The following is a 144,179-nucleotide window of genomic DNA, read 5'->3' as shown; positions in this document are numbered from 1 at the left end:
TCTTCTGTGCTGCTCCCAGTGGCAGTCAGCTAGCAGATCGCGCCCCTCCCAACACTGGGTCAGGTGCTGAGCTCTTATCCGGTAGGCTGGCAGGTCACTCCCCCTCCCGGTGCTGCAGTCAGATGCTGCACTCGGGGGAGGCAGCTGGGCGGATCGCGCCCCCTCCCAGCACCGTGGTCAGGTGCTGCGTTCCTGCCAGGAAAGCGGGTTGCCGCCCGCCCTCTCCTGGCGCCGGTTGCTCCGCTGCTCTGTGCAACTGCCCGCTGTGCCTCGGGTCCACGTTCTGAAGGCGGGCTCAGGGAAGACCGTGGAACGGCCCTGCCTCTGCTCCATGCCAAATCTCAGCTCCTTGTTTGTCTTGGTGGCACGCGTTCTCTGAGGTGCCAGGGCAGAAAGATCGTATCTGCCTCCAGCTGTAAACAAGTCTCAGTCCTGCCTAGGAGGTTGCGGAGCCCCCCGGGTGCGGATTCAGGGCTCAGCCCCACCCCGGCCCGGGCGCTGTGCACAGGAGAATATGGCGGCTGTGGCTGAGCCCCACCTCTCTTCTCGGGGGAAGAGCCAGTAATGGTGATGCAGGTCCGAGGAGACAAGGGCTATGGCGCCCCTCCCCCCAGGGCACACCAGCCGTGTTGCTTTGCTTTTTTTGCAATTTATGGGGGACCGAGGTTGTTCTGCTCCATATCCCCTCCCAGCCACGGTGTGCAGCACCCTGCAGTCTCCCAGGGCTGCCTTAGTGCAGCCGCCCCAGTTCTCCGCCCGGCTCAGGCCGCCTGCCCCAGCCCCAGCTGCCGGCCTGCATCTCAGGCTGGATGTCATGGGGACCCTTTGTGCCCATTTAACTCAGTTCTGTCGGTCACAAGGTGCTCGGGGCAAATCTGAGCCTCAGAGATTCCCCCTCCATCCCACTGGCCTCTTCGTTGGAGAGGGGAGACCCAGTGAACGAGTGCCAGTCCTCCTTTGCTGCTCCCTCCCCGTGGGATCGGTCCCTTACTGTTTTGCTTTTTCTTCTTTCTTTTTTCCTACCAGATTTTTGGCGTCTTCGTCTTTCAAAGAGGGTGATGTTCTGTCGGAGTTCGGCAGGTGCTCTGGTAGGCTGAGTGGGTCCGTAGATGTGAGTTTTGGTGTATTTATGGGAGAGGGTGAGCTACAAGCATCCTTCTATTCCACCATCTTGCTTCTCCCTCTGCCCATTTTTTTGACTGGGTTGTTTGTTTTTCTGATATAGAGTTGTTTGGGCTGTTTATATATGTTGAACATTAATCCCCTATCAGTCATATCATTTGCAAATATTTTCTCCAATTCAGTAGGTTGTCTTTTGATTTTGTTGATGGTTTCCTTTTCTGTCCAAAAGCTTTTAAATTTAATTAGGTCCCATTTGTTTATTTTTGCTTTTGTTTTCTTTGCCTTAGGAGACAGATCTAAAAAAATATTGCTACAATTTATGTCAAAGAGTTTTCTGCCTGTGTTTTCTTCTAGAAGCGTTATGGTTTCTGGTCTTACATTTAGGTCTTTACTCCATTTTGAACTTATTTTAGTATATGGTGTTAAAAATATTGTAATTTCATTCTTTTTCATGTATCTGTCCAGTTTTCTCAGCACCACTTACTGAAAAGACTGGCTGTTTTTTTACTTGTTCCATGTGTTCTTCGTTTCTTATTTCCTCTGCCTTTTCTTGAGTTTATCTTTGTTCTCTGTGTATAATGTCTTTTTTTTTCTCTTTGGGTGCCTCTAAGATTTTCTCTTTCATATTTATTTTCAGCAGTTGGAATATGATATACCTAGGAGTTTTGCTTGTTTGTTTATTTGTTGGTTATTTAGCCTGCTTGGAATTCTCTAAGATTTAATGATCCTTTGTGTTTCTGCGCTCTCTATTTTGTAACATTGATGTGTCTGTTTTTGTGCCAGTACCATACTGTTTTGATTACTGTACAACTTTATTCTTTTTGAAACTTACTTTAGCTCTCCTAGTTTTTTGCCTTCCCATATATATTTTTGGATCTATTTATTACTATATACATGCCTTTATCTGATTGAGAATGTTCCCTTCTATTCCTAGTTTGCTGTTAATTTTTGATATGAATGGCTGTTGAATTTTGTCAAATTATTTTTCTACATCAATTGATATGATCATATTGTTTTTTCTTTTGGCTTATTAATATGATAGATTACCCTGATTGCTTTTTAAATGTTGAACCAACCATACATTCCTGGGATAAATTCTGATGTATTTTCCTTCTTACATACTGATTTCAAGTTGATAATATTCTATTGAGGATTCTTGGAATGTTCATGAGAAATTTTCATCTGTAGTTTTGCTTTTTTCTATTATCTTTATCTGGTTTTGGTATTAGGGTAATAATGGCCTCATAAAATGAGTTGGGAAGTGTTCTGTTCTCTTATTTTCTGGAAGACTGTGTAGAATTTTTTAATTAAATGTTTAAGAAAACTTACCAGTGAGTTTGGCCTGGAGTTTTCTATGTTACATCATTTTAAACAATGAATTTCTTTAACAGAGGAATATTCAGGTTATCTATTTCTTCATGAAAGGTTGTGGTAATTTGTGTCTCAAGGAATTAGTCCATTTTATCTAGAGGTTTATCAATATTAGTTTTTTCCCCCTAAAACTATCTCTTGATACTGATTTTCTCTACTTTTCTGTTTTCAATCACATTGACTTACACGCTTTATCATTTCCTTCTTTCTTTTTGCTATGGCTTTAATTTTCCCTTTTTCCTTTGGTTTATTAAAATGGAAGCTTATATTTTGAATTTAAGACTATTCTTTTCTCCTAAGCATTTAATGCTATAAATCTATAATTTTATTCTAAGTCCTGCTTTAGCTGTATCTCTCAAATTTTGACATATTTTTATCTTAATTTTCATTTAGATAAAATGTTTAAATTTTCTTTGAGACTTACTTTTTGACCCATGAATATTTAAAAGTTTAAGTTCTGTACATTTAGAGATTTATAGATATCTCTCTGTTATTAATTTCTAGTTTAATTTTATTATGGCCCAAGAAATACTTCATATGATTTCTTTTAAATTTGTTAATTTGTTTCATGACCCAGAATATGGTGTATCTTGATGCATTGAGAAGTTTCATGTACAGTTGAAAGAATGTATATTCTGCTATTTTGGGGTAGAGTATTCTAAAAACTTCAGGTCTGATTGGTTGATAGTGTTGTTTATGTCATCTATATCCGACTGGTTTTCCATCTAGTAGTTCTGTCAGGTACTGAGAGAAGTATTGACGTCTTCAGCTATACCAGTTGTGCATTTGTCTATCCTTTCAGTTCTATCAGTTTTTGCTTCATGTATATCTATATACACACATATAAGATTATGTCTTATGTCACATGTCTTCTTGGAGAACTGACCCTTTTATCTTTACACAATGTCCCTCTGAAGTCTACTTTGTCCAATAGTAATAGCTTGCTTTTGGTTAATGTTTATGTGGGCTATCTTTTCCCAAAGAAATATGGGTTTCTTTGTAGACAACATATAGTCGGGTCTTACTTTTTTTTTTTTATTTGAATATCCTATATTGTTTATTAGGTAAGAATTTTACAAACATTACTTATATTAGCAGTAACAGTGGGGCTAGATTATTGTGCCTTCTCTAAACTGCACAGTGAGAACCACCAATAGTGTGGTGGAACTTATGGCCCTTTCCAAGGCCATGGCTCTTTTGGCCTGTGGATGTCAGCCCTTGCATTTCCCTGTTCTTGTGGACTGGTTTGGTGACCCACTGGATGTCAGGATTTCTTCTGATAGCTTTATGGAGTGGATCAATGAGGATAACCTCAGAGAATTTGTATGTATAATCTTCACCAACCCAGTAAGAATTTAGGACCCACAGAGCCCCACAGTGGCATCCAGCTCGCTCCTTGGTGACAGACTGAAGACTCTCAGGAAGCTTTAGCTGGTTAACACCATAGTGGACAGGCTTGCTGTAGGTGGCACCCTTAGGAACTGGGTGTTTGCAGCCACCACGATGCACACGAATCAGATGTTTGACATAACCTTGCTTGGTCTTGTAACCCAGCCTGAGCCGCCTTATCGGGGAGGGTGGGGTGGGCCGCCCTGTGGAGCATGGAGAGCTGGTGGTACTGCCAGCAGGCACTCTGAGAAGAAAGCACATGACATCGCACTGCTTCTTCCTCCATAGCTCCTGGATATACTTGTAAGTACCCATCTTGGCTTACCTTGCCAAGACCTCCAGGGAAAGTGCTGCCAAGGGTGAGTTCTCCAAGAGAATATACTCTACCCAGCCCACCAGCCTCACTCGAATTCGCGCCAGCATCACAGTATGCCCTAGCCCAGGGTCTTACTTTTTTATCCAACTAGATAATCTCTCTTTTTTTTTTTTTTTTTGGTATGTTTAGGCCATTCAGATTTAATGTGATTATTGACTGTTGTATTAAAACGTACCATGTGGATGCTTTTTTAAACTTGTTCCATGTGTTCCTTGTTTCTTATTTACTCTGCCTTTTCTTGAGTTAACTGAGAATTTTTTATAATTCCATTCTATTTCTTCTATTGAATTATTTTGTATGCCTTTGTAAATTTTTTTTTCTGTTTCCCTGGGGTTTACAATATATATCTTTAATTTGTCATATTCTACCTTCAAGTAGTATTATACCTCTTCATGTGTAGTGTAAGGATCTTATTGACAGTCTGTTTCCAATTCTACCCGTTTATCCCCTGGGCTATTGTGTTTGCACATTTACTTTTATGTATGCTATAAATACACAATAATATATCACTATTATTTTTGCTTTAGTCAGTTATCTTTTATATAAGTTAAATAGAGGGAAATAATTTAGTTTTACCATCTTTTATTCAATTTCAAAGGCTCTTATTTCTTTGTGTAAGTCTAAGTTTCTGTCTGGCATTGTCCTTCTGTCTAAAGAATTTCCTTTAAGGTTTCTTATAGATCTACTGACAAGTAAGTTGCTTTTCATAAGAATTCTTTGTTTCTCCTTTATCTTTGAAAGATATTCTCACCAGGTGTAGGATTCTGGGTTGCCAGGGCTTTCTTTTTTTCCTTTCAGCATTTTAAAGATGTCATTCCATTGTTTGCATGATTTCTTAATGGAAGTCTACAGTAATTCTTATCTTTGTTTGCTGTATATAGTGTCTTTTTTCTCTTTGGGTGCCTCTTAAGATTTTCTCTGATATTTTTCAGCAGCTAGGATATTATGTACCTAGGAGTTTTGCTTGTTTGTTTATTTGTTAGGTATTTATCTTGCTTGGAATTCTCTAAGATTACATGATCCCTTGGGTTTGTTGGTTACTTATTAATTTGGAAATTTTTTGGTCATTGTTTCTTCAAACATTTCTTCTGCCCTATATTTTCTCTTCTTTCCTTTTGGGATTCCAATGATGTGTATTTTAAACCCTTTGATATTGTCCACATCTCATGAATACTCTCTCTCTCTCTCTCTCTCTCTCAACTTTTTCTGTTATGTTTTAGTTAGTGGAAACTGGGAGAAATGATTACTTGTATTTTTCAAAGACTTTATCAGTTTCATCTAAATTGTTGAATTTATTAGTATAAAGCTGTTCATAAAATTTCCTTATTATCTTTTCAGGATCTGTTGTAGTAATCCATCTTTCATTCCTGATATGGGAAATTTCTGTTCTCTGTCTTTTTAATCAATTCAGCTTGGAGCTTATCGATTTTGTTGATGTTTTCAAAGAACCAGCTTTTGGATCTGTTCATTTTTTCTATTGGTTTTTTCCCCCTATTTTGTTGATTTCTGCTCTATTTTTTTCCTTTCCTTTTTTTTTTTTTTTTAAATCTCGGTTTATATTCTTCAGTTCTGTTTGGTTCTTCTTTACATTTTCTAACTCTGTGTTAAACTTCTCAAGGTGTTTATGCATTCTTCTTCCAAGTTTGTTGAGAATGTTTATGATCATTGTTTTGAACTCATTATCAGGTAGACTGCTTATCTCCATTTCACTTAGTTCTTCTGGAGTTTTGTCTTGTTCCTTCATTTGGAGCATTTTCCTCTGTCTCCTCATTTTACGTAATTTTCTCCTTATTTCTGTGTATTAGTAGATTGGTTAAATTTCCCAGTCTTGGAGAACTGGCCTTATGCAGGGGATGTCCTGTGGGGCCCAACAGTGCACTCCCCTCTGGTCACTAGAACAATATGCTCTAGGGGTTCCCCCTATGTTGGCTGCATGGGCCTTCTATTGTGGCAGGAATGACAACTGTGAGCACACTGTTAGGCAGGATTGGCCTCTTGCCTGGTTGTCTACCACGCATTGCCTCATGCAGTGGTTCTAGCCCACTGGTGAGTGGGGCCTGGGGATGCCCAGGTCTAGTGCCTGCCCACTGGTGGATGGCCCAGGTCTTGAGGTGGCTGGCTGTATGCTGGGGGGATCCCAGGGCTGGTGTTGGCCTTCTGGTAGGTGGTTAAGCCCATGGTGCTAATAAGGTAGAGGGAGGACTCCAGAATGGCGCTTTCCAGCATCATTGTCCTTGTGGTAGAACAAGATCCCCAAAATGGTTGCCACTAGTGCTGTGTCCCCACAGGGAGCCCTAGCTGCCTCCTGCCTCTCCAAGAGGCTCTCCAAAATTAGGAAGTGGGTCTTACCCAGGCTCCTTTCAAATGAATACATCTGCACTGGGTTCTGGAGTGTGTGGGATTTTATGTGCAACCTTTAAGAGCAAAGTTTCTTATTTCCTACAGCCGTCTGGCTTTCCTTGGAGTCTTCAAAGCCACATGTTCTGGGGTCTTGTCTTCTCAGTGCAGAACCCTTGGGCTGAGGAGCCCAGTGTGGGGCTCAGACCCTTCAATCCTTGAAAAGAACCTCTGCAATTATTATTGTCCTCTCTTTTTTGGATTACTTACTTGGGAGAGTGGGTTTTGACTACACCACATCTTCATCCCTCCTATCTGTATTGTAGTTCTTTCTTTATATCTTTAGTTGTGAAAAATCTTTTCTGTTAATGTTCAGGTTGCTTTCATAGATAGTTGCTCTGTAAGTAACTGTAACTTTCATGTGCCTGTGGAAGGAGGTGAGCTCAGGGTCTTCCTCCTGTGTCATCTTCTCCATTTCTTGGTGATCACTTTTTAGATACAATATCAAAAACACAATCCATGAAAGAAATAATTGATAAGCTGAACTTCATTAAAACTAAAAATTTCTACTGTGCAAATGTTACTGTCAAGAGAATGAGAATATAAACCACAGACTGGGAGAAAATATTTGCAAAAGACATATCTGATAAAGGACTGTTACCCAAAACATACAAAGAACTCTTAAAACTCAACAATAAGAAAACTAACCACCCAATTAAAAAATGGGTTACATATCTGAACAGACACCTCACCAAGAAGATAGGTGGCATATAAACACATGAAAAGATGCTCCAAATCATACATCATCAGAGAAATGCAATTTAAAACAACAATTGTGGTACCACTGCACAGCTATCAACATGGCCAAAATCTAGAACATTGACAACACCAATTGCTGACAAAGATGTGGAGCAACAGGAACTCTCATTCTTTGCTGGTGGTAATGCCAACTGTTACAGCCACTTTCAAAGACAGTTTAGCAGTTTCTTATAAAACTAAGCACACTCTTACCATATTATCCAGCAATATAGTGCTTCTTGGTATTTACTCACAGGAAGTGCAAATTCTGTGCACACAAAAACCTGTACATGGATGTTTATAGCAGCTTTATTTGTAACTGCCAAAACTTGGAAGCAACCAAGATGTTTTTTAGTAGGTGAAGGGATAAGTAAACTGTGGTACAACCAGATAATAGAAGATTATTCATTGTCAAAAAGAAACAACCTATCAAGCTATGAAAAGGCATGGAGAAAACTTACATGCATATTTCTAAGTGAAAGAAGCCAGTCTGGAAAGACTGCATACTGTATGATTCCTACTATATGACATTCTGGAAAAGGCAAAACTATGGAGATAGTAGAAAGATCTGTGGTTGTGCAGGGTCAGGAGAAAGGAAAGGATAAATAGGCAGAGCACAGAGGATTTTTAGGGCAGTGAAAAAACTCTGTATAATAATATAATGATGAATACATGACATTATAAATTTTTTAAAACCTATAGAATGTACAACACAAAGCGTGAACCCTAATGTAAGCTATGGACTTTGGGTGATGATGATATATCAGTGTAGGCTCATTGATTATAACAAACGTACAACTCTGGTGGTTAATGTTGATAATGGGGGGGACCATGCATGTGTTGGGGTAGGGAGTATACAGATAACTTCTACCTTCTGCTCAGTTTTGCTGTGAACCTAAAACTACTCTAAAAATGTCTATTAAAAAATCAATAGAAAATTTGAACAACACCTGCACACATACACACACACACAAAGCTTTAAGCTTTCTACTATGTTTCTGATTGCAGGATTGTAAGTCCTTTTTTGGGTAATGGAAAAATATAAATTAATTTTTTATTTATTGTGGCTAAGTAGGTACTATAATTTTAGGGGCTCAAACAAGAGACTGACTAGAGCTTTAATAACTGCTAGCTGACCAGAGATTGTTAGTAATTTTGAAATGGTATTATTAGTATTTAAAAAATACAGTTTATCTGATATTTGAAGGAATGAACGAACAAGCAGTGTATAAGCCTGACTTGGATGCTGATGCTTTCCCTTTGAATTTCAATTGCTGCCATATAACTTGCCTTAGAGGCTGAATGGCTCATTTAGAAACACTCCCATTGCCTTGCTTTTATATTTTGCTCTTGATTTCTCCAAAGTTGACACAAGTCACATGCGATCAAGTCTGTATCTCTGGTGGACAGGCCTGTCCTAATATTCTCTGACTCACACCCAGGTTGTTTGCAGCTTAGCAGTTCTTCTAAATATATCAGTTTGTATTCTAATGTTAACATCTTGCTAAGAATTTTTCTCTTAAAACATTGTGTCTTTAATAGTGTACTTTTTTGATTTGATATGAATATGATACTCTTTTTTGAACTTTAAACTACTTTACTTTTTAGAAGGTTATTTTTACAAAGTGTATCAGCTCACTTTTTAAGATTTTTTGTGTGTTTTAGGAAGTGTTTTCTCCTGAAATATGTATAGCTTCATGTTGATGAATCATAGAGAGTATAGCAGAGAAATGATAGATGATGTATTGAATAATGGTTGAGAGTGGGCCCTGGAGTTCCTCTCTGGGTTTAAAAACTGAAAGAGTTCATGCCAAAGTGTGACTCTGAGCCAATTATTTATCACTTTTGTTTTAGTTTGCTCAGTTTTAAAATGGAGCTGATTATCCTACCTATCAAAGAGGGTTGTTGGGATTATTAAAGTGTTTGGCTTGGTATTTAGCTCAGGGTAAGTGCTTTAAGAATGGTGGTCTAATTTGTTTAGAGATAGTGGAGACTTTCATGACAAATGTGATAAGGTAATTTGATGGTCAGGTTTTAAAAACATTTGTTAAGAAATGTTAAACATGTCAAATGATAGAAACAAATGCTATTTTAAATTAACTTTTAGAGCCTGCCCAATAATAAAGCAAATATTGAATAGGAAAGCATTTTATATTAGTTCAGTTATACCATGGTCCAAATGGGTCTGAAAAATAACTATTTGCAAAAGTTATGCATGTTTTTCCTAGCCAAGAAAGTAATAATTGTCTTCCAACACATTGTAAAAGAGTAACATTAAAATATTTACTCCCAAATCTCATTTTTAATTTTTGCCCTTCATAACTAATTGATGCCTTCTGATAATACAGAGATAGTTGAATTGTGCATTGAGTTTTTTAATAATTAATAATAGCCTACGTCTATTGAATTAGTTTCTCTCTTTCTTACTCTCTGTACTTGCTGGGTAGAAAATAAAAGGATCTCAAAAGTGAAAATGTGGCTAACTTAATAATAGTTCAAGAAACAATTGTTATGTATATAACATATACATATATATACATTTGTGTATATATATGTATATGTTATACCATAATTTCTTTATCCAGTCATCTGTCAATAGACATTTAGGTTGCTTCCATGTCTTGGCTATTGTAAATAGTGCTGCTATGAACACTGAGGTGCATGTATCTTTTCAAATTAGATGTTCCTTTGGATATATGGCCAGGAGTGAGATTGCTGGATAATAGAGTAAGTCTATTTTCAGTTTTTTAGGGAATCTCTATACTGTTTTCCATAATGGCTGCATCAAACTACATTCCCACCAACAGTGTAGGAGGGTTCCCTTTTCTCCACACCCTCTCCAGCATTTATTGTTTGTGGACTTTTTAATGATGGCCATTCTGACTGGTGTGAGGTGGTACCTCATTGTGGTTTTGATTTGCATTTCTTTAATAATTAGCAACATTGAACATTTTTTCATGTGCCTGTTGGCCATCTGTATGTTCTTTGGGGAAATGTCTATTCGGGTTTTCTGCCCACTTTTTGATTGGGTTATTTTTCTTTTTTGTTATTGAGTTGTATGAGCTGTTTGTATATTTTGAAAATTAAGCCATTTTCAGTTGCATCATTTGCAAATATTTTCTCCCATTCTGTAAGTTGTCTTTTTGTTTTGTTTATGGTTTCCTTTGCTGTGCAAAAGCTTATATGTTTAATTAGGTCCTATTTGTTTATTTTTGCTTTTATTTCTGTTCCTTGGTAGACTACCCTAGGAGAAATATTGCTATGATTTGTATCAGAATATTCTGCCTATGTTCTCTTCTAGGAGATTTATGGTGTCTTATATTTAAGTCTTTAAGCCATTTTGAATTTATTTTTATGTATAGTGTGAGGCAGTGTTCTAATTTCATTGATTTACATGCAGCTGTCCAGCTTTTCCAACACCAATTGTCAAAGAGACTGTCCTTTCTCCATTTTTCCTCCTTTGTTGAAGATTAACTGACCATAGGTGTGTGGCTTTATTTCTAGGCTCTCTATTCTGTCATAAAAAAAAGAATAAAATAATGCCATTTGCAGAAACATGAATGGACCTGCAGATCATCATACTAAGTGAAGTAAGCCAGAAAGGGAAAGAAGAATACCATATGATATCACTTACATATGGAATCTAAAAAAAGGACACAAATGAACTTATTTATAATACAGAGACAGACTCACAGACATAGAAAACAAACTTATGGTTACTATGGGGAGGAATAAATTGGGAGTTCAGGATATGCAGATACTACTTTATTTATTTATTTATTTATTTATTTATTTATTTATTTATCTATCTATTTATTAGAAATTAACTTTATTTTTTATTTTTTTAATTTTTTAAAATTTCTCTTTCTTTCTTTCTTCTTTCTTCCTTCCTTCCTTCCTTCCTTCCTTCCTTCCTTTCTTTCTGTCTTTCTTTCTTTCTTTCTTTCTTTTTTTTTTCTGCAGGGGGAGGTAATTAGGTTTATTTATTTTTAGAGGAGGTACTGGGGATTGAACCCAGGACATCGTGCATGCTAAGCATGCCACTCTACTGCTTGAACTGTACCCTCCCCCCCAACTACTATATTTAAAATAGATAAACAACAAGATCGTACTGTATAGCAAAGGAAACTATATTCAATACCTTGTAATAGCCTATTATGAAAAAAGGATATGAAAAGGAATATATATATATATGTATGTGTGTGTGTGTGTGTGTGTGTGTGTGTAACTGAATCACTATGCTATACACCAGAAATGAACACAACACTTTAAATCGATTATACCTCAAAAAAAGGAAAAAGAAAGGTCCACTAAGTGGGACTGATAGGCAGTACACAAAACTTGCATAAATAAATATTTGTTGGAGAAAGGTGAATGGCATGAGCTAACTATGCCAGTAGGCTAGTAAATTCTACATATCAAAGACTAGCTCTTAATCGTTTTAATGTCACCAGTATCTAGCACTACTTTTTATAGGTTACAATTTTTCCTGAGAACTTTCTCATAATCCTAGATATGAGCTCCTTGAGAGCAGGATGTGGTCTTTAATCTTTAAATTCCTAAGGCCTAGCTCTTAATAGGTGACCTTTAAATGTTTTCTAAGTTACTATGTAGCATATAATATATAGACTTGGTAAGTATATGTGCAGATGATAATTTGAAAAGTATTCTTAGATATTCTTTAAAGTTATTTACAAATCCTTGAAGTTGAAATATTTATGCATAATAGATAATTAGTTTGATCTGAAGTATACTTTTTATGTTTTTTAAGCAAAAAAAAATTATAGCTCTGACATTTATCACCGTTAAATTGTTACGTTTTCTTTGGAGAATGAACTTGAAAAAATTTACCTGAGAAAAATGAATTGCAATCTGAAATAAACTTCAAATAGTAACCTAAATTCTAATAATAATAGTCTTTTCTTCAAATATTTTGATCAAAAGTGATGCTACATCTTATTTGGCATTAAATGACACATTAGAATTCTCAGATGTAAGAAACAGACACCCAACTCACACTAACTTAAACACAGAAGAAATCATAGATTTGGCTTCATATCTGATTAGAATCATAAGCTTTCTTACTAATATTCTCACTGTTTCATGTCACTTCCTCAAAGATGTTTCTCTCCTTGCCGTGGACTGTTAGGATACCTCTCGTAACTTATTGCATTCCTCCTTCATATAACATCAGAATTTTAATTATATGAAGAATTATGTACTTAATTTTTCAATATTTGTATCTGCTACTAGACTAGAGTTTCCAGAAGGTAAGGGATCAAGTCTGTCTTGCTCACTGCAGTCTCCAAAACATCTTGCACAGGACTTTTCACATAATAATACTCTATAAATTTTTGTTGAGTAAATGATTAAAATTCTTTTTGAAGACTACTGAAATTTATAGGCCTATAAAACCTATGGAAATAGGCCCTAGAAATTGTTACTATATTTTGTATTGAATAATGATGCAGCATCTTTTGCCCCAAATAAAAACAATATCTGTAACTATGCATCAAGTCTTTTCTTTATATTAGAAGAAAAATTATTCCTTTTTGGAAGGTACAGGTGGCCTGAAACAGAACAAGGATTCTAGATAGTACACTGATGTGCTTGCTCTCTTGACGTATACCACTTCCATTTCACTTCTTAAGAATTTTCTCCTCTCCATTAACACAGCTGAGTATTCTCTGGTTTAGATAACAAAGGATACAAAAAAGCTGTGTAAGAGGAATAATTCTTTAATTTACCTAATTGGACATATTTCATAATCTGTCTTCCTATTCATAAAACCAAGACCAATCCAACTATTTGGAATTTCATAGGACTTCAAATATATTTTCCTTTAATTCTTAAAGTATATGGCACTTCAGAATTATGATCATCAGAGAATAAACATAGTGACTAGATCAATTTTAAGTACTGACATAATGTAAAACAACGATTTGCATTCCTGGATTTTGTCATTTATTGCTTCTTGTTAGTCATGATGATTACTTTGACAAGAGAATGCTGAAGGCTTAGCAGTTTTTTCCAGGACTTCAAATATAGTTACCTTTTCTCTGGGCTAGCAATATATGAGAGATGACATTTGATGGTCAATGCTTGCCACATCTTTGTAAGTTAAGATATAAAATCAGATGCAAATGCATGTATTTTTATTATAATGTTAATAAGCATGGATTTATAAACCACTAATAAGAATCCTTTGTATTAAATATCTCTAAATTCTATATTACAAACACATAAGAAAAATAACACAAAATGTGCCTACATTTACGTTTATAAGCAAGTAGTTTAAATGTGTTGTTAATTTTTTCTATTATGAATCAACTATGAGAACTTCTTTAGGGTAGGTTATTTTAGAAACTACTGTATCAGCTATTACCAAGGAATTAGAGATAAAGTTTTTATAATATGTTTTTTCAAATTAATATAATATCTATTTAAGAAAGTGATATTAAATTTAGTAAATATTAATCTAGTAGCTTGAGAAGTGCCTGATCATTGTTTTTCTATTAATTTTTTTCATGAAAAAATAGTATTGTATACTTTGCTATATCTCATCTCACTATAAAATTAAGATACATAGTTATTAAATTAAATATATGTAATATTTATTTTAATACACATAATATAATGTAATTACATAATTTTATTTATATATGTTGCATGTAAGATAGATATATTAGTATCTATCATATAATAATATCATTGATATGTGGATATTAAATTAATTGTAGTTTTATGTAGGACATGATTAGCTTACATATGGAAGAAGGGAGTGCTTGAATTTTATACACCATACCTTTCCTTTTTTGTGAATCTCCACTTATTTTGAGAAGAAAATCGAGAAATAGCCATTCTAGTTCTCTTTTACGTATATATATCTTTAATTTCTTTGTTTGTAAGGAATAGAAACTGACTTTTCCTGAGTAAAGCCAAAATGAAAGGTTGGTAGGAGGTGAGGATTTATTGGAAGAATGGGAATAGCCTGTAAAATAGAAGCAAAAATTGAACAATTAGGGCTTAAGAAGGATAGGGACCAGAGAAATTCCAGGAATCTAGGTCTCTTAAGGGTTCTGCCAATTTTTTTTTATCTTATATCACTCTGCTAAAGATTAAAATTTCTAAGAAAGCCTGATGGGCCTAACTTAGCACGTGTGCTTACTCCTTGGTACCTTGATTGATGGTTCCACAAAGACTGCATGGAGTCAGACAAAATAGTTTCTAAAAGAAATATTATGTTTCTATTTCAAAAGAAAGGAAAATAGATGATGAATAAACTAAACATCACACATCCACAACAATATAACACATGTACATTCTTGCTAGTAAAAACTTTTCCCAAACGTACAGCAAGCATTTTGTCCTTGTCAGAATTCACTCATTTATTCAACAAGTATTCAGCATGTACTATATGCAAGGTGCAGGGAATCCCAGAATAAGCAAATAAAATTGGTTTCTACATGACACAATAAGCACAAAAAATATCCATCTGGCAAATTAGGGAAGAAAAGATGTGATGAACACTCACTCCTCTACACTCTGTCAACTCTCCTTCAGCTCCATGTAAACTTGAGTTGCAGGGTAGCTGTTGCTGATGACACATGACATAAGCTTCAGCCATGTCTTACTTGTTGAGAAGTAGGAAACTCGAAGTCTGAAGGTCTTGTTAATCCTTCACAGTATTATAAATTATTACCAACATTAAAAAATCATGACAAAGGATATATGACTAAATGCAATGTCGGATCTGGACTGGATCCTATTTTAGGAAAAAGGATATTAGTAAGACAACTGGTGAAATTTGAAGGTCTGCAAATTAGTTAATAGTGTTGTATCAGTGTGAATTTCTGGTTTTGGTAATTGGACTACAGTTATATAAGATATTAGCATTAATGTAAGACAAATTATTTTAAATGGAATGTTAGTAAAACAATTTCTAGCTTCTCTTGAAAAATGGGAAGATCTGATAAGATTATTTTGATGAAATGAATGAATTTCTAAGAAAATATAAATTATCAAAATTGACTCAAGAAGAGAAATAATTGTAACAAAATGAAAGGTTTATTAAAAATTTGCCACTATAAAGTGTACCAGGCCTTGTAGGTTTTAATGGTTGTTACTGTCAAACTGTCAAGAAACAGATAACTCATGCTTTTAAAAGTATTTCTGAGCACAGAAAAAATATGGGGCATCTTAGTTCATTTGAGTAACTCGTCAAATTCTGAAAAAAAATATACACAAAAGAAAATTATACACAATTCATCATTTGATTTGGAATAACTTCTAAATAAAATATTAAAAAATTTAGCCTAGAAGTATGTTCAATAAATAAACAATTCCCATAGAGAATTTATTTTGTAAAATGCAATGATGTTTTAATATTAAGAAGTCTATTAATATGATATATCATGTTAATAGGTCAAAAGAGATATGTTATATCTCTAGGTGTCAAAAAGGCACTCATTAAAGTTGAGCATCTTTTCCTGATAAAATGCACACAAACATCTCCAAAAAAACTATCTCAAACTTGTAACCAACATTGTACTTAATGGTAAATCCTAGAGATATTAAAGAAACAAAATGCAGATGACTAAGAAAACCAATACTCTTTAATATTATTTTGGAAGCTGAAGTTTCAAGCTAATTAAAGAAGAAAAACAAAAGAAATAACAAGCAACAAACTAGAAGTCAGGATCCAAATTTTTATATTCAAATTATTTGATTGTTTACCCAAGAAAATCAGTGGAAAATCTATTAGAATTAATAAGATATTTCAATCAGTATGGGAGCTGGAAATAAATATAAATATAAGAATCTATACCTTTTATGTACTGTCAGTAATCTGTCAGAAAATGTAATGGGAAAAAAGTACCAATCAGACATTCAGACATTACACAAAGGCATAATATTTCTCATATTACGTACATTTCAACGCAGTCTATCTTTTTTTTATTTTTCTCTCTCTCTTTGCTCTACTTTTCTTCCCTATTCTGCCACAATGATGTCCCCAAACCCTCTTTCTCTCCAGGTAACTCACATCAGCAACCTGATATATATATTTCCATATTTTTCTATGCTCATATTATTGTAAGAAGGCATATAAACTCATATACATACACATATGTACTCACAAGCACAAAGGAGTTTTTGTCATTATTTGATATATTAAAGGAGGATTATATTTCACATATTTTTCTTTATCTTGTTTTTCTTACTCATCCTTGTGAAAATCCCTTCAAGTTAACTGGTATAGCTCCAATTCTTTTTTTTCTTGAAGTATAGTTGATTTACATCCAATTCATTTTAATGGATATATATTATATATCATAATTATTCTAACACTACCAAATTGATGGGTAAACACTTTGTTTCTAGATTTTGCCACTAAGAACAAATTCAGTAAATATTTACGTTTTTATACCCCGATGGCTTTATTTCTTTGGGAGATAGTCTCAGGCCTGCTATGAGTAGGACCATTAATATCTCATGAGTGATATTGGTCTGGGTTTTTTTTAGGTTTCATTGGTACTGTCTTTTGTCTGACTTTGGTATTAGTGTAATCGTAACCTTGTAGAATGAGCTGGGAGGTGGTCCCTCCTCTTCTATTTACTGGAACAGGTTGTGTATAGTTGGTGTTAATTTGTGAAATGTTTAGTAGAATTCTCCAGTGAATCTCTCTGGGCTAATGATTTTGTAGGTGGTGGTGGGGAGCTTTTTAATTATGAATTCCTAATGGTTATGGGACTATTGAGGTTTTTCATTTCATGTTGGTTGAATTTTGGTAGTTTATGATTTTTGAGAAATTGGTTCATTTCTATTATGTTTTTGAATTTATGAGGATAAAGTTGTTCATAGTTGTAATGGTTAATTTTATGTGTCAACTTGGCTGGGCCACTGTGCCCAGATATTTGATCAAGCATTATTCTGAATGTTTCTGTAAGGATGTTTTTGGATGTGATCAACATTTAAATTGGTGCATTTTGAGTAAAGCAGATTGCCCTCCATAATGTGGGTGGGCTTCTTCCAATAAGTTTAAGGCCTGAATCAGTTAAAGAGACTAACCTCCCCTGACCAAGGGTAAATACTGCACAAGATGGCTTTTGGACTTGGACTGCAACACCAACTCCTTCGTCTGCCTGCAACCTGACTGCCTTCAGAATTGAACTGCAGCGTTGGCACTCTTCTGAGTTTTCAGCTTGATAGCTTTTGGACTTGAGCTGTAGCATTGGCTTTTCTTTGGATCTAGAGCCTGGTGACCCACTGTGCAGATTATGGACTAGCCAGGTTCCAAAGCACATAACTCAATTTCTTAAAATTTATCTCTTTTATATATACACATCCTTTTGGTTCTGTTTTTCTGGAGAACCCTAAAAATTATTTACTTCTTAGCTGCTGGATCTGTAGTGATGTTCTTTATTTAATTGCTACTGCTGCTGATTGTATCTTCTCTTTTTATCTTTGTTGGTATTGCTAGGGATTTATTGATTTTATTGATTTTTTCAAAGAACCAGGTTTTTGTCTTATTTTCTCTATTTTCTTATTTTCAGTTGCATTTATTTCTGCTGTTCCTCATTTTATTCCTTCAGCTTGCTTAGGTTTATTTTGTCTTCTTTCCCTAATTTCTTGAGGTAAGAACTTAGATTATTGATTTGAGATCTTTATTTTTTTTCTAATTCCAGTATTTAACAGTCAGCACTCCTTCCGCTGCATCCCATGTATTTTCATACGTTGTATTTTCACATGTTGTATTTTCACTTTCATTCAATTCTGTGTATTTAAATTTTTTTCTTTGATACTTTCTCTTTGACTCATGGATTATTTAGAAGTGTGTTTTTTAAATTTCCAAGTGTTTGAAGACTTTCCTGTTGTTTCTCTGTTACTGATTTCTACTTCAGTTCCCTTATGGTTAGGGAATATACTCTATATGATTTCAGTTCTTTTAAGTGTATTGATGATTTGTTCTATGGCCCAGAATATAGTCTATCTTGGTGAATGTTTCATGAGCACTAGAAAAAAAATCTGTATTTTGCTTATTGTGTTGTTCAGCTTTTATATATCTTATATTTTGTCCATTCCACCCACACCCTCACCTCTGGCAACCACCAATTTTTTCTCTATATCTGTGAGTCTGTTTCTGTTTTGTTATGTTTGTTTTATTTTTTTAGATAACACGTATAAGTGAAATATGGTACTTGTTTTTCTCTGTCTGACTTATTTCACTAAGCATAATACCCTCCAGCTCCATCCATGTTGCCACAAATGGCAAGATTCCTTCTTTTTTATGGCTGAATAATATTTCACTGTATATATACCACATCTTCTTTATCCATTCATCTATAGCTATCCTCTTAGGTTGTGTCCATATTTGGCTATTGTAAATATTGCTGTGATGAACATAGAGTCCATATATCTTTTCAAATTAGTTTTTTCATTTTGTTTGGAAAAATACCCAGATTTTTTGAAATTGCTGGATTATATGGTAGTTCTAGTTTTAGTTTTCTTGAGGATCTTTCTTTTTTAAAGTAGGCATTTACAGTTCCTCTTTTAACTTTTAAACTTTCCTATTAGCACTGCTACTGCTAAATTCGTGAGTTTTGTATGTTGTGTTTGGTTTCATTTGCCTCAAGATTTTTTCTAATTTCCCTTGTGACTTCTTATTTGACCCATTGGTTGTTTACTATTATGTTGTTTAATTTCTAGATATTTGTGAATTTTTTAGTTTTTCCTGTACTATAAATTTCTGGTTTTATTCCATTGTGATCAGAAGGTACTTTGTATGATTTCAATCTTTTTGAATTGTTAAGGCTTGTTTTGTGGCTTAAAATGTGGTCTATCCTAGAGAATATTTCATGTGTACTTAAGAAAAATATATATTCTTCTGTAGTTGGGTAGTGTTCTGTATGTGTTTGTTAGGTCCAGTTGGTCTATAGCATTGGTCAAGGCCTCTATTTCCTTATTTATCTTCTATCTGGTTGTTATATTCTTTATTGAAAATGAGTTATTCTCCTGCTATTTTATTGTTGCTATCTATTTCTTCTTTCTGTTTGGTCAAAGTTTGATGTTTGAACCGGTAGTTAAGAATCATATTATTAACAAATATAAAACCACAAATAATCTTTTAAAGTATTAAAACAGCATAAGCATCTTAGAAACATTTCTGTACACTATTTTGTAGCTTTTTGGAAGAGATTTCCTTAAGTTAAAGTCACAGTGATTTTTTTCAGGGGGTTAAATGCAGCAGTGGAAACTGGTCTTAAAGATAATTTTTAAATTTTGCCTTCTTTATGTCACTTTTCTGGATCAACCTGGTCAGTAACAATGGCTTCAGTCTAGAGGCAGATCCATGGAGAAGGTACAGAAGCCTAAGCATTCTTTTACCCATTCTGATGTATTCACATAGTTATGCTTTTGTAAAATTTGTAAGACTAAGGCATGTAACCTATAATTAGTTAAGGTCACTTTTGTTAAGTGGTTTGGAGTGGCCAGTGGCACTTTAGGGATCCAAATGAGGGACAAGACAAGTGAGTTGGGGGGCACATTCTCTTTGAGTTTAATGGCATATATCCAGGTAGTTTGCCGTTACTTGTGTGTCTCTCTAAGTCATTGTTTGATGTCAGAATGGTATTAGAATGGTTTCAGTATGCTTCCATGGTCCACTATGTCTGCTCAGCCAGCAGTGTGACAGAAAAGTTTAAGTCCAGAGTCCACAGCACCAAATGAAATGTCCTGCAGCACTGTGACAGGCAGCTCACAAGGGTGCTGCCTTCTAGTACTCGCGCCCTGTGTAAGCACTTTCCCTTGAGTGTAGACAAAGCCTAGCAAATCCTTCCAACTGAACAGTGATGGGATGTCACTTTTGTGATTAGGTTACAAAAGAGACTGTGGCTTCCTCTTGGGAGCATGTTCTCTCTTGCTGCTGCAGTCTCTCTTGTTCTCTTGCTTGTATGCATTTCCTCTTGCATGAAGCCAGCTGCTGTGTTGTGAAATGCTCAATGTAGAGGTGTATGTGGAAAGGAATATTTTGAATAGTAACCATGTGAAATAAAATTTATCAGATTCCTGTGTTTGTAACTGCAAACCTATAAGAAACTTACAAATAGCAAATACATCATTTATAGTTGATATTGGAGAAACTTGATGGGAGTTTTCTAAAATTTTCATACAAATGTATAGGAGAAATGTATTATAGAGGCATTTCAGGCATTTAGTCAAAACTTATGTTATCTAGATTTTGTAATGTTTATAATATATGTCTGTACCTTACTGTTATTTATCTTCTCACTCCAAGTAAATATTTTCTCACTTTAAAAGAGTTAAAAACTTGACACTCTGCCAAGGAATTTCATTATTCAATGTATTATGTTCAAAAATGGAATTATCACTTTAAGTGTTTTAAATGTTTTGGAAAAATATTATAGAGACAATAAATTTACTTTTTAAAGATGCTCAGAAAAAAATATGACTGAAGAGGCACCTTTTCTATACATAGAGAGATCTCAGATCTCAGCATTTAATATGCCTGGCACATAAAAGATTCTCAATAAATATTTCTGAGAGGGAGGGAAGGAATAAATGAAGTACGGAGTCTACACAGGACCACAATCTGTTTTACATTACAATAGATGCCTCATTATAATTATACTTTGTCTTAAACACTTAACATGGCATGCTGAGGAATAAATTTGAAAGAAAATTAAATTTGAAAGATATGACTTTATTTATTTGAAGCTAATAATCAACATGCAAGGTTTTATAAAACCTAGAAGTCATTTTTTAAAAATGAATAAAGTTTCTTAGCTATAAAACAGCACCACACAAATGCAAAGAAAGCAAGTAGAATTATATCTTTTAGAAATAACTTTCCCAGAGAGACAAATTTAGAAAGGGTAATTGAACTTTTGGTTTCATTAGATGCCAGCGTTATGTACCAAAGGCTGTAAAACAAGTAAGCATATCATTCTATTTGTGATAAAGCTGCATGAGGCCCCTTAATGCTGCAGGTATTCTTTTTAGTTGGTATACCACTTGCTTAATCCAATTTGTTCAGTGAGAAACATAATTTCCAAGTCATTTGAGAATTATATTGATTTTCACCAAGATCCTAGAGACTGATGTTCATACTATAAGATGAGATGAATCAAATTTTAAGATGTATTCCTTTGTAAAATGAAGACCATTCATTATAAAATATCTTCCCTGTTGATTGCAGTTTTTGTATCTAAATAATCTTTACCTATTAGACATGGACTCATACTGAATATAATAAAGTAAACACAAAACAGACACAAATATGGGGAAAATAGCAAAATAGGAAGCCTTATCCAAACAAATATCTGCCAATTTCTGAAAAAAAAAAACTGCAAAGGATTATTGCAGAAAAATGATTAATATCTAATGTTGTTAGGTTAACAGATGCAAAGGGAATATTAATATAATCCTATTAGTGTGTAGCTTTCATTATGCGTTCTTATGTCAATTAACAGAACTTACTAACTAAAAGGTAAGTTTTTAGCACTAAATGAAAAACAGACTATGTTTGCTGCAAAATCAAGGATAATCAGGCACCAAATATCAAAGTTTATTAATGAAATTTATTTGATGATAATTTTCTCTAATTATATAAGCACAACAAACTAATTTAATAATGGCTCCCAGTATATAAATGAAACTATTTGTTACATTTCTTTAAATGTTCATTAAGCTGAAAGGGAAAAAAATATATACTTTCCATAATTATAAGCTTAAATTTAGAATTTGAACTTTTTATCAGTTTTTAATTGTCACAACCAATTAAATATTTGAGTAAGACTAAAAATATTTATTTTAAACATTTTGAACTTTTAGCCACTTCTCTTAAGGAAACGGCAATGGACAGAAAGGCTTTAAAATTACCTTTTTAATTTATGGGACGCAGCAAAGGCAGTGCTAAGAGGGAGTTGTAGCGACACAGGCCTTCCTCAAAAAAGAACAATCTCAAATAAACAATCTAACCCACCAGCTAAAAGAATTAGAAAAAGAAGAGGAAAAAAACCCAAAAGTCATTAGAAGGAAGGAAATAATAAAGATCAGGGAGAAAATAAATAAAATAGAGATTTAAAAAAATCAATCAAACCAAAAGCTGGATTTTTGAAAAAGTAAATAAAATCGACAAACCTCTGGCCAGACTCACAAAGAAGAAAAACGAGGGCACAAATGAGCAAAATAAGAAAGGAAAATGGAGAAATTACAACAAATAACATAAAGAATATCATATGAGAATATTATAAAAAACTATATGGAACCAAAATGGATAACCTAGAGGAGATGGACGAGTTTCTGGAAACATACAGTCCACCAAGACAGAATCAAGAAGAAACTGACCACTTGAACAAACTGATCACTAGAAATGAAATAGAATTAGCAATAAAAAAACCCTCCCTACAAATAAAAGTCCAGGACCAGACGGCTTTATCAGGGAATTCTACCAAACATACTAAGAAGAACTCATACCAGTCCTTCTCAAACTATTCCAGAAGATAGAAAAGGAGAGAATATTCACAGACTCATTCTATTAAGTCACCTGATACCAAAACCAGGCAAACACTACCAAAAAAGAGAATTACAGGCCAATATAACTGGTGAACATAGATGCAAAAATCCTTACCACAATATTAGCAAATAGAATCCAACAGCACATAAAAAAGATTATACATCATGATCAAGTGGGATTCATCCCAGGGACACAAGGGTGGTTCAACATATGCAAATCAACCAATGTAATACATCACATCAACAAGAGAAAGGACAATAACCACATGATCATCTCAATCGATGCAGAAAAAGCATTTGATAAAATTCAACACCCATTTATGATAAAAACTCTCACCAAAGTGGGTATAGAGGGAACATATCTCAACATAATAAAAGCTATATATGACAAACCTACAGCCAGCATAGTACTCAACAGTGAAAAACTCAAAAGCTTCCCACTAAAATCTGGGACAAGACAAGGCTGCCCACTATCACCACTCCTATTCAACATAGTCTTGGAAGTCCTAGCCACAGCAATCAAGCAAGAGAGAGAAATAAAAGGGATCCAAATTGGAAACGAAGAGGTAAAAGTGTCACTATATGCAGATGACATGATACTATATATAGAAAACCCTAAAAGGTCCACACAAAAACTACTAGAGCTGATCGAAGAATTCAGCAAGGTAGCAGGTTACAAGATTAACGTTCAAAAATCAGTTGCATTTCTTTACACTAATAATGAACCAACAGAAAAAGAAAGTAAAGCAAGAATCCCCTTTACAATAGCACCCAAAGTAATAAAATACCTAGGAATAAATCTAACCAAGGAGGTGAAAGACTTATACACGGAAAACTATAAACCATTGATAAAGGAAATTAAAGAAGACTTTAAAAAATAGAAAGATAGCCCATGCTCCTGGATTGGGAGAATCAATATTGTTAAAATGGTCATACTGTCCAAGGCAATCTACAGGTTTAATGCAATCCTTATCAAATTACCCAGGACATATTCCACAGAAATAGAACAAATCATAATAAAATGTATATGGAACCACAAAAGACCTAGAATTGCCAAAGCATTACTGAAAAAAAAGAAAGAGCCTGGAGGAATAACTCTCCCAGACTTCAGACAATAATACAGAACTATAGTAATGAAGACAGCATGGTATTGGTACAAAAACAGACATATAGACCAATGAAACAGAATAGAGCCCAGAAATGAACCCACAAACTTTTGGTGAACTAATCTTCGACAAAAGAGGCAAGAATATACAATGGAATAAAGACCGTCTCTTCAGCAAATGGTGTTGGGAAAACTGGACAGCAGCATGTAAATCAGTGAAGCTAGAACACTCCCTTACACCATACACAAAAATCAACTCAAAATGGATCAAAGACTTAAACATAAGACAAGATACAGTAAACCTCCTTGAAGAAAATATAGGCAAAACATTATCTGACATACATCTCAAAAAGGTTCTCCTAGCTTGGGCAGTCTACCCAAGCAATAGAAATAAAAGCTAGAATAAATAAATGGGATCTAATTAAACTTACAAGCTTCTGCACAGCAAGGGAAACCATAAGTAAAACAAAACAACAACCTACTGAATGGGAGAAAATTTTTGCAAATGATGAAACCGACAAAGGCTTGATCTCCAGAATATATAAGCAGTTCATACAACATAATAAGAAAAAAACAAACAACCCAATCCAAAAATGGGCAGAAGACCTAAACAAGCTATTCTCTGAAGAAGAAATACAAATGATCATTAGGCACATGAAAAAATGCTCAATATCACTGATTATCAGAGAAATGCAAATCAAAACTACGATGAAGTATCATCTCACACCAGTCAGAATGGCCATCATTCAAAAGTCCACAAATGACAAATGCTGGAGAGGCTGTGGAGAAAAGGGAACCCTCCTACACTGCTGGTGGGAATGCAGTCTGGTGTAGCCACTGTGGAAAACAGTATGGAGATTCCTCAAAAGACTAGGAACAGACTTACCATATGACCCAGGAATCCTGCTCCTGGGCATATATCCAGAAGGAACCCTACTTCAAAAAGACACCTGCACCCCAGTGTTCATAGCAGCACTATTTACAATAGCCAAGACATGGAAACAGCCTAAATGTCCATCAACAGATGACTGGATAAAGAAGAGGTGGTATATTTATACAATGGAATATTATTCAGCCATAAAAATGACAACATAATGCTATTTGCAGCAACATGGATGTCCCTAGAGAATGTCATTCTAAGTGAAGTAAGCCAGAAAGAGAGAGAAAAATACCATATGAGATTGCTTATATGTGGAATCGAAAAAAAAAAAAAGAACATAAATACAAAACAGAAACAGACTCATAGACATAGAATACAAACTTGTGGTTGCCAAGGCAGTGGGGGGTGGGAAGGGACGGACTGGGAGTTCAAAATTTGTAGATACTGACAGGCATATGCAGAATAGATAAAGAAAATTATACTGTATAGCACAAGGAAATATATACAAGATCTTGTGGTAGCTCACAGTGAAAAAAATGTGACAATGAATATATGTATGTTCATGTATAACTGAAAAATTGTGGTCAACACTGGAATTTGACACAACACTGTAAAATGACTGTAACTCAATAAAAATGTTAAAAAATAATGAAATAAAATTACCTTTTTAAAACTTTGTTCCATTCTATTATGAATATAGGGAAATTAAACTTACAGGTTATCATTGCTAGACTCTACTCAGTGATTATAAACCAATGACTAATCAAATCTTTAAGCAGTCCACAAAAACCAAGAATTTACTAAAAGGAGAACAGGAATGAAATAAAATTAAAACACAAGTTTAAAGTAATCCTTCAAATTCACTTTAAAGAGTTAGATTTTTAATCACTTTAAGAAAGCTACTGGAAAAGAATGGATTCTAGAGAACTAATGGTAGACAGCAGCTTCTTTTAAGTATATTAATTCACCAACTTATTGTTCAACAGATAAAATATGAAGGCCTATTATGTAGATCACTATACTAAATGCTAGGAATATAGTGGTGAACCTAGAAGACATGATCCCTGCCCTCATGGAGTTTCAGCCTCCAGGGACGGTTTATGTGGCAAACTAAGAAACATGCAATGGAACCTCACAAATTGAATGCAGTTTTAAAGAGTGTTTTATTACTTATTTTTGGAGGAAAAATCTTAAAACAGTGTCAAAATGTGAAATAAGTTCAATTAAGGCCATCACTTAGCTTTTCTGAAAAACAAGAAGAGAAACAACTTACTGTTCTATCTACACCATACTTGAACCAACAAGAACTAGCACAAAAGCAGCATGGAGCATGTCCTGCAGGAAAATGTTATCTGTGCTTCATTGTATGCCTGCTGTAGACTCACTGAATCATCTTGGGCAGCTAAGTCAACAACAGGGCTTACACTTTCTCCCTCATAAAATGGGATAAGCTATGAAGCCTTTCAATATATGTGAGATCATATAGGAGTGCTCAGACAAGCCACCTACTCTGAACTATTGTACATTAGTTTATCATTGATGATCAATAGAAAAGATAAGAAAACGATATCCTGATATAAAGTCAAGTTCAGTGTGTTATTTAGCTTCAGGTGCTCTTCATAAGAGACTGGGACTTTTATCTCTCAGAATACCAGAAATAAAAGTTTTCTATCTGCCTATTGTATTTGGTGGTGATAGGGAGCACAGGTGTGGGCCCACTTTCCCCAACAATGAAATCGCATCTCTATCATCACACACGCACAGACATGCAGGCAGCCATATTTCATAGACATGTATTAGAGAGAGTCAAAGGCAAAGAATTAACACCTGCATAAAGGATGCAAACCAGGCCATCACATTAGAGAGTATAAATTGATAAAATGAAAATGTAGTAAATGACATCCTAATGGTCCTCATTCTGGCTTCCTAATTCTCTGTGCACAAGATGCTTTTATGCACCACTGAAGTAGAGCCATCACAACTTTCAACTAGCCCCAGTTAGTCTAATTAGAGCCTAATGCTCTCCAAATATGTCTGGCATAAAAGCCTGCATAACCTGCCTTTCCTTCATTTTGATGGGTTAGATTGAGCACTTTTAAAAATCTGAACTATAGTGTAACCTTGTAGTACACACAAAATATACATTCTTAAGGAAAATGTGCATTTAAACTGCCTGGTATGTTGGTATGGTAACCTATCTCTGTACACAGAGAATTTGTGAAACTAGAGGATTTTGAGAATTCATGAGAAAATATGATAAACTGCTGCAAAAACACTAAGTAAAAGGTATTATTACTTTCCATGTCTGTAAAAGGTATTATTACTTTCCATGTCTTAATATTTTTCATTCTTGTGGACATGTAGTTTTGTCTTACTAAGATATGGAAAAAGTCAGTCAGATAGTGGTTTCATCATATTATGCTTATTATCAGTATAAGAATAATAACAGTTAATAAGCACTAATTGCCTTACATGTGTTAACTCAATCCTATAACAACTCTAATCAGAAGATACTATTATTATCACTATTTTAGAGATGAGGAAACCAAAGCATAGAGAGGGAGTAAGTTATCTCAGGCCACACAACATGTAAATGGTAGACCTGGGATTTAAACCCAGGCAATCAGTCTGTCTCCAGGTCAGATTTTTTTTTAACTACTATACCAGACTACCTATATGGATGTAGAAAATGCAAGTCAAGGCTTATTGTATCAGTAAGGATTCTTAGACTGTATCTTAAGTCACAGAATGTCCGTGAGGGTCAGAGAGCCAAGTGTGGGGCCATCCAGTCAGTAAAGGCATTGAATAGCATGCCACAGACCTGGCTCCTTAAAGCCACCTTGTTCTCCCTCTGGGCAGAACATCACACTTGAACGACCGACATCAGTCAAGCTGAATTCTGGATGCTGGATGCTGCTGCTAGAATCTACTATCCCCCAGACACTGGATATAGCCACCACCTCACCAGAATTGATTCTGCCAAGCCCCTACTTTGCGTCCCTAGCCTGCATCCAAATCCAGCCTCTGTGGCTGATAATGACCACAGAGAGTATGTCCTGCAACATTAGAGGCAACACGTTTGTTCCAGGTGAAACAATCATGTAAACCTTTGAGAAAAAAAGCAATTTTTGATGGTTGATTATGTGTCACCACTGAGAGGAATTTAAAGTCACCAAGAACATCTCTATTAGGCACAATCAAGCTGTAGAGATAATGGAAAAATATGAGTGTTTCTTCAAGGTTGTATTTTCCATTCAGATTAGCAAAAAGTATCTCTGAAACTCCTCAGAGGAAGTGAGTAATCATAGACAATATCTACTGAGTCTACATCTTTCTTTGCACTGTGTTTCCCCTCATATGACGCTAATGAAGAAAAAAATAGTTTGTTGTCTGAGTGTAAAGACTAAATAATGATAAATTGGTTGCCTGAAGTGCATTAAAAAAGAAACAAATGGATGTGTGGCATTAACAGAGTTAATTATAGATGCAGATTAAAAGGCAAGATTAAGTAGTGGAAGAAAAGCAGAGAGTCACCTTCGGCCCAGACCCGCCAAGCAGCGGCGGTCAGTCACCTAGCAACAAGTTTCCTATCCCCGCTGTGCTCTTTAATTCAGCAAATCTGCTCAGGATGGCAGGCTGTTCTCCTGACAAAACGCATTATGTAGGAGACGGAGGGATACAAAAATCCACTGTACACAGCACTCTGCTCCCTATTGACCACTGATCCTTTCTCTCAATCCACAAAAGAGGCTCACATAATGCCCTGAAAGGAGAAGAGTCTCCACAGAGAAAACATTTGCTTGTAATTGAGATTGACTACATAATGAAAATGATGTTCTTTTTAAAATTCTGCTTGTTGAGGCCACACTTTTTGTCTCCTGGCACTCAAAACACATCCCTGCTGGGAAAAGGGGCAAACATTGTAAAAACTCAAAACTGTGATTTTTTTTTTTCTTTGCATTGAAAACACCCATTCTATAACAAAATGGCCAGGTCTCTCTCCTTAGAACTTAAACAAGTGATAAGAAGGTAAACAGGAAAACTTCTATTCAGAGTTTCTGTCACAAATGCTCCCTTTGCTGAAGGCACAGAGGTGACGCAGGCTTATTCATTTGCACAACTAGACAAAAATGGTAGAGAGAATTTTGATTTCTTGATTGTGCCCTCTGTGAAGAGACCATAAATTGCTGGTCAAAACTCAGTCATCATTTCAAATATGTGGGTTGAAACACCCGTTAAAATCTTAACCTGGCTCAGAGGAAGGGGCAGAGACAAGAAGAGAGCAGAATAGCTCATTTCCTTAATCTAGAGGACACCATTAAAGTGACCTGTGTATGGCTTAAGTTGATTTCCTATAAAAAGATTATGTTAGGATCTTTGTGAAAACTGATCCAGCATAGACACAACTGTTTTAAAACTATATCATTAAACCCATGAATTTTGAAATAATACTGAAATTATTTTAAATAGATAAGCAAGCATTAATAATACGTTTCTGGGTTCAAAGATTTTATTCTACAAAACAAATGACTTTCACAAAAAAATAAATTATTTCTGGCACAACAAACTATTCTTAATGGAACAAACATTTACAAGGCACTTACTTGTACAAGGCTCTGTTCTAAATGCTGGGGAATCCAAAGATGAAACATACAGAATCCTGGCACTCAACAGAAACTGAGGAATACCACACAATTACAGCATGGTGTGAAGGGCACTGGGATAGAGTTTGGCACATGGTATAAGGGAACGCCTAAAATGACATATGGCCCAGAATGTAGGGGAAGTGAAATGTAGGGGAATGTGTGGTTAGAGATTGTTCAAGAGAAAGAGAAGTTCTTGGCAGAGGGAACATCATACGAAGATTCTAAAAAGAAAAAGAGCATGGCACTTTGAGTGACAAGAGAGACCTTCAATACGGAGGTGGTGAGGCTGTCGAGGACAAGATCACATAGCCTTGTGAACCAGGCTAAGGACTTTTCTTGAAGGGAGTGAGGAAATACTGATGGATCTAACTCAGGGATGATTAGATCTGCAGTGGCATTCCCAGGTAATTTTTTTTTGAGGTATAGTTGATTTACAATATTGTGTTAGTTTCAGGTGTACAGCAAAGTGATTCAGAGGTGTGTGTGTGTGTGTGTGTGTGTATGTATTCTTTTTAAAATTCTTTTCCATTATAGGTTATTATGCAGGTGATTTTTATTTCCTCTTTTTGAGGAAAGCTCTCAGGTAATAAAGGAATGCAAATTTCCCATTATAACTTACCTTTTAAGTTAAATGATGGAGTTCAGATTTTGCTGACAACTCTGACGGGAAAAAGATTGTTGGTTTTATTGAGTGGTTGAAGGAGGAAAAATAATATTTCATTTTTCAGGGAATAGTGAGGTAGTGAGTCCTTGATGTTACTAAGGCTGCACCAGATTGGCATAGACTGAAACAAAGCAAAAAATACTTGACATTTGTGCATCATTATTATGCTGATTAATACAAGTGCATCAGTGACTAAATTAGAGTAACAAAATAGATTATTTTCTGACTTTCTTGCCTTGAAAGTGAAAGCTGTCATGCCTTATGATAAGGGAAAAAAAACTGGTACTTTTTTACTGTCTTAGTAAATGGACTGAATAGATGGGTTGTGTGCACTCTGCATCTGGGCTGAAAAATGTAAGGTTATATAAAACACAAACATCCCAAAAGACCAGCTTATGATTTACACTGAGATGTGATTAATGGTCTAGTAGTTGTCACAGGAAGGCTGTACTGTATCGTCTGTAGTTACGAGAGTCTGCCTGCCCTCTCTGCCCCCACCGCTATTCTCTCTTCCCACACTCTCAGGATACAGTTTTGTCCAGATGAGTCACGAGAAGGAAAGTCTGGTATCCACAGCGGAACCAGTTCAAGATGAACCAGTTTTAAATGATGATTTCATATCTCTGCTAGGTGGCACTTCCCATATTTCTGACGGCACCCAGTACAAGGCCCGGCGTGAAGCAGTCCAGGCACAGCATTTCTAGCTTGGATGGTTAACTGATTTTTTAAAGGCACATCAGAGCTCGAGAGGTAAGAAGATTATGAAGGGTGACAAAACTGCAGTACTCAGTGCTGTAAGGACAGGAGTCACATTAACAACAGACCCCCAGCCCTTTCATAAGCAAAGTTGTAACCTTTCGTTGAGAGGATTTTTGGTTTATTCTGTGGTGTAACTGGACCAGACTTTTTAATAGACTCTTCCACCATTATACTTCAGCAGAGAAGCTTCTGTGATTAAACAGTTTCCTCATTGGTATTATATTCCATTGTTTCAATAGGTGTAAGTGGTTTTGAGTATCTATTCACTCATTAAAACCAGGACTAGTTTCTTGAACAGGGAGAGTTAGTTTTTACCCTTTGTTGCAGTGGCTAAACTAATGTTTATGGGCTTAGCAAACTTCAGCATTCCCTTCTTTTACCTAAAGCATATCCTTGCAAAAATTTCATAGTGGGTATTTCCAGGTCCACTCCGTAGTAGCTTTCTTGTACTAGGCAAAATCCATTGGGAAAACCATGCCTATCAGTGCTATAAAAGGTGAATAAAACTCTCAAATGAAAATGGGTTATATCAAGTCCACACAATGAGCCAAGGAGGATTTATGAAACAGAACTATGTCAGGGAACATGGGAATGTAAGACTTAGGAAGTCTTACTCTAATAGTGTCTTTCAGAGAGTATGCTTAATAACTTTGCAAATATTGCCTTCTCACATTTATGTCTAATCAGTTAAACCACATTATCCACCCTCTTAGCTTTCTCATAGAAGATTATCTGACATTTAGCATTCACCAGTTTTTCTGAAAAGGTTAATAGTTCACCAGCCAAAGTTAGAACTAAACAGAATTGATCATTCCTAAAACTCTTGGTTGAAATGTGAGGGCTTTGTGTTGACAGCCTAGGGGTTGTAATGAGTCTCTAGTACATTCTTAAGGCTTGTTTCTTTTGCCCTGTGAATGGAGAGAGTAAAATTATAGTCTCTAGGTGTTTTCCACGGTTCTTTCACATGTAGGCTTCCCGACACCAATTAAAGAGATTATGTCATCAAGTGAAAGGAAAGCTATAACTTGTATGTTAAAGCTGTGATTACTTGAGACAAGGTCACAGGACCCAATAGCATAGCAGCTGACCTTCAAAAAATTAACTTTGAGCTCAATTCCTAATTAACCTTTTTCAATACAAGAAAGTATAATTTCAGGCCATTGGCCTCCCAAAATATTCACTTTTTCTTGTACTATAAATGTGTTACCAAAATTAATTAGTAGTTGTCAAAAGATTTTTTTTCCCTTAATGATTTTATCTTTGAGGATGAATTTTTTATTTCTACTCTAAATATTCTGTTTTCTCAGTGAACAAAACTGCATGAAACATACTCAAACCTACAAGAAATGATGTGTTAAAATAAGTTCATCTTGATGCATAAAAATGTCAAATAAGCATTACACTTTGCCACTGAATAATTAACAATGTGAGATTATCATGTGTCATTATCATGACATCAATCATGTGGACATACAGAAATATATGTAAATTTTAAAAGATTATGTTGGAATCCAAAATTTTTATCACTTTGAATGTTCTTTGTAATTCTTAATACTTTGCTCTGCTATATAATGTGTATTTTATTGCAGAAATTGCTCTCTGATAAAAGTGTTCCAATTATATTAGCTCTTATTTAGTCAGACCTGAAATTAATAGCTGCTGGACTCCACATTTCTTATTATCTCTAATACCCACTGGCTGAACAAAAGAGAAAGTAACTTTTAAAGTAGCGCTGTATAATGGTTGAAGGGCTTGGTCCTGAGATTCATGGTTTGCCTCTGGAGATTATAAGGGTTCTCTGAATAAATGATTTTCACATTATTTAGTAATTACTCTCTTATGCCCTCCATATTAAAGCAACACGTCAAATTTAAAATCAGAATTAGCATTTTTATGCCATAGATTTAGAAAATACTTTAAATGTGAATTGAATGTAAGTTCTACTAGCTCACTCCTTTGACTGCTTTAAATCCAAACTGTAGATAAGACAGGCCAAAATGTTGTTTCATTAATAAACTATTCAGAAACTAACCTACCAATATCTGTATTTTGCTGTTTTGCATTTCCTCCGGTTTTCAATAGCAGCAGTTTTTATTCTGTTAGTATTGGACAATGCTGCACAAAGTCTTGCAATACTTTAATGGGAAGAATTTATAATGATTACCCTTCTGGGTTAAAACACCCCAATATTTGGGTCTGAAGTGTATCATTGTAGAAATAGAGCAACAGACTTTTTAAAGGAACCCCACAAAATGCCCTGAAATTCACTGGCAAATCTGAATTTTTCATATACTCTTTGCCTCATGAACAGTGTACAGAGGAGTATACTGCTGTTTTGTTTATCAGTTGTATTTCTCTTGGAGCATTTCATACATAGCAGGATTGAAAAGAGGAGCAAGGAACGGTAATGAGACACAATTAATGTCTTGCATAGGTTTCACTCAAATCAGAAAAATTACACCAAGGACATGGGGGTGAGCACAATAGAAAACAGTTGGAGCACAGCTGGAAAAGTTGCCATGATATGTAAGTATGCAATTGACATTGATCCTTATGCTTTTAGAATGAAACAGGGAAAAGGAATCTTCCAGTTCTCAACTTAATCTATAAAATAAAGAAATACATAATGTTGGAAAAGCACACAAAAAGTGCATACTTTTAAAGCAAATTTTATGTAGGTTTAACATTGTTCCAAAAATAAAAACAAAAAAACCTTGGATAGGACAATTCAGGGTCCTTGTAAAACCTGTGTGTAGGGCAGAGGGGGTTTATGCATATACTTGTTAGTGGGGGAATTAGGCATAGAAGGAGTTTAATATGGCTATGGAATGGAATTTTCAACTTCAGGGAAAGGCAGAAGGACTTCCGAAATCACCATCAACATACTTATTCCACTCCTGGTGGATTCTTTTGTACTGCTTGATTCCTTTGAATTCATTTAAAAAGAAACAGTGTTATGACAGGATCTGAGATATGCTAAATTAGCCCCCTTCTTCACTTGGTGACTAGTGTGACTTACAGCAGGTAGACAGCTCATGCTCACTATTAACATTTACTTTTTTTGGTCAGCTGAGATACATATCAGTTCACAAAAGGTATTATGTAATTCTAGAAGGGTCAGTTATTAATACATATTATTAAATCTTGCAGCTAAATGTGTTAAAATATTTGTAATATAAATTAGATAGTTATTGGATTTTTGTCCTCAACTAGAATTGTCTCCTTAATACACAAAGGAGATGAAATGCAAGGATTCCTGAGTTCTTTTCCCAGCTCTCATTTAACGTTCTTCCACTCTCCAAAATGCCCTGGAATTGGGAGGAAGATATTACTCTTAAGTTCCCAAAGAGAACTCTTTGTTTAGAATATCCAGAGACAGCCACCACCATCAGTAACTATGCATGCCAGCTGTCGAATGCCACTCCCCATAAACATACACATTTCCACCTTTTCCCATAACCATTCTACTTTCTTGATTCCTATAACAGCTGCTCACCTATTCACTAACACAACTTAGAAGTTTCACTGAATTATTCTCCATCTCATTTAATTCACAAACATTTGATGAACACCTCCTATTCCAGTCCCTATTCAATCTCTAGCTAGCTTTATGCCTTTGAGCAAAGCCCTTAACCATTCTGACCTCAATCTTTTCATCCTTAAAATAAAATGATTTAAAGTCCCTAGTGATTCTATGTGAACTTTGTTTTTGAAATCTTTTTCTGAAAAATGACAAAGCACATGTAAATTGATATTAACATGTATATTCTCAATGTGCATTTTCTTTAATCAGTTCACTTATTGTATTCCTATGGCAGATCTCGTAGCACAAAATTAAACTTCAGATACAATATCTTCAAGATCCTAAGTTATAAGTGATGGGAAGTAGGTGGTATCCCTTAGTTCCTATCATTTATATTACTTAGTTAAAACATACTCTAGGTATCAGAATTCCAAGACAATAAAGGGAGTTAGATAATCCAATGAAATTCAGATAATGAGACTTGGATACTTATACAAAGGTATGCAAAAAATCTACATACATATGCAAATACAAATGCATTAAACGTGCAAATGAGAATTGTATGGGTATAACATATATGATTGCGTTTTTAAGTAAAAATTGTTGGAAATGTTTGGATAGAAATCTCTTTTAATTATTACTGATGCTTGCCAAGAATACGTGAAAGCAGCTGAAGAAAGTATGTGACAAAGGAGTTTGGGGACTGCAAGGTTTACAGACCCTTTAAATCATAGTACTGTGAAGTAAGACCCTACGAAAGAGAAGAAGGCTCTGGTGAGGAGTGGGGCTTCTTCAGTTTACCTCCCTGTGGAACAGCTCAGGATGCAGCCAGGAGTGTAAGGTAATTCCCGCAGTTCCTGTAGGCTAGCCTCCCGGAGCGCCAGGCTAGGAGGACTTGGGAAACCAGGGCTCAACAGAGAACACTTAATGAAGACATTCCTGGACCTAGACAGAGCTGTACTGCCTTACAGAGATTTCCTTACAGACAAAACAAACGCAAAGAAGTCGGAAGCCGGAATTTTCTCTCCCACTAAGTAGCACAGTGAGGAAAAGAGAGAACTGGAATTTTTTAAAAAACGTCTTTGCAATTGTGTTGTAAGGCTAAGAAGAAAAAAGTAAAAAACAAGCCAGTAATGCGTTGTAGTCAGCATTTAGATGACAGTGGACTCGTCTTTATATTGAATATTATTGTTGCTGGTATTTTAATGAAACCTTGAATACTAAATGTATTTGAACTGATTTTTTTTTCAGCCTCTAGTTTTCAAACATCACAGGAATAGATTTGGGAACAGGGTTTACTCCGCCACCTGCTGGTCATTTAAAAATACTGCTGCTCTAGGGAGCTCGCCACAGGAACAGGGAGCCTCAGCCCTGGTTTGTGAAAATGCTATGTTGTACAGGAGAAGAATTCACCTGGCCTGGGTGGTGATGGGAATACCATTGGATCTGGTATCAGAAAGCCTGGGGCAGGAGTTGCAGTTTTATCATTTCTTCCATGACTTGCTGCCTAAGGCTCTCTCCTTAACCGGAGCATCTCTCCTCTCTTTCCAGACGGCTCTACCCAAGCCCTCAATTTCCTCCTCCCTAGGATAGCTGTTGAGACCTGCCTTGCATACCTCAAATGGGAATATGCTTTTAAAACCGTAAGGCATTCTATAAACAAATATATTGGTCAGAATTAGGGGTTGAATTAACATCATGTCGCCTGCAATCTGTACTTCCTGTGGGCATTGCACAGATCTTTCAAAGTCCGAAATCTAACTGGAGTCCCCTTAAAGAGTCATCTTAAGAAAAATGGAAAAATATAAATGCATATGCATATTTGCATGTATACTGAACCAGTTTCAAACTTCAGCAGCTCCCTGACCTGTATTTTCCTTCCATATTCCAAAAATACCTATTCCAATTAAAATGCTGAAAGGTTCCAAAATGTGTGCTTTGAACAGAGAAAGTACCAGTAATCATAAAAAAACAAAATTATCTTCACAATCTTTTCTACTTATGCTGAATTGTATTCAAAGTTAGCTTTAATGGAGCTTGGAGTGGGGGGGACAGAAACACACAAAACATAAAGGCCAAAATTGAATTGATTAAAATTGCCACATTGAACTCTTTTTTTTCTAACAATTTCTTGATTTCCTAGCTATGGACTATTACTCCATTTTTAAAAACCCCAATAAAATTTCCACATTTATCCTTGTGAGGGATTCTTGTTGAGATTTAATATAAATTTGCAGGTATTCACAAAAGGCAGGTCAGGCAAAATCACATCCTCCCCAATTGCTTTATTTCTTCACATAAATATCCCTTAAAATAGGCTTTTTCATGCTCCTGAGCAGCCCTGCAATCACTCTCACAAAACAAACATAGAATTCTGAACCTAAGCAAGCCACTAAGTCTGCTTGGGGGAGACAATGTCTTCCTTGTCACTTGATTTTGCCTTTTTTTTTTAGAAGAGGAAACTTTTTTCCCCCCTCCTATTTGCAGACCACCCATGAACCTTTTTATTTTTCTCTTTTAATCTGAGAAAGGGGAGAAAAGGAGACTTGTTGCCTTTAGCAGCTCTTGGGCTTTTCTCCCAATAGGGTAAGTTAATTATTTTAACCTACTGATGAGGGGTGGCCAGGGCAGTCGGTGTGGGCGGGAGGGGGAACAGGTGTTTCAAACACCTGCATTTCTAGGCTTAATTGCTCTGAAATCTTGTAGGCTCTCAACTGCATTCTCCTTTCTTTACAGAGGCTCAGGGGAAGGTTTCATTTGTGGAGATCTTAACTAATTGTAGCATAAAAATGCAACCACTTTTGGCTGAACAAATTATTTTCTTTAAAATGAACTCCAGGTAAATTTAATTAGAAAAAAGGTGATTGACAGGTATTACTCTGAATGCAAGGATTAAAAGTCCTACTGTTGTTAAAAGAAAAGAGCAGAGTCAGTTGTCAGCCATGTTCTAGTTGTTTCCTTCTCACACTGATGAGTTCAGGTAAAGAAAACCCAGATCAATGACTCTGAAATTTCAGGTTGTGGGACAAATCTACCACAAAACCAAAATGTAATTTTTTTTCAGTAGAGTGCATGGAAAAATACACTTTTAAAAGATGTTGAGATAACCTTTATACCAAAATGAGCGAATGTGGTGTTGTATTTTCAGCTTAAATGTTTCCATAAACATAGCTATAATAATTGAGTGCTTACTTGTGCCACTCGCCTTTTATATATTGTCTCATTTAATCCTCACACTAGCCCTGTGAGATATTTCCTATTGAGAGCCTCATTTTACAAGATGCAGAAGCTGAGGCATAAGGAGACTAGTTAACTTATCCAAGGCTAGTAGGGATTCCTACTCAGGCAGTCCCGAGTAGTGAGAACAGCCCTAGGTCGCACATAGTATTACTTAATAAGTGGTGTGGGAAGATTCTAGACGAAGTCTGTGACTCCAGGATATATCAGCCCTGAAGCCAGGGAATCTTGATTGCAATTCTGACTTGGAAAACCAATTATTTTGGGAATAATCCCTCTGCTCAATGAATAAGTAACCTGTGGTCCAGAGAAATTAAGGGAGATTTGGTCACACTTCCACAGTGGAGTCAGAGTCAGGTGCGAGATTATAATCCAGAAATCCTGCTTCATAGCCAGTGCCTTTTTACTCCCAGTAACCAGTTTTTCTTCCTTAGGTGAGGATAATTAGACCAGTCAATTAGACCAACAATTTAATGACCTTGCCATGTGACTGACTTCTTGCCTATTGGTGAAAAGGGCCCTGGAATGGAAATACAATGTGTTACTGACTTAATGGTTCTCATCAGGCAGCAGTGAACACATGCTCACTTGAAAATCAGAACACCAGTGTCAACACTGGCTGACTCTGTCAAGTAAACATTCTGGCCTCTGACAAGGGAGCTTCAGTTCTTGCTTCCCCTTTCCTTCCTGCCTGCCCATTTTCACCTGCATTTTCAGGGTGTGGGTATCAAAATGGGAAAGGGGGAATTCCCCACTGGAAAGTGCCTGAAACTTCCAGTTGCTTCTTGACGGATCCCAGCCACAGCCTTCCATTAAGGCTGGCTGTACCACCATCTCCCTCCTTGCAGCCTGTTCCCAGTCTCTTTTATGATGATAAACTCACCTTGGAATGGAGATCAATAGGAAATTTTAGAATTACGAAAAGGGAGGGGTGCACAGCTGCAGCATGAGTAATGTGGCCAAGATTCCTTTGGGACACATTCGGTCTTAAGGCAAAAGGTTATAGTACAGATTAAATGGGAAATTTCAGAGAAAGCCCCGTGTTGCAAGAAGAGGAAACTCATGTGATTGGTTGTGGTGAAAGGTGGGTATGTGGAAGGTTGGTGACTCACAAAATTTGAGCATAGAAAGAGCTCATCCTAACAGCTCCTGGGTTAGTCTTGGAAGGTCCATCCAGGTGTTTTGAGTTTCTTAGATCTATACGCCTTATCACAATATAGAATTACCATCTTTTTACCTTTTCCCACACTTGTTTTATATATAGTACTGAGAACTGGATAGTAGTGCTTCTCAAACTTCAGATGTACATACAAGCCATATGGCGATGTTGTTGAAGATTCTGAGGTAGGGCGGTTCAGGTGGGCCTGAGAATCTGCATTTCTAATCAAGTCTTAGGTGATGTTGATGCTGCTGGTCTGTTGATCCCACTTTGAGTAGCAAGGTGATAGAGTAAATTCAGCTGGTTTAAGAAGGCAGTTCGGTTCCATTTTTAATAAATAAATTTACAGTCTTAGGGAAGGACCTAAAAAAATAGTAGTTACACTTTTGTATGCCAATGAGTTCTGCTAACATTGTGGGGCTTGGCTTGTATTTTTCAGATATTTGAACTAGTTGAGAGATCGTGAACTGTAAAATTGGTAAGTCTAACTCAAAAGCTTAGGGAGTTCTTGCTGATTTTGATGTGTAAGTGGTGCATTTGAAGTGTTTGAGAGAATCAGATATGCTGAATTTATAACCATAGTTTGAAACATCTAAGGGAATTTGAATAGCTTTTAAGTGGCATAAAACTTTAGGGGAATTTGGTCTTTTAAATTTAATTAAAGATTAATCAAAGAATAAGACAGAGAAAGAAACACTCTTAAATAATTCATAGATAAAACAAAAAATTATAATGAAAATGGGAAAATATTGAGAATTGAATGACAACCAAATGCTTTATATCAAAACTTGTGGGATAAAGCTAAATTGATAGTTACAGAAAAATTCATAGTTTTTAATACGTATGTTAGAAAGGAGAAAGGGCTGAACATTTGAAATTAGAAAAAGAATAACAGGATAAATTGAGAAAGAAGAGGAAGAAAATAATAAATATGAAAGTATAAATAAGTGAAAAAACAGATATAAAACAAAGAGAATTAACAAAGTTCCAAGTAGACTATTTGAAAAGACATAAATTACAAATTTCAATAAAGACTGATCAAGTAAAAGAGGATACACATAAACAGAATCAGGACTGAAAAGGAACCACAACCACAGGTGCTCAAGAGTTGTTGTTTTTTAATAGTGAGGATATTATAAGCTGTTGCAAATACATTTGAAAACTTGGAAGAAATGGGCAAATGCCTTAAAAAGGATATAAATCATAAAACTGACTCAAGAAAAAATAGAAAACATGAATGGTTCTATAAGCATTAAAGAAGTTGAATTTAGCTGTTAAAAAATTCCACAGAGCTTAAACACCAGACTCCTTCACATTTAACAGTTTGCCAAACATGAAAGGAGTTATAGAAAAAAACAAGAGAGAACACCTCCAAACACACGTCTAAATGGAAATTCCGGGTAGATTAGAGACTTCAGTGTGAAAGGCAAAACTTACTATAAAGCCTTTAGAAGATGAACATCTTTATGGTATGAGGAACTATTTTTTAAATAAGGCACTAACTGCACAAACTGTGGAGGAAAAGACAGGTGGGAAAAAAATGTCAAAATACTGTAAGGAGAAAATTTGAGATAACATTTCACACTTTTCAAGTTGGCAAAAATTTTGAAGTATGACCCAAATCAAGTGTTTGCAAGAATGTAAAGGAGCAGAAACTCTTACACACTGCTGGCAGGAGTGCAGATTGTTACAACCACTTAGGAAAACAATTTGGCCTTATCTAAAAAAAATTGAAGACGTGCATGCTATATGACCCAGCCACTAACTATATGCACAAAGGAAAATGGTACATATGCACCAGGAAACAGGTACAAGAATATTCATAGCAGCAAATATGGTAACCATAATGGTAAAAAAAAAAAAAAAAAAAAAAAACTGGAAATAACCCAAATGTTCATCCACATTAGAATAGATAAATGAATTGTGATACTAGTCATTACAACAGAATATTATACAATACTGAAAATGAATGAACTAAAACGACACATGACATAGATGAATATCAGGAATGCAGTGTCACAGAGGAATATAAAAGCAACAGGAAACTTTAAACTCATTCCTGTGCCTGGCACTCATCATAGCGTTCCATCATCCATCTTCCATTAGGCCCATTTAATCTGTCCAGTCTCATGTCCTTCCGCAAAGCACATTCAGTCATTCAATCTGCTAGGCACTGCCTTCTTCATAGTCCCTCAAGTTATACCATGATCCATCCTCCTGCCTTGATTTCACTTCACCACTCCAGGTAAATTTAATTTAACCTGGTAAAGCTCCCAGTATATGGGCAAGCCTGTGGGAGGTGTTGCAAGGGCCCAGAGAGGAACATAAAGCAGTCTCCAGTCCTAAAGAGTAAGCTATAAAAACTGGGTAGGAAATTAGGCAAACTTTCGGCTGAGGCTGTTCTTGAGAAAGGCCTAAAGCAGCGGGTGGTGAGGTGGTTTGGGCGTGAAATTCGCAGACCTGACGTCTAGTCCTGGTGCCATCCCACACACCGGTTGTGACCTGGGCTAAGTCATTTTACCTCTCTATGCTTTAGATTCCTGAACTGTGAAGGTACAGCGGTATTACCTGCTTCCTGGGTGGTGGTGGGGGCTACAGCAGATGATGCAGGATCCAGTGCTAAGGGCGATGTCTGGCACGTAGTAGGAGGAGGGAGAAACTTATGCTTACTATGTGCGTATTAGTACTGCAGATGACGGAGATGGTGTAGGCGGGGAAAGTTGCCTCCCTTGAATAGTACCCTTTGCTGGAGCACAGAGTTGAGGCCAAGTAAGGGGAGTGGCTGGATCTGCTGTAGAGAATGAGGCTGCCTCTGAAAACTGTGTACATAATCCTGTGGGAAAGGGTATTGGGCAAGGTGACCAACAGGACTGTGCTTGCCTCTAAGAAGGCCCTGTGAAGAGAGAGTAGAAGCAGGGAAACTGATTAAAACCATTGAAAATGTTGCTTTTTGGCTATAATACAAAAATAATGATGCCATTAATTGTTGAAAATTGTAATAAGAAGTTTATATTCTGCTTCTGTGGAAACAAAAAAGTAAATAAAAATTGACATAGACATAACTCTATAGCTTAAACTGCAATTCCATTTGAAATCAAAATTTCCAAAAATGTTGTCAACAATCATTTTTATTGCCAAAATTGTAGAAACAAATATTAGAAAATGTTATCACCAAGGGAGCTGTGAGAGTGACTCAGTGCTATCAAGTGACAGTCCTGGTCAGCATTTCCCCAACTCTCTTCTCTGTTCTGGGAGGTAGGCATGGGGCTGGGGGATGTTTAAAACAAGGACTTGCCATGTTGCTTTGAATTGAAAATACTTTCTTGGTTTTATTTTTTAATTATCATGGCAAATAGTTGTCATATAACAAAAGCATGGGTAAACTGACTTGCTTCATATTTTTTGCAACATCTTCGAAAACTGTAATGTTCACCCAATCCACTTCAGTGCCCAAGGCAGACGGGAAACCCCTGGCAGAGCCTCTTGGCTTTATCAGTCAAAAAAGTAGAAAAAGGATCTTCTACCATCACATGTAACTGTACTCTGGAACTTTGAATCTCTTTATGAGCCTACCAAAAATAAGAATATAATAATTAGGAGTAAATATTATAAAATTTGCTCTCTTTGTAATTTTTCTGGTAACTAATATTGAGCTCTCTAGAGTTTAGACGCAATGGGTGGCAGATTCTGTGACTAACAGTCTTTATGCCTGAATGAAGTTGGAAGATTTCTCTCTTTCATAACTAAGAAATAAAGAGCCTTTCCTGCCCTTCTCTAAATACCTGACTTTCCCTCCCAACAATTCTCAAGATTATGAAGTCTCACTCACTGAATACACAAGTCAATAAACTTAGAAAATGGACTGAATTATTCATTATGATATAACCCACTTATAAATTAATCATAAGAGAGTAAATCTTCCCATAAGAAAGCCAGTGTTTTTCCTTCTGTGGACTACTAAAAATAGATCATTTTATTTTACTCAACTATAAATTTGTTTTGAAAATCTGAAAGACTGAATTTTGCCAAGTACAGACCTTGCCTATTTCCATTTCCTGGGTGTAACCCAGAGAATGGACAAGGAAATATTTGTAACCTACCAGCAAATGCTAGAAAATATGCCAGGAAGTCTGCCATCATTTAAGGTATCTATCTATACTGACAAAGAAAAACATCCCTTCTTAAGAATAAGTTTTGAAAAGAGTTCTTAATTTTACAATGCACTGTGATGCTAAATAAAAAATAATCAATCATCATGATTTCTTTCTTTAAAAGAAATAATGTAGAGGTATTTCAGTTTTCACCATCAAATGCCACACCTTATGAGATAATTCAAAAATCCAGTGTAATTACCTGACTTGCACAAGTGCTCCCTTAAAATGGAAATAATGGGAGTTGATCACTTTTTCTACAAGGCAGGATTCTCAACACCACTGCTGTCATGTGTATTTGAAAAGTGGAGGCTCAACAGAGCCATAGACAGTATGGCGACGGAAAGATGCCGCGCTGTGAGGAGGGCTCTGTTACTGATGACAGAAGCCCTTTTTGTTGCTCTAACTTAAAAGCACATACACGTTATAAGAATATAGAAGTGTTATAAATCGTGTGCAGTCTGTGAACAACAACGGGAAACATTTATTAAGAGTATGTTATGTGCCTGGCACTGTTCTGAGTATTTCATGTGTTAACAACTTCTCTCATTTAATCGTAACAACCTGATGAAGTTGGTACTATTATCATCATCTCCATTTTACAGATCCTCGAGAAACTGAGGCTTATGCAAGAGAAGGTCCAAGGTCCCAATTTTCTGAGACCCAAACTGCTAACTACTCTGCAGCCAGATGTCCCAGAAAGCTTGCATACAGTGACCAGTGTGATTGCCAAGTGCTGGCCTGGAGTGGACCTTTGCCCAGAGTGCCCGGACATCAGTGCTGGCAGAGTGGAAGAGCTCATTCTATCCTGCTCCTCTTTCTAGAGATGTCAGACACAGAAAGGTGAAGTGAAGGCACTGGGACTCCATCTCCTGCTTTCCTCTCTGCCACTCTTTGTTCCACACCACACTTCTCTCCACTTTTTACAAATGTGTGGGTTTTATTGGCAGCTACTCCAAAAGCTTTGCTACTGGCAAAAGTAATGGAGGGGAGCCTTACTCAAGTCAAAGTTGCAAACTAAGGGCTTCCTTAGTTCAAGTCCCCTATGTCAAGCATTAGTTATCACAGCGGGATCATCATGCCATGAATAAGTGGCTGACAGACCTTCTGTTGTGGAGAGTAGGATTGCATCATCACCCAGTTTCTCTGTCCTTGATATTACTGCATTCAAGATGAGTCAAGTCACTTGCTAAGATGATCTAAAGCATATGATTGGCTGTACCACAATTTGGTCATTTTGTTCATCTGAGCATGACTTAGACCACAAGAAAATATCGTTGCCCACATAGCTAGTTCTCTCCTCTTTACCTTATGACACAGAAAGTTTCTCGAAAGTGAAGCTAAGCCACACCCACCCTCCATTCCTGCATCCAAGTCAACAAGTGCCAGTGACCTCTCTGTTGAACATCAAGCAAATGCTGGACTTTTCATAGTTGTAATCTCCACCCTCACAGGGCTAAATCTTCCAGGGGAGAGAGAGAGTCAAACCAGCAAGGACTAAAAAGTGTACTCATGAGAAAGGAAAGCTGAGGGGTTTGTGTGAGAACAGACTTGGGGGCCAGGGGTCCATGCAGTCTTCTCCGAGGAAGGACCTGAGGCCCGAAGGAAGGCTAAGGGTTACCCAGAGTGAATGGCCTGTGGAAGGAGGGCCTGTAATGGGCAAAGCTTTGAGGTGGGAGAGTGTGGCCCATCCTCGGGACTGGAAGGGGCCGCCAGAGCTATTTGTATTCACTGATTCACATGAAAGAGATTTTATTCTTGTCCAGCTAGGGTTTGGAAGTGGCCGTAATCGAAACCAAGTTACAGGAAATGCTTGCAGGAGATGTGGTAGGATCCCCTGCTGTCTGCATCACGTGCTGTGAGATGTGGGCTCTGTGTGCACAGGAAGGGCTGTGAAACTTCCGGGCCCAAGCAGCCTTGCTGGGGATTGCCTTCCCCTCCACCTTCAGGTTGAGGACAACTTCTCAGGCGCACTCTTCCCCCTTCCCCTGAGTAATAACTTGGATCTCTGGCCTTCGGGTGCAGCCCCTACATTCAAGTTCTGTCAGACTCAGGGCGGCCACAGCCTGTTCTGCCTGCCAAGGAGGGTTTCCCGCTCTGCCCACATCCGGGCTGTGGTGATAGGAGTGACAGAGTGAGAATAAGGTTACCCTCAGGCAGTACCTCCATGGAAATCTAGAGGCTGGAGGCAACAGAATCCTGGCTCAGGTGGCAAAAGAAAGAGGGTATCACTCAGCACATGGTATTTGGGAGCTCAAGCTGTGGGACCCCACATGGGCAAAAGTGAAAACAGATTCTCCTCTCTACAAGAACCATGGTATAGGGGCGTAGCACATCTTCAGCCCTACTGGCCCTCTGCTGGTAGCAATGGCACTATGGGCAGATGCCAGCCTGAAGGGAAACTTCTGTGGATTTGTTGGATCCCAAGACTGAGTTGTGATTAGGCCACCAACAGTGGCAAGGGGCTATTGGGACTACTTAGTGGATACCTGTAAGGACCTTGGGGGTTCCCAGAGGGGACTATGTAAAAGATGGTGTTTTCTATGGCACAGCAGGGAGAAAGGGACCTGGAGACACTGAAAGTTGGACACAAATGGGTTTATATCCCTCCTCACAGGATGGGGAGCAACAAGGTGTGAGTTACATCCAGAAGCCACCAGCAGCATGGCTAAACATGATAAACTCCTGGAGATTAGAGGTGGTGTGTGGCTGAGTCTTCTGTAGTGATTATTGTATGTCTTGCACAAAATTAAGTTTTATAAATATTTGACAGTTTACTGACTGCACGTCTTTCTGTTTGATATTTCTGGAAGGAAAACCTCCAACCAGGAAGACATGAGAATTATGGCGACCCAGTATGAGGTATGTGCACCCCTAGGCATGTGCCTGGAGAGAAACGTGGTAGAACTCCCTGGAGTGTTAATTTTTCTTAAAGACTTTTTTGGACAAAAACTAAACATTTGAACTGATCTGTGGTAAATAATTTAAAACATTTTGTATTAAAACAGACATGGCTACATTAAGGAATAACATATTAAAAAGCATGTTAACTCTGTTCATACTATATAAGTGATATGTGAAACAATATAAAACAAAGATAAACAAATGATTTCAAAGAAGTATCAGACTTGCACTAGGACACTTAGAACCTTGCCTCCTCTTTCTCTTCCTGGTCTGCATCTTCACTTCCTTTGGCTAACAGAGATACTTGAGCCCAAAAGTCTGAAAAAGCACTGATGGAGGTGGGTGAGAAGGGTCAGGAGATTTAAGTTCTAACTTTCAACTTTAATCATCATCTATCTTCTTATTAATAATGGCAATAGCAGCAACAAGAACAACTGCTAGTTTCATCAAATGCTTACTAAGTGCTAAATACTTTTAATGCCTTATCTCATTTAAGCTCCAGCCCGCCACACACAGATACATCTTTTGAGGTATAAACTATCAGTGTGTCAATTTACTGATGGGAAACTGGTGCACAAACACCTGAAGTTACATACTGGCTGTCAGATGGCGCTGACTTTCAAACCCCTGCAGTCTGGCTTGAAACTCTACTTTGAGCAATAGGACCTTAAGATGCCAACAAGCTATGCTGCCCCCTACTGGGGAAATAGGTTGTTGGTCCTAAGCCAAAGCAAACAGCTTTGGGCTGCACCAGTGGGGTAGCTGGGCAAGAAATCTTGGCCCCCAAGGCATGCTTTACATTAGCGATGTCCAATGATCCCATTAGTGTTTTCCTGAGGAAAGTGTGAATGTAAGACGATTAGAAAGAGGTTGTTAGAGGCAGAGGCAAAAAGGAAACGGTTTGAGAGGAAGCAGAGCCGGAGAAAGGAGGCAGGGGGTAATGCAGTCAAAAGAGTCCCCAGTGCCCCAGAGCCCCGGAAAGAGATGACATGGTGATCAGGTCCTGAGAGCTCACATCTGCTCAATCTGCAACTGTGGGCAACATCACTCTGCTTCTCCATTAGGCCTGGCTGGGCCTCCCCTGATATGATTCCTAGGTTTCCTCACCTCCCGGGTAAACTTTCAGTCATCCCCCCACAGCCGAGGTGGTCTGATGCTCTCTTTCTTTTTTGGTCTGGAAACCTGACACAGTACCAGAGTTTGGTAAGGGTCCTGGGGCAAATCCCTTCTCCTTTCTGGGTCTCAGGTTTCCTCTCAGTAGCTGAGGCAGTTGTGTTCTCAAGCCAGGGCGATCCTGTCCCACTGAGGGCAGCGGTAATGTGTGTACATGTGTGTGTGCGGGGCAGGGGGCAGTTTGATTATTCCAGAGACTTGGAGGGGGTTCTGCTGGCATTTAGCACCAGGAGCCAGCCATGCTAAACCTCCTGCCAAGGCTATTAGTATCCCTGCTGAGAATCACTGCACAGTCTATATGATAGTTTCTTGTTACAAAAATATAGGTAAATCCACTTGAAGTTTTGAAGTTCTCTTAAATGGGCTTCTTAGCATTGACTGCTAAAATATTCAAGGGAAGTGAAAAATAGCTCATGATTCATATGGAGCTTTCCAAACAGGCATTTAAATACTGGATGATTTTCTAAAGGAAACAGCTTTCTGTGACTGGACGATTTCTGGCATGTTTCTAACGCCTTCAAGCTCTAAAGATCTAAAACCATGATCACATTAAACACAGATGTCCTGCGAGCTGGAAATTGTTCTGTTGATAAAATTGTATGGCAGAATTTTCTTGAGTTGTGGGGGAAACAGTGTGTTTGTTTCTTTGTTTTCTCAAGCCATGGGTACCTGATTTTATTTGTCTACTAGGGAGGACAGATGGAATGTTCGGCAAAGTCAGACTGTGTCCGACTTTGTTAAGGGCCCTTTCAGTAGGGCCAGCTGCAGTTGCCTTTTTTGGTCCTCCTGGATCATCTGTGAACCTATGACTTCACTTTTAGGCATTCCTTACTGCCTGTGTTATTTTTGTCATATCTGAGTACCATGTGAATTATAATGAATAGTTTTTATCTCACCTTTAAAAACTTGTTTGCATCCTAAGTAATCTCTGTGAAATGAAGGTTTGATAAGCAATTTCTGTTTTTCAAATATACTTTAAATATATGCCTAGCGATTTAAAAATTTTAAGTTTATCCACATAGTACCTTAAATTACCTCAAATAAATGTAACCATAACCATATATAACAATAATATAAAGGATATTTTAAAATCCAGATTCTATATAGGAAAACAGAGGGATTAAAAGAGAATAAATAAACCCATGTTTGTAAAATGGATACATACAAATTTATGATAGTTGACTTAAGCATGGGTGTGAATGTGTGAGTTTGTGTGTGTGTGTCTGTGGATGTGTGTCAATTACATCTAATATTCATTGTGACCTGATGTGGCATTCTGGTATTAACTTCAAAATACTTCTTAATAAGTAACTGGTAAAACATTCAGCCACTATCACCACAGTGATACTATTGCTATAGCCAAAAGCAAATAAATTTGACATGTTGGTTAGTCTGTTCTGGCTTATCTAGGGTGGATATACAATTTCTTTTATGTTTTGGAGACCACTGAAACAGATCCTGTGGCTTTAGAAACCACTTAAACAGATTCCTGCAGGAATAATTATAATACTTGGCCATAGAATTGAAGGTGGAGGAAGAGGGAAGTGAGGACATGAGGGGGATGAGGGAGAGTTTAAAATGGTTAATAGACTGTGGTCCCAGGGAAGGTGAGTACCAGAGGCCCCGCATTTCCAATCTGACCTAAGGGTTCTCAGGAATGGAGACAGGAAGTCAAAGTTCCTGTAAGCCTCATAGTCAAACTCATGTTCTACTCACAGAACCATTACCAGGGAGAGGTTTGCATGTGGCCGAAGACCCCTCCATCAGCTAAGTTCATAAGAAGAAATTAGAACCTTCTTCTGTTCTTTCAAACATATGGGTTCCTCCATCAGCCATGCCTTTTTCTTCAAAATTACTGAATATGATAATAGCTTCACATGTATGCAGGACCCTCGATGTGTCAGAATTCTCCTTAAGTCAAAAAGAAGGATCCTATTTAGAGGAAATTAGTGCCAGCTCATTGTCAGGTTGATACTGTCCATCAGTTTTATTGTTTCATCTTGCTTTTTGCAAGCTCCAAGTGGACAGGGATTCTCACCTGTTTTGCTCAGAGTCTGAGCAGCAGAGCTTAGCAGAAAGAAGGCTGTTTATAAGCATTTGCTGAATGAATATACCTTAGCCTTTCTCAGTGTCAATGAAAAGCACTGCAAGGCAACTGAGAAGGAAATAAGAAAGCCTAGGCCCCTGTCATTTGTTGATGGACTGCAAGTTTGAGTGTGGCCAGGAGGCTTTTCCGTGGACTCCACCACACAGGCCAGAGTGAACTGCATGATATGCGGCATGATCCTAAGTGGTTATTCTTGAAGCCCATTTCAGAGTCTTAGAACCTTGGCTGAGTGCTGACACAGTTCCTCTGCTCCCAGTCCGGGGACAGTTCCCACTGGTTTAGAGATACATTGTCTGATGTATACAGTTTGGCCTTCAATCTTCAATGGTCTTTGTAGCTTGAAAATTATAGTAATGCCTGGTTGTTTAGTCCTCAGACTCCCAGATTCCCTCCCTTTTGCCCCACGCCCAGCCACAGCTCGTCAGCCTAACTGCCTGGCTCTTTCAGGAAGCTCACCTCATTGCTAGTGCCGTCCAATTTCATTTTATTATTTCAATTAAAGTATTTTTTGAATGTATCTCTAAAAGCGACTTTTCTAGCTTTGTAAGATTTTCCCCATCTGAAAATATTTCCAAATCCTAGGGGAAAAAGTCATTTGACAGATATCAAAAGGTAGTGTATGGATGATTGACTGAGGGTTTGGAAAATAGGTTTGCCACATGGAATTCATGGCTAGGACCCATTTCATGCAAAACTAACCCTCAGACATGGTTTGGTATCGTCCTTAGTGTGTGCGTGCCAGCCACTTCACTAACCACGCAGGGGCTTTTTAAGGTTGACGACCGAGAGCACGTCTCAGCTCATGGGCGCACACCTCCTGGGCGCGGAGCCCACAGGTCCAGATAAATACCTGCGTAGTCACTCACAAGCGCTGAGGGGCGGCGTGGCGCGGAGCCCCTCGACCGCCGCCCAGGCTGGGCCTCGGCAGGTGCGGGGGCAGGCGAAGCCCCCGAGACCCCCGCCTGCCCAGCCTGGGAGTTAGACCCACCGCGTCCCGCCAGGCGTCCGGAGCTCTGCAGAGCGCGGGGCCGGGGGATGCGTGCAGGCGGCGAATTCCACACTCCCGGGGCCTCGCGGGAGGACAGCCTCCTCCCGGTCCTCGAGCCGGGCGGGCAGCTGCATTCACGCCCGCCGCCTCCCTCGCGCACCCCCGAGCGCCCAAGGGCCGTCCGGGGGATTTGTCAGTGCGCCCTATATAGCCGCAGACAGCTGCCATCTGTTATGTTTAGAAACAACCCCGCGCCCTCCCCCCGCCCCGTAAATAAGCCTGCCGCGGTCATTAAGCCAGGAAGTTATTTTTTAACGACTCCCACTCCCTCTCGCAAGCAGGCTTTGCCCAGTAGGCAGCGGCTGAGTCTTCAGTCCCGAATCCTCCTTTCTCCTTACCTCCAGGCTCGGTGAAGGAGGCCGACTCTCTACTGGCCTGGGCCTACAGGCAGATGCTTCAGTGAAAAGAGAGCGCCTCCCTCCATGGGTTCAGTGAAGAGAAAAATCTGTGATGTGTGCAACATTTTAATGCATCACATTTCAGTTCTGCAAATGTGAAGTGTAAATTGGGCTAGAATATGATTGTGAATCAGACCAGACGTCATGATTAATTTATCACCGTGCTCCAGATACATCAGCTAAAATAATATGAATTTAAAGTAACGGTTCCCCCTGCCTTTTTGTTTGCTGGTGAATTCTAAAGAATACATCACTAGAGAAATAAAGGAACTAAGATTCCAATCTCTTCTTGTATTGGCAAAGCATGAATGTAATTAAACATTCTCAACCAGGTTTCTTCCACCAACTGAAATTGAGTGTGTGCACTGACAGTTTACTTCAGCCTGTATCCCACTCTGGTCAACACACCCTGAGCTGCTAATAAACATTGAAGTGGTGATGAGCTTTTTCATATTTCAGGCAATATTTGAGATGCCTAAAGTTCTGGTTCCCCAATTGGCTGATTATTATAGTTTTCTAGGGCGTTGCTTCTCCAAGTGTGGTCCAGGAAGCAACGGCACAGCATTACTTTCAAGATCATTAGAAATGCAGAATCTCAGGTTCCACAGCAGAACTGTAGAATAGGAATCTGAATTTTTAACGAGACCTCCACATTAAAGGTTGTGGAGAACCAATCTTATTTGTAAAAAAATCACAGATATCCTTGCCCAAACATCGATATGTGTTTTGTAAACAGTCCAGGTGATTCTTAGAAGTCAGGTAGTTAGGCTTGGAGGTTGCTAGGCTGTAAGGCCTCAGGTTCATGTGACTTTGGTGCTCACGACATCAGCCACACTTTTGAATCAGTAAAACTGACTTAAAGTTTGGTACAGGTTAGTTTATCTGTTTGGTCGTCTGTGAATTACAGATACAAGAAAGTTTATAAATTATTTGGTTAAATAACAACACATTCATTGACCCACTAGGGAAGCTCAAAACTGAGAAGGCGGATTTTCTTGTAGAATAACTGGCTCATTCACTCCCAGATTGAGTGTAGGCATGAGAAAATCTTTTGCTTGGCCAATAAAGTGGCTTCCCCCCACCATTCAAATGGTCTGACTTTATTTATAACAGTACCTTTCATTCAGAAGGACACAAAAGTCCTTTATGCTGATGCTCAGCCCTGTTTAGGGCCGTGCTAGAGGACTAGGTCTGCTTCTGGACTTCACAATAAAAGAGGGATGTGGAGACCTTGGCACAGGTTCAGAAGAAATTCCTAAAGGTTATTTTTCAAATTCAGAGTGAATCCTGTGTGGCGTTATCTAGAAAATGGTCATCCGTCCATTGACATAAAACAACATGAAATGAACCTTCACTGCAGCTTGAGAGATTTCCACTTTTAGAGAAATAAATATTGTAGGAATAAGTAGAGGAAGAGGAGTGTCTCTGGAGCTCAAGTTCTCCACCTTGGTTACACATTCTAACCACCTAGGGGGGTTTTAAAAATCCTACTGCCAGTTAAGTTGGGATCGCTGTGGGCAGGACCCAGGCATCAGTATTTTTTAAAGCTCCCCACATGATTCTGATGTGTGAGAATGAGAACAGTGCTTCTCCAACTGTGGTGTGCATTGGTACCACCTAGGGATTTTGTTAAACTGCAGATTCTGATTCAGCAGATCTGGGATGGGCCCAGAACTTCTGCAGTTCTAACAAGTGCTTAAGTGATGCCCAAGCTTGGTCCATGTGCCAGGTTTTGAGTGGCAGGGGACTCAAGGCCTTTGAAACTAGACTAAACTCCCTCCCAGGAAGAGTCTGTGATCTTATTTTCAGGCCAAGTCTCTATGGCCTTATGTATTTGTCAACCTGCAAAAGATAACTTCAAGCATCATATAAAGTGAGGAAAAGGAAACCAAAGTCAAGAACACTGCTTTGGATGAAAATATTTAACAGTGATCAGTATCTCCTTGAAAGGAAAAGCATTTACAGAATTTAAAGGACAGAAGTGTTCCCGGCTTCCCAGGACAGTCCTACCATCCCCCTTCTCATGTCCCTGTTTCCTCGAGATGACTTTGGTAGTAGCAGAGTTGTTGTAATGGTATCTGGGCACATACAGGGGCAGCTGGGGTGCTGGCATTGCTGTGTCTGTGCTAGTAACATCTGGTCCAAAGTGGAGCCATCTCAGAACCTAGAGGTTTCTCTGAGTTCTCGGCCTAGGAGAACCAGCCACTTTGTCAAGAGATCCCATTCAACTGTCAACATGATGGAGCAAGTAAGTAAAGCAAAATTTTAAATTTTTAAATGTAAACATGTGCAAGTGATATTAACAGCTAACCTAAATGACAAGGCTTTATGTGTACTATCTCATTTAGTCCTCTCAACCTTATGAGCTGATTACTATTATTATGCCTGTTTACAGTTAAGACAGCAGAGCTTGGAGAAAGGGAGCCACTTGCTGGGGTGGAGGGAGGGGGGCCATGCCTCCAAAGCAGCCGAGCCAAGGTTGGAAGCCATTTCTGCTTGACTCCAGAATCCCCACACTAAACTCATCCGTGTGATAATGGATCTAGCTTGCTGTTTGGAATTTTCTATGGATATTTCTGCCACTATAAGCAGTGTGTTCATGTTTTCCCTAGGCTGTGGTCTAAATATTTTTTAAAAGCAGCTTTTTAATTTTTTAATTAGCCTGGTTTCCCCAAAGATAAAGCTCTTTAAAGGTCAGATGTTAACTTAATCCTCTTTGGGTTATCGTTGAAAAAGATCAGCCGAATTGACCTTGACAAAAACTGCCTCAGAGGCCTGAGGACAGACAGGCCTTGGATATCAGTGAACACAGACAACCACTGTAATGGGAAGGGGCATTTCCTATGCCTTTGATAGCAGGCAGATTTGTTTATCTTGACAAGACCCTGAGTAAAAAGACTTAATATCTATCTTCAATGTGAATCGAATCGCGTCCTACTGACATTAGATCCTCAGCCCTGGGGAACACCAGGCTGGCCACTGAGGGGCTGCATTAGGCTGACTCAGTGACCACAGGAAGAAACAGAGCATGACGGGAGCCCAATAACATCGCCAGAAAGGACTGGCCTGCCTCCACCTCAGAGCCTAACCAAGGACAAGTCAGTAAAGGCACAGAGTTCAGATGACACTTTCTAAGGACAGCCAGGGTTTCCAAGATATCAACCTAAAATGCAGAGTTTACCGGATAACAAAAATCTGTCAGCTTTGAGTCAGCATGGTGACAACTTGATGCATGACAAACACAACAGAGTATTACTGTCCTGGGCCTGCACTGGAATAAAGACTGGGGCCTGCTGACCTGCCCCTGGGCCTGCCACCTCCTGCTCACATGGCTAGAGTGGGAATGGCTCTGACCACCATCATCTGCTTGGATGCACAGCCCCAGCTGGGCCAGAGTCCTTCCATGGAATTTTAAAAACTGGAGTGAAGAAAGGAATCTCTGCCCTCCCAGTGACCATGGAGGAGGGACTGAGGCTTAGGAGCTGTCAGCAGCCATTCTGCCCCACCGAGGGAGGAATCTGGTCTACCCAGCACAAAGGATAAGAGAGGCCAGGGAGAGGTAGGGAAAGTGCTTGGTTGTTCCTGCAGCCCAGCTGATTCCTGGCCAGTCACAATTTAATTGTTCAACCAGAGTTGCCTAACCTAGTTTGGTGAAGTTCCTATTACTTGACACCGAGAAAGTCCTGACTCATGCAGACGATGTGAGTGAAGTGTGATGTTAACCGTCCTCTTCATTTTCAGTGTCCTCTCCTCAAAAGTGGACACGCAGTACCTTCCCTCAGGAAATACTATTTTTTCCCAAACCAGCTGGCTGATGGCCCCTTACGAAAGGATCTGGTCCTCTGCTTTCTGCCATTTGGCTTTAAGAAGAAAGAATTTCAAAATTTCCCTTTTAGGGAAAATCCACATTTTTTTTAAGAATGGAAAAAGGAGTGCATTTCAACTCAATAAGCTGGTGGTTGCGCGTACTTTAGGAGAGAGCAAGTCTTCCAGCTCTTGCTCATGTGACATCATACTGTTGACCATAGAGGTTCAGGGATGGAAAGGGATGGGCATTTATGGAACGTGCCTGACAGTGTGTGAGGCACAATTTACAAAATACCCTTTTTCATTGATCCTCATAATCACGGATGAGAACTGCTAGTCCATTTTGTAATGTAGCTGAGAAATAATGATTTTAACTATTTTCTAATCCTTTACACATATTCTTTCTCTTACCATTCAGACATCCATGGGGACTTTCTATCTGCCCTCCCTCTAAGGTAGGACCAATATCTTAGAAGAAAGAAGGAAATTCTTGGTGTTTGAATTCAAAGGTAGGTTTCTTTTTTTTCTTTTTTTTTTTTTTAATTGTAGTAGATTCATCTGACTTTCTAATGTAAGAGCTCCAGGCACCAGAATAATTTTTCTTTTTTTACTTCTAAAAGCTGTTTCTCAATACTAAGGGCCAACAACAAGAGGACTTAGAATCCAGACTTTATTCTATAAACTGGGGGTCCTCAAGGTATAGCCTGCAAGGGTGAAGTTTTTTTAAATAAAGTTTTACTGAAACAGTCACCCCCATTAGTCTATGCATTGTCTATAGCTCCTTTTGCATTCGAGCCGCAGAAGTGAATGGTTGCAACAGAGACTGTATGGACTGCAGAGCCTAAAAGGTTTACTATCTGGCCCTTTGGGGAAAGTTTTCTGACCTCTGCATAAACCATAGAAAGGAGGAAGACACAAGAAGTGGTGTCTTCTTCCCCAAAAGGAAATAAGGGTTGGACCTGCAGGAGGAAGGAAGAAATTTAAGGATGAGTGAATAGAGCTTAGAGTTTTCTGGGCTCTGGAGAATGGGCCCACCATCCAGAGCTAAGTCCAAAAGGAGGAGTGGGAAATAAAAACCACAGATGGACTGGAGGGAATCTGAGAGCTGAGGAACCTTTGCCTGTGGGTGACCACATGAGGAGTCTGGGGGGCAGCCTCAACACAGAGCAGTCTACAGAAGCATCTAGAAGTCTCCTATATACCCTAAAAAGGGGTGGAGGTGACTTAGAGGGCTGGTAGCCTGGATGAAGTCTCTCAGTTATGACATGAGAATGCTGTCGACAAATGAAAGGTACATGTTGGAGACCCCAGCAGGACAAAAGCATCAGCAGAGACAGAGCCAATACCCAAATACCATTAGGGACGGAGACTGTCACATGTCCTGGATGTCCCTCTCTGAATGCCAGGGTAATTCTTGGAGCCCCTAATTCACCGTCAGAACTCAGATCACTCCTGCAGAAAAAGGAGATAGAGGATGGAGTTATTGTCTAAGTGGTTTCTGAAAAGTGCTGAGAGGGCTGTCTGGAGGGTTAATATTTACCTCATTGTTAACAGTATCTTTTATCTCATCCTTCAGAAGTTCTGCCCCAGTGAAGTGTCATCAGTAGGGCAATAATACTAACTCATCTTCCTCCTGATACTCCTTAGCTGCTGTTGCCTGAATTGCATTCATGGTATTTGGTGGCAGTGCGCTTCTACATACCTGCCCCCAGGGATATTGCAGAGGAGGGGTGAACCAAGATCATGAGGGTCGTGTGTGGTATGTGGGGATGGAGTGTCCGGTCAGGCCACTCAAGATGGCCATCCTTTTGCTCTCCGAACATCCCCCACACGACCAATCCCTGCCTCATGTGTACCCTACTTACATGACTGATCTTCCCTCTTAATCATAGAGCTAAATCAGTAACTGCCTATGTGTTTATGCCCCTTCCCCAGCCGGTGATTGTTCTAATCCTTAGACCAGAACAGCTCCACCAGGCTAGGTTATCAAGGGGAAACATCTGCCCCCGTGAGGATCCTTAACCCTGAGGGGCTGTGAGGGACGTGCTCCTCTGCTGGTTTCCCTGGTAACTGATGAGCCAACCTGATGTCAATTTCCCCTATAAATGGTAGCCTCTTTCTCTGCTCCACCCACCCACCCCACCTCCGGCAGCAAAGGCTGCTACCATGTCCTGCCTGCTGTCTGCCATACACAGTGGGACGTCGCTCCAGGACTTTGCTTCAAACTGTAAGATTCTGTATCCAATAAACTGTTGATATCTCTGTCGTCGTTTCTGGGCTCTTTCTTTGGTCTCTTGGTTGGGCAGTTACAAGGCTTTCGGGCCTGTGGGGTGCAGCTCAACGCTGCTGTAATGGAAATGTTGTACATTTGCACTGTCCAGCATGGTAGCTACTCACCACATGTGGCTGTGGAGCTCTTGGACTATGGCTGTTCAATGAAGAACTGAATTTTTAATTTTATTTAATCTTTATTAAAGTTGTAATTTAAATAGTCATAGTACAGGTCTAGGAGATGAGATTATTTCTAGGTATAAAATGTACTAATACCACTTTGAAAAGGAGTAATGGAAGAAGTCCAGTTCGAGGGATAGTGGACATCCTGACCTCTGTTTTTTCATCCCTGTGGTCTTGTCTCTGGAGTAAATTCCTGGAGTATTCCTGGTGGGTTCTCATATGTAATACAGATCAGAGAACCCAATTGAAGAAGCAAAACACAGATTGTTTGACATGAGGATGTCTCAGGAGCTTTTATTTTGATCCTTACAGGCCACCTGGTGCTGGTGTGGGAAGATAGACAAAGATCTGAGATGAGGAAAAACACAGATCAAAAAAGAAACCCAAGGTAAGGAGCAAAAGGTGGGGGGTGCAGGGTTGGGGCGGGAGATGATGTAACCTCCCCAGCTGCTGGCTGCCCTTCCCCAGCACTCACAGACGTGTCCTGAGCCAGCCTCCCACACCCGGCTGAATTCGCCTGCCCTCTGCCTTCTTTCCTCCCTGTCCCAGCCTGTAATTACTGACACCAGGTGCACGGCTTGCACTCATCTCCTCTGACTTCATCATTCACGGAGCTGTGAGGGGTAATTTCCCAACCTGCATGGAAGCTTCTTTTTACAGGCAGGATACGCTGGGTGTAATGTTACAACCCTAAGAATCCTCACACGATAGAAAAGGAAATGGAATTTATCCAGGGAACAAAAGAGTCTGCAGTTCACTTTTCTTTAGACCTAGATAACCGTGTGGAATTGACTGCAGGGCTCTGAGGGGACAGAGGCTGTGCACACAATGGGGAAGGGGCTTGTTGCAGAAGTTTCTGGAGTCAGTGTCTGCAAGTGGGGCATTTGCTCGAATGCCAAATTGAGATTAGGGCTAGGAAGGAAACGGCTGTGGTTCATGCGCTCAGCAGATTGCCAGTGGGGACCACAGTGTGGTTAGGTGCTTGGACATGAAAGCAGACTTCTGGTTCAAACCCTGGCTTACCCAGTTGGTAGTGGTGCACCTGCACAGGCCAGGCTCCCTCTCTAAGCCTCAGTTTTTCATCTGTCCGATAGGATGATTATCACGCCTGCATCATGGTGTTATTTTGGGGATGTAAATGAGTTGCCGCATTGAAAGCACTTAGCGTGTTACCTGGCACAGGCACGCACACAGTGAGTGTCAACCCTGAGGTGATGCTTGCTGGATTGGCTTTCCTTGGCCCTGTGCGAAATGGTTGTGGGAGAGAGTAGCCAGGCTCTTTGGGGCGTGTCCTTTTAAGTTTATCATGTTCCGTATTTCAAAGGAGGGAATGATGCGTCTGATACAAGTTTTAGGCGTCTCTTGCTCCGATGGGCCTCCATTTAAGTCTGTTTCCTTAGGAAGATGGACTGGAAAAGACTGCTCCCTCCTTTCACGTCTTCACCTGGTCACAGGGCTGGGATAAGGAGGTAAAAACCCCTGGCAGTTTCTCTAGTCTCTTCGGGACCAATGGGTTTTCCAAAGAGCTAATTCTGGAGGATTTAACAATCCTACTTTGTTTTTTTTTTTTTAATTGAAGTATAGTTGATAGTATTAGCTTCAGGTGTTCAGCATGGTGATTCAGTACTTTTATAGTTTACATACCATTAAAAGTTATTACAAGATAATGGCTATAATTCCCTGTGCTATACAATACTTCCTTGTTGCTTATCTATTTTATACATAGTAGTTTGTATCTGTTCATCCCAGGCCCCTAATTTGCCCCTCTTCCTTCCCTCTCCCCTTTTGTAACAAGTTTTTTCTGTATCTGAGTCTTAATACTCCGATTTCGTAAACAAGGTTTCCTCGAGACCTCTCCCCACCTGCCCTTCTGTGGCCTACGTTGCCTTGGAGGTGGGAATGCCAGTTCCCTGGCCATGTTCTTTTCTCTGAGAGATTTAGGAAGAATCTAGCTGGTCAAGGGTTTAGGAATAAAGTGGTGATGTGGGGCCTCTGGGAAGGAGAGGATGTGAGGGAGATGAGACATCTTCCCCCGCATGAAACTCAATGATCAGCCATAACCCGTCTTCCCTAACGAGCCTGTGAGACTTCACCTTAACCCCTGGCAACAGATGAAAGCACTGCCTACCCTCTGCTTAAAGATAATCATGGTTCACAAATTACAAATTAGGCTAAATTTAGTCATGGGGTTACAACCCATTCACAGCCCTTGAAAAGCCACCCTGGCCAGTGGGGACAGTCGCTAAGGATGGCCTTTGGCCCCTCTACTTTGCTCCTAGTTGCATCAGAGTGAGACCACAGTGCTGGCTTTTGTGCTCCCAAAGGCTGAGAGCCTGCTGGAATACATTTCAAAGTAATATTTCTAAAGTCATACCATTTGAATTTAAGGCCCAAATGGACTTTACAAAGCAATGTCTGCTTGAAAATGCTGCATAAACTATTCCTTGCTATCCATTTAACTCGATTCACCCTGACCTCTGAAGCATGTCTGAGGCCAAGGCTCACCCCACTGCAAAGCAGTGGGTGGGAGCCCCGATGTGCACCTTCCTCCTGCCATGGGGACCATCAGGCTGGCTCTGGTAGGGCTGGGAACACCCAGGGAAACAGCCACCTGCTGTTCAGGAGAAACCTCTGGCCAACCACTGTCATTTATGGCTTTGAAGAAGTTGAAGGTGCCACAAAGAACACAGCTCTAGAAGTTGATCTGAATCCACAAGTTCCAAGACAGACATCTGAGCTGAGCCCATTAAAGGGTGGTGTCAGCTAACCTGCTGACAAGCAGGGTGGGTGACTAGGGGACTGGAAAGCTGATTGCACTCAAAGAAAGCTTCCTCCAGTTCCAGGTGAGCACCTCCCCCAGCCCAGCCCCATTGTTCACCTGGGCTCAGGGCAGCCCCCGGGGGGAATAGTTAGCAGCTGTTGAATGACAATGGCAGCCCCTGTGGACAGTGCCTCTGCTGTGTTCTCCCTTTGCAAAAGCAGCTGCCCCTGCCCCTTAGACTGGCTGTGCCTGCTCCCCAACCTTTCTTGGTCCAGCAGAACTGGGTGGGACACAAGAAACATGCCTGGAAGCTCCAGGATGGGGCTCTGTCTCCTGTCTCCATGGTAACAACTATCACTTACTGAGTTCTCAGTGAGGGAGCAGGCCCTGAGTTAAGCAATTGGCTAGCATGCTTGACTCTGGGCAAACTTACATTCAGCATCAGCTGGACGCTGCCATTCTTCCATTCCCCCATTTATTCACTGGCTTGTCTCATAACCATGGTACAGCATCTGTCACTGTTCCTGAATGTCAGGAATTAAATCTTTTCCTCAGCTTTATCCCCTACACAGATGAGTTCAGGGCCTTGCATGTACTGTTGAAAAAGTGAAGTAAAATCCTCCACTTATATTCTGGGTGTAATCAACTGAGTCCCCATCACACTTACAGGTGAGCTTGCCTTACCCCACATGACCTTCCCACGCTAGGTCAGAGATTGACATCAGAGTCTAAGGCACTGTTTCACAGGATGGCTGTGGCCCACAAGAAGGCCCAGAGAGGGCCCAGAGAGGGCATCCAGCCCAATAAGACTCTTGAGAAAGGATGTTGACTGGCCATCAGCTGGAAGCAGCAAAAGTTGAAAGAACAAGTTGACTCAAACGTGGTGGAATCTTGAAAATGAAGAGCAATGGCTGCCTGTGAGTAAGAGGCTGGAGCTATTCGATCCTGAATGATGTCAAGAAGCAAAGGACTTCGGATTTCCGTCAAGATGGAGTATCAGGGACCAGATTCTTCCTTCCATGTGAAGCAGTTAAGGAAATAGGCAGGATACATGAAACAAAGGTTTTCAGGACATTGGACAATCAGGCAGCAAAGCACAGGGACCCTGAGAGAAGGGAAAACACAACCTGAGCCCCACAGATGCTCCAGCTTCCTGCCTGGGAAGAGGCCGTGGTGCAGAGCCGGACGGAGCGGTGAACCCCTGCATTGAGCAGACAGAGCTGGGAGCCCAGGGAAACCTAGGCCACTAGAATTCTCAATGGAGAGTCTCCAAGAGAGCTGAAGAGGGAAAAAGCTCTAGAGATCTGCTGAGGTTCCTGCGAGTCTTCAGCTGAGTTCCAATCTGCAGCACGTGACTATGAGGAAACTGTAAGGCCAGGAAGAGAACCACCCAGCACTAAATAATGGTATAAATATTCAGTAGCAAACTGTATGTGACTTCAGTTTGGGGAATTTGAAAAGTATCATCCTCTATTTGGTGCATAAAGGTGACCAGCTAAAGATAAAAGCTCCTTTTTGCACTGGCTACTTACTAGGAAGCCCCAAACCAAGCAAAGTCCATATGACACGCATTCTGTATACTAATTAGCCTTACTCCTGGCTTAATCTTACTTTTGCTCTTCTTGCTTCCTCTCTTAGTCAGTTTGGGCTGCTGTAACAAAGTACCATAGACCAAGTGGCTTTTAAACAACGGAAATGTATTGCTCACAGTTCTGGAGGCTGGAAGTCTAAAATCCAGGTGCCAGCATAGTTAGGTTCTGGTGAGAGTCCTCTTCTGGGTTGCAGACTGCCAACTTCTTATATTTTCACATCATGAAAAGAAAGCTAGCCAGCCGTCTGGCCTCATCTCGTAAGGGCATTAATCCCATTCATGTGGGCTCCACCCTCATCACCTAATTACCTCTCAAAGGTCCCACCTCCACATAACATCAGATTGGACATTAGGGTTTCAGCACATGAATTTTTATATATAAACATTTAGCCCATTGTATTTCCTTTAATCCCTGTTCTGTCTCTTAAAATCATTAGTTTGTATATTTTTGAAAAAACCTTTAAAAATAAAGTATAAACAGAGTCAAATCAGGACTCATGTTTTGAGAAGAAAAATTCTAGTTTCAGCTTTTGGAAAAGTCAAGGAGACAAAGATTAGTAATGAAAGTATGTCTAAAACTTTCAGGATTGATGGAAAATAATAGATATCTACAAGATGGAAGAGAGGGAATAAAAGACTTAAAAGGAGGGGAAGATTGGTATAATGTTCTTTTAGAGAGAAATGTTTCTGATAGCACATTATCACTGTCCACTCTACTACTCTTCAGGGCACTTTGTTCAGACTCAAGGTCAAAAACAGGGTGAGATGAAGGAGACAGGAAAGTTTGGGGATGGATGAAGCTCAGAGATGGAGTACGAGTCAGGATGGGATGGCAGTCAGTCAAAGGCAAGTCTGAGGATAGGAGTGGGGACTAACAGTGAGTTGAAGCTCAGGAGAGGGGAAGTTAGGGATGGGGTGAGAATATGTTGGGCACATGTGTTAATTTTCAAAAAGCTGAAAGTTGGAAAGAAAAGGGAAAGCCTATCCTTATAGTAGAATATAGAAAGTGAGGAGTTAGAAACCCAATTGATGCTAAAACTAGGGGGTGAGATGTTGAGAAGGAATAGACTACTTACACAGTTGCAGATAGTCTCCCCACAAATTATGCATTAATTACAAAGGGAAGAACAATGACCTCACATTCAAGAAAACCAGCAGGCATCTCCTTAACTGACTGATCAAAGATACCCTCACCAGTAATGAAGCAAATGGATAGCGTGTGCCCCCTGATGTGATGGCCTAAAGAAGACATGACCTCAGTTCTGTGGTGGTCCTGCCAAGACTACATAATCTGAAACTAGTAATAAAAGAACATTGGAAAACCCAAACTGAAGGGTATTCTCAGAATAACTAGCCTCTACTCCTTAGAAGTGGCAAAGTCATTAAAGACAAAGGTAGGCTGAGGAACTGTTCCAGAATGAGGAAACTTTTTTTTTTGGAACATAATTGGATTTATGTTATTAATTTTAGAGTATTCTTTTTTATTGAGGTATAATTGATGAACAATGTTATATAAGTTTCTGGTGTACAACCCAGTGATTCACAATTTTTAAAGGCTATATTCCATTTATAGTTATTATAAAATGTCAGCTGTATTCCCTGTGTTATACTTTACATCCTTGTACCTTATTTTATACATAGTAGTTTGTACCTCTTAACCCCTACCCCTGTATTGCCACTCCCCCTTCCCTCTCCCCACTGGTAACCACTAGTTTGTTCTCTGTATCTGTGAGTTTCTTTTTTTTTTTTTTTAGCTGTAATCACTACTTTGTCATATTTTTTAGATTCCACACATAAGTGATATTGTACAGAGTATTTGTCTTTCTCTGACTAATTTCATTCATTATAATACCCTCCAAGTCCATCCATACTGTTGCAAATGGCAAAAATTTCATTCTTTTTGATGGCTGAATAGTGTTCTATTATCTATATACCACATCTTTATCCATCCTTTCTGTTGATGGACACTTAGGTTGCATCCGTATCTTAGCTATTGTAAATAATGCTGCTATGAACACTGGGGTATATGTATCTTTTCAAATTAACCTTTTTTGGGTTTTATAAATACCCAGGAGTGGAATTGCTGGGTCATATAGTAGCTCTATTTTTAGTTTTTTGAGGGATATTCATACTGTTTTTCTTAGGAACTGTACCACATTACATTCCCAACAGTGCATGAGGGTTCCCTTTTCTCCACACCCGTTTCAGCATTTATTGTTTGTAGACTTTGGATGATAGCTATTCTGACTGGTGTGAGATAATACCTCAGTGTGGTTTTGATTTGCAATTCCCTAATAGTTAGTGATGTTGAGTATCTTTTCATGTGCCTGTTGGCCATTTCTATGTCTTCTTTGGAAAAATATCTATTTATTTAGGTCTTCTTCCCATTTTCTGATTGGGTTGTTTGTTTTTTTTAATAGCGACTTGTATGAACTGTTTGCATATTTTGGATATTAACCCCTTGTCAGTTGAATTGTTTTCAAATACTTTCTCCCATTCCGTAAGTTTTCCTTTCATTTTGTTGATGATTTCCTTTGCTGTGCAAAGACTTTTAAGTTTGAGTAGGTCCCATTTGTTTATTTCTACTTTCATTTCCTTTGCCTTGGGAGATTTAAGAAAATATTTCTATGATTTATGTCAAAAATGTTCTGCCTATGTTCTCTTCCAGGAGTTTTATGGTGACAAGATCTATATTTAGATCTCTAAACCATATTTTTATTTTGTATATGGTGTTAGAGAATGTTCTAATTTCATTTATTTGCCTGTCTGTAGCTGTCCAGCTTTCCCAAAAACTCTTGAAGAGATTATCTTTTCTCCATTATATGTTCTTGCCTCATTAGTCATATTTAATTGACTGTACTTTTGTGGGTTTATTTCTGTGCTCTCTGTTCTGTTCCATTAATGTATAGGTTTGTTTTTGTGCCAGTACCATGCTGCTTTGATTACCATAGTTTCTAGTATAGTCTGAAATCTGGATGAGTTTTACTTCCAGCTTTGTTCTTTTCCCTTAGGATTGATTTGACAATTCTGGGCCTTTTGTGGTTCCATATAAATTTTAGGATTATTCTAGTTCTTTGAAAAATGTCATGGGTATTTTGATAAGAATTGAATTAAATCTATAGTAGCCTTGGGTAGTATGGCCATTTTAACAATATTAATTCTTCCAACCCAAGAACATGATATATCTTTCCATCTGTTTGTGTCATCTTCAGTGCCTTTCACCAGTGTCTTACAGTTTTCTGAGTACATGTCTTTTACCTCCTTAGGTAGGTTTATTCCTAGGTATTTTATTCTTTTTGATGTGATGGTAAATGTGATTGTTTCCAAAATTCCTCTTTCTGATAGTTCATTGTAAGTGTATAGAAATGTAACAGGTTTCTGTATAATAATTTTGTAGCCTGCAACATTGCCAAATTCATTGATGAGCTCCAGTAGTCTTCTGGTGGCATCTTTAGGTTTTTCTACGTAGAGTATCATGTCATCTGCAAACAGTGACAGTTTAACTTCTTCCTTTCCAATTTGGATTCCTTTTATTTCTTTTTCTTGTCTGATTGCTCAGACTTACAGTACTATGTTGAATAAGAGTGACGAGAGTTTGATGCTAGCTATGGGTTTGTCATATATGGCCTTTATTATATTGAGGTATGTTCATTCTATACCTATTTTCTGGAGAGTTTTTTTTTTTAATCATAAATGGATTTTGAATTTGGTCAAAAGTTCTTCCTGCATCTATTGAGATGATTATATGGTTTCTATTCTATTTGTTAATGCAGTGTATCACATTGATTGATTCGATATTGAAAAACTCTTGCACCACTGAGATAAATCCCACTTGATCATGGTGTATGATCCCTTAAATATATTGTTGGATTTGGTTTGCTAATATTGAGGATTTCTGCATTTATGTTCATCAGTGATATTGGCCTGTAAATTTATTTTATTTTTTTCCTAGTCTTTGTCTGCTTTGGGTATCAGGGGGACACTGGCCTCAAAGAATGAGTTTGGAAGGGTTTCTTCCTCTGCAAATTTTTAAAATAGTTTTTAGAAGGGTAAGTGTTAACTTTTCTCTAAATGTTTGATAGAATTCACCTGTGAACCTGTCTGGTCCTGAACTTTTGTCTATTGGAACTTTAAAAATTACTGATTTAATTTCAGTATTGGTAGTTAGTCTGTTCATATTTCCTATTTCTTCCTGGTCAGGCTGGGGAGATTGTACATTTCTAAGAATTTGTCCATTTCTTCTACTGTTGTCCATTTTATTGACATACAGTTGTTCATAATGGTCTCTTATGATCCTTTGTATTTCTGTGGTGTCAGTTGTAACTTCCCCTTTTTCATTTCTGATTTTATTGATTTGGACCCTCTCCCTTTTTTTCTTGAATGAGTCTGGCTAAAGTTTTCTCAATTTGGCTTATCTTTTCAGAGAACCAACTTTTAGTTTCATTGATCTTTTCAATTTTTTTTTTTAGCTTCTATTTCACTTATTGCTACTCTGATATTTATAATTTCTTTCCTCCTGCTAACTTTGGGTTTTATTTGTTCTTTCTCTAGTTCCTTTAGGAGTAAGGTTGGATTCTTTATTTGAGATTTTATCTTGTTTCCTGAGGTAAACTTCTATCACTATAAATTTTCTCATAGAACTGCTTTTGCTACATTCCATAGGTTTTTTATTCATTGTGTTTTCATTTTCATTTGTCTATAGGTATTTTTTAAATTTCTTCTTTGATTTCTTCAGTGTTCAATTGGTTGTTTAGTAGCATATTGTTTAGCCTCCATGTGTTTCTGGTTTTTGCACTTTTTTTCTTGTAGTTCATTTCTAGTCTCATAGCATTGTGGTTGGGAAAGATGCTTGATATGATTTTAATTTTCTTAAATTTCCTGAGGCTTGCTGCTTTCAAATGAAGTCCTCTATAAATATCAATTAAGTGCATCTAGTCTAATGTGTCATTTAAGGCCAGTGTTTCCTTACTGATTTTCTGCCTGGATTATCGTTCCATTCATGTAAGTGGGATGTTAAAGTCTCCAGTTATTGTGCTACTATTGATTTCTCCTTTTATGTCCATTAATGTTTCCTTTGTGTATTTAGGTGCTCCTATGTTGGGTGCATGTATATTTACCCTTGTTACATCTTTTTCTTGGATTGAGCGTTGTGTAGTATCCTTCTTTGTCTCTTGTAACAGTATTTATTTTAAAGTCTACCTTGTCTGAAAAGAAAGCATTGCTACCCCAGCTTTCTTTTGGTTTCCATTTGTATGGCCTAACTGTTTCTATCCTTTCACTTTTAGTCTGTGTGTATCTTTAAATCTGAAGTAAGTCCCTTGTAGGCAGCATATACATGGATTTTATTTTCCATCCATTCAGCCATTCTATGTCTTTTGATTGGAGCATTTAGTCCATTTACATTTAAGATAATTATTGATATATATGTTCTTATTGCCATTTTGTTAATTGTTTGGGGGTTGTTTTTTAAGGCCTTTATCCCCCTTTTTTGTTTTGTCCTCTTGTGATTTGATGACTATCTTTAATGTTATGTTTGGATGCCTTTTTCCTTTTTTAGTGCAAATCTATTATAGATTTTTGGTTTTTGACTACCATGAAGTTTTTATATAGCAATCTATATATGTATAGGATAGCTTTAAGTTGTTGATCTCATCATTTAAAATGCATTTTTAAAACCATGCATTTGTACTCTCCTCCCCTCATGATTACTGTTTTTGATATCATACTTTACATGTAATTGTTTTGTGTATCCCTTAACTACTTATTGTGTATATAGATGATTTTACTATTTTTGTCTTTTAATCTTCCGGCTAGCTTTTTGCATGGATGATTTCCTAGATTTACTGTTATGTTTGCCTTTACTAGGGAACTTTTTCATTTCATACATTTCTTTTCTCTAGTTGTGGCCTTTTCTTTTTCACCAGAGAAGTTCCTTTAACATTTGTTATAAAACTTGTTTGGTGGTGCTAACTCTTTTACCTTTTGCTTATATATAAAACTTGATTTCTCCATCAAAAATGAAAGAGAGCCTTGCTGCGTAGTGTATTCTTTGTTGTAGGTATTTCCCTTTCATTACTTTCAATACATTTGCCACTCTGTTCTGGCCTGCAGAGTTTCTGCTGAAAAATTAGCTGATATCCTTATATCACATTGTTCCCTTGTATGTTATTTGTTGCTTTTCCCTTGCTTCTTTTAATATTCTCTCTTTATCTTTAATTTTTGTCATTTTTACTACAGTGTGTCTTGGTGTGTTCCTCTTTGGGTTAATCCTATATAGGAGTCTCTGTGCTTCCTGGACTTGGGTTTCCTTTCCCAGGCTAGGAAGTTTTCAGCTTTTATGTCTTCAACAATGTTCTCAGCTCCTTTCTCTCTCTTCTTCTTCTGGGACCCCTATAATGCAAATATTGGTGCACCTGAAGTTGTCCCAGAGTTCTCTTAAACTGTCTTCATTTCTTTCATTCTTTATTGTCTTTTGTTCAGTGTCAGTGATTTCACTACTCTGTCTTCCAGCTCACTGATCTGTTCCTCTGTATCACTTAGTCTGCTGTTGATTTGTTCAAGTGTATTTTTCATTTCAGTTATTGTATTCCTCATGTGTATAGCTCTTTATATTTTCTAACTCTTCATTAAAAACTTCTAACTTCTTGCTCTGTGCATCTATTCTTCTCCCAAGTTCTTTGATTATTATTACATTTGCTACTCTGAACTCTTTCTTGGGTAGATTGTCTATCTCCACTTCAGTAGTTCTTCTTCTGGGGTTTTATCTGGAGTTTTATCCTTTGTCTGGAACATGTTCCTCTGCCATCTCACTTTGTCTACGTTGCTATTTGTATCTTTATATATCTGGCAGGTTGGTTATGTTTCCGAACCCTGGAAAAGCGGCCTTTTCTGGAGGGGAAGTGGGAGATGTCCTATGCCTCCCAGCACCACACTTCCGTCTCATCATCCAAGCTGTATGCTCTAGGGGTTCCCCCTGTGAAGATTGCATGGATCCTTCTGTTATGGCAGGCTGACTATGTGGGCAGTCTAGTAGGCTTGGTTGCCCCCTATCCCAGTTAGTTGCCAGGCCTTGCCTTTGGCAGAAGTTGTCAGACGTTGTCAGCTGCTGGTTTGTGGGTCTTGATCATGAGGTAGCTGACTGTGGAACCCCAGGAGGCTCTGGGGCTAGTGCTGGCTCACGGGTGGGTGGATCAGCCAGGTCCTGGGTTAGTGCCTGACTATTGGCAGGCAGAACCAGGTCCTAGGGCCTGGCTGCAGGGCCCAGAGATCTCAGTGCTGGTATCAGATTGCTGGTGGGGAAACAATTCCCTGACACAGTTGGGGACAGAGTCTAGGGTGTCCCAGACCTTGTGTTGGCCTGGTCAGCTAGTCCTAGGGCAGGACTTGGCCTGCTGGAAGCTGGATCCTCAGGCTGTGGGACTGTGATTTTCTTATGCCTTGTATCTGTCTCCTGGTAGGTGAGGCTGGCCTAGAGTCTAAAGCAGGCTTCCTGGAGGGGAGGGCCAGTGCCTGTCCACTGAGCAGAGCTTGGTCTTAACCCTCTGGTGTGCAGGGCAATGTCTAGAGGCATGTCTAGAGGCATATCTAGAGGCAGCTAAGGGCTCAAGAAGTCTTTAGGCAGCCTGTCTGCTGATGGGTGGGGCTATGTCCCCACCCGGGTAGTTGTTTGGCCTGAGGCTTCCCAGCACTGGTGCCTGCAGGCTGTTTGTTGGGGCTAGGTCTTGGGCCTTATTAACTAGAGGGAGGATCCCACAATGGCACCTATCCACACCAGTGTCCACAGGCTAATAGAGGCTTCCAAGCATGGCTGCTGCCAGTGTCTGTGTCCCCAGGGTGAGCCACAGCCATGTCCCACACCTCCAGGAGACGCTTTAAGCCCAGCAGGTAGGTGTGGCCCGGACATCTATCAAATTACTGCTTTTGCCCCTGGTCCCTGTGTGTGTGAGATTTTGTGAGCACCCTTTAAAAGTGAAGTCTCTATTTCCCCCAGTCCCTTGGGACTCCTGAAACTAAGCCTTGCTGGCCTTCAAATCCAAATGCTCTGGGGTCTGGTGTTCCTGGTGTAGGACACCTCAGGCTGAGGAGCATGATGTGGGGCTCAGAGCTTTCACTCCTTTGGGAGAACCTCTGCAATGTAGTTGTTCTCTAGTTTGTGGGTTTCCCACCCAGGGGTATGGGACTTGATTATATTATAAGTCCACCCCCTCCTACCCATCTTGCTGTGGTTCCTTCTTTATGTCTTTAGTTGTAGGAGATCTTTTCTGGTAGGTTCCAGTCTCATTCACTGGTGGTTATTCTGCAGATAGTTGTGATTTTGATGTGCTTGTGAGAGGAGGTAAGCTCAGGGTCTTTCTAGTCCATCATGTTGGCCCCTCAGATGCTTTTTCTGCATCTGTTGAGATGATCTTGTGGGTTTTTTCTTTCATTTTGTTAATATGCTGTGTCACATTGGTTGATTTGCATATATTGAACTGTTCTTGTGACCTCCAGAATGAATCCAACTTTCTACTGTTTTTGAATCTCAGTTTTATTTATTTCTTCTCTGATCTTTATTATTTCCTTCCATCTACTGACTTTGGGTTTAGTTTGTTCTTTTTTTTTCTAGTTCTTGGTGGTAGGTTAGGTTGTTCAAGATTTTTCTTGTTTCTTGAGAAAGGCCTGTATCGCTATGAACTTCCCTCTTACAACTGCTTTTGCTGCATCTCATAGATTTTGTAAGGTCATGTTTTCATTGTCATTTGTCTTGAGGTATTTTCTGTTTGCTTCTTTGATTTCATTGTTGACCCATTTGTTTCTTAGTAGCATGTTATTTAATCTCCATGTGTTCATTTCCTGTTTTTCTGTGATTGATTGATTTCTAGTTTCATACCATTGTGGTCAGAAAATACGCTTGAAATAATTTCTATCCCCTTATATTTGTTAAGGCTTGTTTTGTGACCTATGTGGTCTGTCCTAGAGAATGTTCCATGCATACTTGAAAAGAATGTATTCTCTTTTTTGGTTTTTCGGGTTTTTTGTTTTTTTGGTTTTTTTTGGTGGGGTGTAGTTTCCTGTAGATATCATTTAAGTTCAACTGGTTTATTGTGTCATTTAGGACCTCTGTTGCCTTGCTACCTGGATGATCTGTCCATTGATGTCAGTTGGACATTTAAGTCTCCTACTGTTATTTTATTGTCAATTTCTCCCTTTATGTCTGTTAGTATTTGTTTTATATATTTAGGTGCTCTTATATTGGGTGCATATATATTAAAGAGTATAATATCTTCCTCTTGTATTGATCCTTTTATCATTATATAATACCCTTCTTTGTCTTTATGCCTTTAATTTTAAAGTCTCTTTTGTCTGATGATGAGTTTTGCTACCCTCACTTTCTTCTCATTTCTGTTTATGCAAAATATCTTCTACTAGCCTCTCACTTTCAGATGGTGTGTGTCTTTTACCCTGAAGTGAGTCTATTGTAGACAGCATATTGTAGGGTCTTGTTTTTTTATCTTGTATTTTTATCTGCCATTCTATGTCTTTGGTGGGTGTGTTTAGTCCACTGACTCTTAAAGTAATTATATATATAAATATATATATTATATATATATACTTACTGCAATTTTAATCCTTGTTTTCCAATTGTTTTTATAGATTTTCTTTGTCCATTTCTTCTTTTTATTTCTCCTTTTGTGATTTGATAATTTTCTTTTGTAGTATGCTTGAGTTCCTTTATTTTTGTTTTTTGTGACTCTCTTGTATATTTTTGATTTGTGGTAACCATGGAGTTCAAGTATGTTGACCCATAATTACATCTGCCTGCTTTAAACTGATAGTCATTCAAGTTCAAACACATTCTAAAAGATCTACATTTTTACCTCTCTTCTCCACATTTTATGATTCTTGATGTATTACTTTACATCTTCATGCTTATCCTTTTACTGTTAATTGTAGTTATAATCACTTATAATTTTTGATTATTTTTAATCTATGTTCTGGCTTAAGTGATTTTTACTCCTTTTATGTATTTGCCTTTCCTATTGTAATTTTGCCTTGTTGCTTCTTTTCTACTTAGAGAAGACCCTTCAACATTTCTTTTAGGGTAAGTTTAATATTGCTAAATTCTTTCAGTTTTTGCTTGTCTGAAAAATTCCTTCTCTCTCCTTCTATTCTAAAGGATAATCTTGCTGGGTAGAGTATCCTAGATTTCATGTTTTTCCCTTTCAAGATTTTGATCATGCCATTCCCTTCTGGTCTGCAGAGAAATCTGCTGATAGCCTTATGGGGCTTCCCTTGTAACTGACTATTTTTTTCTTGCTGCCTTTAGAATCCTCTTTATCTTTCATTTTTGCTATTTTAATTATGATACATCTTAGTGCAGGTCTGTCTGTGTTTGTCTTGTTTGGGACCTTCTGTGCTTCCTGTATTTGGATACCTGTTTCCCTTTTTAGGTTTCGGAAATTTGGGGCCATAATTTCTTCAAATACATTTTCAATTCCCTTCTCTTTATCTCCTTCTTCTGGGACCCCTGTTATGTGTAGGTTGGTCTGCTTTATATTATCCCATAGTTCTCATATATTGCTTTCTTTCTTTCTTTCTTTTTTTTTTTTTTTTCATTTGTCTTGCTGCTGCTGTTCTCATTGGGTGATTTCCATTATTCTGTCTTTCAGATCATGTATTCATTCTTCTGTGTCATTTAGTCTGAAATTCATTGCTTCTAGGTTGATTTTTTTTTTTTTAGTTTTTTTTTTGTGTGTGGGGGGGAGGGAGGTAATTAAGCTTATTTATTGAATTAGTTTTTTTTTTTTTTTAATGGAGGTACTGGGCATTGAACCCAAAACCTCATACATGCGAAACATGCATTCTACTACTTGAGCTGTATCCTCCCACCCCCTCAGCAATTTTGTATCAGCAATTGGATTGTCTGTTTTTGAATGGTTCATCTTTATAGTTTCTAGTTCCTTGTTACAGTGATCTGTCTTTCTATTGATAATCTTTCTTAATTCAATTAGTATATTCATTACCTTCTTTTAGAACTCAGGGTTAAGTAGATTAGTGAGGTCTATTTCATTGTTTTTTCTTTCAGGGGATTCCTTTTGTTCTTTTAACTGGGGGTAGTTCCTCTCCCTTTTCATTTTACTTTCTCTGTCTCTATGAGTTTAGGAGAAACAGTTATCTACTATGGTCTTGAAGGAGTCAAGCATTTTTATGTGAGAGTATCCCTGTGTCAACTGTGTATGTCCAATATTTTTGGTACAAGGGCTGGTTTCAGATGCCATCTACATCTTTCCTCAGAGTGTGCTGGCTGTTATCCCCTTGATAGGGGGTGTAGTTGGTGTTGTAGTATGTAAGCCAGGGTTTCCTCTTTGCTCCATGGCTGTCTTTGTCATCAGGGGTGGAGTCTACTGCCTAGTTGTTGGTGTATAAGCCCTGAGGGTTCAGTTAGATCAGGCTTTGTTGCCCTTGAGTGCATGTCCTGCCCCCCAAAGGAGGTGATTGATGAAGCAAGTGAGGCACATACGGTCACAGAGGACCTGTAAACCACCTGTGCAGGCATCTTTGTTCTGCTCAAAAGCGGTCCAAGTTTCCATCCCTTTCTCTGTTGTGTTCATCCCAGATCTAGTGCTAGGCTGTGGTGTGGAGTAGGCTGGGACTAGGGATTGGGGTATTGTGGCTGCAGGAATTGAGATGGCTATATTGCCACCTGAGATCTGGACTGCTTCTGTGGCAGACTCCTCCCAGGACCTGTCTGCCCCAGATCTAGCACTAAGCTGTGGTCTGGAGTGGGCTGAACTGCAGTGCTTTCACTGGGAAATGAACTACTGCGCATTCTTGCCCAGGGCCAGTCTTCCTGAGGTTTAGCACTTAGCTTCTGTGCATTCTTGTGGTGCTTCATGGTATGCATTCTGACAATGTCTGCTACAGCCTCACTCACTGCCTTGTGTGTACTGACAATGGGCTCCATGGCTCCACCCGGATCACACTTGAGGCTCTCCAAGCTGTCTTTGCATAGCTAGACTGAGTCCTTTCTCAGGCCCTATCTGCCTGAGATTCAACATTTAGCCTCTGTGCATTCTTGTGGTGCCACCCTGTGTGACTGATGATGGTCTCTGAGGCTCCAGTTGGTTCACACCCCAGGTGCTTAGGTCTGTCTCTGTGTAGCTAGACTGAATCTCTGCCCAGATCAAGCACCAGTCTGTGGTGTGGAGTGAGCAGGGCCAGGGTGTTCACCCCTTTGGATTGGGAAGTCTAGCAAAGTGGCAGCCACCAGCGCAAGGCTCTCTTCACCCTGATTGTTAGCAAGCCAGCATGTGCACACTCCTTGTGAATAAAGTGTAGGCTTCTCCAGACCTTTTATCTGTCTCAGTGAATTTTCCAGTGGGTAAGGGTGCTTGTCTCCTCCATGCAGGATCCCAGGTCTGGGAGCCCAGATTGTAGTTTGACCTGCTCACTCCTCAGGATGAGAGTCCACCCATGTGGACCTTCTCTTCCTTGTAGATCCTTCCCAGGGGTGCAGATCCCGACCTGATGCCTTTTTTTCTCTTACCTGGTTACGTGCAGATCTTTCTTGCAGCTTTGGTTGTATAGGAGTTCAGTTTCCAGTTAGTTTTTCATGTGAATTTTTCCACAAGTAGATTTGTTTTCAATGTGTTTGTCAGGGGAGGTAAGCTCCATGTCCTCCTCCTCTGCCATTTTGATCCTCCTCCTTCCCTTGGTATTTTGATACCAAGAATTGCATTGAATCTGTAGCTTGCCTTAGGTAGTATGGTCATTTTAACAATAGTAATTCTTCCAATCCAAGAACATGGTATTTATTTCCATCTGTTTGTGTTGTCTTCAATTTCTTCATCAGCATTTTAGTTTTCCACTATAGGAAAACTTTTTACCTCCTTAGGTAGATTTATTCCTAGGTATTTTATTATTTTTGATGTGATTGTAAATGTGATTGTTTCTTTAATTTCTCCACTAGTTTGTTGTTAGTGTATAGAAATGCAACAGATTCCTGTATATTAATTTTGTATCTTGGAACTTTACCAAATTCATTCATGAGCTCCAGTAGTTTCCTGGTGGTATCTTTAGGTTTTTCTATATAGAGTATTGTGTCATCTGAAAACAGTGACAGTTTTACTTCTTCCTTTCCATTTTGGATTACTTTTATTTCTCTTGTCTGATTACCATGGCTGGGACTTCCAATACCATGTTGAATGAGAGTGGCAAGAGTGGGCGTCCTTGTCTTTTTCCTGATCTTAGAGGAAATGCTTTCAGGTTTTCACTGTTGAGTATGATGTTAGCTATGGCCTTGTCGTATATGGCCTTTATTATGTTGAGGTATATTCCCTCTATATGCACTTCCTGGAGAGTTTTTAATCATAAATGGATGTTGAACTTTGTCAAAAGTTTTTTTCTGAATCTATTGAGGTGATCATATGGTTTTTATTCTATTTGTTAATGTGGTGTTATCACATTGATTGATTTTAGGATATTGAAAAATCCTTGCATCCCTAGGATAAATCCCACTTGATCCTTCTGATGTATTGAGAGTGAGGAAACTTTTAATGAGACATGCCAAATGAATGCAATATATGATCATGGGTTGAGCCTTGGAGTGGGAAAAAAACATCTATGATAGACGTTTTGGGGAAAGTGAGGTAATTTGAATATAGACTGTAGATGAGGTAATGATTTTATCAGTGTTATGTTTCCTAATTGTGATAATTGTACTGTGATTATATAAGAAAACATCTTCATTCTCAGGAAATAAACATTGAAGTATTCAGAGGTAAATAAGCACGTTTCCAGCTTATTTTCAGTTGGTTCAGAAAAATATATCTACAGATAGAGGAGGGTGGGAAAACAAATGGGGCAAAATGTAAACAATTGGTAAACCAATGAGACTATTTATAGCAGGTGGTTACTGTAAATTTCAAATGCTGCCCAGCATTCACTCCCTTTCTAACTGTGCTCTGATTTCCTTTGGGAAATCTCTTCTATAGCATTATATATAGTCTTGGTGCATTACTAAATTTTGGTGTCTGCCCCATTATGAAGCTATAAGCATAGCTCCTTCCTCTAATTACCTTCATTCCTACCCATTTCCAAGCCTGGTTTTCTAGCCTTCCTATAAGCCTGTCAGCTTCTTATGTCCTTTCTATAAATCTCACTTTTTGCTTGAGTTATCTAGAGTCAGGATCTGTTGCTTAGAAAGGAAGAGCCCTAACTGATCCACCCACTGTGTGGTAGGCACTGTGATAGTATGTCTTGTATACATTGTCTCAGTAATCCTCACAGCCATCCACCAGCCTCATGGGGAAGACATGGTAGCAAGAACTGGAGATCCCATTTGTCTTGGCTAATGGGGAATTTTAAATAGGGGGTTTAAGTGTTATTACTGTAGAATCAGGGTTGATCCTCACCAACCAGCTAAAAAGAGAAGGAAGAAAGCCTGCAAGCTTTCTGTGCTCATTATCAGGTGAGGCAGAAAGAGAAAAAGAATAACTCAATCTATTGTCATAAATAAATCTGGTGATCTTTTCAATAAATGGTGCTAGGAAAGCTTGTAACCACATGCAGAAGAATGGACTATTAACTTACACCATATATAAAAATTAACTTTAAAAAAATGGAGCAAAGACCTACATTTAAGAGCTGTATAACCTTTAGAATAAAACATAGGTAAAAATCTTCATGACCTTGAATTAGGTAGTGATTCCTTAGGTATCATACCAAAAGCACAGGCACTAAAAAAATAAGTTGTACTTCATCAAAATTAAAAACTTCTGTGCCTCATAAGACTATCAACAGAGTAAAAAGATAACACACAGAATGGAAGAAAGTATTTGCAATTCACTTGTCTGATAAGAAATTAATATTCAAAATATATAAAGAGCTACAACTCAACATACCCAGAAAACCAAACAACCTAAATAAAAAGTGGGCAAAGAACTTAAATGTAGGTTTCTCCAATGAAGATACGTAAATAACGAGTAAGCACAAGAAGATACTCAACATTAGCCATCAGGAAAATGCAGATCAAAACCACAATGAGCCACATCCATTAGGACAGCTCTTATTCAAACAAAGTAATTGTTGGTGAGCATGTGAAGAAATTGGAACCCTCATGCACTGCTGTTGGGAATGCAAAATGGTGCAGCTGCTGTGGAAAAGAGTTTAGTAGTTCCTCAGTAAGTTGAACAAATAATCACAATATGACTCAGCAATTCCACTCCTAGATACATACCCAAAAGAAATGAACTGAAAACAGGGACATGGGAAAAACCCAAGTGTCCATCAATGGGTTAACAAACTGTTGCATATACATCATTGCAATAATAGCCATAAACATGAATGAAATTCCTATTTGCGCAATATGAATGAAACTCGAAAACACTATGCTATGTGAAATAAGTCAGAAACAAAAGGACAAATAGTGTATGATTTAACTTATATGAAGTATCTAGAATAGGGAAATTCCTAAAGATAGAAAGTAGAATAGAGGTTGCCAAGGGCCAAGGAGAGGAGATAATGGAGAGTTATTGCTTAATGGGCACAGCTTCTGTTTGGGACGATAATAATGCTCTGGAAATAAACTGGTGACAGCTAACCAACATTGTGAATGTACTTACTGCCACTGAATATGGTTAATAAGCTAACATTTGTTACACGTATTTTACAGGAAAAAAAATTGCCACAAGATAATATAGGTGGTGTGATCTTCTCGGAAAGGTCAATTCAGGTGTATAATGTTGACCAAAGATGTTTGAAAAAATACTAGGTCTTTTTTTTCTCCCAGTTTGAGGAATTTTTTAACAGGTTATTTTAAATCATGGTGGGAGATAAATCTAATATATTTTAATTATTAATATTCTTTAACTTATATAATAATCCATATACATTAGAGTTGCTATTTGATTTGTCTTTTCCCTGCACCACAAGAAAATGACTGGAAAGACTGTCACTGAATTTAGAAAGCATAAGGTACTCTAACTCAAAAATATAGATTCTGTGGCAAACATAAAATTCACTCTGGCGCTCCCCGAAGCACCTTGAAGAGATAGGGAATCCTTATCTAGAGAAGCTGAGACTGAGGCCCAAGCACCTGCAGGTGCGCAGGAACTTGCAGCAGACAGCAAGTGGTCTCCACGTGAACTGCCTAGAGTCACAGGTGCGGGTGGCAGTGGAGAGGCCTTTGATGGGGGCAGCTTTAGGGTATTTCAGGGTTAGTGTCGGCAGGGGTTTATTTATTTGATATTGGTGAAAAATTCTCCCCAGCAATACTGGGCAGGACAGTTGCAGCAGCCAGGAGATGACGTATCCAGTAAATGAGCAGAAGCCACACTGTTGAGTTTTGCTTTTTGCTTACTATTTATATTCAGAGAATTTCTGCTCCAAAGAATCACCTTTACTAAGAAAACTGTATCAGTTTTACCTCATGCCCTAACCACAGTTGGCAGAGGTGACTGTTTTAGAATGGAAGCAAGTAGAACACTGTGGGTGGAGGGAAGCTTTCTGAGAAAAAGTGTCTCGCAATGTTTGCATACAAATGATTGTATTCACCAGGAGTCAACTTGGGTATAGCTTTAGAAGCAGCTCAAAAATATGCACATAATAATTTTTTTTAAGATAGTCACATCAGAAATAAGCTGCTGATAAATTGGAGACTGTTTTATAAAGTTTTTCAAATTACAAAATGTCCATTGTGAAAACTTGGAAAATGATAAACTATCAGATGCCTGGCTGCTTTCAGCTCTGACGCCACATTCTGAATGTTAATGTTATGCAGTTTTGGCTCAGAGGGTGGTGGCGGTAGCGCAAAGGGCAGCAGCATCAGCAGAGCGAGAGCAAACAGGAAACCTCAAACAGCATTTCATGTGGTCCCCGCCTCCCTGCTCCCACGCACTCGCCTCAAAGTGCACAGTTCAAGTCAGACCACGGCTCCTGGCTCACAGGCCAGGTAGCGGCCAGGCCAGCTAAGGTTGTGGAGAATGCTTTCTACGTGGACCTACGGGTCTGCCAGAACTCCTGCCAAGGCTCTCTGCAGCCCATGTCCCTCCCAGAGACTCCAGAACACTCCAATTATGTGGAGGACATAACAGACAAATTTTTCTGACTGGACAATAGGCCAAAATTCTTTAAAGATTGAGGTTTGGGGCAGCGCTGCACTGGGTGGTGTATGAAGGAAGTACAACTCCATGTGTTACTCAAGTAAGTAAAACTGATTCAAGATAAGCAATGTCATATTCATAATACAAACTTAGTGAAAGCTCTTCTTAAGAATAAGCAAAGGACATAAAAAGTAGGCTTTCTTAGGGATCTACCTTTATCTAAACTTCTCTCACCGCCCCCTTAGAGGTCTGAGTGTGGGAAGTTCCTGCTCAGACCAACATTCTCACTGGCCTCAGTAGCCTTCCCTACCTGACACTTCTTTTCCTTTGCTCACTTGTTTCCTCTGCTTGGAAAACTTCCTACTTAGCTCTGTTTATGGAAATCTAACCTCATCCTCAACACTATGTGTCCCAGCTTCATCCCCAAAGATGATAGCAGTGACCTCTTCTTTAATTATGAGCACTTATGACACTGCCATCTGGTTCCACCCTCTCTGCTACCAGCACTTGTCTCAAAGTGCACAGTTCAAGTAAGACATCTAGAGTGTACATAACACCAGTCTCATTGTCTGCAGGTGCACACACATGCACAGGCTTATTCATCCAACAGATGCATATTGTGCCCCATGGTGGTAACTAGGATTGTTCACAAATACTCCGGTTTGTTCCTTTCAGGTCCCCTTGAAGTTAGATGTGACTTGCTTTAGTCAATGAAACAATCCAGACAGAGGAAACACGTAAAAGCAAGTGCCTGTAAGACCCTAGATTTGAATGAGACAGGCATGTTCTGCACCAGGCATTCCAGTGTAGCTTAGCAGAGGGAGGGAGGTGTACCTGACTGAGAAATTACAGGGACCAGGTCAGATAGGGGGCTTTGCAGGGGGATCATATAAATAAGGACTTTTGAGTGAAATGGGAGCCATTGTAGGGGTTTGAACAGAGGATCTGAGGAGAGGCCAGGGAGGCACTCACTGGGCATGGTGGGAAGTAACTGTTAGTGTGAACCTTTCAACCTAACCTTCACTGCTGAAGGATTTTTTTTTTAAGCTTCCCAAGTCATTCTATCTTGCTGGCAGGTTGAGAACCACTGCTTTAGAAAAGCCAGGGAACCAATAAAAGAAGGGAAATCTGCAACCCTTATCTTAAGCCTAATTTTAATTGCTTTCCTAATGGAACCTACAAGTGGCAGTGGACAGCTGAATTTGGATCATCCCCTTCTTCCCCTAACATAGGGCCTGTGGAGGGACATGACGGAGGGAGAACAAAGAGACTTGACAGATCCATCAACCAGTGATGCATTATTGGCTGTTTTAAAACATGAGGATGATTTATGGAGACTAAATTGATTAACTCCATTTTGAATTTTGGAAAAATCTCCTTATTTTCCCCTCCTCCACATTCCCTTTTCTTCTTCTTCCCATGCCAGGGAAAAAAAAAAAAAAAGCCAACTTCATTAAATAACTTCAAGTTAATGTCTAAGAAAAACCACAGATTCTAAGATTTTAAAGTACAATTCTTTTCACATGAAGTATTCAAGTTTTTATACCTGAACAAGTGAGTTTTGAACAAAAGTGTTTGACTTTCAGTCCAAGAAAACTAAAATACCAAGACAGTGCCAACAGATTTACAGCACCAACTATGTGATCTCCAGAAATCACTACTGCATTCTTCCTTTATCTCAAATTATGGAGACTTGCCCTCAAGGAAGTTGCCTTCTGGGAGCCCTGCTCCTCCTGAGATGAAGCCTTTACTGACACTGTGGTCCTGTCAGATGTCAAATCCATCTGGTCATGAAGCGGGCAAACCTCTCTGAAGGTCAGGTTGAATCAGTAGCAGTAGTGACAGGCACTGTGGAGTTGACCTGAGCAAGGACATTTATACATGCATATATATAGACACTTACAACCCTACTGTCATTAAACAGTCCAGCCTGTATATGTTGTGAAAATCAGGACAGAGCACATGACAAACCCTTATGATGTCTAAGGATACAAAATTCAACGCCTTCAGAGTTTTTCTAAAAAAAATATATTTATAGAAGCCCTAAAGCATACTGCAGTCTAGGCACTTACATATTTAAAAAGGAAAAAACAAGGCAATCATTCTGGTTTCAGAAAGAAAAGGAAAACTAAGGAAGGACACCAAGCAGCTTCCTTTCTATGATAAAGGCACAGTTTCATTGCCCTTTTTAATATTAAAACCTCTATTTTATTAAGGATCACTGCAGCTAAGAGTCTGTCAAAGTACATCAAGAAAAGCAGACAGTTACAATGCCTAATGACAAGCTTAAAAAGTCATTTCCCATGTGCTTCTAATCACAAGAAAATTTTAGTTGTTTTTGTTAGGAATGTTCTGGAGATTTTCAGTCAAAAAAACCCTTTTAGTTTTGTTAATAGGCAGTTAAAAGATCAATGGCTAAAATAATTGAGAATAACTCTTCTAATATGTAAGTTAAACTTTGTTTTCTTCATTAAATAGGACCAGCTGTACACTTAAAACATTATGCTGAGAATTTAAAAGACAACCCCAGAGTGGTTTCAGGATGCTAATATATGGTACACATATAATCTCTCTGGCCTAGAACAGTCAAAAAACTCTTCTAGCAAACCCTTTTTTTAAATACTAGGCAATTTTAGTCACTTGTTACCAAAAGAAATCCAAATAGCAAAATATAATACAAAAGATCTTCAAAAGAGTGCAGCACGGCTACAACCTAGGTTCGATCATCACCTAGAACAAATTAGAGCCTTCATCCACCTTTCACATGGGCTGCACATAAAAGAGTACTATTTTGAGACTTCGGTGGTGTCTCACAGTCACAGACTGAAACGGATCCATACATGTTAACTCTCAATAAAATGTTTTCATTTCAGTTTCAACGTTCAAAAGAATAACTACAAAAAACAAAAAAGACTATAGGACACACTTTAACAAGTGAACAGATACTAGTTACACGTAAGCCAAATAAATCTTTATTTGCCTCAACCTTACTTAGTTCTAAAACTTGATACCTTTGGTTATGATGCCTCATTACTGTTTTCATTGCACATTTTACAATGAATATATATGCTCTTGCAGTTCATAGAACTTCACTTACATCACCAATTCACTGTACTCTAAAATCTTAACTTATGCAAGCCCGTAAAATAAGTCACACTTTCAGACATGAATGGACACAGGACAGAGGTACAACCAATTTTCAGAATGAGCAAAGGGAGTAAGCATCCTGAACACACACATCTATTACGAAGCAGGCAGTACACCAGGGATACTAGCTAGATGGAGAAGCCCTTTTTCAGGCCACTCCCCATGCACAATGTCAACTCTTCAAAGGAGTAAGAAATATCATCTGCAAGAAGACCAATGGGAATGTTCTTGCCAAAGAAGAACAACTTCTGGCTTCTTTATTCCTGGAATGTTTTCATGAAAATAACCATCAATCCAAACTTATTGGCTTTCAGTCATCTTCCTAAAAATCAGGAACAGACAAGTCTAGTTAAAATGCTATCAGATCTTTTTAAGCAAATTATCCAAATTCAACTGAACAAAAATATTCTTAAGGTCTCCTAATAATTTCAAACTTTCCAGGTTTCTAGGTAGAACAAAAACACTGCTTGCAATATCAAACAATCATAGATACACACACATTATGCAATTGCCTGTTTATTTAGTGGCACCAGTTTTGCAAGCTAGAATTAGTTCTACTTGTCATCTCATACAATCTACAACCATTCTACAGGCTGAATGCAGTTTCTTCAATGGACGTGAAAACAAAAAGTACATTCTTTAAAGTTAGAACTGAATTCACATATTTTCTTTGGACCAGGAAATGGTACATTATACAACATATACATTTCTGGAATTTCTTTAAAAGTCTGGATCACATAAATTGCCAACAGTGGGTGAGTTACTGTGTTTTGTTATACTGTGTTTAGGAGGAATATTTCTGCAATTGTATTAGTTTTACATGTATGGATTTAAAAAAATGAATCCAAATATACTGCAACATGCTTTTAACATGTACATGGTTTCTACACTCATAACATTTATACAAATTAAATGAAATAAATCAATTCAAGAGTGAAACCAACCAGTGTTGGGGCATATTACTATAAATAAGATATTTTTTCTGCAGATCAGTTAAGGGCTAACCAGGTAAGACAGTCTGTTTCAAAATTCCCACAAATTGGAATTAAATAACCTGGAACCAAACATCTCAATTTTGACAACAAATGCAGTAAAATAATCAATTTTTTCATGGTAGGTATGCTTAAGAGAAACCTTATTAATCCTGTATATTGGTGGCTGTATGTTAGATCCTATTTTAACATTTTGTGTCAGTAATATCTAATTTCTCAGAAGTTGAAGTGAACTAAACATTTAATGAACTCTAACACCAGGAACCTCAAAATCTTTAAAACCTGAGTGAGAGCTGACAGTTAAATGTGTTGTTTGTATATATTAAATCTACACTATGCTGGTCAGAAATGTTCCATAAACATTTCCATTTTACCTCTTTTCTGCTGAGATTCAAAGTGGCAAACTTAGAAATATCATTATCCAAAACTAGTCCAAATACTAATCACTCTCTTTCTCCAACAAGTTACCAATTTTAAAAAGGATATTTTAATACCAGATTCTCACTGAGGCCCCCACCTACCTCCCTTTCTTTTAAAGAGCGAAACAGTTCCTTAAAACAGATTCATTATTTTGATGTCCTCAATGTATTTTTTATGGGCTTTGCAGGGAGAAAAGGCTGATGCCCTATTATACTGTAGCATGTGATCTTAACCACGGGCCCAGGAACCACTACAATACTGTGAACTTTAGGGAGTTATCTACATTATATGCATCTTCCTGGGTAACAAAGTTTCTAAGATCATTTGGTCTCAAAGGGCCTATAACCCTAAAAGGTTAAGAAGCACTGCTGTAATGAATTTGTGCCATTCATTCCACCTAAGATGACTAGTAATTTTGTTCTGCAGCTACTCAGTCTCTTACACAAATCTAACTGCAGATAGTACCATACAAATGCAAATGTTACTAAATGTCCCTCACTGGATCGATCAGGAGCACTATGTAAAACACTATGTAAAAGGAAATTCTTAACAATTTTTCTAAGCATTTAATTCAATGAGAAAACTATTATAGAAAACTGGGTTTTGGAACAATGAGAATTGAAGGGTTGGGTTTTGTGGTGAAGAAACATTGCATTTATTTTTCTCAGTTGTTCCTATTTGGAGAAGCAGTCATTTCTATCATTATCTGCCTAGCTGGGAAAAAAATCATCAAAATTATCTGCAGAAGCGAAGATTGGTTCTTGCTGGTTTATGTGCTGCAAGAGTTCTTAATCATATACGCCTAGGCCCATGGAAGACTTCCTATGCTTTTAAATAATTAAAAGTAATCTTCCTCTGTCCTCCTCACTGGCATCTTCCCACCCCTCCATCTCCCAAGTTTTCTTATTTTTGGCCCAGCTTTACATAGTACTAATTGGCTTTGGTGAGGTAATGCACTAAGCTTTCTTGAAAACTCAAAAAAATGGAATTGACCTGTTTTGGTTTGAAAAAAGAAAAGAGAAGCCAAGAGGGTAGTTAGTAGAGAAAATGAAGCAACATTTTCTGCAAGATGAGGGGGAAAAATGCCACTTTGTTGTTATATCAATTTAAACAACCCTTTCCCCCATCTAATAAAAGTTTGTTGTCAACTACATTTTCAATTTTAATATATCCGAGTGTTTCTAACTGGTGCACTCCTACCTGCTGGTAATATAATTAGGAAAACATGAGAGTAGAGGCCACTAACTTAATATATAAAAGAGGTAAAAAAGAAAAAAATCTGTGTTAAAGTGAACAAAAGTGGAATCAAATGCCTCTCATCATCCTTGTGTAGCGTTCTATCAGTAATAAGAGACTATTCTGACCAACAGAAGAGAATTATATATTCATAACATTTAGAAAATGTATCCTTAAATATTTCAAGCATATTCTGAAGTATTGTACGTAAAATTTAAAACAGATACAACCCCAAACTCATGGCACATTACAGAAGGAAATTCAGCAAAATTAGGCTTCTAAAATTTTAAACTATGAAGAAGTATACCTAATGCCTAAAAGAAAAACTCATTAGAAGACTAGATCACTTAATTAAAAAATGGTCATCTCACCGGCAGTATTCGCAAGCAAAAGTATGTGAAGCTCTTAAAGGTCCCTTCAAAGAAAAACCTCAAATGAAAAACATTTATATACTAAAATATTTACATATTTTCTAATACCAAATCCTAACACAGTACTGTACAAATAATCAAAACATTAAGGGCTTAAACCTTTCATTTAAACTTCATGAATTAAAAGCACACACCATGAAATTCAAAATTAAAATAGAACGAAGAAAATCTGTAATGTGTTTCATCAGTTCTTTCACAAAATGAATTTCCAAAGAATTTGTCCAGTAAAGATGGGCAGTAAAATTATTTTTAAAACGTTAAAACACAGTAATCACATGACTAAAATTGGACACTAACACTGGCAATGTGTTTTCAAGAAAATACAGTTTTACTTAAGATAAATATATGTATGTGTGTGTGTGTGTATATATATATTTTAATATGCCTTATATATATATATATATATATACACACATATATTTTAAATGCCTTAACTCAAACTCCAACAGCATTTCCGAGATTGGAGAATTCTAAGAAATCCATTACCTGTTTCTCTGACGTGCTGCTGTCAGCAGGAAGAGTAAAGGCCAGCCGTGCAAGGCAGTCAAGCATACTGAATAGACGTGTGAGCCTATTTAGTCTAATTTGATTACTATGCTAAGCAAAATTTTCTTTTGAATGAGATTTTTAACTTTGAGAAGAAAATAAACAGAAAAAAAGAGTTTTCAAGTGAACAAAGGAACTGCAAATGAGCTTTTTATGGCAGAGACCTGCCTTGTTCCGGAAAGTATCTGGCAGACAGTAGGTGGGCAACAGCTATTTTTTTGGATGAGTGATCCAGTTATAACATTAACATACGTTAGATTATAAATTCTATTCATATGTAAACTCCTTGAGACAAGGACCTATTCATTTCTTTATAGTTCCAAGGTGCTTACCCTAGAACAGTGTTTTGTAGATAATGCAATATATATTGTAGAAAAGGTGAGTTACTAGCTGGACTGGTCAAATAAATCACCAAAAGTACTGCTATTAATTCAGATTATTTGAAGTACATAGTTGATTTATTCTTTAATCCAGATTTCTTAATATTATGTAGTAAAAAAAATTAAGTGGCTGGAGTAGTACACTAATTGCATAGAACTCTAGAAGCAAGTTAATGCATCATAATTAAAAATAAGTTTGAAACAGTTCTAAAGCTGAATAAGAAAAATACTGTTTGGATTTTTAAAAGTTAATGCTAATATTAAGAACTGCTTCTGTTATCTGTAAAAGTATATTCCCTAAGAAAGTGGAAATTAAGAGAGCTTACCTTGCTAAAAGAATAAGAGATCAGTGAAAATTTTAATGTTAGGACAACAAGAATCTGCTATACAAAATGAATTTCCTATTAAAAGCAGCAAAGTGGGTTCATCCTGTTAAAATATTTAAATGGAAGTACATTTTAGTAGTATATTATCATCACAAAAGAACTTTATCCCTCCAAAGAAAATACAACACATCAAAAAATTTTGAGGCATTGCCCTGAGATGCTAATCAGCACACAAAAGAGGGTGGGAGGTCAAGAATTTAAGTGGTACAAAAATGAAGTGCACAACAGTGGTGCTAAAAGTGCCTTTTAAATGTGTGGCTGGTTCCCCACCACCACCATTAGCCCCAGGAATCAAGAATACACACAGACTGCCGTTATAATGTGTACTTCCTCCCTGTGTTTTTGTAATGAAAAATTCTACCTAGTATGGCAATATTGACTCATGTGGAAAAGATTTAGTCTTCTTAGATCACACTTAATATAGTTTTCTCTCACTTTCAAGACTAACTTCTGTACTGATTAATTTTAACAGGAATATTTTAACCTCTTTATAAAGACTTTCAAATTTTAAAAAGTCTCTAAATATGCTATTATGGTTTGAAATATAGCTTTCCAACACATATTTTACTTACTATTAAGATTTTGCATCTTAAAATCCAATTCAAGCTTTTGAAATTTCCAGAACTAAAAACCTCAGTCTACTTAAACAATTAAGGAACTGTAATAGGAATTTAGTTTTCAGTACTAGTATGTCTAGTAATCAGTCTATACTAGAAGCACTGTTATTCATTAAATGTATGTATTCAATAAATTTAGATGCTTGCAAAGTCATAACTTAGAACATTACCATACTTCGCACTCTACCACAGATTTAGACATTAAGCATTTATTGTAAGTTAAGTACGGAATTGGTTCTATAATTCCAACTGTTATGAATTTCTAAATATAAATAGTACTTTTTTTCTTCATGCTGGATTAAGATATAAATTAAATACAATTAAGTTACATTTAATCACCTCACAAATAAGAGGGATAATGAAAAGATTTTGCTGGTTTATGTAACTACCTAAATCTGAAACATGTTTCACATTACTCTTCCCACTACTCCCCTAACTTTACATTAGTTTTAAGGCTATATATACAAATACGTGTATTTCCAAGTTAGGGAAAAAACGAATATAACAAAATTATACTACCTTTTATACACAAAGTTTTGATTTTGTATTCAGTGTTGTATTTAAATCTTACATTTTAATAGTTTTCTAGTGGAGAATCTGCCTACTGAATGATTAAATAACATGGTGATAAATACAACATTCAACCTAAAAAGACAAAAATACAGAAGGGCACAGAACAGTAGTCTTTTCAATGTGACAGGATTTAAAACTTACTTTCACATGCTTAATCAGAGGAATTGAAACCTAAATTAAATTAGGTTTTTTTATATCTACAATTCTTTAAGCTTCTGAAAGTTATTTTTAAAGGCCAACAGCTAAATATATTCAACATGCTATATTTCAAATCACAAATACATCTTAACTACTTGGATTCTAAAGACATGGGCCAATTATAAATCACAGGCAAACACACACACACACACACACACACACACACACACACACACACACACACACACGACACACACCCCTACCATCGAGTGTTAGACTGTCAAGATTTGACAATTACTTTAATTAAACAGTAGGCAAACTCAAGCTGATACACATCTTAATGAAAAAATAAGCAGCCAGAAAGAAACCCATTTAAAAACAAATTAGGGAACCACAGAGACATAACTCAGTCTTTCTAATGGAAGGGAAACAGTTCTATCTATGCCTTAAGTAACAGTATTTTCCAATTAAGAGACTAACATCTTTCCCCATGAGAAACTTCTCATTTACAGTGGCATGGTGTTTTAAAAGGGCAGGGTAAAGGAGGAATTACACATACATGATTAAATTTCTTGTTTGTTAAATCAAGCTTTATTGATAAAATGGAATTCAGAATATCTTACTAGGAACAGCAGCAGGCCCAGCCAATCATGATAGCAAAAATGTGGCAGTCTCCTACTATCTGTAGGAAGCTGCTGCTTATCAATTGGTAATTAAATGTAAGGACTTGTAAAAGAGGTGCAAAGAATCAAGGCATTTTAGCCCCAAGATTGATATTCTTATGAATATATTGTATTACCTGCAATACTCATGGCAACAAAGAGAGAACAACCTAAAAGACAGTTAAATGAAGGGACCAGCTTTATCAACAATGCCAATCCCACTGCCAATAAAACTAAGATAGTTTTCAATTAACTCCCTGGATGTTCAGCTTTGTAAGAGTTTGGAATAGTTCTCCATAATCACATGCACAGTTGAGCATGTAGCTGACATGGCTGCTGCTCTCCCTGTCCCAACCCCAAGTCCAAACACAACATGACTTGAAAGGGCTATATATCTGTTGCATCACACAACAAGCCAAACATTTCTTGTAACTTTGATAGTGATTTAAAGCAGTTCATAATTAAACATGAGCATTTTGTACAAGGACAATTATACTTTACAAAAAACAAAATCATACAACAAAAATTGCTGGAGTCTGATTTACAACATGAATTATGGTTTGAAATCACGTTTACGTAAGTCTCAAATTTACAAAAAAAAAAAAAAAAATCAGTTCTGGGCTAGCTGTTGTACTGCTGAAGTTCTCTGGTGTAATCACTCTCACCCATGTCATATATGCCTTTCTTTAACGTGGAGGATGGATGTTTAAAAGGTTCAATGAAGTTGAGCTGTACTCTCCTTTGGAGGCGAAGGTAAACTCCATGGCTAGATGAGCAGTTTTACCACATATCATCAGTTGATGTAGAGTCCTTTATAAAAGGAAACAAAGCAAAACAAGCAACTAAATTAAAGCCTAGAGGTACGCTACCTTCCGAGTAAAGCAGAAAGGTAAGGTTTTGTAAAGAGGACCTTTGGAATATAAATGTTTTCTAAAGTATGTAAGTATGTGTACATGTGTATATGAAATATCAATATTTAATCTGTTCAAAGAATTGTTAAACCCTTTGTTTTACTTTGGAATAAAATATCTGAAATATGATTTTATCATGAGGTTGACCAAATGTATTTCTAAGCCAATAAAACCACTAAAAAGAATTTTTTTCTCTTCAATAAACCCAATTTATTTTTAGAGCACTACCTTTATAAACTTTTATTGCATAGAAGACATTAAGACCTCAAGTAATAAGAGATTTGAGGAGGCTTCATAAGGCAATATATAAAATACTTCAGAGCTGGGCCCAAATGATTTTAAGTTATCACTTTTCTGTAATCACCATACTACAACAGAATTTTAAAAGAAAACTTAACTGGAGAATATGGCATTCTAAATGTCTTTATATAAACAGAATTCTCTACTTTAAGTATACAGGGTTCTTGACAAAGGTATTTCCAACCATAAAAACTATTTAGTGGAGATGGGCATTCTAAAGTTCTGTTGCAGCTGCTTAAAAAACTCAGAATAATTCAAAATTCTGAGCAGAGATATTACCAACTTCAAAAAAGAAATTTAGTGGAGGAAAACTTCTGAAGTTGACTGCTTGTAGAGGCTTGAAAAAAAAAAAAAAACCAGAACAATTCAAAGGGACTTTCTTCTTTTTTGAGAGAGATGGCCACTCACCATGATTATGTCCTCAATCACTAGAACTGTGGTGCAGGCAGAGTTCAGAGCAATCAATCAGGGGTGTGTGTAAGAGAATGGGTGCACTGAACAGCTCTGCAAAAACAGGTAGGAAGGATATGCATTTAGAGTGGAGGGGAAGGAAAAGCACAAGGAGCTAAAATGCTACTTACTGTGTCATCGTTTTTGTAAGGATTCAGTCTATTGTAAACGGCTTCAATTACATTCCGCCTAAATTTAGAAAAAAATGCAGAAAGTTAATTCTTCAGAGCACAAAACTGCTTAATAACTCATAGCTAGGTGTTCATTAAAATGTCAAAGATAATCATACACTTAGTTTAGTTTTATTTCTTACTGTCAATAAGTGAGCCTTACTTTAAGATATTTGGGCCCCAATGTTAAAGCAGAGGTAAATATACTCAAAAATGTAACATTCTATTAATGCAATTAATAGAAGACTAAAAGTCATGGCTTAAAAGAAAATCAGTCTGTATGGTCTACTTCTATTCAAACTGGCACTAAGTGGTTGAGTCAGAAACGACGATGCAGTTCTTAGGATATGCTAATATATTCTAGTTAAGAGCTTAATGTTAGTTTTGAAGTAGAAATAACTTCAACATTTGTTGTAGTAAAATAATTTAGATATATTTTACATTTAAATTTCTGCTTTTTGTAATGCCCCTTTAAAAAAGCTCTATTAAAACTGAAATTTCAAATATGACATTTCCCTGGCATGTCTAGGAATTAGTTTTTGAAACACATTTTATTAAAAATAAAGAATCTGTAGTGGTATTTTTAAGTTATAGCCTTCCTACTTCTAAAATTGATTTAAAACAATTTTATAGACAATCATTTCACAGAAGGTCATACTAAAGAAATAATTTCCAAAAAATAAAAGCTTCAAACAAGAATTTTTACAATTACTATTTAGTGAAATGATTATAAAGAATATGACTACACTTACAGAACACAGTGGAAAATCAAGGAAATTAGTCAATATATCTTTGTCAGTCAATTACATGGATATCTAAGGTAAAAATGCTTTATGTCTTAAATTATAAAGTTGTTTAAAGTCTCCACTTGGTTTATAAAGAGATAAGCTTAATATTTAACACAGATGACTCCAGTTCTATGAACTAAAGTGCAAAGAGAAAAAAAGTAAGAAATGCATCCTTCTGCCTTCCCTCACACCAAAGCCCAATCAACCAGCAATCAACAACCAAAAACACTGGGAAAATCAGAGATGTAAGAAATGGCCTAGATGTTGGAAGAGAAAAATGCTTATCCCTGGGATGTTAGGTATCCAGGGACTGACAAAACCAGATGATAATAGTCGGAATAATAATGACACTTAGAATTTTGTAGTATTATATAGTTTAGTTTAAAAAATTCTTTCACTGTATTGTCTCATTTATGCTACATGAGGAAATCAGTGTAACCCAATCATCCTCTAAAGATAGCCTTCAGTGTAATTAGTTACAATGACATTCTTATACCTGGTCTAAGAAGCACCATATACCATTAATACTGAAAAGCACTGAATCACAGGTTAATTTTAAAGACACAGATAAACACACCACTTTAGAATTAGATAAATACACATCTGATCAATGGACACCTAACATTTTCATGTACTGAGATAAATGGTTAAGAGTATGCAGAATGTAACTTACTTGCTTGCCAGTTCACCCCCTGGTGGGAGGCTGGGGATGTTCTCACTCGCTAATGTGCGCATCACATGGACTAAGTCAGGGACGCCTTCCCCCTGCTTCTTTATGATTTCTGGGAATCAGAAGTACTTTTTTTGTAAGTGTTATCCAGTTTAATAATAACACAAAAAAACTGAAATAAAGATAACTTAGGTTTTTAAAGATGGCATTTACCAATCTGAGATTTTCTAAACTAGTAAAAGAAAAAAAAAATCAAGATGACCTTTGAAAATTTATAACAAAGGGATGTATAAAATGACACAAAAGATGACATACTTTCCAGATTAACTTCAAAGAATAAAAATAAGATAAAAATGTGAAAAAAATTTCACGTTAAAAATTAATGTATTACATAATAAGGGGTATGTGTGAACAAATGAGAATATTCTTCTTAAGATGCCAACTAATTACTTCTGAGGAGATTCTCTCCTCTTTTTAGACTGGAAACATGTTTCCTGAACTTTGAGCTGAAAACACAGTGCACCTATTTTTTTTTAAAAAAATAAGCAATTTCAAGATGTGAAACAATAAAAAAAAACATTCAAGTATGGGGGATTTACTGATTATATCCTAACCCAAATCATATTTACATATGTTTATATTTGCAAAATAATACTTAAGTAGCATGTGCAGAACAGGTCATGTACCTGAACATCATTCTCAGCTCTCTCAGTTTAATTTTTGTCTAAAGTATCTTTAAGCAATAAATAGGTATATACCATTTCCTTAGTTGATTATTTAAACAAAGCCTACAGAATGGAAAATGTCTAAATTTCATGACAAATTTTTTAAAAAGAAAAATATCTGATAAACCATACAACTACAACCATACAACTGCATTTAGAATTGTTAATTTCAAAACATCCAGTTATTAAATGGGTAGAGTGCTATGATTTACGGTGTTGCTATGCAGATGTATATTGTTATTCATACCACAGAATACCAACAATTATGCACAAACAACTTAAAGAGCTCTCAAACTATTCACTTTAAGTATAAGAAGTCTTTATCTGAGTTTTAGCATATTTATTCTAAATGCAAGATCATGCCAAAGGTATTTGTAAGTTACATGTTCAAGTTTTGTTCAATTTTTGTTTAAACTGGGGATCATTCTAGTTCTCAATTTGTAAATACCTTTGAAAATAACAATGCATATAAAGATATTTCATCCTCTGATCAAGTTTCAAAATATTAATTCATCATTAAAGCCATATATTAAAAGACAGACAGTGCTACCCATATCTCTTTAAATGGCTTAAGTTGTCCTTTTAGGATTAAAGCCAAATTTTACCATCTCTTATTTTTTGCCTTTTTTTTTTTTTAAACCAGTCTTAAATCTGAACAAAAAGCAAGGATCTCAGATTTGGTTTGCCAAGTTCCTTTATTGTATAATCTTTAACATCTAGTATATTTATTCTACATATGATTCTAATGCTGGAAATCTGCTGTACAAAAATAAAGGGATTTGATATTTACCTAAACTGCACAATTTCACAATCTAAAGCTGTAATACACTTAACATACAGTCTCTGCTAAGCCAATACAATTATTGGATAGATAACTAGATACAACAGAAATGAACACTGATGATAAATTCAATCAATGAGGTTTCAGGTCTAAAAACATTACCTTGAATTATCTATATTTGATGTATCTTACATCTCCTTTGTTAAAATATAAAAATTAGGATATTTTAATTGTGAAGAAAATTACAAGAAGACAAATTCTTTAAAAAAATAATATAAGGCTTTTAAAACAGTTAATATCTTATTCCACATGGGACAATACATTTAAACTATCTAACCACTAATACTAGACTAGCCTTGCTTCTTTCTGCTTTTTGAAAAAGAAAAAAATTTTAAGAAACAGTCCTTTAATTGCTCTTGGACTAATTACATTTTAATTAGAATTGCAAAAAGACTGAATGCTTTTATTAAAGAATATATATTTATAGATCTATGTTTCACATACTCATATATAAACATATTCTGCTATGCCCCATCCCCTCCACCAAGTCTGAGGAATTCTATCAGTTATCTCCAAATTAGCAACTTTAAAGCTTGGGCAGTCAGTAGCAAATAAAAATACATATACATAGGTATGCTCTTAAAGTGACTTAGAAGGACCAAAACCTTAAGTGGTATGGTTTAAATTATGAGTTGAATCTTTTCACAACCCTAGAGAGGCAAGTATTTAGAAGATCACAGGAGGAAAGCTGAAAACTCTTTGTCCTTTTCTGTGGTGTGGACAGAGAAGTCAAAAGTATTCAAAGCAAATAAGATGAGGTTTAGTAGGTCACAGCAATTTAGTGAAGGCTTATATTTAAAGAAGGAAAAAAAAAAAAGAAAAAGGTATTTGGTGCCTGTTTTGGAAGCTGAATGCAGTATTTATCACTTTTTAAGACGTATTAACAACTTCTACAATGCAAGTAGTTACATTCTTTCTATGTTTTTAAATTTAGTAGTGGTTTTAATTGATGTAATATTTATTCTCTAGTTGCAGTCTCATCAAATCTACCTCCGTATACTGTATTTATGACATAATTCTAATTAAACGGTACAAGTATAACAACACTTCAACATATCAAAAATACTAAGTACTAATGAAAACTCTGTGCAGGTGGCAATTCTTGCTTGATAATAAGCAATATAAAACTTAATATTGTAACATAAAATTATGTATGCTAATAAGCAATTATTTAAAATTGCATAAAAAACTTAAGAGTGCCCACTAAAAGTAGCAATTCATTTATAAATTCTGACCCAATTTCATAGTAAATAAAACTATTTATTTCTTTAAATCAGTAAGAAAACATGTACACCCAAGTTAATTAAAAATGCCAATAAATTAAGTATCAACATATCCCAATACACAGTCTTCTTAAGGTTTCATATTTTTTCCACTAACCAGCAGCTTGAACCGATGTGATATGACTTGGCAGCATTCTAAATATTTTATCTTACTGTATTATATATAAATAACTTATACTGAAATGAATCACTTTAAATAAAAATTTTCCAAGATCCTTGGTAATAGGAAACAAACTCATTGAATAGTATGTCCAGTGAATGAAATTCTAAATAGTACATACACATACTAGATATATCATTATCAAGCAGGGGAGAGAAAAACAAAATAGCCACTCTAGACAGTACTGAAAATCAAAACCAATCATGATTCTAATATCAGACTAATTATAACTGATATCAAACAGTAAAAAGGGTGAAAACAAAATTAAAGTGCACATTAATTTTAATAAAATGCCGGCACAGCAGGATATAATAGTGTGTAGGTCAATGCTTACATGCTGTTAGAGGTCTTTAACGTGCAAAGTAATGACATTAGGAGCCCAAAATGTATTTTAACACTATCATAGGCATGTCAAGTTTTTCTGCTTAAAGAAACTGCATAATCTACATGCTTACTGCATATATGCAGTAAACTGGAATTCTCTGAGACAATATTTATATCCAGTAGTACCTGCATCAAAAATCATCTAAACTTTTTCAAATAAAGGCATTACACTTGAGAGTACAAACACCTTTCTAACTGTCTCAAAGTAATCTGCAGAATTATAACAAACACACTTCTGGAATTTCCAACTTATTTCTTGACTTTATTCAGCATTTACATTTCTGCCAGGTAGAGACCTAGTATGTCTTCTATTCAGGTTTATGTTGTCTAGGTGAGGCAGTTTATGGCTTAGGCAAGAATTTCTGAAACAGTTTAAAATAAATTTTTAAAAGCTGTGGCACATGAAAGTTGTTATTAACCAGACTATGATCTTTAAGCTGTTTTTAAAAAGTCCCCAAATATCTTAAGTTCATACACACAGCTTTATATAAAAAGATGGTACAAATTACCACCATCATAAATAATCTGTTTATAATTAATTAAAACCACAAATAAGACTCTCCTGGCATAAAATTATTCATACCAGTGAATTCATCAAGAATTTGAAAGCACACAAACACTTTAGCCTTTTTAAACAAAAGTATCCTGAACAGAATGTATTGGGCCATACTAGTTGTTACTTCTAATATAACTGTGATAAGACAACAAAATACCTAAACAGCTACTACAGAAATGCCCTTTTCCACTTTTGCACACTAAACACTAAATGTCAAAGGCATGTATGTAAAGACCTAAAAGCTAAAATGTTAAAATTTGATTGTGTTGAGGTTTTTCTTTAATAAAGCTACTTATTTTTTGTTAAATGATCCACCTTCTACTCTGCTTTCCAGGTACTTGTCCAACTCTGCCTCCTTCTTCACTGCTTCTGGAGATACTTTGGGTGCATTTGGAAAACAGATCAATATCACACTCATGTTGTCTCGACTTCCCTGGGAAGAAAAAAGTTTGAGAAAGTATTTTGTTTTCGTTTGGCTCTTCAAAGTCTTGAGTACCTTTATACCCAAGCAAATTATACTTGTTCTAGTAAAAATATACATTGTTTTTAAGGAGAAGAAAAATGCATATATAGAGGGGCATCCTCCCATACATATATAGTATATATACTGTACAGTATAACCAACACTCCAAAAGACGGGAGAGAAACACTATAGGTTAAAATTATACTACAACAATTATTTTTCTTAAATTCTATAAGACAGAAATATTTCTGAACATTTCCTGGTGGCCTACTTAACCTGAAGTGATAACTAACACAAATATACATACATACATACATACATACATACATACATACATACATACATACATTCATTCAGTTCAATAAGATAGAAAATTTTAGTAGTATTCCTCACATGATTTGACCTGTATTTACATGTATACTTGACAAATTTACACTTAAATTGTGGGGCTAATTAATTTGCTTCATAGTAAGTAGAAATATGGAATTAAAAATAAAACTTCATATGTAAAGTTTATAAACCAGCTTTTAACTTTCACAACTTAAAAAAATGGCTTAACTTTTAGGAAGTACATTTATTTTTAAAGACACCTAGGTATTCAAAATGCTGTAATTAAAGTACTTGACTCAATTTTGGCCTCCCCATAAATCAGACTTCCTATTAGTAATTGGAATTAACTTTTACATTTTAAGTATTTAATTCCCCTAAATGGGAAAACTAACATTATACAATTTGTTTAGGCAAACAAAGAATTTAATATTAAAAAGAATATTGGGTGAAAACTGTATAAAAATGTGCCAAATGATAAGGTAGTGAATAATTTTTTAAATAAAGCATAATGCAGAAGAGATAAGGTAGATTCTGAGTCATAATTTACTAATATCTGAATCTGACAATTCTCTCAAGAAAACAGATTTTAATTTAGTTAACAAATGTTTAATTCTCAAGTGCTACAGAATAAACCTAACAAATGAATGCTACTTTGTCCCTTTTTAATACTAAAAGGTACAAAGAACACATACATCTTTGGTCCCCTACAAATTCAGAAATTAACAGTGTGCACTATCAAACTGTTGCTCTATCGATTTTTTTTAACATGTACGTTGGATATTACATAAACTTGATTTGTGTTGGATGTTACATAAACCTGATTTCTAAGTACAGATTTTAAGATTTTCAGTACAGCTGGCAGTTTGCATATAAAACTACAAAGAATATTATGCTGACTTTCTATTTGTGTCAAAATAAACTAAAATATATAGCCTTAGAAGAGTTTTATAAACAAAAAAACTCCAAAGAATTAGTTAATGAACATGACTGACAAAATAGAACAGTGTGGTAGAAAGAAGACTGAACCTAAGTCAAGGGCCTGGTTTCTAGTCTTAGTGCCGCAACTGAAGAAGTACATTGTGTAACATTTTTAAATTCTCTAGAGAAGGAAGCAGCAGGTATCCAGTACACAGTTTGCTAAACTAGGCACTTTATATGTATACATTAGCTTATTAATTTAATCCCTCAACAGTCCTATGAGTTAGATACTACTTCTTCCATTCAACAGCTGAGAGAGGCTGAACAATTTGTTCAAGACTGTACAGTCCAAAAATAATCGAGGTAGGATTTGATTCCAGGTCTGACTCTTAAGTCCATAGAGCCTTCTCCTGTTCATCTATATGTATGATCCCATTTGATCATCCCCAACAACCCCATGAGACAGGGTAATAATCTCTCTCCTTTTTTTTTTTTCCAATTAAAGAAACCGATTTTCCAGACAGTTTAAATCTTACCTGAAGTCATACAGAGTCTCATACCAAGTTCTTCTGACTCCATGTCCAAGGCTATTTCTAGTAAATCACACCACATGATCACTAAATTCTCTCTGTTGGTGCTACAAATTCATTAGACCATAGTCTCAAAGTACTTCCGTAAATGTACTGAGATAGCACATGGTAAAAAAATTAAAATTCTAAAGTACATTTCACATACAGACACAGAGGCCTAAGCCTCCCTATTCCCTTTAAAACATGCACTTTGATAAAATTTGTTACCTTTGATAATATTCCACAATATTAAAAAACTCAAGTAGTCATGGTTACTAAATGATTAAACATTCAGATTATAGCTCTTACATATTTGGCAACTGGGTAATTTATTTCTAAGAAGTCTTCCTATATTATTTTCATAATTGGTGAACAGTATTCTGCAATTGTACCAAAAACTTCTAAGAACTATAGATTCTAAGATGATTAGTATATACTAGAGTAGTAATTAAGATGATTTAAATTATTTTATCTTAAAAAAAAAAGTCTAGCTACCTTATACAAACAGGTGTCGACTACTTCATTGCAAACTTTCTCAAGGTCATCAGTGACTTCAAGTCTGGATCTTACAAAATCACAGAGCTCTTCATTTCCCATAACATCCCAAATACCATCACATGCAAGGATAATGAACTGGTCATCTTCTTCAGATCTTTCAATATCATGGACTTCAGGCTCTGGTGAGACAAGCTGCTCTGTAGGACCTTTTCCATGGACACATTTGTAATCAAAGTCCCCAAGGGCCCTTGATACAGCCAGAGAGCCATTCACACGCTGAATCATTACAGAACCACCTGCATTCTGAATTCGTTCTTTTTCCAGAGGATTACTTGGTTTGTGATCTTGTGTGAAGAAGTGAACCTTCCTGTTCCTACAAAGTAAACCTCTCGAGTCTCCACAGTTAATGAAATAAGTATGTTGAGGAGAAATTAAGACACCCACAGCTGTTGACCCACTTCTGTCAGCACCGTGTTTCTTCTCTGACATCACTCTCATGTGTTCATCAATCTCCAGAAAACCTGTTCTGATTCCATTCTTTACATTTTCCACAGAAGGTGCTCCTGCAGACCCTTTAAAATCCTGGTTATTGGTGATGTGATCTAACAAATGCTCACAGCAGTATTTGGCAACCTGAGAACCAGCGTGCCCATCATACACGGCGAAGAACGACCATGTTTCAAGTCCACTTGGCAAGCCAATCACAGCTGTATGTGCGTCCTCCATCTCAACTCGCCAGCCTTGCATGCTGCTTAGCCCGTATCGCAGCCCATTGCCCTGCCCTTGGGCGTTATGTTTTTCCATCTTTGGTTTGTCTAAAAATGCTCCCATTATGTCTTGATCCTCTAGGTCTGCAAAGGAAGAGAAACAGAAGAGTTAATAACTATCTTATAAACAAAATACATATCCAACAACCTTTTTAAGAGTGAAGGAAATACAAAGAAAGCTTTAAATTGGAATTTATATTGCTGACTTAGAACCTGATGATTAACAAGGAAGAATTAGGGGAAAGGCTGATCAGGCACAGCTCAGAACTGACAACAAGCAGAGAGAACTAAAGCATCATGATAAAAGTAGCTGACCTGATATTTCCCCAAGAAACAACCACCTGAGGTAGAAAAATGACTTGGCAGTGGCCATCAGCTTACATGAACCAAGTCAAATGGTTAATGATGCACTGAACATGTGAATCTCTTGAGAAATCTCAGAACTAAGTTGTATACGTATTAGTCAAGAAAAGCCAAATGAATTCACAGGACATACATACCAAAAGCCTACTAATTCAAACATCTCAGTTGAACGTTCAGGATTTTCCAAAGTTTGATTCCAAATATCTAGTTTTATTCCTACTACATGAACCCTCTGAAAAAGTAAAACTCTATTCACAATGATCCAAATTTGTATGTTCCTTCCTTTAAGACTTTGCTCATGTCAGTCTCCTTAACTGGAATCCCTTGCCATTCCTCCCTACTTATAGAAATAAGTATACCCATACTTTAAAGTCTAGCTCAAATTCTACCTTTTACATAGATTTTTCAGTCTTTGATAAAGCCAATAAATTATTAAATTACTGTAAATGGTCCAGCCCCAATTTGTTGCAAGTTGCAAAGCAAGTTTACACACATTTACATGTAACACAATTCAGTGTAACCTAATCTAGTGGTACTAACATGTATCATTATTATGGTACTCTATGACCATTAGGTATAAACAGTAAAGGAGAGCAAAAGGTCTAGGATAGCACTGTGGACAAGCCTGAAAGCTTAGCCAATCTAATCCTTTCCCAATAATCAAAAGCTTAAACCCCTGGTCTGGAATGGGGTTTAAGGCAGGAAGACAGTTGGTCAGGATTTAGGTTGGCCTTTACTTGAGTAATAGCCTAGGAATGTAGAGACTTGGACTCCAAGTCATCAAGTGAGTCACAAATGAACTCAAAGAAATCTGAAAGAATAATAGAATGAGATTTAACGGAGGTGAAGGAGAGATGGGGAGGCGTGAGGGAAAAGTTCCTAGGTGAATCAGGATGCACTTAGGAGACTAGGAGATTGATGATGTCAGTGATATTAAGCTCTGAGAAGAAGCTGGGAGAGAAAGAGGAAGAAGGAAAAACAATTTAGGAAGAAAACAGTTTCCAAGCAACCTCTCCCCACCACCTTCTTTACCCTACTAGAGCCAGACTAATACACAGCAGAGAACTCTGGCCGACTGGTGTAATAAAATGATATCCTGCCTACTTGTCTGCTTCCTATTACAATTCCACTAATGGAGGGTAAATAATGAAAACTAGCCATTATTCATTCCTTATGGTGGTACTCATCAGATTACCTTTCTGACACCAAGTTGATACACAATATGGCAAAGGTAAGTGTTTTAATTGGACAAAAGATACAATACTAATGATACCTTAATGCAGACAATATTTAAGATGAATTCTAAATCATTCTGATATGTTTTACAAGCATTACGTCAATTCATTCCCAACAACACTCTAAAGTGGGTAATTGTATTACCTCCAATTTATAAATGAACTTTAGTGAGACTAAAGAACTTGGCCAATGCCAATTAATAGATAAATTTAGGGGAATCAGGGCTCTGATTCAAGCCTGCCTGACTCTAAAGCACCATTTACTACTAAGGCAATGGTCTTAACCATGGCTGTACAAAAGAATTATCTGTGGGCCTTTCGAGAAAATAAGACTAAAAAATCAGAATTTCCAGAATGCCTGGGTTGGAACATAGACATTAGTGCATCTGTGGTAAAGATTAGATGGAATGCCTAGATAGGTAGGTAGGTAGAAGATGATTGAGCCATGGTGAGGTCAAGTCATCTGCTGAAGGTCAACAGCAAGCTGCCTCATCTCTGTATCTCAATTTCTTTAGCTAGGCTAAAGGGCAAGTGGGAGGAATCACAGTCAGTCCTTCGTATCTTCGGGTTTTGCATCCATGGATATGGAGGGCTGACTATAGTCCCTGTACTATGCTATGTTATAGAAGGGACTTAAACAGCCACTTTAGCATTTTAGTATCCATGGGGGCTCTGGGAACCAATCCCTGCCGATCCCAAGGGACAAATGTATACTTAAGGTACTTAATACTACTAATCCAGCATTCTTTATCTGTACAATGGCCACATTAATACTTACCTCTGAACGTTGCTGCAAGGTTTAAATGAGGTAATGACTGCAAAGTAGTCACACAGTATATGGCAAATGAGGCACTCAGCAAATGGAAACTATTTAATTATTACTACATTCCCACATACACAGCCACGTCTAGATTCTGATACTATGTAACAGGAATCTTTCTCTTTTATAGGAAAGTCCAGTAGTATTTTCCAGATATACATATGAAACTACCAAATAAGTAATTATTTGAAGATACATAGGTTATGCTTTCTAAAAACAAAACCTAAACTTTTGAAAAAATATATTATAAATATAAAAATGTAACAAGCCAAGTCAATCATCTGATAAATTTTAGGTTCAGCTCCACAGCAAATGCAAACGTATGACAAGGGCAAGTTAATAATTTTGTAGTTGGACTTTCACATACTGAAAATAGGCAATTCAGAAATCTTACTTCCTGGGATTCTGAGTAATTTGTAGAATCCTGGTGAAGCACCCAACTATAGCTACATAAATACAGCAGATAGTTATGTAGCTATAATACTTACCAGAAATTCTTTACTTATAAATACCATGTTTGCATAGTCATTTTCCACAAGTGGACTACTACACAGTATTTTATGTAGTCAAATTATTAAATTGGCATATGTCTATAAATAATAAATCCCAAGGGGATTCAATTTGTCCATGAAAGTTTAAGTTAGTTTCTGAGAGAAATTCTGGTTCTCACCTAGACTTAAATTTATTCTGAGCACATGCCAGGTTCTCATCACAACACTAGCATTATCAGCTGATCTGAACTTTTCAATAAAGTTGACTATGACAGTAATAAGACTGAATTCATCTGTGATATAATCAGAAAATTTGGTGACCATTTTTGCCTTTTAAAACAAAACAAACTCCCAAGTTAAAAAATTCTAAAGCTGGTCAGGAAGTATTCATTAAAGTTCAGCCACTGCCTTTTATTAAGCAAAACTGATCTCAAATCATAGCAAAGAGTCTTGGACTTGGTCATTTGCTTTAATCTGCTCAGAATTATCCAAATTTAAAAAGCTCTATATATTCCACTGTTAAGATCCCTAAGCAATATAGTAACCCTGAAACAAGAGTTAATAAACTGACAATTTTGGCAGAGTCCTTTAGTAAAAAACTGAAGACTAAAAACCTATTTTTTTTTCCTATTTACCTATGGACACAGTCTAACATAGAACCCTTCGATGCTCCATTAACAGAGAACAAAATAGACATACGTAAACAATATGGAAAAAATTATATTCTCCAAGTAATTGACATCAGAATTCTTCTTAGGGAAAACCCTACTTTTTCTGAGAAGCACCATTTTGATCAGATATGTGAGGTGGGTAAGGATCAAAAGATATAACCACATAACAAAATATCACTGCTAAACAGGCATCTGAAGGAGGGCAGATGCTGGAACTTAAGGACCTTAGATGAGCACTGAGATAAGTCTGATTATAAAAATTGCGAAGGAAAATCTAGACTAGGTCTGCAAAAGAAATAAGAAATCTAAGGTTGGGGGAGGTCCAGAGGGAAAAAATTATATACCAAGAGAGCCCAGAAGCTTCCTGAGGGAAGACACAAGAAATGGAACACCAGCTAGCAGCACTGGTAGCAGTGTATAACATGGCAACATTGAAGTCATTTGCAGTGAGGAGTGGGATGTAAACTCTCTACTGCTACCAGATCTTGGGTATACTCTACGTTGCCCACTATGCTTATATATGAACGGACTTCGATAAATGGTCAGCTGACCTCTGGAACGCACATCTACTAAACAACAGATTACTAAGCAAAATATTGCACAGCTGGAGTTCAGTGAAGAAACACAAAGTCTTTGTGGCCTTATTTGTCTGCAAAGGATAATTTAGGCCACACAAACTACTTTTAACTTCCCTATGAATATGATAATTCAAAAACTACATTTTGTAATCCAAGGCAGCCACCTCAAAGTTATCTCTGCTAATGACAGGTAAGTCCATGAATAAAACTTTACAGCAATTTGAGAGGAAATAAAAAAGGCCAATCTTGGATAATTTTTCTCCCATTTGGAGCCTGAAATTTCTTACCAATCATTACTTTAAAAAACGATTACACATTTATTTTTACAAATTTGATTTTGTATAACTTATAGGTTGTATAATTAATCAGAGCTAAAATGTAGAAATGATCTGTCTAAACCTATTTTATGAATGAGAAGGTACAGAGAAATAGAGTGATCTGTCTAAGGTCACAAAGTTAGTTCAGAAGTAAGGCTGAGAATAGGACTTAGGTTTCTGGACTCACTCTATAATTCTCCTACACAAGTCATCCCGTATACCTGCAAACAAAGTAAATGGAACTCTGAAAATGCAGACTTTTTAACAGACAACACAACAAAGCAGATAGGCAGGAAAGATGGTCACAGAAGGAAGCTGAAACTTCTTTTAGGGTCATTTCTTCCTCTGCCTACTCTATATAATTTGTTTTCTAACTACACTGCAAAGATAAATGATCAAAAAAAAAGTAGGGAAGGAAAAGCAAAGAAGAAAAAAGAATGGAAGAACAGAAAGAAACCTAAACTTTTATTTTTTTCTCTGGGACTAACAGAAAACAGTGAACTAACTGCAATTTCTGGCAATGCCAATCTCAAATACTCAGACTAAATAAAATATAATAATGAGCAAAGAAAAATAAAAGAATGTATTCTTAAAGAATCAGAAGTTACAGTGTGGGGCAGATGGACTCACTATTCATTAGCTCCAAACTAGAAACTATTCATCAACATATGATATGACACTTAATGAATAAAACAATTACAGGCTGTCAACCCTCACCACAAAAACAAAAACAAAAACCCTCTGAAAGTAGGTTCATGAAAATGAAACTAACTACTGAACTAAAATTTTCAAATAGAGACAATGAACAAACAGCTACCACAGTTAAACAAACAAAAAATAAATAAATGAGATCACTTCAAGGCATTATTTTGTAACTCAGAAGGTCTTTCCTCATCTTGTTGATCCCAAACATACAAACCCACCCACATGTGTACCCATCCCATCCTCATACCTTTGTGTTATAATAGAGTACTTTCTGTCCTTTGACTTAAGATAAATCCCTCTATTAGAGCCCATGCTTCAAAGGAATCTTGTATGACTTAACATGTCTTCCCACGAACCCAACACTGTTATCATCTTTTACTCCTTATTCTATTGGAGTACAACTTCTAAAGACACTCAAATGTCACCCATTAAAAAAATAAGTCTTTAGGTGACTCATTCCCCTCTAGCTACCTATTTGCCTCTCTCTTCCCTTTACAGTTCATGGTCTTAAAAAAATTGCTGATGCTCCAAACTGTTGTCTGGCCATTCTACCAAAACAAGCTCCTGCAAGCTGCTTAATCCAATGGACATTTCAGCCTTCATCTGGATTGACTGCTCACAGCAGCACTCAACACAACACCCCCTGAAACACTCTTCCAATGGTTTTCAAGATGCTACACACTCCTAGCTTTCCTCCAACCCCTAGCTTTTCCACCCTTTTCTCCTTTGCAGGTCCATCCTCATCTTCCAAGTCATTAAATACTAACATTCAAGACTTGGACCTAGGCCCTCTTCTCACTCTGTGCTGGCTCCTGAGGTACTCTTTCGCTTTTGCCAGTGAATGACACCATCATCCATTGAAATGAAAAGAAATCAAGCACATATCTTTGAAACTTCTTTATGCTTCATCTCCCATCAGTCCATTATCAAGTTCCATGAATTGTATTTCCTAAATATTCTCAAATTGTCTACTTTTTTTCTCTAATACCATAGTCTTCAAGCTACATCATCTCTCAATGAATTATTCTATACCAGCCTCCTATTTTGTCTCTTCACATGCATGCTGGCCTCCCTCCAATTCATTCTATAAACTGCAGCCTAAGTAAATGTTTCAAAATACAAATACCAGTGGTGATCATTTTGTAATACACAGAAATATCAAATCACTATGCTGTGTAGCAGTAAATAACATAGTGTTGTAGGTCAGTTATACTTCAAAAAAACCCCACGAAAAACAAAACCCAAAACCAAACTCATAGGAAAAGAGATCAGATTTGTGGTTACCAGGAGTGGGGGAAAAGGGATTAGGATGAAGGTAGTCAAAAGGTATAAACTTACAGTTATAAGATAAATAAGTACTAGAGATTTTGGGTAATCTTCAAATGAAAGAGTATCAAATTAGTATTAGCCACTGCAACAGTAAAACTGAATCCTAAAAGCAACTAGAGATGTAATGTACAACATGATTAATATCATCAACACTGCTGTATGTTATATAAGAAAGCTGTTAAGAGAATAAATTCTAAGAGTTCTCGTAACAAAAATAAAATATTTTCCTCTTTTTTTGTATCTATATGAGATGATGAATGTTCAACTAAACTTACTGTGGTAATCATTTCACAATGTATGCAGGTCAAAGCATTATGCTGCACAGTGCTGTATGTCAATTACATCTCAATAAAACTAGAAAAAAAGACTATATATTTAAGAAATACAAGTCTCACCACATCACTTCTGTACTAAAAGTTATTCAATGGCTTCCCACTGTTCGGTGGGGTGGGGTGGATAATGAACTGATTAATATGGATCACATGAAAGCCCTGCGTGGTCAGGCCCCATCAACCTTCTCTAGACTTATCTTACTTCCTAATCCTCCCCAACAACATTCCCCACTGCAACCTTAAGGGTTTTCCTGAAGTACCTAGTACTTGTCATGTTTCCTTCCTCAAAATAATACAAATGCTACTCCTCTACTTAAGCTATTCCTTCATCTCTTACTTTAGTTAATTCATACTCATTCTTCAGATCTTAAGTATCAGCTCTCCAGGAGAGTCTCCTTAATAACCCTAAGTCAATTCCCCTACCACAGAGCATATAGTAGACCTTCAATAAACAGTTTCTTTCTCAAAAGAAAGAGCAGATCCAAGTAATAAAAATTTGGTAACAGAAAAAGTGCAGCCAGTATAAACGTAAAAAAATAAAGACTTTCTGATGGAGAAAACAGAGAAGCTATTAGAAAATAAATAAATTATTCCCTCAGTTGAAATCTTCAAACATATAAAGTTCACTGAATATCTAACATGATTTATTGCTAAAACCCACCCCTATTTACCCACAATTGAAGAAATTCAAGGAAAAGAGAAAAATACTGTAATACAAGCTTCTAGGAAAATCTTGAGTAATCTTCAAATGAAAGAGTATCAAATTAGTATTAGCCACTGCAACTATAAAACTGAATCCTAAAAGCAACAGAGAATAAACAGAGTTCTAAGAGTAAGGAATTATATAATCATCCAAACTATTATTCATGTCTACAGGGGGAAAGAGAAGCATAAGACATTTTAAGATACACAAGGACTAGAAGCATACACTCATACTTTATGGAAAATTCAAGAAAAAATCCAAACAAGCAAACTTCTACTGTTTTAAAACTCAGTCCATCTCTATGAACTGTCATTAGTTTAACTCTTTAATAACATTATAGAAAAATAACCCATTTTAATTCTTAAAAATAATGATCTAGAAAAACAAAATCCCAAACATATAAAGTAAAAGAACTTGAAGTTGCCCAATTATCCAATTTAATACTAGGGAGACACTCCTTTCCTTTCATATTTTTAGAATCCTCACATCAACAACAAAGCACATATGAAATATCAAAAAAATAAATAAGCTTTCATATGATTAAACTTAAAAGTTTTACATCCATCTATCCAATATGTGACTTCGGACAAGTCCTTTAGCTTCGTGTCTAACATACCTCATTGATAAATAAGCAACCCTGATTAACTGTTCTCAAAACAATTACCATGTTCTGAGAAATGTATAAGAAATCACGTGAGAAGATTACAGTTCTAGGAATTCCTAGGTAAATGTCATTAGTAAATTAATACTTTAGTCTAAAATCATGCTAATAAATTCCCACTTCAAAACTTATTCTCACTACCAAGATGAAGATTATAAGAGATAAATAAGATTATTTTACTGCAGAAAAATCAACTTTTAAGGAAAACAAAACAAAACAAAAAAAACAGCTACCAACTAAGACTGCAAATTGGTAACCTGAATTTGACCCTCATATACTGTTAGCTCTTCTCCCCAAACAACATGCATTCTCCAGGGTCCCCACTACTACTTATTGACTGTATCTAGACCATTTTATCCACTTTTCACCATGGCATCTGAGTTTGCATCATTTGGTAAAGAGGACAATACCTGTGACTGCAACAGCATACAACGCATGAGGAGTTACTCTAATTTCATTTTTCACTAACTTCATCCCAAAGTAGAAAAACAAAATGAGACCCATAAGGCTAAATAATGGCTCCCAAAGATATCAGGTCCTAATTCTGTAAATGTTACCTTACTTGGGAAAAGAAGAGCCTGTGCAGATGCAATTAAGAAATTTCTGATGGGAGGGGCATTATTTTGGGTTAAACTGAGGTCTCCAAGTGCAATCTTAAGTGTCCTTATAAGAGAGAAGCAGAGGAGAATTTGACACACACACAGAAGATGATGTGAAGACAGAGCAGGGAGAGATCTGAAGATGCTGGCCTTGAAAATTATAGTGATGTGGCTATAATCAAAGAATGCTGACTGCCATTAGAAACTGGAAAAGGCAAGGAATACATTCTTCCCTAAAGCCTCCAAATTGAGTACATTCCTACAGACACCTTCATTTCAGCCCAGTAAAACTGATTTTGGACTTATGATCTCTAAAACTGTAAGAAAATAAATATGTATGAAAAATCAAACTAAAATATAGAAAGTATTAACAGAGCTAAAGGATAAAATTTAAGAGATAAAATATTACTGTATTATTTTAAATAACATGAAAAGCAATACGAGGAGCAAAGAACCTACAGAAAACAATCTACAAGGAGTAAAAACCAAAATAAGAGAAAAATCATCCAGTATGTAGGTAATAAGGATAAAGAGATAAAAGTGAGTAGACTGGTGAAAAGATACAAACCCTGTGGATTCAACAGTTTAATAATACACTGTAAAAGAAAAATCAAATAATGGAAGAGAAATTAAACTTCAAAGTAAGAAGAAATTAATCCCAAACTGAGGGAAAATCTGAATTGATGATTGAAAGCTTTCATCTCGGACCAGACAATTTTAGTAGAAACTGGCCAATACCAAAGCATAATTTGGTGAAGATAATGAATTTCAAGAATAGGAGAATTTAGACAAACAAAACATGCCAAAAAATAAAAACAAATCAGGCTGGCCTCAAACTTTTCTGCAATGTCAGATGATAGGCAATAATGAAATAATGCCTATAAATGTTGAGGATAAAGCGGGATATTTCAAGCATTCCAGACCCAGCAAAATTGGCATTTATTATGAAGGTAAGAGATAGATATTACCAGATACACCAGCACTAGAAAATTATATAAAAATTGTACCATTCCTGAAAAATCTGTTTAAAGACAGACTAATGCTCCCAAGAAATTAATCAAAACAAAAAACGGAATAATGGAGATCTCATAGTATATAGGGCTTTGAGGTAGGCAAAATATACTAGGCAAATGTAACCAAAAAGAAATCAAGGGCTGTAATTTTAATATCAGACACAGGAAAGCATAAGGAATAAAGCAATAAAGAGTATCTTTTTTTAATTGACAGAGTGTATTCTAAAATCATAATTTAACTTATAAATTTTATGTGCCAAATATTTTTATACCAGATAATTAAATACTATATGTTGAAATCAAAAGTATATATTCTGTTCAAAAACACTTAAAACAATGAAAACTTAAGCATTTTTGGATTATATATTGGAAAACAAAAGCTTTAATAGTTTCCTAAGACACTCACCCACCTCAACTTGGGAACCAAATAAAAGAAAGAAAAAAAGAAATGATACCGTATTATCTGAATTTAATACAATGAACAGTAGGTACAGGTAACAATAAAGAAAGAAGAAAACTTCAAACATCTGGAAATTGCTTTAAAAGGCATGCTTCTAGTCAGTTTAGCATTGAGTTTGTTTTTACAATTGAGAATAATTAGAAACAATAATAATGAGAAAAATCACATCAAATTCTTTGAGATATGATCAAATCTTATTCAGGAAAATTTGTACTTTCCTAGCAAAAAAGTGAAGGTCAATATACTAAATATTCAAGAAGTAAAAAAAACCATCACGTACATACACACAAAACCTAAGGAAAGCTGAAGGAATATGTTACAAAAGATTAAGGTAAATATGATAAGTCACATGAGAGAAAAATGAGTAAAATAGGTAAACCATGAGTTAACCTAATTGAGAAAAATTATTATTCAAACTTAGAAACCAGTCTATGTGTATCTCACAGATAGAGATGTGTTTTTTTGTCTTGTTTTTTTAAAAATACACTGTATAATTCTTCGTCAATAAACTTGAAAAATATGGAAGAAATTGACAATGTTCTAGGAAAATTAAAATTACCAATTTTTTTTCAAGAAGTGCTGGAATAAAGACCAGGAGCTCTGGTACAAAATGAGAAAGCTATCAAAGAACTATCCCTCAAAAAACCTCCAGCACTCACAAAAACAAAAAGCAAAATGGCTAAGAACTATCCCCGGTTAAAGAAGACCAGAAATATGACAACAAAGTGTAATGTGTGGCTGTGCACTGGCTTATTTATATTTGTGTGTGTAAAGAGAACATGCATGTATTCAACCACAAGGAAAAAAAGAAAGTTTACAAAATAAAAGTGGCAACATGTTAACGGCTGGTCATTTGGTAAATATGGAAGTTCAAATTTTTTTCAAATTTTCTAAGTCTGAATTGCTTTTACAATAAAGTTATTAAAAATAAAATGCATCAAGACAATTTCACATCCAAGATCTTTCAAGCCTTAAAAGAACATATAACTCCCAAATTATCTAAACTACCTAAAGAGAAGAGGGGAAAAAACTTCCCGCTCTTAACATACATAATCTTGATATAAAATTTGACAAAGATGGCACTAAAAAATAAAACTGTAGTCCAAACACAGTCATCAACACAGAAGCAAAAAACTAAGTAAAATATAAGCATATATTACGGAATTGTTACTTACAAATCACCAAGTAGTGTTCATTTTAGGAATTTAAATATAAGCCAACTTTCAGCAACCTATTAATATGTCACCTCTTTAAAGATTCAAAGGAGAAAAAGCATATGATCATTTCTACATAGGCTAAAAGGGAACTGATAAAATTCATTCCATGATATGATAATACATATTTCAAACCAAAAAGGAAGCCTAGTGATTAGAACAATTTCCAAGAAAAAACAAGAACAAGGGATATTACTCATATCACTATTATTTAGCAATGTCTAGAAATATTGATCAATGCAGTTAAGATTTTTTTAAAAAGGCATAAATTATGAGATCAAATAACTACTTGCAGATAATGACTATGACGGCAAACTCAAAATCTGAAACATTATTAGAAGAAAACAAAGTTTAAGAAGGTTATATGACTACAGAAAATCATACAAGAAAACTATTAATAATTAATTTAGAAAATGAAGAAAAATGTAAATGAAGGTATATTTAAATAATTACTAAGAAATATTCAGGACCTTTAAGAAGACAGCCTCAGAATAAAAGGCATTCCTTTTTCTGATATAGGAAGATTCAATACTATAAAGACATTTTTCATCCCTTTATTAATAATAAATTCAATATAATCACAAATGGGTCTTTTTGTTCTCAGACCCTGATGAAATGATTCCAAAATTCATGTGAAAGATTAAATGTTTGAGAATAGCCAAAACACTCTAAAAAACAAGAGAATTTGCCATACCTAATACTGTAACAATTTTAAATTATGGCACTTAAGAGGGAATACGAGTGCAGGAATAAACGATCAGTGGAATAGAACTGAGACTTCAGAAAGAGAGCTGCAGGAATAAAAATTCAATAATTGGTGTTAGCTGGAATATTATTCCACTCCTTCCCTGCCACTGAGAGAAGATGAATCTCTATCACACATTTTTATTTTAAAATAAATACCAGGTGATTAAAGATTTAAAAATAAGTTTGAAATACTAATAATAAAACCATACAAGTACACCTAGGCAACTACTTCTGTAATCTTCTTATGGGAGGACTTTCTAAGTATGGACTTTCTAAGTATGACACAATGGCAAAAAGGAAAAGACCAACTCCAAAGGAATAAAAAAGTGACTCCAGAGGAATAAAACCTCTGCACTATAAAACAAAGCTCATTAAGTCTGAAAAGCAAATATCTTAAAGTATCTGTGATAGAGATGGTAAAAATATTCCTTAAATAACAAAAGTCTCTTACAAGACAACAAAATGAACAATTTAAAAGAAATGGACAAAGAACATGACAAACTCATAAAAGAGACAGAGAAAACTAACAGACAAATTCATAAAAGAACGTTAAGTGGCCAATAAATATATGGAGCAATGAGCAATCTCACTAGCCATTTAAATATTTATTTTTCACATATTACTTTATCAAAGATCAAAAATTTACAATGTCCACTATTAGCAGAGAAGCAAAAAATTATAGGTAGGAGAGCAAACTGGTACCTTTCTGAAAGCTATGTACGATCCATATTAATTTTAAATGATGACTTCCATTTAAATGGTTTTGTATATTCACACTTTGAAGTTCTCCTCTGTTCCAAATGTATTTTATTTAATTGGGGGGGGGGGGGTCGGGAGGTAATTAGGTTTATTTTATGTATTTTTAATGGCAGTACTGGGGATTGAACCCAAGGACCTTGTACATGCTAGTCACCCACTCTACCATTGAGCTATTCTCTCCCCACCAAGTATATTTTAAAAATAGATTACTATAAGACAGAAAATAAAGACGACCAAGCAACATGCTAAAGATAAACTCTTGAAATACAAAGTACTTTATGAAGCTTAAACTGTGAGTTTCCTGGCCTCAAGTGACAGTGATGGACAGAAGTCCATGTCCTGTATGGACAGTAACAGGAATTTAAAACTGAAACTAATGTCTGTGGTGGAAAGGCTCTCTTGCCTATAAAAGCAGCAGGGAAAAGCTACTTACTAACCATTGCTGCAGGCTTTAGTTTAAATGAAGTTATGTGCTCCTTCAGAAGCATAGACTTTCTTTTAGTTTGTGTTTCTTGGAGAGAGAAGCAGGGAACCAAGCCTCTAAATATAAGACATGGTTTCAGACTGGGCACTCTAGGGTAAGGATGTAGGTGCATGCAAAAACAATAGATAAGAAAGGTGGAAAGAAAGAGAAGAAAGGGAAGAAGGAAGGGAGGAAGGATGGAAGGAAAGGAAGAAAAGAAAGAAACAAAGAAAGAAGGAAAGAAAGAAAGAGAAAGAAAGACAGACAGACAAAGGGAGGGAGGGAGAGAGGGAGAGAAATAGAGAAAGGAAGGAAGGAAGGAAAACATTCCATTTAAGACTGCTAAACCAAACTCCAAAACACACAAGGAAAGCTAAACTATGATAGCCAACAAAAATCAACAACTGTAGGAATTAAATCTAGAAGAAAGAGTAATAATCAGAAAATAAAATGTGTATGTTCAAGATCCCTCCAAAGCTCAAAAGAACACAGACATCGAGGGGGGAAAAGGATAAAAAAACAGCCAGAAATCAAACCAGAATAGGTGGCAATGAGTGAGCAATTGTGAATGAGTGAGAGAGAGAGAACCTGAACATGAGAAAAAATATGAGAAATAAAAACCAAGACCACAAAAACTAGCTGAACAAAGTCAAGGTGTGAATTAGTAAATTGGAAAATGTACCTAAGAGCTGCCTAGAACCTTACACAGAGATTAAGAAAGATTACTGGAAAAGCAATATTCAAAGATATAAAGGCTAAGGAATTTTCTAGAACTGAAGAAAGAGTAGTCTTCAGATCAACAATGTATATCAAAGAATGCCTACAGATAACACAACATAGACACACCTAGGCAAATCATGGGTATGTATTCAGAACATCAAGTACCATAAAACAAACTAACAAACACTAACATTTATATCACACTTGAAACATGCAGGGCTCTAAGTGCTTTACATATATCAAGCTAATCACTACAACCTTGTGACATAGATACTTTATCATTACCTCTGTTTAGAACTTGCCTAAAGTCACACAGTAAATAGTGCTGACAGGATACTGAAAAGGAATCTTTTTAAAAACCACCAGAGAAAAAAATTACATACAAAGGCATAACAATTCGGAAGAGACCAGACTTCTCAGAGTTCTAAGTTGCCAAGTTTCATAACACAATGAAATAATATCTTGAGGGTGCTAATGGGGGTAGGGGGGAGAAAAAATCTATTAACTAAGAATTTTTTACTTGCAAAAAAAGAGTAATGTGTAAAATATATTTTCAGGGGAAAAAAGGATATTTACAAGCCATACTGTGTTGCAAAAAAGATTACTAAAGGATATACTTTAGGAAGAGGAAAGGTAAACCCAGGAGATGCAAGGACCTGTAAGCACAGAAACTGGTAAAATATACTGGTTGATTAAATTAGGTATTAACTATAAAAAAGGAAATGAATTTTTTTATGCTACAAAAAGAAATAAAATGTAGGCAATTACACACATGATGGAGGAATGTTTGGTGTTTAATCAAATACAAACTCATAAAAAAATTCACCAAATATACAAGGAAACAAGCTGCCATGAGTAGGAGTTAACATATAACAAACATAACTCCTTTATGACTTCTGATATTGGAATTAGCAAATATAAGATATAAAGTACATATAATGAAATGTTAAAGAAGATTTTTCAAAAAAAACACACAAAAATGAAAAATAAGAAACTATTTAAAAATTACCAGGCAAACTGGGAAAGAATTAAATGATACTTGTGGAAATAAAAAAAATAATTGTTGATATAAGAACTCAAAGGACGACTTAGAACAGATTAGAAATAAATGCAGTAAATTAGCTCACTGAACTGAAGAAATTTTAAAAAAAAAGTTCACTTCAAAAAACCTACAACCAAAGGATGAGAGAAAGAGGAAGGTGAAAAAGAAAATTAAATACTCCAACAATAGTAAGTAGTATAAACAGTCCACAGATGTAGGCTCTAAGAAATTTAAGACCTGGACACTGCAGTACTCCTGCAAGCACAGGAGTTGTAGAGTTCTCTGAACTCTATTATGAACATTTATTCCACTGAGAGAATCAGAAGACACCAGCAAAACAATGGTGCCTTATTCTACACAACAGAGCAGTAGAGCTTAATCTCATTTAACAAATGCTCCTCTGGGATCTCATAATTTCTAAATATACTTAAATCATAGCAATCTTTAAGTTTTCACATCTTACTTTAGTTAGAGTTAGAAGTTTCTTATAGGGTCCCATTAGGTCCTAGGGCCAAGGTCTCTAGAACATTCCTCCAATTTTCCTCAAGACTAAAAATATTTTCACAGGTTTCTCTGATTAAATATTCTTTTAATAAAGCTCAATCTTATAGACTAGTCAGTTAAATTAACAAGTACTCTTAAGTTTCTCCTTCTCAAATATTATCTATAAAATAGTTATGGAGATTTATACAGAAGAGTTCTTTTGTAAATAAAGGAATACTTGTTATTAAAGCAAAGTATACACAGACATTGTGTAAACTTGGTTCCCAATACCAAAAACATTCATTTAAATCAGACAGCACATTTTATCTGTTAAATAATAAATCTCGATGATTCTAAAGAAAAGTAACCTATCTTCCTCATCTGTTCCTTAAAAAATTTATACATAAAATATTGTGGGCATATTTCTGATAAGGAGCCAAGTGTAGGACTTTAAACGTATCATTCAAGTGGTTAAATATAGGTACTAACAGTTCCCATTAGTCTGCACTCACCTCCTCCCAAATTTCCAGTTTAGCTTATTACAGGACTTTACTGACTTTATAGCTGTATGTGGGATTCCAGCTCTTTGGGGGCACTTTTACTGAGTGTCCCTAAAATCTCACTAACAATTCTAATCCAATTAGAAGGCCCTGATCTATCAAAGGAAGTAAGATTTTTTGGGGCAGCAGCAATTTCTCAATTAGTGCCATTCTCTGACTAATTCTAGAACTTGGAAGCAGCCCAGTGTGGATGTACCCCAAAAAGGATTCTGCCTCTCCAATTTGGAAACCCCAGGGGCACAGTGCCATCTAATTCTTTGTGGGATTTCTCTAAAGAATAATACCAAGGTGATACGAGTTTCCCACTCTGCACTGGTTCAAACCTGAGCATCTTCTAACAATCCAAAAGAAATAAATGACTATGGTTCAGCTTAAAACTTCCCACAAAGTTGTGGGGAAAAAAACAGGGCACTAAACCTCAAGAGAAAATGGAATCATCATTTGTGCTTCACTGACGTAAGACTAAAATTCAAAATTCAGAATTGAAAATTTTAAATTTCACTTCTTTTAACACATGACATTGTATCTTTACTTTCTTCCCTCAAAGTCTTACTCTCCTCCAAGCAGCCTCTAATCTTTATTCTTCTGCCCACAAATTCAGTCTCCTTGAAAATTTTATACCATTTCTATTCTTGCTCTTTACTACCTTGTCCTTCCCCAGCCTGAACAATCTCTTCTGTTTTCCCTTTCTTGCTTTTAATTCTTCCTCATTCTTGGGTTTAGGGGGAGTAAGAAGGCAGAGTTCAGGCAAGCCAGCTGCAAAGGAAAATATTTTAGTGAATTCATGCCAGTCTGAGTTTGAGAGGTAGAAGAGAAATGTCTACAACAGCAACATGTTAGGAAAGCTGAGGGGCTACGGAGAAACCCATAGTGAAAAGCACTACTGGAGGTGAGGACTAACAGTACATGTTCCCTGAAGTCATAATACTAGTCAATAGCCTGGTTAGTGGTTTAAAATTTGGATAGTGTTTCTAATTACTGAATAATTTTTCCCAGTCACAGGAGGAGGAAAGAGCCATTATTAAAGCTATAAAAGGAGACAATTATTCATAGTTAGCTATCTCATGAGATATATAAGATGTTTATAAAGGCTAGAAATCACTGATCAAAAAATCATCTGGATTTCATTTATACGAAATATCCCAAAAGCAAATCTATAGAGATATAAAGCAGATGAGTGGTTGACAAGGGCTGGGGGAGAAGAAAATGGGGAGTGGCTGCTAACGAGTAAAAGGTTTCTTTTGGGTGTGATGAAAATGTCCTAAAATTAGTGTTGTACGGTTGCCCAATCTGTTAACATACTGAACACTACTGAGCGGTAAACTTCATATGGATGAATTTTATGCTATGTTCGTTACATATTACAAGGCTGTTTTAAAAGATTACTATGGCTTTACATGGCTTTCTGGATCTATATTTTACATAAAAAGGTTAAAGAGAAGACTATACATTATACGTAGTAATATGAAAAATACTATATTAAAATTGTTTCAAAGATTAAAAAGCTTACCTGAAAATTTCTCAACTGTTCAGTATTTCTTTATCTTACAGCTTCAACTAAATATTTACTTCATTTTTTAAATTAAATATTTACTTAACCTCCCTTCAACAAACCAAATTTCATCCAAATGAATTCTAATGCAAGACTGTTATTGAATTAAATAATATCCTAATTTAAATGCTCTCAATTAAAAACTTAAAAATGAAATTTCAAAAAGCAAACCAAAACTGACCAATCAAACCAACAGAAATAAGTCAGATAAAGCTCTGTTATGCTAAATACTATTTCCATAAAGCCCATGACATAGGTCATTTTTTTCTACCAAATATTATTCAAAAATAATTAGTTTTTGTTGAATTAGGTAAAAATTTACAAGCACCCAAATTACAGTCAGTTTACACAGATTTTAGCAGCAGTTTCAATTTCACTAAATGTGAGTGAGGCAGAGCTTGCCATTTCTGATGTTTCCTTCATGTTTCATGATTTTTTAATGTATCGCCATCTTCTAGACATATGCTGTGATCTGAAACATACTCCATAAAGTAGTCTTCTTAAATTTCTACAAAGGTATGTACTGCACAATTTTTTTAAGTAAACTTTACAAGTACACAACTGTCTGAAAAATACCTAAGCTTAATTTAGCTGGAGGGTTCTAGTAACTATAAAAATTAGATACTGACCTAAAGTTATAGTATAAGCAAAACAAAAGATATGGATGGCATAGAGCTATTTAGTTTTTAAAGTTTTGTAAGAATGTTCTGGTAGTCATAATCTCAATTTGCCTCATCTGTTAACTATTTCAAATTTCTCATTTTTGATAGCTTGTCTAGAGATTGAGCAGTGGATTCAATTCCTAGCTTGCTGTTTTTTAATCCTTGCATACGTGAGGATTCAGACTCTGACTGATCCAGAAACCAATTAACTGACTTCCTCTGCCAATTCATCATTTTCTCTTTTCCTTAAAGCAAACACCATCCCTCACACAGAGCATTTATAAGTGTTTGCTTATAACCCTGTATATTTAAGTTGAAAGAACAGAAAAATGAAACATTAAATACTCAAGATGGTAAAAGGTTCATTCACACACAAAATATGTGAAGATTCTAAATATTTTACATGTATCAGTAATATCCCTGCCGGAAAAAAGGACCAAAAATTATATGCCTCTGAGACATAGACTTCTGTCCATACAATCTAACAGTCTTCAAAACTGAATCATTCACTAAGTCCATAAATTGTAATATGAGATGATTTGTGCGTACAGAAAGTAAGAGAAAAAAGGTTTTTTTGAAAGTGAAAACTCTCTCTCTCTCTCTCTCTCTATATATATATATAATATATAGCTGGAGATATACCTCTTATACTTGATTAGCCACATTTCAAAGCACATGGCCCAAAATGAATTTCTCATCTCCCTACCACTTCTACCCAGTTCTCTGTCTCAGGAAATAGATCTACCATCAGTCATGAGCTCACAGAATCCTGTATTTCCCTTATAGCACATAAGGCCCTGCGAATTATCTCTCAGTTTAGATTTTAAGACCCATGAAGAAAGGAATCATGTCTCTTTTGTTCATAAGTACTTAATACACAGTGACACCTGATTAATATATGTCATTATTACGACTTCTCTCTTGTCAACAGAGTTAGGAATTGTCTACCCTGCAAACAAATTGTATCCTACCATTTCCATTTTGTTATTCTATAGAATACATAGTTCTGATTTTAAAAATCTCTACAGAAATATCATAAATAATTTCAAATAAGAAAATATTGAACCCTACAAATCTGCAGTTTACCAAACACTTGATTTTCAGATTACTGTTCATTAATGACTTTTAAAAGCTTCATCATTAGTTACACACTCATCACTGAAAAAAATGCCATGAGACATGCTGAAGGGGACAAAACAGAAAAGATGTAGTTCTGACCAGAAGTTTGAGCCTATACATTCTCTCCCCCTGGGCTACTTACTCATCTTCTCATTATTCAACATTCATGAATGGGTTAATTTTTTTAAAAGTCTTTTCTATGTCAGAAGCCAAGTATCAGGAAATACCCAAAGGAATAATTTCTAGTAGCTAAGAAATCCACTTTCAATGTATTTGACAAAAATATCTTGAACTTAGTCTGGGAATTTTACTGTATAAAATGAACAATCCCCTTTGCACTTGAGCTCCTGATTCCAATGACTGTAGCAAATCAGTACAAGATCATTCTAGATGGTTGACTACTTGTTAAAGTATTTTCTTATAGTATCAGGAAACATTTATACAGACAGAAAAAAATTAAGATGACAGATATGGAGGAACTCAGGGTTAAACTCTGGATTGACCACAAAAGAAAGCAGTCACTTCTAAGATCAGTCTCTTGACATCCAAAAAAAAGCCTTAAAGTCTTTCAGCAAGAATGATATACTACTACTTTATAAAAAGTGAAAACTTTGTTTACTGCCTATTTATAGTCTGAAGTGTATGATGGAATATTGCAAAAATGTTTTCTAAAGTCTGGTAAGTTCTGCAATTCTTTTTGTAAAACAAAACCAAAAAAGTAGTATACAGCCACTCCTTTGCTTACCCTTATTGTTAATATTTTCAATTCTAAATGTGGTAACAAAGGTAAGTAAGCAAGCTGCATCTCCTACAGTCTTAATACCAAATCTGACACAATTTTCTACCACTCATACTAAAGAAAAACAGCAGTGCTAAGAAGCCAGGACATTCAAAGTTGGCAATGAATTACGTTCTTATTCTCTGAAGCAGTACGACAGTTCTTGAATAACATATTCTTTAAATAACTAAACTACATACAGCATGACTCAAAACAAACAGAAACCTGTTTATCTACATCCCTGCCTGAGACAGTCATATCACAGATGAATACAAAGCACCATCCTAAATTTAAGCTGGATTATATGTGACCTATGCTTTCTCATCGTCTGCTATATTTCTGGCTCATATTCAATTTTGTCATGTGCTCATGAGCAGAGAGAATACAAAGATTAAACAGTCATACGTAGAGCACCTATTTAAAACGAATGACACCTGGAATTTCAAGGAATTTACTTTTAAAATATCTTAATATTGAAATGTTCCATTTATAGTATAATCTCTATTGTAAGCCTACGTAGTAGCCTGTGTTTAAGACTATCTTCTTAAACTCAGAATTTCATTTGCAGGAAGGACTGATGAAATCATTTATGTCAGTGGGAGGCATAGTAGTGAACATGAATAAAATCAGCCATAAGACAAAACTATGTATGGCTTGTAGTATTAGTTGTATTATAGCTGTAACTTACATACTTTTTACATTAAAACAATTTAATGGTTCCTCTTGGTGAAAAGTACTAAAGGGAGCAGACATGACACATGATGCTGTACTTTTCAAATTCAGTGTACACTTCCACCTCAGATTCCCAGTTCAATCACAAGATTCACTCTCTGGGTACAATGGACCTGTAGTCATACCCTTCATATACAAATATTTTCTAAACTATTACAATCATCAACAGATCTTCTTTTAACAGTAGCACTGAAACTGCCATGACCTACATATATAATTACTTTGAAAAGTCCAAGGACATGTGTTTGGCTTCTGTTACTAGCTATGAAACTTAGCCTCTACCTTAACTTCCTTATCTGTTACAATACAGGTATTAATAGTACCTATCTCATACAGATATAAAGATTTAATGAGATAGTACTATGATGTCTGGCATGTAAGTGGTCAATGTTAGCTATCATTGTTACTAGCTAATATCAAGGCTAGAAAAACTTAACAGGAACACAAAGAATCAAATTCATAATTCTGGTCTCATCACTATCATATTCTAACAAATGGATCTAAGCAGGCATGGATTGCCTATATAAGATCATTCATCTAAAAAATTCAATAAAGAAAATTTTACTATTTTCTAAAAACTGAAAATAGTTTAACAGTTTGATAAAGTTTAAAGCTTAGCTTAGAGGTTTATATAAATACAGACTATTCACACATTATACATTTGATTCAAATTAAAATAGTTGATAGTTATCTCCTTTTTAATTAATACATTGTCTAGTAACTATGATTCCACAATTCTCTGTTTAAAAGGATGCCTAGTTCATAATAATATTTGCAATTATAACTCTAGAAAGAGATGCAGGATAGTTATGAATGACCTGTTAGCCCTCAAAGCCAAAACATAGAAAGTTAAATGAAATTCTTAGGTTCAGAATCAGTCAACATAATTTTCTATATCAACGTAACAACTCTGCCACCATTTGGATTTGTATAATCTCCACAATTAAAATCCAGATTCAGCCAAAGTAATATTAGAAGAGAGTCAGAAATATTTGCCACCAGAAAGCTATTAACTTCTTCCACCACCTCCGACAGCAATCACTGCTACCCTCAGGAGGATTCTGCCTAATACAAAATATCTGAATGTCCACTACCCACAGGCACTCTGCCAGGCTTTGGGTATTAAAAAAAAAAAAAAGTTATTGTATTTTACTTTTCCGAATTTTTATAAATAAATTGAACACACAATTATAATTAAAATACAAATATTTAGCAGTAAAGTACATGATTAAAGCCATACAAATAGTACAATAGATACTACTGTAGAAGTACACAGAAAGGAGAAATGAAACACTGTGATCAGGAAAGTTCTTGTGGAGGAGAAAATAATAGAAATGAGCTTTTCTTAAAGAAGAAAACAAAGTCTGGAGAAGGAATGACAAGAATTCTGAGCTATCAATTAGCATGAGCAAAGATCCACTGAGAGAAAAGTACAGGGTGTGCTGCAGAGATGGCAAGTGTATCAGTTTGGTTAAAATAGATCAGTCCTGAGATCCAATCACAGAAAGTGTCAAAGCCAAACCAAGAATTCTAAATTTTATTCTAGAGGCAAAAGGGAGTCACTCTATATTGAACAGAGAAATAATATGAGGAAAGTAGTATTTTAGGAAGAATTTGGGGATGGTTTATAGAATGGAGGAGATAAATGCAGTACAAGATGCTAGCAGGAAAGACCACGGAGTGTTAAAACGTGGTTTGGGTACGAGGTAGTAAGACCTGAACTGTTCCCATACAACTGTTCAACTTTAAATAACCCAGGATCCACACACAAAGCCTTAATGCCTTTTATGAAGATCCCCCCCCCTTTTTTGGCGTTAATTAGAATAATTTAGTTTTCTTACTCTTTCACATCTTTTCTGTAGCAGTATCTCCTTGCCCATTTCTAATCATGAACTGCAACTCCTCTTCAAAACACCAACTAATGTCCTTCCTCACTTATCATTCTACTCTGAACATTCACCTTTGCTTTATTACTTACTCTTTATCCTCTATTTAACCATCGACTCCCACCTAATCATTAACCTAATGACTTCTCTCCAGCTTCATACAGTCCACTCATACTCAACCTTCTTTTCCATTACCTCTTAACTTTTAGTCTATTCATATACGAGTTCTACATACAACCTTTAAAACCTCTTCTAAAGTCTCTACTCAATCTCTTACAGTTTGTCTTCCAGGTTCACTGCTAAAACTATACTCAAAGACAAGCCTCTCATACTCACTAAGTTTCTACTCCCCTAAGTATCACAAGATTTCATATACTCATAATAGCACTACCATTTATTTGGTATGTCTTCACAGCAGAAAATATGTCAAGTGCTTTACATGATTATTTCATTTACCCTTCAAGATTACCTAATGAGAGAGGCTTTTCCATTTGACAGATAAAGAAAACGGAGGCTTAGCAAAATCAAGTAGCTTGCCCAAGAGTACCACACTACAAGTTTTACAACCCTCTCTGGAGCCTTCAATATGGCTCCACTGACTGTATGTACTCAGAAACATTTCCCTAAATTCTTCATTACAAATATCAACCATCTGAGAATTAATACTGATTTCATACCTCAATCTGGACAATGATAGATAAAGACATAAAACTTTATCTCTGTTGACTTCTGAAACTTTGGGAATAAGAAAATTATTTTTACTTCTTAAATCTTTACTGAACGTTCAGAAGGGGCTCTTGCATTGGAAGGCTAACTACCTACATTTGTAAGGTCCCTTTTAATTCTAGGACTCTGAATCTTAAGTGTTAACATTCAGCTTTTCAAATATTGATCTCTAGGAACAACAAGGCTAATCTAATTGGGAAAAATCTACTCAGGAAAGTTTTGAGAATAATTTTGTATCTATAGATCTGATTCTGGCATCTTACTAAGACTCTCCAAGCCCATGTTTTTCCATCTGTAACACAGAGGGTTGTGGTAAAAAATTAAAATCTGACACAAATAAATGGTCAATAAATTGTGGCATTTATTATTCACTTTCTTCTGTTTCAATAAGTAGTTTGGTCTCATTGGATTTGAATTCAAATCATATCAGCCACAAAAATTTAAAGACTTTCATTCCTAAATATGAATATTACATAAACTAAGTCAATGGAGTCCAAATAAACATATTTAGAATTATAAAAACTCAAGCTCCCTTCCTTATCACATTTACTCAAGGTATGTTTAAAACATCTCTAATTTTATAAACACAGTATCAACAGTCTAATACACATTAATATCCAGTACTTTTCTCTCAGTTTCTTATAAAATTTCTCATCTATTACATTTTAGATAAAGGTATATAGAAGCTCACCTCTCTTAATTGTTTACTTTCTCTAGCTCCTACCTGCCTCAGCAAAAGAAAAGCTAGGTAAAGAGATTATCTAGGTAGTGCGTAGCTAGGACACACAAAGGTCAAAATCATCAAGGAATATATTCTGGAGATTCCCAGATAAAATATAAAATTGTTAACTCGTGTAATATGGAGCACATCAGACATCAGAAAGAATATAGGTATTCAACCTTTTGACTTTGATATAATTTAACCCAAGCTACTTTCATATAAAGATGGTTAATAAACCCAGATTGAAATTCAGAGAATTTCCTGGCTAATAGTGAAATACCAAATAAAGCAACTAAATTTAAAAAATTTTGTCACCAACATTAAATGAGATGGAAGACAGAACATAATCTAGCATAAAGTTACTAGCCAGGGTACATACAGGAAGGCACAAACTTTCACCTAGTTGCCTCATAACACCTTCCCCTTCCCCCAAGGTCCAAGTATTTCACAGGGCCACACCCTGTTTTATCTTCTGTTTAACTCTTATAGGACTCTACTAGCAACCATTTTCTTATAAGCTGCCTCTTTCCTCTGATTTAAGGATGGAAAGTAGTCAAGAGTATCACTCAGAGTCAGGTGCCCAGGCAAGAGTTAGATAAGTCATTCAGAGGATCATCAAAATATCATCTTATACTTATTTCTACAAGATCACAAACTCACATCTTAGAAATTAATTCAGCTCTCATGCATGGGCACTTCAGGGATAACAAGTTCCCTATGGACATATGTCAGTCTAGTTTTAAATTATTTTTTTCCTGTCAATAATCACTTTATTTTTTAAAATTTTATTCTTTAATGAAGCGCATTTGATCCACAATGTTAGTTCACATGCACAGCAAAGCGATTCAGCTATAAATACACATACATATTTTTTTAGATTCTTTTCCATTATGTTATTACAAGAAACTGAATAGTTTCCTGTGCTATACAGTAGATCCTTGTTGTTTGTTTTATATACAGTAATATATATCTGTTAATCCCTAGTTTTAAATTTTTAAATAAACATTCACAGTTAAACCAAAATCAGTTATGCATGCTATTGGCCATTACCATAAACAGTCTAGGTGTAATCTGAACAAATTCAAAGACTGTAGATTTTTAGAAACTTCTTAGCAGTATTTACCATGTGACAATAATTAGGTATTTAAGAACAAATTTTCAAATGAAGGTTTATTAACAAGTCATGATAAGCAAGATCCAGCTTGAACTGACAGGAAAACCCTTCACAATGTGTTCTTAAAATACCCTTCACATCAAACTACCAAGGGTCTTGTGCTTGTTCAAGCCTGTAGTCTCAACCACTTTGTCTCTTGTGAAATCTTTACCCACCCATCTCCCAACGGTTTTTCTAGACTTCCCAATTCCAACAGAAAAGCCAATAAAGGCTACCTACAGGAATATCCTTCCTAAATAACAATTAGCAACTTAAAATTCTTTTAAATAAGACACAACTCATAAAGAAAATCAGTGTCAGAATGCTGAAACATCTAAGTGCCTGGCACCCAAGAGGCATTTAGTCAAACGATATTGAATAGACAATGTTAAGAAAAGAAAAAAAAATTTTAACAACTAGACAGTACATTTGATACAATAACCTATCCCTTTGGCTCTGCTGATGTTTTGGAGCACAGCCATGACTAACCAATTATTGTCTCCCAGTGCAGTGTTCCCTTCAACAATTTATACTGTGATTATGGGCATCACTTCAGCTCATCAAACTAAAACATAAGCCATATTTATATTATATATTAAAATACACACATGCCATGTAAAAAGAAATTTTGATGACTCTAGCATTCAGTCATTTTACTTCTCAAATATACTGAGGTAGCTAGCCAAACTTTACCAGCCTTAAATATACATCTCCCATACTATAATTACTTCACTGATGTGAAAAGTATTTAATACTATCTAGTCAAAAATGTCTTAAGCAACTTCCACGTGCAGTTCATTAGTTCTGATAATGTGGTATTGCTGTACCTTGCACGTTAAAAGTAATCATTCCTTTATGATTGAATGTTCAAACAGATGTATGTCAGTTACACGTAAGAACAGAACTACAACATCAAGTAAGTAACACTGCTTCAAATTACTTATTGGCAAAAGAAACATTAAATCAATAAAGGTAACATCTCTACTTAAAAAATAGGCAGTGGGGTGGGTCACTATCACCTTAGCTAGTTTCTTAATCTGTAAGGAGTTACAGAAACACAAACTGGAAAAGGCCCAATATGTAAAAAGAGAAAAAATATAAAATTGAAGTTGTTCGAGTTAAAGAAGAGTTAGGGAGAAAACCCTAATGGACTCCTGAGAGTTCTGGACCCCCAAGGCTCAGCAGAGCACTGTTAAAATAAGTAAGCCTTCTGACTTCAGAGCGCTCTGCATCTAAAAAGTGACTGTGTTTAAAATCCCAATATGCAAGTTTTAACAATTTTTTAAATTTCGAATTTCCTTCAATAATGTCAAAATCACTTACTCTGGGAAAATTAACTACCTCCCATAGATTTTTACATCTCACACTCTCCCAACCACTTTTTAAAATGTATTTGGCTCATTACTCCAATTATCAGAAAACTTAGGATTGGGGTGGGGGCGACGAATAGATTTCCTGGCTTGGACAACTCAAGTATAACCTTTATGAATCTGAAAGTACCATTTGGTGCTTGAGAAAAGAGAAAGAAATATCTCAGGTGATGAAATTTCCAAAACATACCTAAAACTCTCCACAGCCAGCTTTCAAGAAAATATTTAAAGTCTACAAGCAGAACAGAACCACAAGTCAAACTTCCAGCATCAAGTCCTTTTACCCACACAATTTACACGATTAAAAAGACAGACGAGAAAAAAAAATCAGGACGATTTACTTCAATGGATTTGTTCGATGTCTTAAAAATGAATGAATCGGAAACATCACTGCCTTGAGTTCTGAGGGAGCCTCGCTCTCAGCTCTGCCCCCTATAAAACCTGAAACAAATTCTCCAGGATTTGGTGTTTCGAGGCCAAGCCTGGTCCAAAGGAAGCCTCCCCACTTCTTTCTCCCGGCCTCCCTCCAGGGGTTGGAGCCCAGGCGGCCCGGTGGGTGGGGACGCCGGCTGCCCCCTCCCCGCTCGGGGAAAGTTCCGCCGGCAGCTCTCGGGCCAGGCGGGCCCGCGGCCCTCGCCCGCTTGGCCGCCACAAACACCCCGCCCCGCCGCCGAAGCTAGAGGGTCGCGCCCCCTCCCCGCGCCGCCGCCACAAACACCCCGCCCCCGCGTCCCCGCCACCGCCCTCGCGGAGAGTTAACCCCTCGCTGCCCGCCGCCCGGCTCCGGGGAGGAGGCCGGGCCAGGGGGTGGAGTTGTCGCGTCTCCTCCCGGGAGCGCCCGGGCAGACGCCCGGCTTGTTTACAGGCCCCAGGCCTGGCCGCCGCCGCGCAGGCCCGCACCGCCCGCCTGCCCTCGGCCCGAGCGTTGCGCTTACCCGGAGCAGCCGCGGACGGACAGGTCCCTGATCAGCCGAGGCGGCGGCGGCGGCGGCGGCCCGGGAGGGGGCGGGAAGGGGGTCACCGCGGCGGCCGCCGGCCAGGACTGGCCGGGTAGGGGGCGGAGGAGGGGAGGAGCCGGGCTGCGTCCGGGCCCCCGGCTCTCGGCGCTCTCGCAGCTCAGATCATCCGGGCGTTGGAGCGGGAGGCGGAGAGCGGATCCCGGAGGAGGAGGAGGAAGAGCCGAAGATTCATCTCTTTCGCGCCCCACCTGCCTGACGCCCCCCACCCCCCCTCCCCAACCACCGGTTCCTGAGCTGCAGCCGCCCGAGCACCCGAAGCTGCGGGCCAGGCTGGCGCGGAGACCACTGCTCCCTCTCTCCCGCGCGCGCTCCCGCCCCTAGAACCGCCGCCGCCGCCGCCGCCGCCGCCGCCGCCGCCTCGAGCGCGTCCCCGCGCAGGCGCGCTCACGACGGCGCCGTGCTGCCCCTCCCCCACGCCTCCGCTGGCCCCGCCTCGCCCCGCCTGGTCGGCTCAGTTGCAGCTAGAGCTACGGCGCGGCGGTGCAGCTGGAGAGACCCGGATGTCGTTGGGCAGGAACTGCGGCGCGGGCCAGCGGGCGGGGGGAGGGGAGGACTCAGATGACGTCACTGCCCTACCCAGCTTCTCTCGCCGCAGCTTCCTCGCGGTACCGGCCCCAGACCGAGGCCGAAGGGAGCATCCGAGTCCCGGATCGGGACCGGGGCCATTATGCCCTTCCGCTACCACCTGTCTGCGAATACACATCCCACGCCTGCAAAGACGCGGTTCATAGAGGCCCAAGGGTCGAACCCCTGCTTTCGACTTGCCTCGGGCTCAGTCGCGGCCTGGTCGCGGCCTGGCTGCCGCGGATCAAACGCACGTTTGATGTCAGGCCGCTGCCAGACCCTCTCTCCCAAGGCTCCACGCCTCCGGAGCCATCCTACCGTCAGTGACCCCGGGAGGCCCACGCAGGTGCCCCAGCCACGCAGCTCGCATCCCGAAGGGCAGCAACACATGCAACCTTACCACCACCCACCCACACGCGAGTGCAACTGATACATGCATGAGGCACATGCTCCGAGTTTCCGGCAGGTTTTCTGTCTGTAGCTCAAGGGATTCCGCATTGTATTTATTTGCTCCTGTTAGACAGTCACGTGATTCTGTCACAGGGGACCTCTAACGACCTCCAATGAGGTTAAAGGAACGAAGGCTTTTTCAAAATCTGGAGAATAATTAAAAATGTAACAGCTGCTTTTACTAAGAGAAATTTGCTAAACCTAATTGAAACTGCACGTGAGGGCAGCCGAAATCCAGTTTAGCTAGCTAGGCTATGGAAAACCCAACCCACGTTGTTTGCAGACACCGAGGATAGAATGACAAACCCTAGGCAGCCAATGAATCAGAACTGGGAAGCAGTACATCACCAGCATGGTTTCCCATTGGTTTGGGTTCCTTCCCCTCTCATGTCAGAGGCTTAACCTGTTCAGGGATTTGACCAGCACATTTGCAGGAACAGTTGTTTAAAAGAAAAATTCGTATTTTAAAAAGATGCTCTGGTATATACAAAGAAAAACTAAATATTTCATTATAGGAGGCAGGTACTTTAAAAGAACTCCTGAAAATACTAACCAAGTTGTGTTCAGTCTGATAAAAAGGTAAATTTGTGATGCAGCCTCTCCATTTTATCCCAGGAGCTTGTCCCCTGCAACTTTGTATCTCCTAAAAGCACTTTGTTGCCTCAACTCTTATATCAAAAGCAGCCTATTTATTCTGTCTCTGTCATTTAGCAAACATTTAGCTGCTTTTAAAGCTGTAAAAGCTGGCTCCAGTTTTTTCAACATGACTTTTTGGGGGAGGGTTCTGTTTCTATCACTTTTAGGCCTGGGATCCAACAACGGGATCAAACAATACCACCAAGTGATTGCTGACAGGCCAGTTCTTCAAGGAACCCCAAAATTACTCTACCCAATATTTCTGGGGTTAGGATTTCTCACAGTGATATGAAGAGGAGTAATTTCCAGGTATACAAAGTAAAAATAAAGTTCACTTATTCATTTGGTCCCAGTATCATCTGAGGACATATTCCCTAATTACTTCTCCTCACACTTGCCAAAAAAAAAAAAAAAAAAAAGGAAATTAGATCAAAGATCTTTGAATCTCTGCCTTATTGGAATCCTGAATACTTCAGACAAGTAACAGCATGATTAGCATACTAGTGGACTCATTACTATTCTGAAATAGAAAAGCCTATGTGGCAACCACTATTTGGAGTGCCTTAGAAAACAAATGTTTTAATTCATAAGACAAAGCCTGGGTCACCAATAGCACTGTTGAACCACAGGGAGCTTGAAGATTTTGCCTGTCTTTCTGCTTCCTTCCTTTAGGTTTTCATATATTTCTTGTCTCTCCTCTATACTTGTAGGAGACTCTAGGTCAATTATAGCAGAAGAGGTAGAAAAATAGGAAATATGAACATAAAGAGATTTTTAAGGAATCTGCACAGTGTACCACAGGTTGCCAATTAAGCTGCACCTTCCTACTGTTTCCTATTTCTGAATACAGCTTGCAGGGACACTTTGGTATGAACTAGGAAACTCATGGGTTATATGATTAACTTTTTAAAATTTGAAACAAAGATATCTTAATACTGTTTAAATAAATATGCTTGATATCACAATATCCCCTTCCTTATTATTATACTAAATATTATATTCCCTAAATATTATATTAAATATCCCCTAAACATTATGCTAAGGACAAAAAATTATTTCAAAGAGAAGGAAATGACATTGAAAAAACAGAGTGAAAATTTTCTTCTCTTTTGAACTACAAGGACTTGCCTGGGCTTCCTACACATATTTGGGATGTTCATGGTAAGTTTTTACAAAATATCAGTGAGAATATATTGCCATGATTGTATTTCAGTAATTTTTATAGGTATGTTATAAAACTATTCTACTCTGCTTTGGAAATTTGTTTATATTTAAATTACCAAAGAGGAAGAAGATTTTCTGGAAGATTGGCTTTCAAGTCCTGAATTTAATGGTATGCCATCAGCCCTAGTAACTGGGAGGCTTGGGGTGAGGACAGGTGGTAGGAGTCTGAAACTTAATCTGGTCGGTAATACTTTCTCCTCTTTTCCTCCGCAATCATGATTTTTTAAAAAAAAAAAGTTTATGTTTTTTGGTTTTTGGTTTTTTTTGTAAAACCAAATTACCACTGTGAATCCATCCAGGAGAGTCACCCTTGAGACAGTCTTGCTTGGGCCTCTCAAAATGATCTCAGCAATTTAAGTGGCCCCTCAGGGGAGTACCTGAGACTCCCCCTCACCTGAGTCATCCATTCATTCACAGTGAAGCCAGTCACTACCCAAGAGCCACAAAGCCAAGCAGAACATACATTCAACTCTTTCTTCCTCCTCCTTCAATACCTGTTCCATGTTTTTTTCTCATAAACACCCTCTTCTTCTGTCCTCCTCTTCTCCTTTTTCTCCTTATTACACTTCTTCCCTTCTTCTGTTTACTTTTTATCTCCTTTGCCCTTCTTTTCCCCATTTTTCTCTTCTCACTTTTCCTTAGCTTAGTCCGAATTACAGCTTCTGCTACCCACTTTCTCCTAAAGCAATACATATGAGCAGATAGTGCCCCTACACTAATTTTGTTGGTGGGGGGGATACCCCCCACCTGGTCCTCCTTCCTCCATCCACCCCTACCATATCAGGTCATGAAAGGACTGTCACAGAATGAAAAGGATTAGAGAATCTTGTCCTGTGTGACATCACTGAGGCAGTCCCATTAGGGTGGGGCAGACAGGAGCCAGCAGTCTTGTGCTGCCACTATGGCTCCTCCTGGGACCTGAGAGAAATGTGTGTGGCCCACTGTGAGCACCAGAGGTCAAGCTCTGGATAAGCTTAGAGTAGGCTCTCGCCTCAAAAAGAACTATGGATGGCCACAGCCCCACAAACACTGATGTGGATCTTGTCAGACAAGTTCATCTGTTCAACAGCTGGTTATTGTGTACCAGGCACTGTGCTGGATGCTAGGGGTAGTTAATGACATCAGTGGGCAAAGTCCCAGCCCCCAAGGAGCTGATATTATAATGAGGGATACAGACAAAGAAGTAATGAAATAAACAAGGAAACTTATGATTGTGATCAGTGCTGTGAAGGAAATAAGTAAGGAAATAGACTGGGGAGATGACTTAAAACAAGTATACAGAGAAGACCTTTCTTAGAAGGTGGACATTTGAACTAAAAGATGAGGAGTCAGCTTTGTAAAGAATCAGGGAAGAGCTTTAGAGGCAGAGGGATCAGCATGGGCAAAGGGCCTGATGCAGGAAAGAGCTTGGCAGAAAAGTTGTCTACAAACCAAAGAAGCGCAGCAAAGCCAAGCATATATTTTCTAAAGTTGCTCAAGTTTAGAATTTTAGCCTAGGATATTTGGGACAATTAATCCAATTTACAATTAGGAAACTGCCTTGAGTAGAGGGGCACAATCCATACAAAATAACTTAGTGAATTGGTCTGGTCCCAAAAGCAAAGCAGCTTAAGAAATCAAAATTAAAAATCAAAGGACTTATATTCAGCTATTGAAATTAAGAAGCATTCCACAATGCCAGAGAGAGGGCCCTTCAGACAATCCAACAGCAGTCAGAAATAAATAAACTAAGTTCTGAAAAAATTCTTTTTCTCCCACTATAGATAGCTATTATTAATGAGTAAAGACTAACAAAAATTTGGATTTCTCAAGAACAATTTTTCTGGGTGTTTATTGTTCATTGTGGTCATTACTAAAGATCTCAAACTAAAGTGTACTTTTGAAAGCTGCAACACATTTTGTATCCTTAATAATAGTGGCCTGGTTGAAAACCAGTGATGAAATGACGATCACAATAAATGCTTCTTTTCTGTATCTCGCTTTACAGTTTACAAAGCCCTGTTACTGAGACCAACCAATTTTATTTTTACAACAACCCTTGGCAAAGCAAGAACTGTTCTCATCCTTTACAGAAGAGAAAACTGAATATCAGAGACCTAGCAATTGCTCGGGGTCACCAGAAGGAATGACTGGTACCCAGTTTTTCTCCTGTATCCCACAGATCATCCCTGGCTTTTACATGCCACTAATAAATGTAACAAGGAGAGTCAGGAGTGGAAAGAGCATGGACTTAGAGTCAGCGGTGTATGAAACTGGCTTATGCTGGCTCATGAGAACAGACTGTTAAATTTGTAGGAATTTTGCCAGTCGTTTGTTAAACACAGCCACCGTGAAAAATTAAATTATATAAACCTCCAATTAAATAAATTTTAAACAAAGATAATATATATTAAAAACTCATCACTTCTATATTATCTTTGTTTTACTATAATCTATGCTGTTAATGTACTTATGTGTACTGTGTCTGAATGGTAGAAATTCTCTGTGAAGTATTACTGCACATCTCTTTCCAATTCCACATTCAGTGATCACTTTGGGAGCTTGAACTTGGTTATGGACAGAGTTTTTACACAATGGAAATCAGCAAATGTCACAAATTAAGGCTTAATTTATTGCTTTGTTGATGGTCTAGACTTAAGATAGTGACAGAAAAACTACTAAGAATGCGAATTAAACCTAAAAGGCACATTATGTATGTAACTGTTACACAGTGAATGGCACAAAAACATCCAATTCAACAAACAGGTCACTCACATTATTGGCAAGTAAGTTCCCGTATGCATCTTTGTTGTTTCACTTTTATCTTAAATGAAAATATTAACCAACAGTCATGTCAGAACTACATTTGGAGAGCTGGTTGTTAAACATTTACCAAGACACCACTGGATCTGTTGCACTGTGCCAACTGGGCTACTTATTGGCTCTGTGACCTTAAGCAAGTCATTTACACTATTAGCTTTGATTTCATTCTCCACGAAATACCTCCTCTTGGGGTGTTTTGTGCGATTTAGAATATGTGAGGCACTTTTGACCACCACATCCTTCTTTCTCCTCATGGGCAGATCCTTCTCTCGCTAGAGCATGTGAATGGATATGTGCTTTCTCAGTTTCCCTTGTAGCCTAGAACAGTAGCCCAGCCTATATGCCAGTACACCATGGTATATCTCATATGGGTTATAGATGTGACAATGTATTGATCACTTAAGCTTGAAACATTTGAGTGAGGTTCAGCTGCTGAAACCTGAGATGATCCCATCTCCCCACCCACCCACCACTCTGTGTCATAAAAACATTTTTTTTTAAATATGTATCATGCTGTGAAGAAGTTGGGTAGCACTGACTTAAGGTATGGATGTGGGATGCAATTCTGACCAATGGAACCTGGGGAAAAGTCTTGGAGGGGATGGATCGTAGGATGATTTTCCTCCCTAATAAAAAGAGTCACATGAGAGAATGTATCTTTCTCAGTCATACATTGTTATGTTTACACATGAGCCTGGAGCTCCTGGGCCATCTTGCAAAGAACCGATGTAATAAGGAGAAGGCAAATGATGGCAAAAGTCTGGATCCTGTACATTGTTGAGCCATTGAGCCATTCCTGCAATTGTCTACCTTGGCAACCTACACTTAGCAGGGATAATAAATATTCCTCATTGTGTAATGCACTTTTATTTTGTATTCTTATAGTAGCTAAAAGGAGTAGAAGAGCTGGTATATCCCCAACAGACACCTAGTGAGTGCTCAGTAAGGTTAGCTAATCACCAGATCGGATCCTTTGCCTATAGAAAAGCTGCACAGTCCGATGTAAACTTATTCTTTAAGCATTTGAGGGATTTGTCCAGTACTTAGATTCACTTTTAATCTTTATTTTGATTCTTTCTTTAAAATGTCTTAAATTGGATACTAAAAGCAGTAATTGAAAAATGAAGTCATTTTACGCTTGAGAGCAATTAGACACAGAGGTGTTAATGTGAATTTTCTTTTCTTGAAGGGTCTTGACAGATTGGAGATCTATCACATGAGAAAGTCCCTTCATGTTCTGCAGAGTAGAACTAGAACCAATGCATGGGAATTACAGAGAAGACCACTTTAGTTCAAAATTAGGGGAAGGGAATGAACTTGAACTAGAAATGTGCTGAACTCCACACCAGGCCCCTCATGGGTGTTATTTAATTCTCAAAATAACCATGCAAAGAAGAATCTATTTTTCCATTTTATAAAAGAGGAAACTAAAGCTGAGAAAAAGAGATCCTTTATAGACCTGGGACCTCTGATTTCAAAGTCCTTGCTTTTTCTATTGCAGAAACAGACTGGGCCTTCCTGAGATGACTTTCTTTCTCCTTGAGGCCCTTTCCACTGCATTTTCCTATCCAAGAAAACAGAGCAATTCCAACAATGGTGTCCTTACTGAAGATGTCTTAGTAAGATGAGAGAGGTGTTATATTGCATATTATGCAGAAAATATTTCCAAGCTCCATGTAAAATCATCACTTATCTTAGAGTTTTGCTTCCAGCTGTCACCTCTTCCATTCTCCTGCTTTCTCCACTCAAGGAAAACAGCTCTCTTCCCTTCTCCTAAGACACTCTCCTTTCTTTTGGGCATACTTCTTACAAACTCCACTTAGCAAGACCATAACTAATGTAACACCCATTGACCCCCACCCCACATGTCCCTGGAGAGCCACTTCATCCCACAATTGTTACAAACGAGGCAGAGGACACCGTGTAGAGTGAGAAGAATTCTGGCTAGCATCAGAGACTGAAAACTCAAGAGACTGGAGCCAGGTGAACTGTTAAGCATGAGACCAGGCTGGGTATAACACAATAGGCAGTGGTGAGAACTGTGGAGAAGGAGAACATATATATTCCATTAGAAGACATCCAAAACAATAATTGTTCAATGTTTTAAACATGTTGGAGCCAAAGAGGACATGCCAAAGCCTATCTCTGCTCTGTCTAGCCTATAGACAAATTATTTAACCTCTCTCAGCCTTGGTTCCCTCACCTGGAACACGGCAATAATCACGTTGCAGAGACAGATAAGATCCTATACTTAAAGAACCTGCCACATGGCCCTATACCATGGTGCGTAGACACACAAGAAAATGTAACATTTACTGTTAAGCACATCATGTGGTATTGTTAGTAGTAACAACATGTTATCCACCCAATGTTTTATCTCTCCTACAGGCCTAGATACATGTTCACACTAGAGTTGCCAGTTACAGGGCTGAAATCTTTATCCTCAAGACTTGTTTTAGCTTTCAGTTTTTTGCCTTAGTGAGGCCTATGGAAATGTATGTTTGACCTATGACAAGGATCCTCTGCTGGAATATTCTGCCTCTCCCACCAACATTGACCCTTTTTGTGTGAGTTTCTCCTTCCTGCCACCTGCACCAAAGGTAACCATTTGGTTATAAACCTAAACACTATATTTCTCTTTATATAGTGCTTCAAAAGGACTCCAAGCCCTAAAATACATGTGTTATCATATTTATAATTTGTATATTATAGATTTGAGTCACCATACATTTTGTTGTATTCCAGGTATGTATTCCAGGAATATGCCAGGCACTGCTCTAGACCCTGGGGATACTGTGGTGAAAAAGAGAGGCAATTTTCATGGCACTTACTTGGGGTCAATAGAGCACAAGTAAGGTCATTGCAGAGGGATAAGTACCATAAAGGATGTAGAGCAGAGTATGATGTGGGCAGGCAATATGGTAGAGAGGGCAAAGAAAAGAGCCTGTTAGAGGAGGTGGCATTTGTGCAGGGAGAATGACAGGAAGAAGTCACCATGTGAAAATCTAGGGGAAGCGTGTCCCAGACAAAAGCAAAGGCCCTGGGACAGTAGAGAGCTTGTCAAGGAACAGCCAGAACTCTAGGATGTCTAGGGCCTGATCAAGGAGGGACAGAGGGCTGTATAGGCAAGGTGCCTTTAGGCCACAGTAAGGACTTTGATTTTATTTTAAGTTCGATGGAAAACCACTGGTGGTTTTTATGCAGGGGAGTGATGTGATCTAATTTGTTTTGCTCTTGGTGCAGTGTGGAGAAGCGCTTTTAGAAAAGCAAAAGTGGAAGTAGAAAACTCCTTTCATGTCAGTTTCATAAATCCTTAAAGAGGAAGTGAAATTAGCTTTCAACTTTAAATGGCACAGAGTGATTACATTTTGGTGGTAGGAGTATGGTCTTTTAGAGAGCTCTTGTTGCCGGGCTTTATGTTTTCATTTTCTGAGAACTATACTTAGATATTTTTACCAATGACTCATCGAGTAACCTTTCTTTGTAAGTTTAGTGAAATGTGGCAAGGAGTACCTTGTAGGAAAGGCCAAGTTAAGGATAGGTAATTTCAGGTGAATACTTAGTGTCCGCAAAAATATTCTCCAAAAATCTCACTGTTCTCTCCCTCTCTACTCACGACTCTCCCAACACACATTTGAAGGCAGAAGACTAAAATTCTACTAGTTAATTTATACCTTGTGCTATCCAGGAAGGATGATAATTTAGGTGTCCCTAACCTAAGGCAGACATTTACATCTTAATTTGAAATTTTTACATCTTTTATGAAATGAAGTTTCAATATTCTAGACACAAGTTGCCTTGACATGCACTGGGGAGAATGAGGTAAAAGAAATTTAAGGAAGGGTTTAATAAAGACCTCAATAACACCAAAGATGAATTCTACCTCTTCCATAGCCATGCCCAGGGTCAGCTTTGCTCGTGGAACTGTGAAAGTGATACATACATTTCACATGTTTATTCTTCATATTGGCTCTTGGGTTTTATTCATTTAGTTTAATGGTCATATATTGGTAGTCTTCAAAGCAAACCTAGCATAGACTTTTGGGAAAAGATGACAACTAATTTTATGTTTAATCTTATAACTAGTACATTAAAGATAACCAAGAAATATTTCATAGTAAAAGTTATTATGACTATTACATTGCAACCGTAGAATTAGTAGTCTCTACACTGGTGTGCCAAATTCAGCCTAAGTACTAAATGGTATAAATGATAAGTACTCACCACTGGAAAGAATCATTCAAAACCAAGCAATTATTAAGAACCTACTATGTGTCAAACACCATTAAACATGCAGAGGGATGCAAATAATAGCTGCCATAATGTACTCAAACCTCTTATTTACCAGACTCTTAAATATGTCATAGCTGTTCCATCAAAAATATCTATTAGAAATAATTTATTGTTCAAATTACATTTTATGACAATTATAAGTTCTTGAAAGAGATATTTAATAAAATATATGAATCTGTTCTCTTAAAGAACCATGTGTACATCTCCCGGGGGTCAGTAAAAGTACTGACCTTTGTCCAAGTAGGCAAGATACAAAACTCTTTTGTGTTGTCAGGCACAACAAAAGCATGGAAAGGTTAAAGGAAACAATGTGAGTACTTGAAACATGTGATGCCAAAAGAAAAATCTTGGCTTGATATAAAATACCAGTGACTTATATGGCCTGGTGAGTCATGTGTATCATATCTGGGTTATGTACCCATAAACATTGGCTTAAAGGCAGTCAGACTATTTAGACTGTCATCACTAAACTCATCATCACATGTCAGTCCTGTCTGAATTCAAAAGCGAAAACTGAAATACATAAACACATGGAATTGACAACATATAACATTTCTGCTGTCCTATGCTTAGATTCCCAAAGGCAATGTTACAAAAGGGTGTTTAAAAGCCCAAGATTGTAATTCTGTCTAATTTGGATTAGATAAAGCCTTCTTGGTTATTTAATATTTGTTTGAAAGCTGTTAAGGGCAAGAACTTTCACTGACTTCTCAATAAAAACTCTAGATGATGTAAATCATAACCCTCCACTTATGAAAAGAATTTAGTCAAACACTAAGTGTAGAATAAAAACCTAATATGTGTCAAACCGTATTAAACATGGCAAGAGATGCAAATAATAGCTACCATTTATTGAACACTTTCTGTTTTCTAGAATCTTTATTTCTATAGTATTTAATTTAATCCTGACAATATTCCCTCAAGATAGTTGTTATTATTATATTTTACAGATGAGAAATAGAGGCTTAAAGAGGTCTAAGTAACTTGTCCAAATTCATAGAGCATTTTATCCACCATGTGAGTGGATAAAATTTGAACCTCATGTGACTGCATTTTTTTTTTTTTTGCTGTTTTTTACAATGCAAAACATATAATCTTGGTGTCTATTCATACATCAGGCTATACAATGAGCCTCTGGCCTGAGGAGTCAGAACACAGGGTTTAGTCTTGACTCTGATGCTATGCTGCTGTGTGCAATCCAGAAAAGGCACTCCAAATTTTTGAATTTCGAGTTTCCACAAATGTAAAATAAAGGTGTTGAACAAAATAATCTTCACAGTCCCTTCCAGCTTCAATATTCCACATTCTAGCAAGGAAAAAAACATTGACTCTAGAAATGGGCATCTATTTCCGCAGACTGGTAACAGTAATCCACATTTCTTTAGGGGGAACCACATCTTCCTCTCTCTCAGCATTATTCCTTCCTCTGAGCTCTGAATCTGGTACGAGTTGGGGCACATGACCTTAGTGGACCTAAATCCTGGAATTGCTTGGGAGACATTAGAGGAAAGACATCCTATTTCTCTGTGATTGTTAGAAGTAAAGGTGATATGAGTTTGGAGCTTCTAGGGAGTGTGCCCAAAGCCAACTCCTTTTCTGGAATGTTCAGTTTCTTGAGACAATAAATTCTCTGTTCTGTTAAGTTAGTTTAATTGGGGTTTCTGTCTGTTGGTTCATAGATGTCATGATAGAGGTAATCCTTGAAGGATGGGTTAGATTTTCATTAGGAGAATATTTTCTGTGGAGAGAAAGATATGCCTAGAATCCTTGAGATGGGAGTGACTCCCTTATCTGAATTGGAAGCAAAGTGTGAAGAGGCAGTTAAGATATCTAGAAGGAAAAGTAGTAGAAGACCAAATTGTCAAAGATTTTGAAAACCTCCAGGAGGACTTTAGACTTAATGGTTATATCAGATTTACTTTTCAAAAAAATTCCATCTCTCCTCACCCAAACCTTGCCATTCTCCCATCAAGATCTTGGACAAGTTTTTGCAACCGCCTCAACAAATAGGATGTGATTAAATTGACACTGCATTACTTCAGAGGCTAGGACATAAAAGGCAATACAGTTTCTACTTGGTTCTCTCTCTTTCAGGACACTTACCCTTAGAACCACACCACCATGTTGTAAGGAAGCCCAGTTAGCCTGGAAAGGCTGTGTGTAGATGTTCTAGTTGACAGCTTGTGTAAAAAAGAATTTGGCCCTTGTCCTCAGTTCCTGGGAAATAACTTCTAAAACCCCGGAATTTCCCAAGGGATAAGAGAGTCTTTGTTATTTGTCATGTTCCCTGATAGCTTTTACTGATGAGGTGACTAATGTTGGGTCTCTAGACAGTTTAAACAAGCGACATGACTCAGGATAGAAGCTGTCCATGCCAGCAAGACTGACCATTTGATTTAAAGGTTGGGATTGAACTGAGTGATATTAACCCAACCTATGGGAAGGGAGGGAACTGGAGATTGAGTCACATGGCCAGTGATTTAATTAATCATGCCTATGTAATGTACTCCTAATAAAAACTCTGCACCCTGAAGTTTGGGTGAGTGCCTACAATTGGCAATATTCTGCATATTTTCACACATTGACGTGCTGGGAGAGTGGCATGTCCTAATTCCTAATTCCGTGGGGAGAAGATAATGGAAGCTTCATATCTGGAACTCTCCTAAACCTCACCCTGTGCGTCTCTCCCTTTGGCTGGTTCTGATTTGTATCATTTAACTTAATCATACGCATAGCACTTTCCTGAGTTCTGTGTGTCATACTAGTGAATTATCCATCTTGATGGGGTAGTGGGAACCCCTGAGTTTGTAGCCATCTGGTCAGAAGTGAGGGTGGCCTGGAGATCCCCAAACTTAAAACTGATATCTCAAGTGAGGGCAGTCTTATGGAGGACTGTGCACTTAATCTGTGAAGTTTGGCCCAACCCTGGGTAGTTGATGTCAGAAGTCATTGTACAGCCGTAGCTAAGGTTCAAGCTGACAGCAAGAATCAACCATCGGACGTGTGAGTGAATAAGCTTTAGCTGATTCCAGCACCCAGCCATCAAGTTATTCCTAGCCTTTGGGCCTTCCAGCTGATGCCCTAGACAATGTGGAGTATCATCCTCACTGCATCCTAACATTTTATTTGAGGTGTGTGCTGGGCAGATAACTTGTTTAGGTGGTAGGTCTTTAGATCAAAGGATCAAAGGTACTCAAGGAGCTATGACCAAAGAGCCATAACAAGTAACATCATCCATCCCTAGAGGTGATTCAGATGTGAAATCCTGGACTTTAGACCTGATGATGATGCCATCATGGTATAAGATTTTAGGGGTTCTTGGCCAAGAGGTTAGGGAATTTTGCATATGGGAGAGTGCAAAATACTATGGTTAGAGGTTGGACTTTGACAAATTGTATTTTCCCAAAATGGCCAGATTAATATTTCTTGTCCCATGTGTTCTTCCAGAACCTTTCCCCCATAAAGAGTCCCTTTTCCTTGAAACTAGGAATGCTTTTGTAACTGCCTTAATAAGAGAATATAACAGAAGTGACTCCATCTATTGATTAAAATGATAATAGGTTTTAGAAGGTGCTACAGGATGACAGTGAAAATGGTGGAGTGAGGACCTCTGAAAATCTTCTTGTTGATAAAAGCAGTGAGAACATTGGGAAGATTCTCAGAATCTATTTTTTCAGGGCTCTGGAAATAAACCAAAGTCTTGCAACAATCTTGGAACATTTATTCAAGAAGAATTATTGAATCTTGGTAAGAGCAGTGAACTGTGTGGTGTTTTAACTTGCTCTATTCCAATTCTCTCCTCTCCAGCTCCATGATAACCTTGAAAACCAACGGCCATGCAATCACAGTGAAAATCAGCAGTCTGACAACCACTGGAGGGGGCTTTGTAGATGTCATTAAGTTAAGTATATGGAGATGGGAAGATTATCATGGATTGTCCTAGTAGGTCCAATGTAATCACAAGCATTCTTATAAGAAGGAAGCAGGAGGGGCAGAATCAGAGAAGGAGGTGTGATGATGAAAGCAGAGGTCAGAGTGATATGCAAAAGGGGTCACAAACCAGGGATTCAGGTGGCCTGATGGAAAAGGCAAGGAAACTGATTCTTCCCTGGAGCTTCCAAAAGGAACATGGCACTATAGACAGGTGTTACTATTTCTGACTTGCAGAACTGTAAGGTAATGAATTGATGTTGCTTTAAGACACTAGTTTATGATAATTTGTTATAGCAGCAGTAGGCTACTAAAACATATATACTGTACTTCTTTGGGATCTTGGTTTGCTTTTATTGTTATCAGGTGATATTTTCAAACTAATTGAATAATGTCATTTTATTACAGAAAATCAGCTGATCATCAAAATCACTTGGAAAGCTTTTTAAACATAGATTTTCCTGAGCTTCTTCCCCAGAGATTCTAGGCTGGGGATTGTTGTTCTAGAATAAGCACCGATTGATGGGAGAGTCCCCTCTAATAAGGTGGGAGGTTAAAGTGTAAGTGGCAACTTTAAGCTCATTTATGGTTAGGGTATATTTTTAATGTGACTTTTACAAACAGACTGTTTTTTAAAAAACCTAGGACCTGGACTTTTTTAGTATTCAGACCTTTCTTATAATCATCTTTCTCTGAGGAATGAACTTGGATGCAAGAAGGCATCACAGAGGGCAGTTGATTGCAATCCAGAGATGGTTAAAAAAAAAAAAAAAACCTCAGGGGGACTGTGAACAGGTTCTGGCACAGCAGTACCACTGCCACACTGGAGAGGGGACTGTCTTACTTCCCCAGGGCTACCATGGCAAAGTGCCACAAACTGGCTGGCTGAAACAACCAAGATGTATTGTTTTACAGTTTAGCGGGGTCACAAGTCCAGAAGCAAGGTGTCGGCCGGGCCATGCTCCCTCCAAACACAGGAGGGAAGGATCCCTTCCAGGCCTTTCTTCTAGCTTCTGACAGTTCCTTTGTTGTGGCAGCCTAGCGCCCGTCTTTACATGGTGTTCTCCCTGTGTGTGTCTATCTTCCAATTTCCCCTCTTTCCTATTGGACGAGGGGCCCAGTCTACTTCAGATGACCTCAGCTTCACTCATTACATTTTGCTTATTCCCTAATAAGGCCACATTCTGAGCTACTGGGGGTTAGGACTTCAACATATGAATTTTGGGAGGACAAAGTTCCACCCATAACAGGGATATAGTTCTCAGGAAACTGAAACGAGTCTTGTCAAGGAGGTGGGCAGAGTAACAGTGACAGCTACCTTTTATCCTCACAGGGACTCGCCAAGGTAGGTGTCTTTATCTCTGCCTCAGAGATGGGAAACTAAGGCTGAGATGGGGCGAGGCAATCTCTCCACGTTCACACGGTTAGACAGGGCCAGAGCGGGATGCATAGCCCGGTGTGCCTGGCTCCAAAGCCCAAGCTTCTAATCACTTTTCTCTGTCATTTCCAGGAATAGTCAAAAGAGCAGAAGGCCTGGTTTCTAGGCTCAGCTCTGCCACATAATCAGCATGAGACATTCAACAAATCATTTAACTTCTCTAGGGCTTCGTTTTCTCTCCAGTAAAATGAGCCTAATAATAAAATATGGGGAAGCACAAGTACTTCATAAACTGTAAAGCATTCTGCCAATGTAATAAATGTTATTAAGAGCAGCATCAGCATAAGGCAAAGACAATTAACATGTTCTCAGTGGAGGATGATGCTATATTTATGTTCCCAGGTTCTTAGAGTTTGTGTTGCTTTTACGACCATCCACCCTCCCTGTGTGGGCCTTCTCACAGTCCATACACCTGTCTTCTGACCTTTCCCCCAGTACAGGCCTCCTGCCTTGAGTAGACAAGTGAATTCTACACTCCTTTTTTTTTTTTTTAAACCAAGTTTCCTAAGGTAAAATTATTTTGAGACAGTTCTTTTGGCAATTGTGAAAAAAATGTAGAATCTTGGTTCAGGCTGCTATAACAAAGTGCCTCAGACTGCACAGATTATAAACGACAGAAATTGATTTCTCAGAGTTCCAGAGGCTGGCAAGTCCACCAAGATCGAAGCGCCAGCAGATCAGATGTCTGGTGAGAGCCTGCTCCCTGGTTCACAGACAGCCACCTTCCCACCGCGTCCTACATGGCAGAAGGATTCAGAGAGCTCTGTGGGGTCTCTTTCATAAGAGCACTAATCTCACTCATAAGGACTTCACTCTCACAGCCAAGTCACTTCCCACATACCCTGCTTCCAAATACCATCACTTTCGGGCTTAGGATTTCAACATAAGAATTTTGGGGGATGCAAACAATCATCAGAAAATAAAGTTTGGGTCTCTTTAGAAGTTTGTTAAAACTATTCCTGTCCTTTGCAAGTTGAAGATCTATTACCAAACTGCTAAAAGCAAACACACAACCAAATAAAAAACCAATTAACCCACGGGGCAACTTCACATAAATCTATTCGTTTTTAATTTAGCTTTTGTTTACTTTTTTATACTGGCAAAAAAAAAGCCACTTGCTTACTCTAAAGGGATTAGAAGACACACAATAAATGCAAAGAAAATATCCTTCCCCAATAATCCCATATGCCATATTTCTTTCCAAGAGAAAGGAACTGTTTACACTTTGGTTATCTATTTAAAAAAAATTGGACTTTCACCAAATATTTTGCTTTTTAAATAGCATTATGAGTACTATTTTCACATCTTTCAATATTCTTTAGGAACATGATCTTAATTACTGTGTAATACTCCACGGGTACCGACGTGTTATTACCCACTTAACCAATTCCCTATGGTAGAACATTCGGATCATTTCTGTGTTTTTGCTACACTAAACAGGGCTTAGAAGAATATCCTTTTACTTAAGCATGCACATTTCTAGTTATTCACTTAGGATATGTCCTAAGAAGTGGAATCACTAGATTGAACAGCTTTCTTATATATCAGTCAAGCAGCAGAAATCACTGTCGGATTTTACTGCAATGTGCTGGGCAGCCCACAGATTTGTCAGGAAAATGAGAGGCACAGGCACTGATAACAGGTAGGAGCAGAGAAAGGCGGTGCAGCAGAGTCCCAGCAGGACGCCTTGCATAGCCAGTGAGCAAGGACGCCTCTGTCGGGGCCACTGAGGCCGAATGAGGGCCTGCACTTGCTTCACTGCCACTGTTGGCACTGGGCCTGCACACTGGACCCTGGACATCAGACACCATGCTGGCACCACTGCCCCAGCAGCTCCTGGAAACTAGGTGTTGCTGCCACAGACAGAGGAGTTCTGCTCTCTCCCAGCTTCTCAGCATGACAAGCAACAGACACACAATCTTGGGTCCTTATGTCTGAGTGCCCAAGCCTGGAGACTGGAAATGAGAGTATCTGGTGTTTGCACCTACTGTAGAGAGAAGAACCCTGCCTTCCACCAGTATTTGAAAGGTGGAAGAGCCCACGCACTGCCAGTTTGATGGGTAAAACCCAGCACTTTTGTCTTACTTTAATTTGCATTTTACTTGTTTGCCAGACAGGATGGACATTTTGGATAGAACTATCCAAAAGTTTGTGATTCCTCTTTTGTTAACTG

The 144,179-nt window shown here is 37.5% G+C and overlaps 3 protein-coding genes across 3 annotated transcripts; all 3 read right to left on the bottom strand.

The window, feature by feature from the left end:
* Nucleotides 1-3,531: 3,531 nt before the first annotated feature.
* LOC102517544 (60S ribosomal protein L15-like) lies at nt 3,532-4,475 on the bottom strand. The gene has a single exon (XM_014560139.2). The coding sequence runs from the start codon at nt 4,195-4,197 to the stop codon at nt 3,622-3,624; it is 576 nt and encodes a 191-aa protein (XP_014415625.1). The 5' UTR covers nt 4,198-4,475; the 3' UTR covers nt 3,532-3,621.
* Nucleotides 4,476-82,022: 77,547 nt separating this feature from the next.
* PPM1A (protein phosphatase, Mg2+/Mn2+ dependent 1A) lies at nt 82,023-126,981 on the bottom strand. The gene is made up of 6 exons (XM_032482137.1): nt 126,586-126,981; nt 97,917-98,770; nt 95,457-95,574; nt 91,196-91,304; nt 89,696-89,753; nt 82,023-88,713 (listed from the first exon to the last, which is right to left on the bottom strand). Exons 2-6 carry the CDS (start codon nt 98,748-98,750, stop codon nt 88,684-88,686), a joined length of 1,149 nt encoding a protein of 382 aa, XP_032338028.1. The 5' UTR covers nt 98,751-98,770; nt 126,586-126,981; the 3' UTR covers nt 82,023-88,683.
* On the bottom strand, nt 125,841-127,335 carry LOC116664449 (keratin, type II cytoskeletal 2 epidermal-like). The gene is made up of 4 exons (XM_032482897.1): nt 127,246-127,335; nt 126,890-127,111; nt 125,992-126,580; nt 125,841-125,882 (listed from the first exon to the last, which is right to left on the bottom strand). Exons 1-3 carry the CDS (start codon nt 127,333-127,335, stop codon nt 126,083-126,085), a joined length of 810 nt encoding a protein of 269 aa, XP_032338788.1. The 3' UTR covers nt 125,841-125,882; nt 125,992-126,082.
* Nucleotides 127,336-144,179: the final 16,844 nt, after the last annotated feature.

This window comes from Camelus ferus, chromosome 6, assembly GCF_009834535.1.
Source record: "Camelus ferus isolate YT-003-E chromosome 6, BCGSAC_Cfer_1.0, whole genome shotgun sequence".
Classification (NCBI taxonomy): Eukaryota; Metazoa; Chordata; class Mammalia; order Artiodactyla; family Camelidae; genus Camelus; species Camelus ferus.
This window is presented reverse-complemented; position numbering and strand designations above follow the sequence as displayed.

Coding starts and splice junctions, on each gene's coding strand:
- LOC102517544 (XM_014560139.2), bottom strand. CDS start 4,197: ATGGGTACTTACAAGTATATCCAGGAGCTATGGAGGAAGAAGCAGTGC.
- PPM1A (XM_032482137.1), bottom strand. CDS start 98,750: ATGGGAGCATTTTTAGACAAACCAAAGATGGAAAAACATAACGCCCAA. Junction 95,575..97,916: donor TCGACACCTGTTTGTATAAG/GTAGCTAGACTT, acceptor TTTTCTTCCCAG/GGAAGTCGAGACAACATGAG. Junction 89,754..91,195: donor GGGGGTGAACTGGCAAGCAA/GTAAGTTACATT, acceptor TTCTAAATTTAG/GCGGAATGTAATTGAAGCCG.
- LOC116664449 (XM_032482897.1), bottom strand. CDS start 127,335: ATGGCCCCGGTCCCGATCCGGGACTCGGATGCTCCCTTCGGCCTCGGT. Junction 127,112..127,245: donor GCTGCGGCGAGAGAAGCTGG/GTAGGGCAGTGA, acceptor TGAGCCGACCAG/GCGGGGCGAGGCGGGGCCAG. Junction 126,581..126,889: donor CTGCAGCTCAGGAACCGGTG/GTTGGGGAGGGG, acceptor GCTCCGGGTAAG/CGCAACGCTCGGGCCGAGGG.